This window comes from Phocoena phocoena, chromosome 2, assembly GCF_963924675.1.
Source record: "Phocoena phocoena chromosome 2, mPhoPho1.1, whole genome shotgun sequence".
In the NCBI taxonomy this organism is placed as follows: domain Eukaryota; kingdom Metazoa; phylum Chordata; class Mammalia; order Artiodactyla; family Phocoenidae; genus Phocoena; species Phocoena phocoena.
This window is the reverse complement of record NC_089220.1, coordinates 170554230-170697995: the sequence shown is the minus strand read 5'-3', so window position 1 is coordinate 170697995 and position 143766 is coordinate 170554230. Positions and strand designations below refer to the sequence as shown.

The following is a 143766-nucleotide window of genomic DNA, read 5'->3' as shown; positions in this document are numbered from 1 at the left end:
ATAGTCTGTTCATTTTTATTTCTGTAATAGTGTGTCTGTGTGTGTGCGTAAATGATTGTTCCATTATGAAGAGTCATATAATATTGTTGGATCCTTTCTTAAAGCTGAGTTATTGCATTCTTTTCCTGCAGTCATTGCCTAAGTCAGATTCCAAATTCTCAAGATATATGCAGTTGACCCTTGAACAACACAGTGGTTAGGGGCACCGACCTTCTATGAGGTCAAAAATCCACATATAACTTTATAGTTGGCCCTCCCTATCCTGGTTCCGCATCTGTGGGTTCAACTAACTGCAAATTGTGTAGTACTATGGTACTTATTTAGTGAAGAAAAAAACCCGTGCGTAAGTGGACCCTCACAGTTGAACTCCATGTTGTTCAAGGGTCAACTGTATATAGAAAGGACCCTATTGACTTTTTGACTATTTGATCTTTGACTTAGCAGGCTTCTTTGCTAAGTGATATCAATAGTCTGTGTTTTTGATAATGGTAGCTAATATTTATTAAAAATATATATTCATGGGCTTCCCTGGTGGCGCAGTGGTTGAGAGTCCGCCTGCCGATGCAGGGGACGTGGGTTCGTGCCCCGGTCCGGGAAGATCCCACATGCCACGGAGCAGCTGGGCCCGTGAGCCATGGCCGCTGAGCCTGCGCATCCAGAGCCTGTGCTCCGCAACGGGAGAGGCCACAACAGTGAGAGGCCCGCGTATCGCAAAAAAAAAAAAAAGAAAGAAAAAAAATATATATTCATACTAGATGTTGAAGATACAGTAGTGAGGAAAATAGGCAAAAATCCCTCTCTTCCTGGAGCTGACATTCTCCTTAGAGCCTCTTGATAATCTTTTGAATAGATACTATTATTATTTCTATCTTACAGATGAGGAAACTGAGGAACCAGAAGGGTTAAATTAGTTGCCCAAGGTCACGCAGCCAGTAAGTGGCAGGACCAGGATTCCCACCAGGTCTGTCTGATTTTAGAGCCTATATATTAGTTATCTATTTGCTGCGTAACAAACTACCCCCAAACTCAGTGACTTAAAACAATGCTAATCATGTATTCTGTCTGTTTCTGTGGGTCAGGAGTTCTGACAGGGTACAGTGGGGATGGCTGGTTTCTGCCTGACTGGGTGTCGTATGGGGGCTGACATTACCTGAAGGCTCATTCATTCAATGTCTGACATCTGGGCTGGGGAGACTCAAACAGTTGGGGCACTTTGAGCATCTCTGTCTCTAAAAAGTAGCTCTTCAGCATAGTGGTTTCAGAATAGCAGGACTTCTTAAATGGAAACTAAAAAAAAAGTGTATGTCCCAAGAGAGGGCCAGTGGCAGCCATACTGCCTGGAGATCTAGCCTCGAAAGGCCTGCTGTATTATGTCCATCACATTCTGTTGGCTAAGGCAGTTACAAAGCTCTGTCCGGGTTCAAGGGGAGGTTAACACAGACGCCTCCTGTCAGTGGGAGAATTTCCACGACCACTTTGTAAGAAGATGGTGTGTGGTTAGGGTGTATACGTCAGTGTGGGCATCTCTGGAAAGTATGATCTGCTGTAGACTGCATTCCTAACCTCTGAACTGGAGTGTTGAATTTTTAAAGTTTGTCATGAAGTTGGTTTCTGCCCACTAAACATAAACAGAATGGATTTATATGAAGTAAAAGGCAGACGTCTCCTGTCCCACTTCCCTTTCTGCAGAGGTAGTTTACCATTGGGTGGTATCTCTCCAGGCATACCTGATTGTCTAAAACCCGTGTCTTTAAGATGAGGATGGTGAGGACCAGCCTTTGAGGAGGTCGGAGGACACAGTATTTTCCCTCCTCTGCTTCTTGCCCATCCCTTTATAGTCTCGATGGGACTGAGGTGGGCACTGGAGTATTGGCCTGCCAGCTCAGTTTCTGAATTATTCGAGGCAACTGACATACTTTGAAACATATTTCCTAGTCACCCAGATGTCTCATTCTCGATTTTTTTGGTCTCTTGTTTTCAGCTTGAAGGTGTACTTATACTGTTCGCCTGTTACTAAAGAGCTGTTGTTAACGAGCCCGAGGTACAGATTTTGGGAGAAACGAATTGTAAGTTTTAGTTTTTGAATGACACTAATTCTTTTCAAGTGGGAAATATGTTTTGAGGTGTATTGAGCAAAGCATCGGCATTATTCAAAGCCCGCTTCCTCCACACTGTATGTACCCACAGTAATCACAGTGTTGCCGGTTAGCCTTTGTAATTCATTAGTTTGGAAGAGGTTGACATTTTATCGCTGCTGATTTTCCTTTCTTGTCCCTCAACATGTTGACCTAGATTCTTAGTTTTGTCTAATCTCACAGACTCTCTTGCTGAGTTACGTTTTATTACTTTAAAGTATAAAACATTCATTAACGTAATTGATAAATCCTTTTATTTAGATCATGGGATAGATTAGGAAAAACAAACAAAATTTATGGGTTATAATAAGAAAGAGATAACAATCAGAATGAAAATAGAATGGGTAATTTTGAATCTGGCAGAAGAAAACGGAGCTATCCAACAGGAGGTGAAGGGGAGGAAAAAGCATGGCACGTTGAAAACGCGCAGGTGGTGGCACAAGTTCTATTAGAACAGTTATTGCTACGAATATGAATGAATTTTCTTCAACCCTGGATCAAAAGACAAATTCTTGGTTTAGGCTAAAAAAAAAAAAAAATGATCCACCAGTCTTGGTCTACAAGAGACATAAATTACTCTAAAGGAAAAATGCAGGTTAAAGGGGAAAAAACAAAAAGGAAAAAATATAATGAACAATTAGAAGCTAAACATGCCAGAGTGGCAACTTTTATATCATACAGAGATTGAAGGCAAAAAAAAATATCATAAGCCTCAAAGAAGATGTTATTTACTATTAAAAGGAACAACCTTTTAATAGTATCAAGAAGATATGAACATAAATGCAATTGACAAAGTAGCCTCAACCTGGATACAGTAATACCTGACCACCCAGAGCTTGATCAGAGGAAGAACCACGAGGAGTAGATAGCATTAGAGTTTGTGATATGGATTAAACCGTCAGTAATTGGGGGTGCTGGCAGAGAAGTCTGAACAAGCATCACCAAGAATGTTTGATGTCTGATTGCTGGCAGCTTTCAGCTCCCACCTCCACTTGCCCCACATCTGGGCAAACTGATTTAAAAAAAAAAAGCCTGCCCCTTCCTTGGCGCCTACATGGATTTCAAACATGCAAGCCCAGGCCCACCCTGTAACCACAATAAAAACCAGGCCACCTGCTCCCATTTTCTCAGGTCACACAAACCACTTCCTCCCAGCCTGGTTTCTACCCTGCTCCCCCCAGATAGTCCCACAGCGAACATACTGCAGTGTTTTCACACTCTCTTGGTTCATGTGTGGCATCTTCAGTCTTAGCCTCTGATCTGTCAGTTGGGTGGGATCCGTCCCCCCTCTGCAGAGGGATACAACAGCAAGGCTGTAACCTTGGCCTTGGTATTAGGCCTGAAGTTACTGTGGGTCAGTCTGGCCAGCAGTCAGGAAGGAAAGCTGAAAAAGAAGGAGAGAAGAGCAGAGATAGGCTGGAGTCCACAGGGACAAATGGGGACCCATGTCTGCCTCCCACTCCTTGGTCACTGAGTTCCACACACGTGGCCCAGGGCTCCAAGAAGCTCGGGAGGATACCCAGCGGAAGACGGAGCTGCCGCCGTGCTGCCCATGTCAGTGAGGTAAGCCAACAGATCAACAGCGTACCTGAGCTGTTATAATTTCTGGTGCCTTTCAGAGCATTGAAAAATGGCTGCTGGTTCACTTCTGCCTTCCAAATCTCACACAGGTGTTTCTTGTGGCCACTGCTAACCTGGAAGTGTACGCGGAAGGGGCTTGTAGGATCATTCCAGGTCAGCTGAGTGGATGTAGTTCAAGGCCACCTCATAATCTAAGGGAGAAAGGGGCAACTCAACAGTGGTAGCTGGAGAGCTTACCAGACCACTCTCAGAAGCTGAGAGATGAAGGAGACAGGAAGTAACTGAATATACAGAAGATTTAAATGGCGTAATTAACACATGCGAACCAATCGAAACACAGAGCTTTAAACCGAACAGAGAAGAGATCTTTGGGTAAACTTGGAATGTTTATCAAAACTGAGCATGTACTACGTCACTAAAGAAGTTTCAAGAAATCCTAGTGATCTGTTCTTTTACCATAATACAATGATGTTGGAAATCAGACATACAAGGAGAGTTAAAATCATCCCATACATATGGGAGCTAAATGCATACCACAGCAACTCTAGGTTAAAGAGAAAATTGTAAAGAAAAACATACAATACTTAGGACTGATGGACAATGAAAGTGTGACATGTCAAAGTGTGTGGAGCACAGCTAAGTTAGTACTTGAAGGGAAATTGAGAGCATTAAATGCATTTCTTAGAAAACAGACTGGAACTAAATGGAATAAGTCTTTGACTCAAGAAGAACGAAAAGGAGCAACAAAGCAAACCTAAGGATATGTGAAAGAAGAAAATAATAGAGAGAAAAGGACGGGTTAGTGATATAGAGACTAACGACCACAGAAGATAAAAGGGAAGATTAACAAAAGTAAAAGCTGCTTTCTAGAGAAATAGAGGTAAATTTAGGGACTTCCTGGTGGTCCAGCGGTTAAGACTCTGTGCTTCCAATGCAGGGGATGCGGGTTTGATTTCTGGTTGGGGAACTAAGATCCCACATGCCGCACAGTGTGGCCAAAGCAAAGAAACAAAACAAACAAAAGAAAACAAAACGAAATAGAGATAAATCTTGCCAAGATCGATTAAAAGAACAAAGATGCATATAAAAATACAGAATGATAAAAAGGAAAATACCTATTAATAATAGCAGTGCCTTGTCTTGAAAATTAATACGATAGTATATTCAGTAATTTAGACACAGTGGATAAATACTGGAAAAGTAGGAAAACACCAAATTGAGGGAAGAAAAGTAGACCACTTGAATAAAGAAGTAGGCGTCAAAGACATTAAAACAGTTTTCAAAGATCTCTTCTTCAAAAAAGCCCCACACCCAGATGGTTTTATAGGTGCGTTTTGCCAAATGTTCAAAGAACAAATGATCCCTATCGTAGGAGAGACTAAAAAGATAAGCTGCTCAACGTCACTGGCAGAATGGATAGTGATAGTAAATGGGGGAAAAAAGGCCATTTCACGTGTGAATATCCTAATTAAGGTCATAGCTGACTGAATCTCACAGTATTAAAAAATAGTGTATCATGAATGCAGTGTGTTTATTCCAGAAATGCAAGGATATTTTCACACCTGAATTTCAGTCACTGTAAATCTTATGACATCAGTGGGCTAAAAAGGTGGGAAATTCTGTTTATTCATCAGCTACTTACTGGATGCCTCTCTATGCTCCTCACTCTTCTAGTAAAATGTGCACGTACACTCCGACCTTTTCATAGCAGCTCAAATCTGTGAATTAGGCCAACACACCATGGACTGATGGCAGACTGTGTTCTGCAGCAGAAAACCTAAACACATAGAATACATGGGGAGGTGAAGGGAGGAAAATTGAATTCATAGATGTAGAACTGCTGTGTCTGAGGATGTGGAAGTTTATAAGGCGTTCAATCCATATTGCCACATCAACTTCAGGAAAGGTACTGTATTAGCTTTATCGTGTTTTGGGGCTGTTAAACCATTATTATAGTGAAATCAGAAATTGTTCCACAGAGAGTCTGTAACGTCTCTTAGTTCCCTTTCTGTGTTTGAGATGGCAAAGGCATATAAAGCCACGAAAACCCATGAAAATGTATAATGCAATGTATACGTGACCTCTTATTTTATTTTAATAGATATCCATTGAAATTGAAACTCCTACCCAGATATCTTTAGTCGATGAAGCGTCAGGCGAGGTAACTAAATATTAAATACTGTGTTTTTAAAAATTATTATTATCTCAGCATTAAATGATTGTTTATCTTTCTCCTTGATTTGATTGCTCATGTAACCAGGAACAAAATTTATAGTAAATGAGTGAGTTTGTAGGGAAAAAACGTTTGTGATGTATTTATTTTCTGCATCTGAAGGACTGGACCATGTGGGAACTGCTTCTGTTTAGTATCACATGCTAACTGTAGGAGCTCCATAGAAATGATGTTACCATACAGTGTGATTGTCACATTTATTAAGTTTATTATAATGTTCAGGATATAAAACCGTGCTTGATGTTTTTGCAGCAAATTTATGTATATTGTGATTTTCTTTTCTGAATCATTTTCGTATTCAAGAAAAAGACATCGTCCAAGTGGATCCAATTTATTTTTTTGTCCTTAAATTTAGAGGCAGGTACTTTTGTGTTGTGCATTTATCTTTTTTAATAGTAAGTGGGAGTACCAGCCCACCTTTTCTGTATTTATTTATTTTTATCTCATAATTATACCTAGGGCTAGGCGGTGTTTTCCTATCTTATGGCAAATCTAGTTAATATTTGTTCCGTAGCCCCATTAGAACCTGCTCTGTGGACACGTTTAACTCTGAAGGGTGTCCTTGGTGGTGTGACTGTGATGGGACAGGGGCTGACATTTCACATGTCCTCCCTGGAGGAGATCAGGCATTGGAGTACTTCTAGACTTACTGTCCTGAGGGAGGGGAAGGGGATGGCCTGAACCTTCCTAAATACCATCCTGAGCTCGGTTAGCTGACACTTTTGGGGATATGCTGTCAGTGCCCGGTGGCCTGTAATGTGTGTTGGTGAAAGCCTTTCTCAGAATCGGGCACTGGGCGGCAGGTAGCTCTTGGTGAGCTGAGTCCAGCCACCCCGCTCTTGTCCTTTCCATTTCTGCTCTCCCACTGAGACTTGTGTGTCTCCAGCTCCAACCAGCGAGAAAGCCCCTTCTAAAGGGCCTTTGGAACGAACGATGTCAGACATCCAGGGGGAGTTACCATGGTCGAGTGGGGAGCTGACGCATCCAGAGCTCTGCCCCACCACGTACTGAGCCCCGAGAGGCTGTAGTGCCCATGAGGCTCCGCCTAACAGGACAGTACAGCGTGCTGCATGGTGACTTGGGACCAGGCTGCATCAGACTTTTTTTTTTTTAACTGTCCATGCGGCTTGCAGGAACCTAGTACCCTGACCAGGGATTGAACCCGTGCTCCCTGCAGTGGAAGCGTGGAGTTCTAACCACTTGACTGCCAGGGAATTCCTTTTTATTTTTATTTTTTTAAATAACAGCTTTATTGAGACATAATTCACATACCGTACCATTCACCCCAGTTAAAGTACACTATTCAATGGCTTTTAGTGTATTCACAGAGTTGTGTATCCATCACCACAATCAATTTCAGAATATTTTCATTGCCCAGAAAGAAATACGGGACCCTGTTTCTCCCTCCCCCCAGCTCCTGGCCACTGCTAGTCTAGTGTAAGTCTCTATGGATTTGCCCATTCTGGACATCGTATTTAAATGGACTCATGCAGTATGCGGTCTTTCGTGACTTCTTTCACTTTGCATAATGCTTTCAGTGTTTATCCATGCTGTAGGATGTATCAGTTCTTCATTTCTTTTTTTGGCCAAAGAATATTCCATCGTATGGCTAGACCACATTTTGCCGGTTCAATCGTCAGCCAATAGACACTTTGGCTGCTTCTACTCTGGCTAGTGTGAATAATGCTGCGGTGAACATTCGCATTTTGTGTGGACCTAAGTTTTCGCGTCTCTCGCGTGTATACCCAAGAGTGGAATTGCTGTGTCACACTGTGACTCTACGTTTAACCATTTGTTTGTGGGTGAGGATTCCACTTGTTTCCGGGGTTTGGAGAGTGGGGAAATGAGGAGAAAGGCACACCACGTTCTTGGGAAGTAGTTGTGTGTGTTGTATTCAGGAGGGCTTTGTTTAGCTGGGTCCTAATGATAACTTGTATGATTATTATTTTCTTCTTTTATTTTCTTTTTAGAAGGAAGAGATTGTTGTGACTCTCTTACCAGCTGGTCATTGCCCAGGATCAGTTATGTAAGCGGGCTCATCTATTTTGCCCATTTATTTTGTGTAGATATGTATTATATTTGTAGAAATAAACTTGTAGGGTCTAGAAAATAACCTGTACAGGGAGGTTCGCGTCTTATGATGGCAATTCCTGTAATCTTTGCTTCCAAATTGAACTTGGGGGACTGAGGTGCAGGTCACGTTCGAAACGTGGCTTTCTTACAGTGGAAGTCTTCAGTAGCAGTCTTTCCACTGGCTTTGCATTTTCCCATCACATGGATTTTGCCAAGTGCTTCCTGCAGCTCATTTTTCTCATGAGCAGGGATGATCTCAGTACACAGTGGAAGGTGCTGATGTATTTCAGAGGACATTTCTTGCAAACTCAGCGATATCTCCATCATGTTATTATTTTCCCCCTTTGGGAAGAGGTGCAGCCACGTGCCTGCTGTGGGTTTAGTGCTGTGGAAGTCCACTGTCATAGCGGCTGTGCTTGGCAGGCAACATGGGCTGTGGGTTTAGTGCTGTGGAAGTCCACTATCATAGCGGCTGTGCTTGGCAGGCAACATGGGCTGTGGGTTTAGTGCTGTGGACGGTCCACTACCATAGCGGCTGTGCTTGGCAGGCAACATGGGCTGTGGGTTTAGTGCTGTGGAAGTCCACTATCATAGCGGCTGTGCTTGGCAGGCAACATGGGCTGTGGGTTTAGTGCTGTGCAAGTCCACTACCATAGCGGCTGTGCTTGGCAGGCAGCATGGGCTGTGGGTTTAGTGCTGTGGAAGTCCACTATCATAGCGGCTGTGCTTGGCAGGCAACATGGGCTGTGGGTTTAGTGCTGTGGAAGTCCACTACCATAGCGGCTGTGCTTGGCAGGCAACATGGGCTGTGGGTTTAGTGCTGTGGACGGTCCACTATCATAGCGGCTGTGCTTGGCAGACAACATGGGCTGTGGGTTTAGTGCTGTGGAAGGTCCACTATCATAGCGGCTGTGCTTGGCAGGCAACATGGGCTGTGGGTTTAGTGCTGTGGAAGGTCCACTATCATAGCGGCTCTGCTTGGCAGACAACATGGGCTGTGGGTTTAGTGCTGTGGAAGGTCCACTATCATAGCGGCTGTGCTTGGCAGGCAACATGGGCTGTGGGTTTAGTGCTGTGGAAGTCCACTATCATAGCGGCTGTGCTTGGCAGGCAACATGGGCTGTGGGTTTAGTGCTGTGGAAGTCCACTACCATAGCGGCTGTGCTTGGCAGGCAACATGGGCTGTGGGTTTAGTGCTGTGGAAGTCCACTGTCATAGCGGCTGTGCTTGGCAGGCAACATGGGCTGTGGGTTTAGTGCTGTGGAAGTCCACTGTCATAGGGGCTGTGCTTGGCAGGCAACATGGGCTGTGGGTTTAGTGCTGTGGAAGTCCACTACCATAGCGGCTGTGCTTGGCAGGCAGCATGGGCTGTGGGTTTAGTGCTGTGGAAGTCCACTACCATAGCGGCTGTGCTTGGCAGGCAGCATGGGCTGTGGGTTTAGTGCTGTGGACGGTCCACTACCATAGCGGCTGTGCTTGGCAGGCAACATGGGCTGTGGGTTTAGTGCTGTGGACGGTCCACTACCATAGCGGCTGTGCTTGGCAGGCAACATGGGCTGTGGGTTTAGTGCTGTGGAAGTCCACTATCATAGCGGCTGTGCTTGGCAGGCAACATGGGCTGTGGGTTTAGTGCTGTGGACGGTCCACTACCATAGCGGCTGTGCTTGGCAGGCAACATGGGCTGTGGGTTTAGTGCTGTGCAAGTCCACTACCATAGCGGCTGTGCTTGGCAGGCAACATGGGCTGTGGGTTTAGTGCTGTGGACGGTCCACTACCATAGCGGCTGTGCTTGGCAGGCAACATGGGCTGTGGGTTTAGTGCTGTGGAAGTCCACTATCATAGCGGCTGTGCTTGGCAGGCAACATGGGCTGTGGGTTTAGTGCTGTGGACGGTCCACTATCATAGCGGCTGTGCTTGGCAGGCAACATGGGCTGTGGGTTTAGTGCTGTGCAAGTCCACTACCATAGCGGCTGTGCTTGGCAGGCAACATGGGCTGTGGGTTTAGTGCTGTGGAAGTCCACTATCATAGCGGCTGTGCTTGGCAGGCAACATGGGCTGTGGGTTTAGTGCTGTGCAAGTCCACTACCATAGCGGCTGTGCTTGGCAGGCAGCATGGGCTGTGGGTTTAGTGCTGTGGAAGTCCACTACCATAGCGGCTGTGCTTGGCAGGCAACATGGGCTGTGGGTTTAGTGCTGTGGACGGTCCACTACCATAGCGGCTGTGCTTGGCAGGCAGCATGGGCTGTGGGTTTAGTGCTGTGGAAGTCCACTGTCATAGCGGCTGTGCTTGGCAGGCAACATGGGCTGTGGGTTTAGTGCTGTGGAAGTCCACTATCATAGCGGCTGTGCTTGGCAGGCAACATGGGCTGCGGGTTTAGTGCTGTGGACGGTCCACTACCAAAGCGGCTGTGCTTGGCAGGCAACATGGGCTGTGGGTTTAGTGCTGTGCAAGTCCACTACCATAGCGGCTGTGCTTGGCAGGCAGCATGGGCTGTGGGTTTAGTGCTGTGGACGGTCCACTACCATAGCGGCTGTGCTTGGCAGGCAACATGGGCTGTGGGTTTAGTGCTGTGGAAGTCCACTATCATAGCGGCTGTGCTTGGCAGGCAACATGGGCTGTGGGTTTAGTGCTGTGGAAGTCCACTACCATAGCGGCTGTGCTTGGCAGGCAGCATGGGCTGTGGGTTTAGTGCTGTGGAAGTCCACTATCATAGCAGCTGTGCTTGGCAGGCAACATGGGCTGTGGGTTTAGTGCTGTGGAAGTCCACTATCATAGCGGCTGTGCTTGGCAGGCAGCATGGGCTGTGGGTTTAGTGCTGTGCAAGTCCACTACCATAGCGGCTGTGCTTGGCAGGCAGCATGGGCTGTGGGTTTAGTGCTGTGGACGGTCCACTACCATAGCGGCTGTGCTTGGCAGGCAGCATGGGCTGTGGGTTTAGTGCTGTGGAAGTCCACTACCATAGCGGCTGTGCTTGGCAGGCAACATGGGCTGTGGGTTTAGTGCTGTGGACGGTCCACTACCATAGCGGCTGTGCTTGGCAGGCAACATGGGCTGTGGGTTTAGTGCTGTGGAAGTCCACTACCATAGCGGCTGTGCTTGGCAGGCAGCATGGGCTGTGGGTTTAGTGCTGTGGACGGTCCACTATCATAGCGGCTGTGCTTGGCAGGCAACATGGGCTGTGGGTTTAGTGCTGTGGACGGTCCACTACCATAGCGGCTGTGCTTGGCAGGCAGCATGGGCTGTGGGTTTAGTGCTGTGGAAGTCCACTACCATAGCGGCAGTGCTTGGCAGGCAGCATGGGCTGTGGGTTTAGTGCTGTGGAAGTCCACTGTCATAGCGGCTGTGCTTGGCAGGCAACATGGGCTGTGGGTTTAGTGCTGTGGAAGTCCACTACCATAGCGGCAGTGCTTGGCAGGCAGCATGGGCTGTGGGTTTAGTGCTGTGGAAGGTCCACTATCATAGCGGCTGTGCTTGGCAGGCAGCATGGGCTGTGGGTTTAGTGCTGTGGAAGTCCACTACCATAGCGGCTGTGCTTGGCAGGCAACAATGGCTGTGGGTTTAGTGCTGTGGAAGTCCACTACCATAGCGGCAGTGCTTGGCAGGCAGCATGGGCTGTGGGTTTAGTGCTGTGGAAGTCCACTGTCATAGCGGCTGTGCTTGGCAGGCAACATGGGCTGTGGGTTTAGTGCTGTGGAAGTCCACTATCATAGCGGCTGTGCTTGGCAGGCAACATGGGCTGTGGGTTTAGTGCTGTGGAAGTCCACTATCATAGCGGCTGTGCTTGGCAGGCAGCATGGGCTGTGGGTTTAGTGCTGTGGACGGTCCACTACCATAGCGGCTGTGCTTGGCAGGCAGCATGGGCTGTGGGTTTAGTGCTGTGGAAGTCCACTATCATAGCGGCTGTGCTTGGCAGGCAACATGGGCTGTGGGTTTAGTGCTGTGGAAGTCCACTATCATAGCGGCTGTGCTTGGCAGGCAACATGGGCTGCGGGTTTAGTGCTGTGGACGGTCCACTACCAAAGCGGCTGTGCTTGGCAGGCAGCATGGGCTGTGGGTTTAGTGCTGTGGAAGGTCCACTACCATAGCGGCTGTGCTTGGCAGGCAGCATGGGCTGTGGGTTTAGTGCTGTGGGCGGTCCACTACCATAGCGGCTGTGCTTGGCAGGCAACATGGGCTGTGGGTTTAGTGCTGTGGACGGTCCACTACCATAGCGGCTGTGCTTGGCAGGCAGCATGGGCTGTGGGTTTAGTGCTGTGGATGGTCCACTACCATAGCGGCTGTGCTTGGCAGGCAGCATGGGCTGTGGGTTTAGTGCTGTGGAAGTCCACTACCATAGCGGCTGTGCTTGGCAGGCAACATGGGCTGTGGGTTTAGTGCTGTGGACGGTCCACTACCATAGCGGCTGTGCTTGGCAGGCAACATGGGCTGTGGGTTTAGTGCTGTGGAAGTCCACTATCATAGCGGCTGTGCTTGGCAGGCAACATGGGCTGTGGGTTTAGTGCTGTGCAAGTCCACTACCATAGCGGCTGTGCTTGGCAGGCAGCATGGGCTGTGGGTTTAGTGCTGTGGAAGTCCACTGTCATAGCGGCTGTGCTTCGCAGGCAACATGGGCTGTGGGTTTAGTGCTGTGGAAGTCCACTATCATAGCGGCTGTGCTTGGCAGGCAACATGGGCTGTGGGTTTAGTGCTGTGGACGGTCCACTACCATAGCGGCTGTGCTTGGCAGACAACATGGGCTGTGGGTTTAGTGCTGTGGAAGGTCCACTATCATAGCGGCTGTGCTTGGCAGGCAACATGGGCTGTGGGTTTAGTGCTGTGGAAGTCCACTATCATAGCGGCTGTGCTTGGCAGGCAACATGGGCTGTGGGTTTAGTGCTGTGGAAGTCCACTACCATAGCGGCTGTGCTTGGCAGGCAGCATGGGCTGTGGGTTTAGTGCTGTGGAATTCCACTATCATAGCAGCTGTGCTTGGCAGGCAACATGGGCTGTGGGTTTAGTGCTGTGGAAGTCCACTATCATAGCGGCTGTGCTTGGCAGGCAACATGGGCTGTGGGTTTAGTGCTGTGGAAGTCCACTATCATAGCGGCTGTGCTTGGCAGGCAGCATGGGCTGTGGGTTTAGTGCTGTGGACGGTCCACTACCATAGCGGCTGTGCTTGGCAGGCAGCATGGGCTGTGGGTTTAGTGCTGTGGAAGTCCACTATCATAGCGGCTGTGCTTGGCAGGCAACATGGGCTGTGGGTTTAGTGCTGTGGAAGTCCACTATCATAGCGGCTGTGCTTGGCAGGCAACATGGGCTGCGGGTTTAGTGCTGTGGACGGTCCACTACCAAAGCGGCTGTGCTTGGCAGGCAACATGGGCTGTGGGTTTAGTGCTGTGCAAGTCCACTACCATAGCGGCTGTGCTTGGCAGGCAGCATGGGCTGTGGGTTTAGTGCTGTGGACGGTCCACTACCATAGCGGCTGTGCTTGGCAGGCAGCATGGGCTGTGGGTTTAGTGCTGTGGAAGTCCACTACCATAGCGGCTGTGCTTGGCAGGCAACATGGGCTGTGGGTTTAGTGCTGTGGACGGTCCACTACCATAGCGGCTGTGCTTGGCAGGCAACATGGGCTGTGGGTTTAGTGCTGTGGAAGTCCACTATCATAGCGGCTGTGCTTGGCAGGCAACATGGGCTGTGGGTTTAGTGCTGTGCAAGTCCACTACCATAGCGGCTGTGCTTGGCAGGCAGCATGGGCTGTGGGTTTAGTGCTGTGGAAGTCCACTGTCATAGCGGCTGTGCTTCGCAGGCAACATGGGCTGTGGGTTTAGTGCTGTGGAAGTCCACTATCATAGCGGCTGTGCTTGGCAGGCAACATGGGCTGTGGGTTTAGTGCTGTGGACGGTCCACTATCATAGCGGCTGTGCTTGGCAGACAACATGGGCTGTGGGTTTAGTGCTGTGGAAGGTCCACTATCATAGCGGCTGTGCTTGGCAGGCAACATGGGCTGTGGGTTTAGTGCTGTGGAAGTCCACTATCATAGCGGCTGTGCTTGGCAGGCAACATGGGCTGTGGGTTTAGTGCTGTGGAAGTCCACTACCATAGCGGCTGTGCTTGGCAGGCAGCATGGGCTGTGGGTTTAGTGCTGTGGAAGTCCACTATCATAGCGGCTGTGCTTGGCAGGCAGCATGGGCTGTGGGTTTAGTGCTGTGGACGGTCCACTACCATAGCGGCTGTGCTTGGCAGGCAGCATGGGCTGTGGGTTTAGTGCTGTGGAAGTCCACTACCATAGCGGCTGTGCTTGGCAGGCAACATGGGCTGTGGGTTTAGTGCTGTGGACGGTCCACTACCATAGCGGCTGTGCTTGGCAGGCAACATGGGCTGTGGGTTTAGTGCTGTGGACGGTCCACTACCATAGCGGCTGTGCTTGGCAGGCAGCATGGGCTGTGGGTTTAGTGCTGTGGAAGTCCACTATCATAGCGGCTGTGCTTGGCAGGCAACATGGGCTGTGGGTTTAGTGCTGTGGACGGTCCACTATCATAGCGGCTGTGCTTGGCAGGCAGCATGGGCTGTGGGTTTAGTGCTGTGGAAGTCCACTACCATAGCGGCAGTGCTTGGCAGGCAGCATGGGCTGTGGGTTTAGTGCTGTGGAAGTCCACTGTAATAGCGGCTGTGCTTGGCAGGCAACATGGGCTGTGGGTTTAGTGCTGTGGAAGTCCACTACCATAGCGGCAGTGCTTGGCAGGCAGCATGGGCTGTGGGTTTAGTGCTGTGGAAGTCCACTGTCATAGCGGCTGTGCTTGGCAGGCAGCATGGGCTGTGGGTTTAGTGCTGTGGAAGTCCACTACCATAGCGGCTGTGCTTGGCAGGCAACATGGGCTGTGGGTTTAGTGCTGTGGAAGTCCACTACCATAGCGGCAGTGCTTGGCAGGCAGCATGGGCTGTGGGTTTAGTGCTGTGGAAGTCCACTGTCATAGCGGCTGTGCTTGGCAGGCAACATGGGCTGTGGGTTTAGTGCTGTGGAAGTCCACTATCATAGCGGCTGTGCTTGGCAGGCAACATGGGCTGTGGGTTTAGTGCTGTGGAAGTCCACTATCATAGCGGCTGTGCTTGGCAGGCAACATGGGCTGTGGGTTTAGTGCTGTGGAAGTCCACTATCATAGCGGCTGTGCTTGGCAGGCAGCATGGGCTGTGGGTTTAGTGCTGTGGACGGTCCACTACCATAGCGGCTGTGCTTGGCAGGCAGCATGGGCTGTGGGTTTAGTGCTGTGGAAGTCCACTACCATAGCGGCTGTGCTTGGCAGGCAGCATGGGCTGTGGGTTTAGTGCTGTGGAAGTCCACTGTCATAGCGGCAGTGCTTGGCAGGCAACATGGGCTGTGGGTTTAGTGCTGTGGAAGTCCACTATCATAGCGGCTGTGCTTGGCAGGCAGCATGGGCTGTGGGTTTAGTGCTGTGGACGGTCCACTACCATAGCGGCTGTGCTTGGCAGGCAACATGGGCTGTGGGTTTAGTGCTGTGGAAGTCCACTACCATAGCGGCTGTGCTTGGCAGGCAGCATGGGCTGTGGGTTTAGTGCTGTGGAAGTCCACTGTCATAGCGGCAGTGCTTGGCAGGCAACATGGGCTGTGGGTTTAGTGCTGTGGAAGTCCACTACCATAGCGGCTGTGCTTGGCAGGCAGCATGGGCTGTGGGTTTAGTGCTGTGGAAGTCCACTACCATAGCGGCAGTGCTTGGCAGGCAACATGGGCTGTGGGTTTAGTGCTGTGGAAGTCCACTATCATAGCGGCTGTGCTTGGCAGGCAACATGGGCTGTGGGTTTAGTGCTGTGGAAGTCCACTACCATAGCGGCTGTGCTTGGCAGGCAACATGGGCTGTGGGTTTAGTGCTGTGGAAGTCCACTGTCATAGCGGCTGTGCTTGGCAGGCAACATGGGCTGTGGGTTTAGTGCTGTGGAAGTCCACTACCATAGCGGCTGTGCTTGGCAGGCAGCATGGGCTGTGGGTTTAGTGCTGTGGAAGGTCCACTATCATAGCGGCTGTGCTTGGCAGGCAACATGGGCTGCGGGTTTAGTGCTGTGGACGGTCCACTACCAAAGCGGCTGTGCTTGGCAGGCAACATGGGCTGTGGGTTTAGTGCTGTGCAAGTCCACTACCATAGCGGCTGTGCTTGGCAGGCAGCATGGGCTGTGGGTTTAGTGCTGTGGACGGTCCACTACCATAGCGGCTGTGCTTGGCAGGCAGCATGGGCTGTGGGTTTAGTGCTGTGGAAGTCCACTACCATAGCGGCTGTGCTTGGCAGGCAACATGGGCTGTGGGTTTAGTGCTGTGGACGGTCCACTACCATAGCGGCTGTGCTTGGCAGGCAACATGGGCTGTGGGTTTAGTGCTGTGGAAGTCCACTATCATAGCGGCTGTGCTTGGCAGGCAACATGGGCTGTGGGTTTAGTGCTGTGCAAGTCCACTACCATAGCGGCTGTGCTTGGCAGGCAGCATGGGCTGTGGGTTTAGTGCTGTGGAAGTCCACTGTCATAGCGGCTGTGCTTCGCAGGCAACATGGGCTGTGGGTTTAGTGCTGTGGAAGTCCACTATCATAGCGGCTGTGCTTGGCAGGCAACATGGGCTGTGGGTTTAGTGCTGTGGAAGTCCACTATCATAGCGGCTGTGCTTGGCAGGCAACATGGGCTGTGGGTTTAGTGCTGTGGAAGTCCACTACCATAGCGGCTGTGCTTGGCAGGCAGCATGGGCTGTGGGTTTAGTGCTGTGGAAGTCCACTATCATAGCGGCTGTGCTTGGCAGGCAGCATGGGCTGTGGGTTTAGTGCTGTGGACGGTCCACTACCATAGCGGCTGTGCTTGGCAGGCAGCATGGGCTGTGGGTTTAGTGCTGTGGACGGTCCACTACCATAGCGGCTGTGCTTGGCAGGCAACATGGGCTGTGGGTTTAGTGCTGTGGACGGTCCACTACCATAGCGGCTGTGCTTGGCAGGCAGCATGGGCTGTGGGTTTAGTGCTGTGGAAGTCCACTATCATAGCGGCTGTGCTTGGCAGGCAACATGGGCTGTGGGTTTAGTGCTGTGGACGGTCCACTACCATAGCGGCTGTGCTTGGCAGGCAGCATGGGCTGTGGGTTTAGTGCTGTGGAAGTCCACTACCATAGCGGCTGTGCTTGGCAGGCAGCATGGGCTGTGGGTTTAGTGCTGTGGAAGTCCACTATCATAGCGGCTGTGCTTGGCAGGCAACATGGGCTGTGGGTTTAGTGCTGTGGAAGTCCACTATCATAGCGGCTGTGCTTGGCAGGCAGCATGGGCTGTGGGTTTAGTGCTGTGGACGGTCCACTACCATAGCGGCTGTGCTTGGCAGGCAACATGGGCTGTGGGTTTAGTGCTGTGGAAGTCCACTACCATAGCGGCTGTGCTTGGCAGGCAGCATGGGCTGTGGGTTTAGTGCTGTGGAAGTCCACTGTCATAGCGGCAGTGCTTGGCAGGCAACATGGGCTGTGGGTTTAGTGCTGTGGAAGTCCACTACCATAGCGGCTGTGCTTGGCAGGCAGCATGGGCTGTGGGTTTAGTGCTGTGGAAGTCCACTACCATAGCGGCAGTGCTTGGCAGGCAACATGGGCTGTGGGTTTAGTGCTGTGGAAGTCCACTATCATAGCGGCTGTGCTTGGCAGGCAACATGGGCTGTGGGTTTAGTGCTGTGGAAGTCCACTACCATAGCGGCTGTGCTTGGCAGGCAACATGGGCTGTGGGTTTAGTGCTGTGGAAGTCCACTGTCATAGCGGCTGTGCTTGGCAGGCAACATGGGCTGTGGGTTTAGTGCTGTGGAAGTCCACTACCATAGCGGCTGTGCTTGGCAGGCAGCATGGGCTGTGGGTTTAGTGCTGTGGAAGGTCCACTATCATAGCGGCTGTGCTTGGCAGACAACATGGGCTGTGGGTTTAGTGCTGTGGAAGGTCCACTATCATAGCGGCTGTGCTTGGCAGGCAACATGGGCTGTTGGTTTAGTGCTGTGCAAGTCCACTACCATAGCGGCTGTGCTTGGCAGGCAGCATGGGCTGTGGGTTTAGTGCTGTGGACGGTCCACTACCATAGCGGCTGTGCTTGGCAGGCAGCATGGGCTGTGGGTTTAGTGCTGTGGACGGTCCACTACCATAGCGGCTGTGCTTGGCAGGCAACATGGGCTGCGGGTTTAGTGCTGTGGAAGTCCACTGTCATAGCGGCTGTGCTTGGCAGGCAACATGGGCTGTGGGTTTAGTGCTGTGGAAGTCCACTACCATAGCGGCTGTGCTTGGCAGGCAACATGGGCTGTGGGTTTAGTGCTGTGGAAGTCCACTATCATAGCGGCTGTGCTTGGCAGGCAACATGGGCTGTGGGTTTAGTGCTGTGGAAGTCCACTATCATAGCGGCTGTGCTTGGCAGGAAACGTGTGCTGTGGGTTTAGTGCTGTGGAAGTCCACTACCATAGCGGCTGTGCTTGGCAGGCAGCATGGGCTGTGGGTTTAGTGCTGTGGAAGTCCACTGTCATAGCGGCTGTGCTTGGCAGGCAACATGGGCTGTGGGTTTAGTGCTGTGGAAGGTCCACTATCATAGCGGCTGTGCTTGGCAGACAACATGGGCTGTGGGTTTAGTGCTGTGGAAGGTCCACTATCATAGCGGCTGTGCTTGGCAGACAACATGGGCTGTGGGTTTAGTGCTGTGGAAGGTCCACTATCATAGCGGCTGTGCTTGGCAGACAACATGGGCTGTGGGTTTAGTGCTGTGGAAGTCCACTGTCATAGCGGCTGTGCTTGGCAGGCAACATGGGCTGTGGGTTTAGTGCTGTGGAAGGTCCACTATCATAGCGGCTGTGCTTGGCAGACAACATGGGCTGTGGGTTTAGTGCTGTGGAAGGTCCACTATCATAGCGGCTGTGCTTGGCAGACAACATGGGCTGTGGGTTTAGTGCTGTGGAAGGTCCACTATCATAGCGGCTGTGCTTGGCAGACAACATGGGCTGTGGGTTTAGTGCTGTGGAAGGTCCACTATCATAGCGGCTGTGCTTGGCAGGCAACATGGGCTGTGGGTTTAGTGCTGTGGAAGGTCCACTGTCATAGCGGCTGTGCTTGGCAGGCAGCATGGGCTGTGGGTTTAGTGCTGTGGAAGGTCCACTATCATAGCGGCTGTGCTTGGCAGACAACATGGGCTGTGGGTTTAGTGCTGTGGAAGGTCCACTATCATAGCGGCTGTGCTTGGCAGGCAGCATGGGCTGTGGGTTTAGTGCTGTGGAAGTCCACTATCATAGCGGCTGTGCTTGGCAGACAACATGGGCTGTGGGTTTAGTGCTGTGGAAGGTCCACTGTCATAGCGGCTGTGCTTGGCAGGCAGCATGGGCTGTGGGTTTAGTGCTGTGGAAGGTCCACTATCATAGCGGCTGTGCTTGGCAGGCAACATGGGCTGTGGGTTTAGTGCTGTGGAAGTCCACTATCATAGCGGCTGTGCTTGGCAGACAACATGGGCTGTGGGTTTAGTGCTGTGGAAGGTCCACTATCATAGCGGCTGTGCTTGGCAGACAACATGGGCTGTGGGTTTAGTGCTGTGGAAGGTCCACTATCATAGCGGCTGTGCTTGGCAGGCAGCATGGGCTGTGGGTTTAGTGCTGTGGAAGGTCCACTATCATAGCGGCTGTGCTTGGCAGACAACATGGGCTGTGGGTTTAGTGCTGTGGAAGGTCCACTATCATAGCGGCTGTGCTTGGCAGACAACATGGGCTGTGGGTTTAGTGCTGTGGAAGGTCCACTATCATAGCGGCTGTGCTTGGCAGGCAACATGGGCTGTGGGTTTAGTGCTGTGGAAGGTCCACTATCATAGCGGCTGTGCTTGGCAGACAACATGGGCTGTGGGTTTAGTGCTGTGGAAGGTCCACTATCATAGCGGCTGTGCTTGGCAGGCAACATGGGCTGTGGGTTTAGTGCTGTGGAAGTCCACTATCATAGCGGCTGTGCTTGGCAGACAACATGGGCTGTGGTTTTAGTGCTGTGGAAGTCCACTACCATAGCGGCTGTGCTTGGCAGGCAACATGGGCTGTGGGTTTAGTGCTGTGGAAGGTCCACTATCATAGCGGCTGTGCTTGGCAGGCAACATGGGCTGTGGGTTTAGTGCTGTGGAAGTCCACTATCATAGCGGCTGTGCTTGGCAGGCAACATGGGCTGTGGGTTTAGTGCTGTGGAAGTCCACTGTCATAGCGGCTGTGCTTGGCAGGCAACATGGGCTGTGGGTTTAGTGCTGTGGACGGTCCACTATCATAGCCTCTGTGCTTGGCAGGCAGCATGGGCTGTGGGTTTAGTGCTCTGGAAGTCCACTACCATAGCGGCTGTGCTTGGCAGGCAACATGGGCTGTGGGTTTAGTGCTGTGGAAGTCCACTATCATAGCGGCTGTGCTTGGCAGGCAACATGGGCTGTGGGTTTAGTGCTGTGGACGGTCCACTACCATAGCGGCTGTGCTTGGCAGGCAACATGGGCTGTGGGTTTAGTGCTGTGGAAGTCCACTACCATAGATGCTGTGCTTGGCAGGCAGCATGGGCTGTGGGTTTAGTGCTGTGGAAGTCCACTATCATAGCGGCTGTGCTTGGCAGGCAACATGGGCTGTGGGTTTAGTGCTGTGGAAGTCCACTATCATAGCGGCTGTGCTTGGCAGGCAACATGGGCTGTGGGTTTAGTGCTGTGGAAGTCCACTACCATAGCGGCTGTGCTTGGCAGGCAACATGGGCTGTGGGTTTAGTGCTGTGGAAGTCCACTGTCATAGCGGCTGTGCTTGGCTGGCAACATGGGCTGTGGGTTTAGTGCTGTGGAAGGTCCACTATCATAGCGGCTGTGCTTGGCAGACAACATGGGCTGTGGGTTTAGTGCTGTGGAAGTCCACTACCATAGCGGCTGTGCTTGGCAGGCAGCATGGGCTGTGGGTTTAGTGCTGTGGAAGTCCACTACCATAGCGGCTGTGCTTGGCAGGCAACATGGGCTGTGGGTTTAGTGCTGTGGAAGGTCCACTATCATAGCGGCTGTGCTTGGCAGGCAGCATGGGCTGTGGGTTTAGTGCTGTGGAAGTCCACTATCATAGCGGCTGTGCTTGGCAGGCAACATGGGCTGTGGGTTTAGTGCTGTGGAAGTCCACTACCATAGCGGCTGTGCTTGGCAGGCAACATGGGCTGTGGGTTTAGTGCTGTGGAAGGTCCACTATCATAGCGGCTGTGCTTGGCAGACAACATGGGCTGTGGGTTTAGTGCTGTGGAAGGTCCACTATCATAGCGGCTGTGCTTGGCAGGCAACATGGGCTGTGGGTTTAGTGCTGTGGAAGTCCACTATCATAGCGGCTGTGCTTGGCAGGCAACATGGGCTGTGGGTTTAGTATATATTTGCTTTCTTAGGATTTTGTCTGAGACTTAGAAGTCACTGAGGTCTGTACCCTTTGCAGGTTTTTATTTCAGGGCAACAATGGGACCGTCTTGTACACGGGAGACTTCAGATTGGCAAAAGGAGAAGCTGCCCGAATGGAGCTTCTGCACTCCGGGGGCAGGTACTCTGGGCTTTACGTAATTTTTGAATGTTAAGGCTGCACTGTTTTAAAGGTTTTATTGTTCTCCCCCCTCCCCCCAAATATGAGCCTTTGTTTCTATTAGAAATCTAACTCGATTATAATAATATTTGTAACATTAAAGCAAACTTTTCCTCTTGAAACGAGGTAATGGTGACATTCCGTGTGCTGACTGCGGTAGTAGTTACGTGAATTGGTCACAATTCTGAACCACATATGCAAAACCTGTGTTATTTTGTTATATGGAAATCATTTCCTGACAAATTTGTTAATAAAAAAAAAATTCCAAATGGAACATCCATTTGGATGTCTTAGATTTTCTCTCTCTAACGAAGAGTTTAGATTTTATCCATATTTTATTTCCCATGAGGTGAGTCACACCCCTTGTTTCATTTTTGTTTTCAGAGTGAAAGACATCCAGAGTGTGTACTTAGACACGACTTTCTGCGATCCGAAATATTACCAAATTCCTAGTCGGGTACGTCTCCCTGGAGCACGGCCCGCATTTCTTAGAGGGAAGCTTGTGAGATTACAGATTGCATGGTGATTGTCTCCATTTGCGTGAATATCTGGGAATCCTGAGAATGGAAAAGCGTTAACTGCCTTTGAACCTTCCTGCCCAGGAGGAGTGTCTGCACGGGATCCTGGAGCTGGTTCGCAGCTGGATCACGCGGAGTCCATACCACGTAGTGTGGCTGAGCTGCAAGGCCGCCTACGGGTACGAGTATCTCTTCACCAACCTCAGCGAGGAGTTCGGAGTCCAGGTGCCTGACGGCTCTTTCTTTCCTCTTGGTCCTGTCCATCCTCCCAACTCTGCCTTTTCCCTCCTTCCCCCTTTCCCCCCAAAGCACCCCCTGCCAGACTGGAAACCGTGACAGCCTTTGTCGTCTTTGTTTATTCGCTTCCTCTTGGGAGGAATTGACAGTGGGAAGAGCCCTTTGGTGAAAAGTCCCCTAAAGGAAGTAGTTTTTCAAAACTGTGGGTCATGAAATAAATTCAGTGTTTGTGACCAGCAATGAGAATAAAATTGAACTAGGAAATATCTGAGTGTATTGCCTACAGTCAGAATAAACATTGTCTTGTGAAAATTTATGTGGGGAATCAGACACGTACATATCTAGATCTTCCTCAACTTAACCACAGGGCTACGGCCCAATAAATGCATCGTAAGTTGAAAATCTCATTGAGTCAAAATGTATTTAAATACCCCTGACCCACTGAACACCATAGCTTAGCCTCAGCTACCTTAAACCTGCTCAGACTTGAGGACACGGGGAGGGGGAAGGGGAAGCTGGGACGAAGTGAGAGAGTGGCATGGACATATATGCACTACCAAATGTAAAATAGACAACTAGTGGGAAGCAGCCACATAGCACAGGGAGATCAGCTCGGTGCTTTGTGACCACCTAGAGGGGTGGGATAGGGAGGGTGGGAGGGAGACGCAAGAGGGAAGGGGATATGGGGATATATGTATACATAGAGCTGATTCACTTTGTTGTACAGCAGAAACTAACGCGACATTGTAACGTAATTACACTCCAATAAAGATGTAAAAAAAAAAGTGCTCACAACACTTGGATTAGTCTACAGTTGGGCAAAATCACGTAACGCAAAGCCTATCTTACAGTAAAGTGGGGAGTGTCTCGTGTAATTTATTGAGTGCTGTAGTGAAAGTGAAAACCAGAATGGTTGCCTGGGTCCAGAACAGTGGTCGGTGTGTGGACGGTGGCCGTTCACCCGCGTGATCGCGTGGCTCACTGGGGCGGCAGCTTGCTGCGGTGCTGACCAGCATCACGAGAGAGGATCATACCGCCAGCTCAGGAAAAGATCGTAACTCAAAATCCGAAGTCCGTTTTCTACTGGATGCATATTGGTTTCTCACCATCGCAAAGCTGAATAATCCTGGGTCGAGCATCCCAAGTTGGGACCGTCTGTACATACATGCTGCGTATGCATCCTCGGTTGCCATGGAAACATATTTCTTACTGGGGGTCATGGCCAGAAGTGTGTGAAGAACACTGTCCTGAGGCACTGAGCCCCCTCCCCATGGACGATTCACATCAGGTCAGGCTGGGAGCCAGTGTTCACCCGTCCCTTCCAGGTGGCTCGATGCTGGGCTCTCAGGACCCCGGGCAGCCGGGTGAGCATGCCAAGTGCTTCCTGCAGCGCCCACTTCCCATGAGAGGAGATGGAGTTTTGGTGGCGACTCTGGACAAAACGAAACGCTGGAACGAGTCGGACATTTAAATTCTACTTCATTCGTCAACTTTTACTATCTATCCCCCAGCTAACAGACTTGTGCTAAGAACTTAACACTTACATACAACGTAATTTAGTAAAACTGAAAAGATTTAGTGCTTCTGCATTTGCAATTTTAAAAATTCCTCCCTCCCTCCCTAAGCCCTTACTTCCTAAGCCATTCTTTCCTTAATTTCTTCCTTCCTTAAGTTTTTGTGTCCAAATGTTTTTGGTGTAAAGCTGCCGATTCTCCATTTTGGGAAGGACTTGCTTTCATTCTGAGATTGTCGTTCTTATGTTTTTTGGTGTTCAAACGGTCCTTTAAATTAAAATCACAGTGGTGATAGGTTGTGTGTGTGCACACATTTTACTATTTGCTTTTTTTTTTTTCTCACGTCCTCTCTTGGCAAAATATAAAGGTAGCAACCACTTACGAGTCCCAAATTTGTTTTGTGAATTTTAGTGGTGTGTGAAATCGAAAAGACTGGAAGCTCCTCCAGCTCTGAGGCCTCATAGGGAGAAACCCTGGGCTGAGGAGGGGTCCAGGGATGGAGGTGGGGGAAGAGAAAGCAGGCCTTAGGAAGGTGACCCCGGAGGCACCCCAGAGTGAGCCCTCTTTCAAGTCTCTTAATCCCTCTGTAGGGGTTAGAAACAATTCTAGAGAAGGAATTTTAAAAGGGAGAACAGTGAGGTTTTTTAATTTAAAAATTTATTTATTTATGTCCATGCTGGGCAGCATGCGGGATCTTTGTTCCCCGACCAGGGATCGAACCTGCGCCCCCTTGCAGTGGAAGCGTGGAGTCTTAACCACTGGACCACCAGGGAAGGCCCTGGTGAGGTCTTTTGATAGAGGGACCTAAGAGATGATTTATGGCAACCTTTTCAAGCATCTTCATTTTTGTGAGGATGAAAGTTTCTCCCTGTTTCTCTGTACATCTCAGAATTTGCCGCTTTTATATCCTTCTTAGGCCAGAAAAGTCAATTCCTTGTTACTTCTTGTTACTCATTAGTAAACAGGTAGTGAGAGGAATAAGGATAAGTTACAGGATATCACAGGATAAGTAAGAAGTCATGCTCGGGTTCTTTTTTAATTTATTTATTTACTTTTGGATCTGTTGGGTCTTCGTTGCTGCACGCGGGCTTTCTCTAGTTGCGGCGAGCGGGAGCTGCTCTTTGTTGCCGTGCACAGGCTTCTCATTGCGGTGGTTTCTCTTGTTGCAGAGCACAGGCTCTAGGTGCGTGGGCTTCAGTAGTTGCAGTACGCAGGCTCAGTAGTTGTGGCTCACGGGCTCTAGGTGCGCGGGCTTCAGTAGTTGTGGCGCACGGGCTTAGTTGCTCTGCGGCATGTGGCATCTTCCAGGACCAGGGCTCGAACCTGTGTCCCCTGCATTGGCAGGCGGATTCTTAACCACTGCTCCACCAGGGAAGTCTCATGCTCGGGTTCTTGCTATAGCTGTCTTGGTATTAATTACCACAGCGATTTAACATTATTCTAAAGTGTTTTGTTATTCAGACTTCAAAATGAGCATACTTTTTTGAGGAGTGCTATTTCATTATCCTTGTATTAATTTAAGTACTTGCTGTTTACTCAAAACTACCCAGAAAACGATTCAAGTAAAACCGACATGTGGGTTTTAACAATTTAAAACGTATTCGCTTTAAAATTCTAAAGGTGGCTGAGGTTTGTTTTGTTTTGTTTTGCTTTTTTGCATCTGCCCTCCTCCTTTTCATCCAATAACAAGGTGTGTGGAAAGGGAGGACCTGGGTCTCCACTTCCTCGTCCCACTGGCCTCCCTCTCCCCCAGCTGCCCGTATGCAGCGTGTTGTGTGTGTCTTCATGAGCAAGTGATTCATTTGTTTAGTATTTTATTTTATTTATTTTTTGGCTGTGCCTCATGGCTTGCGGGATCTTAGTTCCCTGACCAGGGATCAAACCCGGGCCCCGGCAGTGAAAGTGCCAAGTCCTAACCACTGGACCGCCAGGGAATTCCATGAGCAAGTGATTCTTGATTGTTCTCTGCAGTACACCCCGTATTTAGAATAAAGCTTGACATAGAGCAGGTGCACAATAAATGTGAATCGAATGACTCTTGATGGATCGATCCAATGAAATCCACCAGCCGAGTCGCCAGACTTCATTACCACCCACAACGGGTGGTAACGCAGACTGCTGGAAATGGGATCTCAGCGTCCTGCGTTGAAATAGCTGAAAACTAGGCTTCGAAGAAGAAGAAAGACTTAGTTTTAACTGGATGATTTGCCCTTGCCTAATTACCCCTAACACTTTATTTACAGGAAATACAATTCCAATAATGTGCTTTATTTGTATTGTTTTCCTCAGGTTCACGTGAATAAACTAGACATGTTTCAAAACATGCCTGACATTCTTCATCATCTCACAACAGACCGTGACACTCAGATCCATGCGTGTCGGCATCCAAAGGTATGTGGTGAAGTGTTTCTCTTATTGTTTGTGTGATCCATGAAAAACAGAATTTTAGGTCCAGAAGGAATCTCAAATTCCATTTTGTTGGCTCTTCAATTTACAAACGTAAAAACTGAGGCTGAGATCTTGTTCATAGATCAATGTCATGCAACTACACATCACTGTATTCCATTACCGTAAACTTCCTAATTAGGAAACAGACACAGATGTTCAGTACTTTTAATTTTTTTTTACATCTTTATTGGAGTATAATTGCTTTACAATGGTATGTTAGTTTCTGCTTTATAACAAAGTGAATCAGTTATACATATACATATGTTCCCATATCTCTTCCCTCTTGCGTCTCCCTCCCTCCCACCCTCCCTATCCCACCCCTCTAGGTGGTCACAAAGCACCGAGCTGATCTCCCTGTGCTATGTACCTGCTTCCCACTAGCTATCTGTTTTACGCTTGGTAGTGTATATATGTCCATGCCACTCTCTTGCTTTGTCACAGCTTACCCTTCCCCCTCCCCATATCCTCAAGTCCATTCTCTAGTAGGTCTGTGTCTTTATTCCTGTTTTACCCCTAGGTTCTTCATGACATATTTTTCCCTTAAATTCCATATATATGTGTTAGCATACGGTATTTGTCTTTCTCTTTCTGACTTACTTCACTCTGTATGACAGACTCTAGGTCCATCCACCTCATTACAAATAGCTCAATTTCGTTTCTTTTTATGGCTGAGTAATATTCCATTGTATACATGTGCCACATCTTCTTTATCCATTCATCTGATAATGGACACTTAGGTTGTTTCCATCTCTGGGCTATTCTAAATAGAGCTGCAATGAACATTTTGGTACATGACTCTATTTGAATTATGGTTTTCTCAGGGTATATGCCCAGTAGTGGGATTGCTGGGTCATATGGTAGTTCTATTTGTAGTTGTTTAAGGAACCTCCATACTGTTCTCCATAGTGGCTGTACCAATTCACATTCCCACCAGCAGTGCAAGAGGGTTCCCTTTTCTCCACACCCTCTCCAGCATTTATTGTTTCTAGATTTTTTGATGATGGCCATTCTGACTGGTGTGAGATGATATCTCATTGTAGTTTTGATTTGCATTTCTCTAATGATTAATGATGTTGAGCATTCTTTCATGTGTTTGTTGGCATTCTGTATATCTTCTTTGGAGAAATGTCTATTTAGGTCTTCTGCCCATTTTTGGATGGGGTTGTTTGTTTTTTTGTTATTGAGCTGCATGAGCTGCCTGTAAATTTTGGAGATTAATCCTTTGTCAGTTGCTTCGTTTGCAAATATTTTCTCCCATTCTGAGGGTTGTCTTTTGGTCTTGTTTATGGTTTCCTTTGCTGTGCAAGAGCTTTGAAGTTTCATTAGGTCCCATTTGTTTATTTTTGTTTTTATTTCCATTTCTCTAGGAGGTGGGTCAAAAAGGATCTTGCTATGATATATGTCATACAGTGTTCTGCCTATGTTTTCCTCTAAGAGTTTGATAGTTTCTAGCCTTACATTTAATTCTTTAATCCATTTTGAGCTTATTTTTGTGTATGGTGTTAGGGAGTGATCTAATCTCATACTTTTACATGTACCTGTCCAGTTTTCCCAGCACCACTTATTCAAGAGGCTGTCCTTTCTCCACTGTACATTCCTGCCTCCTTTATCAAAGATAAGGTGACCATATGTGTGTGGGTTTATCTCTGGGCTTTCTATCCTGTTCCATTGATCTCTCTTTCTGTTTTTGTGCCAGTACCATACTGTCTTGATTACTATAGCTTTGTAGTATAGTCTGAAGTCAGGGAGCCTGATTCCTCCAGCTCCGTTTTTCTTTCTCAGGATTGCTTTGGCTATTCGGGATCTTTTGTGTTTCCATACAAATTGTGAAATTTTTTGTTCTAGTTCTGTGAAAAATGCCAGTGGTAGTTTGATAGGGATTGCATTGAATCTGTAGATTGCTTTGGGTAGTAGAGTCATTTTCACAATGTTGATTCTTCCAATCCAAGAACATGGTATATCTCTCCATCTATTTGTATCATCTTTAATTTCTTTCATCGGTGTCTTATAATTTTCTGCATACAGGTCTTTTGTCTCCTTAGGTAGGTTTATTCCTAGATATTTTATTCTTTTTGTTGCAGTGGTAAATGGGAGTGTTTTCTTGATTTCACTTTCAGATTTTTCATCATTAGTGTATAGGAATGCAAGAGATTTCTGTGCATTAATTTTGTATCCTGCTACTTTACCAAATTCATTGATTAGCTCTAGTAGTTTTCTGCTAGCATCTTTAGGATTCTCTATGTATAGTATCATGTCATCTGTAAACAGTGACAGCTTTACTTCTTCTTTTCCAATTTGGATTCCTTTTATTTACTTTTCTTCTCTGATTGCTGTGGCTAAATCTTCCAAAACTATGTTGAATAAGAGTGGTGAGAGTGGGCAACCTTGTCTTCTTCCTGATCTTAATGGAAATGCTTTCAGTTTTTCACCATTGAGGATGATGTTGGCTGTGGGTTTGTCATATATGGCCTTTATTATGTTGAGGAAAGTTCCCTCTATGCCTACTTTCTGGAGGGTTTTTATCATAAATGGGTGTTGAATTTTGTCAAAGCTTTCTCTGCATCTATTGAGATGATCATATGGTTTTTCTCCTTCAGTTTGTTAATATGGTGTATCACGTTGATTGATTTGCGTATATTGAAGAATCCTTGCATTCCTGGAATAAACCCCACTTGATCATGGTGTATGATCCATTTAATGTGCTGTTGGATTCTGTTTGCTAGTATTTTGTTGAGGATTTTTGCATCTATGTTCATCAGTGATATTGGCCTGTAGTTTTCTTTCTTTGTGACATCCTTGTCTGGTTTTGGTATCAGGGTGATGGTGGCCTCGTAGAATGAGTTTGGGAGTGTTCCTCCCTCTGCTATATTTTGGAAGAGTTTGAGAAGGATAGGTGCTACCTCTTCTCTAAAAGTTTGATAGAATTCTCCTGTGAAGCCATCTGGTCCTGGGCTTTTGTTTGTTGGCAGATTTTTAATCACAGTTTCAATTTCCGTGCTTGTGATTGGTCTGTTCATATTTTCTATTTTTCCTGATTCAGTCTTGGCAGATTGTGCATTTCTAAGAATTTGTCCATTTCTTCCAGGTTGTCCGTTTTATTGGCATAGAGTTGCTTGTAGTAATCTCTCATGATCTTTTGTATTTCTGCAATGTCAGTTGTTACTTCTCCTTTTTCATTTCTAAGTCTATTGATTTGAGTCTTCTCCCTTTTTTCTTGATGAGTCTGGCTAATGGTTTATCAATTTTCCTTATCTTCTCAAAGAACCCGCTTTTAGTTTTATTGCTCTTTGCTATCGTTTCCTTCATTTCTTTTTCATTTATTTCTGATCTGATTTTTATGATTTCTTTCCTTCTGCTAACTCTGGGGGTTTTTTGTTCTTCTTTCTCTAATTGCTTTAGGTGCAAGTTTAGGTTGTTTATTCGAGATGTTTCCTGTTTCTTAAGGTAGGATTGTAGTGCTATAAACTTCCCTCTTAGAACTGCTTTTGCTGCATCCCATAGGTTTTGGGTCATCGTGTCTCCATTGTCATTTGTTTCTAGGTATTTTTTAAATTTCCTGTTTGATTTCTTCAGTGATCACTTCGTTATTAAGGAGTGTATTGTTTAGCCTCCATGTGTTTGTATTTTTTACAGATCTTTTCCTGTAATTGATATCTAGTCTCATAGCGTTGTGGTCAGAAAAGATACTTGATACAATTTCAGTTTTCTTAAATTTACCAAGGCTTGATTTGTGACCCAAGATATGATCTATTCTGGAGAATTTTCCATGAGCACTTGAGGAAAATGTGTATTCTGTTGTTTTTGGATGGAATGTCCTGTAAATATCAATTAAGTCCATCTTGTTTAATGTATCATTTAAAGCTTGTGTTTCCTTATTTATTTTCATTTTGGAAGATCTGTCCATTGGTGAAGGTGGGGTGTTAAAGTCCCCTACTATGAATGTGTTACCGTCGATTTCCCCTTCTATGGCTGTTAGTATTTGCCTTATGTATCGAGGTGCTCCTATGTTGGGTGCATAAATATTTACAATTGTTATATCTTCTTGGATCGATCCCTTGATCATTATGTAATGTCCTTCTTTGTCTCTTCTAATAGTCTTTATTTTAAAGTCTATTTTGTCTGATATGAGAATTGCTACTCCAGCTTTCTTTTGGTTTCCATTTGCATGGAATATCTTTTTCCATCCCCTTACTTTCAGTCTGTATGTGTCTCTAGGTCTGAAGTGGGTCTTTTGTAGAGAGCAAATATATGGGTCTAGTTTTTGTATCCATTCAGCCAATCTGTGTCTTTTGGTGGGAGCATTTAGCCCATTTACATTTAAGGTAATTATCGATATGTATGTTCCTATTCCCATTTTCTTAATTGTTTTGGGATCGTTATTGTAGGTCTTTATCTTCTCTTGTGTTTCTTGCCTAGAGAAGTTCCTTTAGCATTTGTTGTAAAGCTGGTTTGGTGGTGCTGAACTCTCTCAGCTTTTGCTTGTCTGTAAAGGTTTTAATTTCTTCATCAGATCTGAATGAGATCCTTGCTGGGTAGAGTAATCTTGGTTGCAGGTTTTTCTCCTTCATCACTTTAAATATGTCTTGCCAGTCCCTTCTGGCTTGCAGAGTTTCTGCTGAAAGATCAGCTGTTAACCTTATGGGGATTCCCTTGTGTGTTATTTGTTGTTTTTTCCCTTGCTACTTTTTTTTTTTTTTTTTTTTTTTGTGGTACGTGGGCCTCTCACTGTTGTGGCCTCTCCCGTTGCGGAGCACAGGCTCCGGACACGCAGGCTCAGCAGCCACGGCTCACAGGCCCAGCCGCTCTGCGGCATGTGGGATCCTCCCGGACCGGGGCACGAACCCGTGTCCCCTGCATCGGCAGGCGGACTCTCAACCACTGCGCCACCAGGGAAGCCCTCCCTTGCTACTTTTAACATGTTTTCTTTGTATTTAATTTTTGACAGTTTGATTAATATGTGTCTTGGCGTATTTCTCCTTGGATTTATCCTGTATGGGACTCTCTGTGCTTCCTGGACTTGATTAAGTATTTCCTTTCCCATATTAGGGAAGTTTTCAACTCTAATCTCTTCAAATATTTTCTCAGTCCCTTTCTTTTTCTCTTCTTCTTCTGGAACCCCTATACTTCGAATGTTGGTGCATTTAATGTTGTTCCAGAGGCCTCTGAGACTGTCCTCAGTTCTTTTCATTCTTTTTCCTTTGTTCTGCTCTGCAGTAGTTATTTCCACTATTTTATCTTCCATGTCACTTATCCGTTCTTCTGCCTCAGTTATTCTACTATTGATCCCATCTAGAGTATTTTTAATTTCATTTATTGTGTTGTTCATCGTTGCTTGTTTCATCTTTAGTTCTTCTAGGTCCTTGTTAAATGTTTCTTGCATTTTCTCTATTCTATTTTCAAGATTTTGGATCATCTTTACTATCATTATTCTGAATTCTTTTTCAGGTAGACTGCCTATTTCCTCTTCGTTTGTTAGGTCTGGTGGGTTTTTATCTTGCTTCTTCATCTGCTGTGTGTTTTTCTGTCTTCTCATTTTGCTTATCTTACTGTGTTTGGGGTCTCCTTTTTTGCAGGCTGCAGCTTTGTAGTTCCTGTTGTTTTTGGTGTCTGCCCCCAGTAGCTAAAGTTGGTTCAGTGGGTTGTGTAGGCTTCCTGGTGGAGGGGAAGTAGTGTAGTGCCTGTGTTTTGGTGGATGAGGCTGGATCTTGTCTTTCTGGTGGGCAGGTGCACGTCTGGTGGTGTGTTTTGGTGTGTCTGTGGACTTATTATGATTTTAGGCAGCCTCTGCTAATGGGTGGGGTTGTGTTCCTGTCTTGCTAGTTGTTTGGCATAGGGTGTCCAGCACTGTAGCTTGCTGGTTGTTGAGTGAAGCTGGGTGCTGGTGTTGAGATGGAGATCTCTGGGAGATTTTTGCTGTTTGATGTTATGTGGTGCTGGGAGGTCTCTTGTGGACCAGTATTCTGAAGTTGGCTCTCCCAACTCAGAGGCACAGCACTGACTCCTGGCTGCAGCACCAAGAGCCTTTCATCCCCATGGCTCAGAATAAAAGGGGAAAGAAAGAAAGAAAGAGAGAGAGACAGAGAGAGAGAGAGAGGGAGGGAGGGAGGGAGGAAGGAAGGAAGGAAGGAGATAAAATAATATAATATAAAGATAGAATACAGTTATTAAAAGAAAAAATAATTATTAAGAAAAAAAAATTTTTAAAGAAAAAAATAAAAGACGGATGGATAGAACCCAAGGACAAATGTTGGAAGCAAAGCTATACAGACAAAATCTCACACAGAAACACACACACTCACAAAAAGAGGAAAAGGGGAAAAAATCATAAATCTTGCTCTCGAAGCCCACCTCCTCAATTTGGGATGAGTCGTTTTCTATTCAGGTATTCCACAGATGCAGGTACCTCAAATTGATTGTGGAGCTTTAATCCGCTGCCCCTGAGGCTGCTGGGAGAGATTTCCCTTTCTCTTCTTTGTTCGCACAGCTCCCGGGGTTCAGCTTTGGATTGGGCCCCGCCTCTGCGTGTAGGTCACCGGAGGGCATCAGTTCTTCGCTCAGACAGGACGGGGTTAAAGGAGCTGCTGATACAGGGGCTCTGGCTCACTCAGGCCGTGGGGGAGGGAGGGGCACGGAGTGCGGGGCGGGCCTGCGGCGGCGGCAGAGGCCGGTGTGACGTTGCACCAGCCTGAGGCGCACCGTGCGTTCTCCGGGGGAAGTTGTCCCTGGATCCCGGGACGCTGGTAGTGGTGGGCTGCACAGGCTCCCCGGAAGGGAGGTGTGGAGAGTGACCTGTGCTCGCACACTGGCTTCTTGGTGGCGGCAGCAGCAGCCTTAGTATTTCATGCCTGTCTCTTGGGACCGCCCTGTTAGCCGTGGCTTGCGCCTGTCTCTGGAGCTCCTTTAAGCAGTGCTCTTAATCCCCTCTCCTCACACAGCAGGAAACAAAGAGGGAAGAAAAAGTCTCTTGCCTCTTCGGCAGCTCCAGACTTTTCCCGGACTCCCTCCCGGCCAGCCGTGGTGCACTAACCCCCTGTAGGCTATGTTCACGCCGCCAACCCCAGTCCTCTCCCGGTGCTCCGACTGAAGCTCGAGCCTCAGCTCCCAGCCCCAACCACCCCAGCGGGTGAGCAGACAAGCCTCTCAGGCTGGTGAGTGCCGGTCGGCACCGATCGTCTGTGCGGAAATCTCTCTGCTTTGCCCCCGCACCCCCGTTGCTGCGCTCTCCTCCGCGGCTCCGAAGCTTCCCCCCTCCGCCACCCGCAGTCTCCGCCCGCAAAGGGGCTTCTAGTGTGTGGAAACCGTTCTTCCTTCACGGCTCCCTACCACTGGTGCAGGTCCCATCCCTATCCTTTTGTCTCTGTTTATTCTTTTGCCCTACCCAGGTACGTGGGGGGTTTCTTGCCTTTTGGGAGGTCTGAGGTCTCCTGCCAGCGTTCAGTAGGTGTTCTGTAGGAGTTGTCCCACGTGTAGATGTATTTCTGGTGTATCTCTATTACAAAGGGTAGGTTTTTGGGGGTTTTTTTCTGTTCCATTTCCTGAGACACAATGGGTCTTCAACTGTGGCATGAGGATCAGAGGGTTTGGTGTCCTTTCTTTCTTGGCTTAAGGCTTTTGTTCCTGCTAGTGTTGGAGGGTCTCCTGCAGAGGTGGGGGGGGGGTGGGGGCTGTGGCTCACCGTGGGGCAAGGACACTGGCAGCAGACGTTGTGGGAAGTACTCCTTGGCATGAGCCCTCCCAGAGTCTCAGTACTTTTAATTATTAATGAAATATATTTATACAATTGATACGTGTTTATTTGTAATGACTTATGTAATGAACAGTTTATTTGTAAGGAAATTAGTAACATGTTAGAGCTTATAATTTAAGAAAAGAATCACAACCCGTTGTGATTTACTTTTTTAAAAAATAAATTTATTTATTTATTTATTTTTGGGTGCCTTAGGTCTTCGTTGCTGCGCAGGCTTTCTCTAGTTGCGTCGAGTGGGGGGCTTCTCTTCCTTGCAAGGCGCAGGCTTCTCATTGCAGTGGCTTCTCTTGTTGTGGAGCACAGGCTCTAGGTGTGCGGGCTTCAGTAGTTGTGGCACGTGGGCTCAGTAGTTGTGGCTCACAGGCTCCAGAACACAAGCTCAGTATTTGTGGCTCACAGGCTTAGTTGTTCCACGGCATGTGGGATCTTCCCGGACCAGGGCTTGAACCTGTGTCCCCTGCATTGGCAGGCAGATTCTTAACCACTGTGCCACCAGGAAAGCCCGTGATTTACTTCTGAGACTCATGACACGTGCGCATTTATAAACTTTATTTTCCTTCTCCTCATTTGAGATAAATATCTAGATATAACTTTGCTTTGAATTTTGAAATAGTTACATGTATTGCTGGTCCAATTTCAAATGAATGTTTTTAGTGTCTTTGAAACTCACTGGTAATTGGTTTTCTGATGCCACCATAGAACTCTCTTCTCTTATTACCTGCCAGGTGTTAAATTTTAAATTGGCCTTTAACATTTCCATTTTAATTTATATTGTCATTCAATGTCACTGCTACTAATTAGTCATCTTCACATGTAGGGGTATGTGTGATCCTAATTGTTCTCTAAATCTTTAATCTTAGCATTCATATGCTGAGTAATTTTTATTTTAGTAAACAGTGCATTTATACATTTAGATAATCAGTGTAACAGTAATATTAGGGCTTCCCTGGTGGTGCAGTGGTTAGGAATCCGCCTGCTAATGCAGGGGACACGGGTTCGAGCCCTGGTCCAGGAAGATCTCACATGCCGTGGAGCACCTAAACCCGTGCGCCACAACTACTGAGCCCGTGCGCCCCAACTATTGAGGCTTGCATGCCTAGAGCCCATGCTCTGCAACAAGAGAGGCCGCCGCAATGAGAAGCCCGTGCACCGCAACGGAGAGTAGCCACCGCTTGACGCAACTGGAGAAAGCCTGCGCACAGCAACAAAGACCCAACACTGCCAAAAATAAAAATAAATAAAATAAATAAATTAAAAAGAAAACAGTGATACTAGCTCCATCAGCCAAAATCCTAAAGTAAACTTGCTCAGCACTAAAGGAAAGCAAAATTTAAAAACAACAACAAAAAACGATTCTTATCCATAGTGTGGAAGATTCTATTTCAGACCACTGCAGGAGAGCTACTAGGTAAGAAATTACTTTTGATGATTGGTCAGCTGCATACTATAACTTGCATCATGAAGTTATTTCATCATCCTGTTTGTATATGTACACACACACATACACATGCAGTGAATTAGTGGATGGATAAAAACAATGTAGATACAAAGTAGAAACTGTTTTGTCCTTTTTCTTTTGGACTTGTAGTCTTTGCCCCTACCATGCCCCGTAAATATTTTAATTGGCAGATTTCTTTTTGGTCTAAATTTTCTCACAAACCACAAAGTAGCTTAACTCACCCCCTGTCATTTCCCACATGGCTACTCGCCTCGAAACACGACTTCTAGCAGCTTAAGGTATGTGTCTCAGGTCACATAGCCTTAAAAATATTCCACAGAGCAGCCTGCACAGCCCTGGAGCACTCTCACCCACAGCCTCGTGAGAAACAGCACCAAAAGTGCTCCAGTGATATTTGATTTGGATAGAGTGTTCATGGTTTCGAAGGATTCCTATCTAAATGTAATGTCTTTGGGAAAATAGTCCCATTGGTTTTCAACCTTTTAAAAACACATGTTACTTTCCTCTCCAACTTTATTTTGATAAATTTTAAAGCAGGGCTTCCCTGGTGGCGCAGTGGTTGGGAGTCCGCCTGCCGATGCAGGGGACGCGGGTTCGTGCCCCGGTCTGGGAAGATCCTACATGCCGCGGAGCGGCTGGGCCCGTGAGTCATGGCCGCTGAGCCTGCGCGTCCGGAGTCTGTGCTCCTCAACGGGAGAGGCCACGACAGTGAGAGGCCCGCGTGCCGCAAAAAAAAAAAAAAAAAAATTTAAAGCAGTAAATTTGTTAGACTAGTACAAAGAACACCATGTACTCTTTTGTTTTAAATTGAAGTGTAGTTGATGTACAGTGTTATATGTTACAGTTGTAAATGTAGTGATTCAGTTTTTAAAGGCTGTATTCCATTTATAGCTACTATAAAATATTGGCTCTATTCCGTGTGTTGTACCATATATCCTTGTAGCTCATTTTAAACCTAAGAGTTTGTACCTCTTAGTCCCATGCCCTTATTTGCCCCTCCCCCTTCCCTCTCCCCACTGATAACCACTAGTTTATTCTCTATATCTGTGAGTTTTGTTATATTCACTAGTTTGTTGTATTTTTTAGATTCTACGTATATCATACAGTATTTGTCTTTCTCTGTCTGACTTATTTCACTTAGCATAATACCCTACAAGTCCATCCATGTTGTTGCAGATGGCAAAATTTTATTCTTTTTTATGGCTGAGTAGTAGTTCATTGTATATATTTTTATACACCACATCTTCTTTATTCATTCATTTGTTGATGGACACTTAAGTTGATTCCATATCTTGGCAGTTGTAAATAATGCTGCTATGAACATTGGGGTGCATGTATCTTTTCAAATTAGTGTTTCTGTTTTTTTTTTCTGGATATATACCCGGGTGTGGAATCACTGGGTCATACAAACACTGCGTCTTCTTCCTCTGGCTTCCCGTGTGTTAACACCATCCCGTCTGCTCCCTGACATACTCTGTGTCTGTCTCTGACTAGCACCCCCACCCCCCAATCCACTTGAGAGTCAGTTGCAGATGCCATGACACTTTGCCGTAAACAAGGACGTTCTCCTGCACGACCACAGTACAGGTCCCACACTCAGGAAGTTTAGCATTGATATGACCCTACTGGATGTGATGGAGTCCATATTCAAATTTCCCTAGTTGTCCCCATCATGTCCTTTATGGCTTGTGGAGGGAAGAGCAGGGCCTCCTGTTCTTAATACAGTCATCCAGGATTTTATTAAGAATCATCTTTTGCATTTGCTCAGGCCTCTTCAGTTTCTTTTCATGTAGATCAAGTCTCAAACCTTTTGCTTTTCTTTCATCACACTGACATATTTGAAGAGTTCAGGTCAGTTGTTTTGTGGAACATTCCTCAATTTGGGCTTACCTGTTTCCTCATGTCTATATATATATATATATATATATTTTCATGTCTGAAAACTCATCTACATTTGTTTTTGAGACCCTGCCTACAAACAGATTTGTTGAAAATATTAAACTGCTTTACTATATTTTTAAAATCTTTTTTAGGCAGAGGAATATTTTCAGTGGAATAAGTTACCCTGTGGCGTTACCTCCAAAAATAGAATTCCACTCCACACAATCAGCATTAAGCCATCCACTATGTGGTTTGGAGAAAGAGCCAGAAAAACCAATGTCATTGTGAGGTAAGCAAGCAGTGTCTTTCGAGAGAAGCCTTGCCTTGAGGTAAATCGATAGTTGAAATGCAATCTAGCCTAAGCCTAAGAAGAGGATATATTGTGGAAAATAACTTCTGAAATTTAAACTCTATTTAAACTAAAGAGATGCAGCTTTCAAAGCTGTCTATTGGCTAATACCATTAGCCAGTATTTCCTGGGGTCTACTTGAGTTAGACAGATGAGAGGGTTAGAGACAGGGCGTCTTGCTTGGCAGGGAGTTAGGAACTGACGTTGTATGAAGTAGAAGCCTTTGGTGGAGTAGAGGAGTCCCATACTGATCACCACGTTTTAGCAAATTTCCTTAACGTTGGCCATTCAGAATGTCTACAAAAATTTACATTTCTGGAAAGAGTTCCCCCTTGTCCCAGGAAGAAATTCTTTTTGGTAAGGTGATTTCATACTGCAGGAGCCTGAATAAGAAGACTTGAAATTTAGAACTTAGCTTAGTTTTGATAAGTGACCTTTAATTTTGTGTTTTCATCTCACTTTAGGACTGGAGAGAGTTCGTACAGAGCCTGCTTTTCTTTTCACTCCTCCTACAGTGAGGTAAGAGGACCTCATATACTCCCCTTCGTGGCTTCTGCGGGCATCTCTTTTTCTACCGCTTAAGACTGGTTGTGGCTTTTCCTAAAGAAATTTAGGGAAGACATCTCAGTGGATGAGCTGTGTTACTACGTCTAAAGGAAATTGCTGTCATCACTTGTTTTCAGCCTAAACATTGAAGAAAACATATGATTAAGGTTTTCTTTCCAACTTGCTTTCTAAATGTATTTTAAATTCCCCACTTCAGTTCTGTTCATGTGTCATAAAAAATCGTAAATCTGACTGTTTAGCACTTGGAACTGTATTCAGTGTCTTGTGATGACCTATAATGGAAAAGAATCTGAAGCTGTACACCTGAAACTAACACAATATTGTAAATCAACTATAGTTTAATAAATAAAATTAAAAAGCAAACAAGCAAAACATAAAAAGCTTCCCCAAGGAAGTAATAGTTAAGAAGATAAAAGAAGATACTCCAACATTATACAAGCCAGGGAATATAGCCAGTATTCTATAATAACTATATGGGGAGTATAACCTTTCAAAGTTGTAAATCACTGCATTGTATACCTGTAACCTACATATAATATTGTACATCAACTATACTTCAGTAAGAAAAAAAGAAGATTGAAAAAAAAAGAATGGTAAATCTTATTTGAAGGAGTACTACAGATAAAATCTCATTATTGGTAGCCTTAGGGTACTGTGGAGATTCTTGGCCTCTTCCAAAGTTTGATTGTACTGAAAAGCCGTTTAAAAAATTGTCCTGAATATTCAGCAATGAGGAAGAACAAAGGTGACTGAGGTGTAGACTCTGTCCTTAGGACATAGTATAGTAGAATTATTCAGTTGAAGAGGGCTTAAAATGGTATTGTTATGGTATTTTGTTTTTGGCTGTGCCACACGAAATGCGGGATCTTAGTTCCCCGACCAGGGACCGAACCCGTGACCCCTGCAGTGGAAGCTGAGAGTCCTAACCACTGGACCGCCAGGAAAGTCCCCGTTATGGTACTTTTTATATAGGAAATTGACATACTAGAATGGGAACCTGACATATGTAATTTATTTGCAGAATCCTCATGCATTTCCAAAGTAAATGCTAGCATCTTACAAGTGAAGGGATTCAGTAATTTCATGCATTGGAGAAAAAGCAGTATAAAAGCTGGCTTTTTATGACACTTTAAGTCATACATAATTTTAGTTTTGCCCTTTCTGCACCTAACGCACTTCCCTGATAGCGATTATTTTTGCATTGGGGGTGCATGGATATGGCTCTGCAGCCGTGAGCATAGGCATGGTGACGATTTGAACAGGTGGATTCTTGCAGAGCTCCAGGTAGCAGCATTTTAAAAAAATCTTTTTATTGAAGTATGGTTGGTTTACAATGTTGTTAGTTTCTAGTGTACAGTAAAGTGACTCATTTATATATATAAATATATATATTTATCTACATTCTTTTTCAGATTCTTTTCCCTTATAGGTTATTACAAAATATTGAATATAGTTCCCTGTGCCATACAGTAGGTCCTTGTTGTTTGTCTATTTTCTATATAGTAGTGTGTGTATCTGTTAATCCTGAACTCCTAACTTATCCCTCCCCTGCCCCCTTTCCCCGTTGGTAACCGTAAGTTTGTTTTCTATGTCTGTAAATAAGTTCATTTGTATCACTTTTTAGATTTCACATATAAGTGATATAATACTTGGCTTTTTCTGACTTTTCACTTAGTATGATAATCTCTAGGTCCGCCCATGTTGCTGCAAATGGCATTATTTCATTCTTTTTTATGGCTGAGTAATATCCCATTGTATATATGTACCACATCTTCTTTATCCATTCGTCTGTCGATGGACACTTAGGTTGCTTCCATGTCTTGGCGATTGTAAATTGTGCTGCAGTGAACATTGGGGTCAGGTAGCAGCATTCTTTTCAAGTCAGCCAGAAAACTGTAAATGATTATTTGGTATCAAAGTATCCCAGTGACATCTCTCTTCAATAGCTGGGCTTAGCTTCCAGGTGCAAATGGATTATTTGAGAGTAGCCTGGAAGTAATTCACCTGGATGGTATAATTTAGTTAACGTTTTCTTTATCAGTTTATCCTGACTTTTAGGTTGTTGTCAAAGCCCCTTCCTGGTGATTTGCCCTGGGCTAGGCATCTGGCCCAGCATCACTGTTGCTCAACCTTCCTCTTACCCCTCAGCATCCTTTTCTGTCTCAGCCACAGGGAGGGCTTCTAATTGGGGAAAACTTTTCAATCATAACTGCTCTTATTTCTCTTCTTCAGTATAGTTAGCAGCCAAGTTGGGAAGCACAGCCTTCCTGGGATTCTATAAAGTTAGCTCCCAATGGGGAGGCATCTCCCTGCTGCTTGGGTAGAGGGGTGGAGCGGCTGACCTGCCTCCTCTCTTCCCTCTCTCCTAGGGTGACAGCAGTTATCCTGCTTGTGGCGGGGTTACCCTGAGCTCTGGTTACTCATCTTCTCTCACTGTGTCCAGTGAGAAGAGAGAGGCTTTCCGGAAAACTGCTTTAATTAATACGCCTATATCCTGTGTATAGAACACGCTGAGCTATATTTAAAAATGTAAATAGTAGGGGGCATTTCCCAGCGGTCCAGTAGTTAGAACTCCGCGCATCCACTGCAGGGGGCAGGGGTTCCATCCCTGGTCAGGGAAGGAAGATCCCGCATGCCGCGTGGCGAGACCCAAAAAAAAAAAAAAGGAAAACAAATGTGAATAGATTTAAAGATCATTTCCTCTTTTTTTTTTCCCCCAAGTACGGTTGATCCTCATTATTTGCGGATTCCTCATTTACAAATCTGCCTGCTCACTGACATTTGTTTGAATCCCCACATCAGCGCGAGTGGCGCTCTGTGGTCATTTGCAGACGTGCACAGCAGGGCCGCAAAAGATTTGAGTCGCCCGACACGCACATGGTGGCCTCCTGCCTTCTTGTTTCAGCTCCCGGGCTGTAAACGAGTGTCCTCTTTGCCGTCTTTTTACTGCTGCGTTTTCCATATTTGTGTGCTTTTTGGGGTGATTTTGCCGTTTGAAACAGCCTCCAAGTGTAGCGCTGAAGTGCTCTCAAGTGTTCCTAAGCTCCAGGAAGGCCGAGATGTGCCCTGCTGAGGCGGTGCCTGTGTCGGATAAGTTCTCTTCAGGCGTGAGCTGCAGCGCCACTGGCTATGAGCTCAGTGTTCATGGATCAACGGTGTATTCTACGGACGATAGCTTTAAAGAGAAGCACACATAAAAGAACGTTGTGTACTTGATCGGTTGACAAAGCGCTGTGACTGGAGGTTCAGGGAAACACTGTTTATTTCCCACAGGAACAGTGGTCTACTGTCTGCGGTGGCTTATGGAGTGGAACTACTGCACAGAACCAGAACGGACTGTGTTAATGGGTAGTTTTAAGGCAGGCATCTGAAGAAAGGGCATCGGTGTGGACCAGTGGGAGAGGATGCCCTCTCCTGGGTATCTCTTGTCTCCTTGTGGCCACTTCATCTCTGAGGAGATAGGGGCCGTTTCTGGTGTGGGTCTGACCGGACTCTCTTCATTCTTATTCCCTTCAAAAGCCTCAGATTTCTACCAGCCTCGACTCTGGATTGATTATGCAAATCATATAGGTTGTGGGCAAGGTAAATAATGGCTTCTTTTTGCATGCCTACTCTGAAAGTACAAAGGAAATTGTTTATGAGAAGTATCCAAAGAATGTATCTGTTCCTGTCTTTCCCCTTTGTCTTAAGGTTCCCATTTTATTTGAATATAGAGTTATTAATAATTCCTGGGTTCCCTACCTCTTTTGACTTGGTGCTTTATTTGAAAAAGTTGGGTGCTACTAATTACTTTGTGTCTCTGTCTCCCCATTTGCAGAAGGGAATAAAAATCTTTGTGTTGTCATTACCAACTTTGTAATAGACAGTTTTATTGAATGTTCAACTACGTGCCAGGTACCAGGACTAAGCACTTTGCCCACATTATCTCATTTATACTTTTAGATGAAGACTCTAAGACTCAGAGACGTTAGGTAACTTAACCAAGACCACAAGCTCACCAAGATCTAATAAGTGGCAAAGCAGAAGCTCTTCTGGGTTGTTAGAGGTGTTTTGAGGAATAGTGACAGAAGCCCTCCTGTTTAGCATTCTGAGCTTTGCAGAAAATCAAGGTATTCACGACATTTTGGCATGTCCTTGTTTAGATTAGAATAAACCCTGAGAACAAATCAAGCAATCTCAAAGATGTAGTTCCCCTTGGTATTGCTAACGATTATGTCGGAGGAAAGAAATGCAATTCTAAGACCTTTTTTCCTTGTGCATATTAAATACTCAGATGAATTCTCACTTCCTCGAAGGGGATTGGTTAACTACGGGTGAGTGACCCTAGATAAGGGAACTAATGTCATATGAAGAAATGGAGCCTCTGCATCCCATTCATCAGTGATCCTCACTCCTTACTGGAGAACCAGAATCACCTGAAGAACGTCCAAACCTACTGACCTCCAGGCCCCATCATAGCTCAGTTAGGGGACTTTTGGGGTTGGGTCTGTCTTCTCCTAGGAGGTGCCCAGGGGTTCCCCACGTGCAGCTGGCATTGGGACCACAGTCTTGAGAGACTTCTACTTCTCTTTCCCCGCATCCCTTTATCTGCTGCTGTAACGCCGGGGCTCTTCACCGCAGAGATAACTGATGCATTTTATTTTCCTTCTTCCAGATTAAAGATTTCTTGAGCTACATCTATCCAGTGAATGTATATCCAAATGTCATTCCGTTAGGCACAACTATGGGTAAAGTTCAAGAAATGTGAGTAGTTACTACTTGTGGGACTTGTGTTTTTGGACGGGATGGATCCAGAGAATAGTTTTGGGCCGGAAACCAGGGGCAAGGATGTAAAATGGGTGTGGCTGTAAATATGGTACTGGTTGGGAGTATATGGGCTTTCCTCACGTGAGTGTGTTAACATAAAATCCTAAACGCTTCTGGGAATCTGGCATAAGGAAGCCGTTGCGACACTGAATTCCCTGAATGCCAGAACGTGTTCCTCTATTGCTTAATAGGTTATTAGAATAGGACCTGCTTTTCTGCAGCGTGAGAACAAAGATAAAAGTGTTGCTCTCCCCCCAATCCTACAATTAGATGAATATCTACCAGGTTGTTTTTTAAGTGCTTGTATTTACCACTTTATTATACTGAATTTTTTTAAAAAATAAATTTATTAATTTTGTGGTACGCGGGCCTCTCACTGTTGTGGCCTCTCCCGTTGCGGAGCACAGGCTCCGGACGCGCAGGCTCAGCGGCCATGGCTCACGGGCCCAGCCGCTCCGCGGCCTGTGGGATCTTCCCGGACCGGGGCACGAACCCGTGTCCCCTGCATCGGCAGGCGGACTCTCAACCACTGCGCCACCAGGGAAGCCCCTAATTTTATTTTTGGCTGCGTTGGGTGTTCGTTGCTGCACGTGCGCGGGTTTTCTCTAGTTGCGGCAAGAGGGAGCTACTCTGTCACTGGGTGTGGGCTTCTCATTGTGGTGGCTTCTTTTTTGCGGAGCACAGGCTGTAGGCGCTTCAGTTGTGGCACGCAGGCTCGGTAGCTGTGGCTCGTGGGCTCTAGAGCGCAGGCTCAGTAGTTGCGGCGCACAGGCTTAGTTGCTCCGCGGCATGTGGGATCTTCCCGGACCAGGGCTCGTACCGTGCCCCCTGCATTGGCAGGCGGATTCTTAACCACTGTGCCACCAGGGAAGTCCCTGAAGTAATTTTTAATTATTAAACAATGCTTTTCCGTTTTGAAAAGTAGTGGTATGGTTTCCCCCATAGTTAGGTTTTTATAATCTCTAAAAGTGATGCTTACATTCCAGCAACTTCCCAACAGGAAAAATAAAATATTCGTATTCATTTCAGCTTAAAGCCTTTATGCCGATCTTCCCAAAGTACTGAGCCAAAGTATAAACCACTTGGAAAATTGAAGAGAGCAAGAACACTCCAGCTAGACTCAGGTAAGAAGAAGGACCTGGAGTCACAGGTGTGGGTTTCCCTGCAAGACCGCTTTTCAGGGTGCTCTGGTCTGTGAAAGCTGTCTTTTTTACTTTCTTCATGTCTTTGGAAGTGTAAAATTTTAAATTTTTGATGAAGTCCGATTTAATTTTTTATAGCTTGTGCTTTTTTTGCTTTTGGTGTCATATCTAAGAAACTCTTGCTTAACCCAAGGTAATGAAGATTTACTCTCATATTTTATCATTTCTGGGTAGTTTTGACTTTTTTCCTTATTATATAGGGTATTTTCCCACCTTTCTACACGTCTGTGGTAATTTTTTGAATGCCGTGACTATATAATGGTATATTTAATCTGTCGTACATGTTAGGTTATTTTGAACTTTTCACTTTCATAAATATTGTGATGAGCGACATTATATATGTAAGTCTGTTTCACAGCTCTCATTATTGGGTTAAATTGTAGAAATTGTGGTGCCTGATACACACATATTGCCTAATTGTTTTCCGGTAGATTATACCAGTTTATACCGACATCAGCAGTACACGATGGTGGAAAGTACCTATGAATTATGACATTTGTCCTTTTTATTAGGTTTAGGTGTGTTATCAGTTTGTGTAAATGTTAAGGATTTCAACACTTTATTGTGATGTTCTCTGTTATATGCCTTCCCGTTTTCATAGAGAGAAATTTCAAAATTTTATATTGTCATAACAGAAAGAATACATAATGTCAGAATAAACTTCTAATAGTATAGAAACTTTACTTTTTTTTCAGATACATACAGGTGAGTTAATGTGAAAATGTTTTGACAGATTATTTTTACAGTTGAAACATACCACGATACTGGTATAGTCACTGATCCAGAAGAACATGAAACTGTCCAACTTAGAGGTGATACAAAAAAGTTCCACAGAAAGGTAACTGGCATGTAAGTGGAGGACCTATAACAAATTAATCCGTGGCTCAAAATGAAGCCATAATTTGGAGACCAGGGTGACTCCAAGTATAGACCCTAGACATCTTAGTCACCTTAAGTCCTTTAGAAAAGAGGATAAATAGCTGTTTGTTTAAACAACTTTAGTTGTTAATACAGAACGCTGGACTTCGGTCTCTTGACCGCGCACTGTCACACATCTTCTCCGGGCCTCCCTCCTCACTGGTAAAATGGGAGCTGGATGACGGTTTCTATTCCCCCTCCACCTCCCTTTAAAAGCAGCTTTTAAAAATGCAGTTTTAAGCTACATCCTTTATCATCAGTGGGAAAACAGTTAACTTATAATTACCTGCTTCTTAACACGAGGTCCTGCACTAGAACATAAGCTGCCCTCTACGGTAAGTACCCTCACGAGCATTTTATTTCCTCCTTCGAGGTGAGGTTAGGTGCCATTAGGGCACAGGAAAAGAGCTGTCTTCCCCCCAGTTCCGTGCCATGTCATTTTAATTTATGTAAATTTCATCCTCCACGTAAGGTTTCCTCATTTTCAGAATGTAAGTGGACAGGGCTCGCTCCAGGCTAGTGCAGCATGCTTAAGACAGTAAAATGACACTAGATGTGGCTTATTCAGTGTCTTGGTTAAAGCTGACTCAATCTGTGTCCCCCAGTGTCTCTCATGGCCTGTGCTCTTGGCATAGGGCTGCATAACAATCAATCACCAGAGACTGGGTGGCTACTTCTCACAGTTCTGGCGGCTGCCGGGATGTCCAAGCCCAAGGTGCTGGCAGATGTGGTTCCTGGTAGGGGCCCACTTCCTGGCTCTCAGGCACCTTCTCACTGTGCACTCACATGGCCTTTCCTCTGTGCATGGGCATGGAGAAGGTGAGAAATCTGCTTCCTCTTCTCTAAAGAGGAAGCTTTAGACACTTTAGTGTTGGGACACTAAAATCCCAACACACGGGTCCCCCCCTCATGAGCTAATTATCGTCTAAAGGCCCCACCTTCACATACCACCATCACACTGTAGTCAGAAATTCAAATTATGAATTTTGGGAGGACACAGACATTCAGCCTATAACATGCATAAAGCAGGTATCAGAAAATGTTCACAGAAGGAAAATGTTAGGAAAAAATTGTCTCTGTTAAGTCAATCAATCAGCCAACTCCTTGACCATCTACTATCTGCAGAGCACAGCCAGTTTGCAAACGTCTCGCTTAGTCTGGGTGGTTCAAAAACCTAGCTGATGTACAGAACCGGCTGTAGAACTTAACTTGAAAAGTAAATGATTCGGTCCTACTTTCAGGGACTCAGTGGGTGCGAAATGAAATGTAGAAAGCTGTTTGTTTTATTTAAGAAGCTCTCCAGAGGAGAACCACTGATTGATTAAGGCTCTGTGGCCTTATTTGGGGAGCACAGATCTTTAGTCTCAACGCACAGTCTGGCTTTATGAAAAGTTGAAGGCTGGTAGATAAATTGTTCAGAATAGCCCAAGAATACAGGGCCTTTTAACTTCTCTTGGAAGAAGAGTGAACACCCACTAATTGCAATTCCATGAATTAAAAAATGTAGCTAAGAGCTACAAATTGGATTTTTACTTAGAAGCACAAATTGGTTCCTTTTGCATTGTGTTACCTACACACCTGTTCTGTTTATCCCACAGAGGAGGACGATGACAGTGACCTCTTTGATGATCCTCTGCCAGTACCTTTAAGGCACAAGATTCCAAACCAGCAAACTCTTCACCCTGAGGTATTTCCCACAACTGCGATATCACAAAACCAGCCTGAAAAACAGACAGAAAGCACAGGATGCTTCAGAGCGGAGAGTACGCCGACTTCTCTCTGGGCAGACTTCATAGATTGTGCGGAATCCAACAGCGAAAGTGAAGAATCAGAAATCCCAGCTTCAGCTCAAGGAGACATGGGTCCTGTCCCACAGCTCCAGAAGGCTGACGGGGAAGTACCACAGTGGGAAGTGTTCTTTAAAAGAAGTGCTGACCTCACTGATGACTGTTTGGAAAACCTCCCGTCCTCCACAGAGGCAGGGGGCTCTCAGTCTCCGAAGCTTTTCAGTGACTCCTCTGATGGGGAATCAACTCACATCTCTTCCCAGACGTCTTCCCAGTCAACACACATATCAGAACAAGGAAGTCAAGGCTGGGACAGCCAGTCTGACACTGTTCTGTTATCTTCCCAAGAGAGAAATGGGGGTATGACCTCCTCGAGCAGACGCGTCTACAGGCCAGGGATCAACGACAATACTCTTGCCCCTCAGATGGAACAAAATGTACTTTGCCCAAAGGACACATACTCTGATTTGAAAAGCAGAGATCAAGATGTAAGTATAGGTTCTAGTGCTGGAGAAACAACTGCTCTAAGCAGTGGGAAGCACGTGCCTCAGGAGAAAAGGCCGCTAACTCTTAGCAGCAGCGCAGATTCACAAAGCTCCTCTGATTTTGAAATTCCCGCCACTCCAGAAGCCGAGCTACCTACACGAGAGCATTTACAATATTTCTATGAGAAGCTGGCAACAGGGGAGAGGATAGTAGTTGAAAAAAGAAAAAGCTCACTTCATTCTAGAGCACCCACTAAAAAACCTATACCAAGAGATAACAGTCAAAATCCTAATAGATAAATTAAAATGGAATACTTAAAAATGTTCCTGTAACCTAAAAGGTGGCAGTAAAGGGGAAACGGAGGACCAAAAAATAGAGGGAAAACACAGGAAACAAGATATGGGAGAACTAAATCCAAACCTATCAATAATTACATCAAAACAGGAAAAACCATAAACCAACTATATATACTGTCTATAGGAAGCTGACTTCAAAAGACTTGGGTAGGTTTGCCAGTGAAAGGATGGAAACCTTTACCATGTAAACATTACTTAAAAGAAAGATGGAGTGGCTATGTTACCAGTGATAAAGCATCCAGTTCACTGAGACAGAAGCCTAAAAGTACCGTACAACTTTGGAATATACAAAGCAAAAACAACTGAAAGGAGAAAGACACACGAATGCACAATTACAGCTGTAACAGTTAGTCTACAGAATATCAGCAAGGATACAGAAGAACTGAACAGCACCGTCAACCAACTGGATTTAACTGACACTAAGAACACTTCACTTCATCCAACAGCAGAAGACACGCTTCTCAAGTTTACAAAGGACAACGTTCACCAAGACAGACCATATCCTGGGTTGTAAAAATACTTCAGATTTAAAGAATAAACTTGGGTCTATTACCATAAACTGATGGCGATAGAAGAAAGTCAGCCCCTTACCTATCTCAGGTGTTCCATCACTTAAGAGTACTGATGTGAATACTGTGGTAAAATCAAAACCTAAAAGAAAATACTTACTTAAAAGGCATTCAGCTTCCTTAAAGTCCATCGATAGGTTGTTTTTGCATAGTTATTATGTATGCGGGTTTAATAAAGTTATTAGCAAATATTCATAAACCCTTTGGTTTGCTGATATTTCATAGATTAAGAAAGCAAAAGCAGAGATTTCACTTCAAACAAGTTTAAGCAGGGTCTCTAAAAAACAATTTTCGGATCAATTAAACAATGAAATGCAGTATCACCATGCTGCATTGTAATTAAACCAAAAATCAGTACTGGAGCCACAAAACTGATTAAGGTTGCAAGACTTAGAGTCAGCGGGAGAGGAAGATAAACTGGGTGTTCAGGGGAACCAATGTCAAGTGGACCCAGGAAGCCAGCCCTCTCACTTGTCCAGAAGGGAATTTTCCATTCCCAAATGTTGGCAGAAGGATAAATTAGCCCTTGTCCGTTGACATGGGAGAAAAACTGGACAGTGGCGACTACACTTCAAATTTCGGCTAAGAAACTGGCACCAGAGAGGGGTGAGGGGAAGGAACCGACACGATTATTAAGGGTCAGGGCTGAGAGTAAGGGTGCAACTCCTTTCTGACTGTTCTCTGAGGAATATGTTGAATCACAATTTATAGCAAGTGTCTCTGCCCTAAATTACTCAACAGTAAGTTTCATTAATATGTACACCAACACAGACTGGTCTGAGCATAGTAAGGTGGCTGAGGGCAGAGGTGTGTAAGCAAGAACGTGAAGTTTAAAGGGAACACTGACCCCTTTCTTTCCAGCTCAGATGCTACCCTGAGCTTCTGATGAAATACACTCTACAGACTCAGTATGATTGGGGCAGGATTATATATTATTCCATTTTGCCCAGCTCCCCTATGAGTACCATTACCTAAATTCAAGGTGATGAATATGTAAGTCACTGGAGAGAACCAGTAGGGACTGCAAAACGTTCAATACTCATAACTACAACAGGCCTATTACAGGAACCCAGAGACTTCATTTTTAATCTCAGGCTCTAAAAACTAGTTACACTTCATAGTTACACATCACATAATCAAATGTTACTACTACATACATTTGTATATATTCACTGACATTTAAGACTTCATTTTAATAGTATAGCTTATGATCCAAGGTGGGTGTTTACAACATGCCTGTAAACATTCTTCTGCATATATTCTTAGCATTTTGTAATCTCACCATGAATTTAATATTCCACACTGCCACATTTTCATTGTTGCTTCACAGGCAAGCCTGGCATAATCAACGCTGGCTGAACGAATTTAAGGGCTGAGCACTAGAACAGACTTCGATCAAAACACCTGTAGTGACCACCAAGTATTTTAAAGTACGCGTTTATAGTACAGAGTAATTACAGCTAATTCTCATATATGGTACTTACTCTGTGACAGTGCTCGGTTCTCTTACACACTCTCTCCTCCTCACAACCGTCCTTTGAGGTAGGTACACTTACTATCCCCACTCACAGATGAGGAGGTGAAGGCACAGGGAGGTCAGTCCGTGTAGTTCGTAAGGGGTGAAGCCACGACTCAAACAAGGCACTTCAGGCCCCCAAGTCCATGCTCTTAACCACTCTGCACTAATGCCTCTCAAAAAGAGCATAGAAGTGGGCAGGGTTAATTACAGTGGCTACTTGATTTTTACTTCAAGAACTGTGATGTACGAAGAAGTGAAAAACGAGTTTCAAAATACCAAGCTACGTCACAAAGGAAACCCAGTGGCTAGCTACATTTGCCTTAGAGAGGAATCCAGGACTTGGAAGTTTGTTTAAACTAACAAACAGTAGAAATGGATTTTTTAAAACAGTCTGCCTGAAGTCGGTCAAATATTTTAAAAGTAGTCAAGTTTAGTTTATGATCCTGGGGATGTCAATGTTCCCTAGCCGGTCTAAGCCTGCTTTTTCAGTATGCTGCTATAAGGAGGACGGCACCAACCTCACAGACTCATGAGAAGCACAGGAGTACGGATAAAGGGCTTAAGACTTGCTCAGAGATTATTAGCTCTAATTCTAAAATTCCTCTGTACTTCCAGGCAGTACTTAGCACAATATGTTTAAGTACCTGGTGACTAATAGTCATGCTCAAAACTTTTAAAAAGTATCCGTCTACCTTATGCTAAGCGTAAAATTCTACTTTGATATTCAAATGCATGAATCATGACAATAATAGACTTTCTTAAAAGTAACATTTAAAGGAATGGTATATAAACCTTTGGTTAATCTCAGTAACAGGTAGTCATGAATACATCAATATTTTTCTGCCCTTTTTGTAGCCTTACTGGAAATGACAGTAAAATATACAGAAATAAAGCTAAGCCATGATAAATAGGAAGTCAAATGCCAAACTAAATTTATTTTGCTAAAGAGAAACTGTTGAACTATAAGAAAAATAAGCGCAGTCTAGATTTTGTGCATATGTGGGGAAAAAACCCTGAGATTACCAATTGTGTATCACAGTCCTCTTCTGGAGATACCGAAAACAACGGTCCCGATACAGCTTGAACAGCGGATTAATTTACAGTTTAAACTTGATCTAAATATTGCCCTTGAATATTTGCTTTATATTGAGAGAACAAATTCTGACAACTTAGGGAACTAAAGAAGCTAAATGTTGACTTAAAACAGTTAAAGCTCCGAACAGCTTCGTTTAAATAGTTTCTATCATTTTACTGCTTAAGTTCAGCTTTTCAACAACTTAAGGGTAATGCAGGTTTTTAAAAATTTCAAAGGTTCATTACGTTTCTATTAATAAGGACAAGACAAAACGGGTTTACCGAAAACAGTCATCCTCCCTTTGTCCTCCAGCTTTACATTTCTTTAACAGAGAGTAGACAAGGTCAAATAACTAGACAGTAAAACACTGACCTTTTAAAAAGAATGGTACAATTACATCTTTGAACCTGTGAGAATTATAATTCAAAGCAAGTTTGGCCTGTAAACCTGTGACGCTTTTTTACCACTGACGCCATGTGACTATTTTTTCATAAAGAAAAAAATGGCACTAAAAATATATATTTTTCCTTGACACCTTCGGCAAATTTTGGTGAGCAGACAGAATATACTCTGAGACTCCAAACATGTAAACAATTTACCCTATATTATGAAAGAGCAAAATCCCGTGATAGCAATATAACAAAGTGTAGCTTCTCCCAAAAAAGAGGTTAAGGATGAAGATGTGAAGTGCTGCTTTCTTAAAGTCAGCTCAGTTTTACCCAAGCTTACTGTAGGTCATTAAAGCCTCGGGCAGGGACCTCTGGCAGAACTTAATTAAGAATACCAAGATTTAGACTTATCTGCTGCATTCGCCTTCATGTTGGACACCGTGATTAGAAGTCCCAGGATCAGAAAGAGATGAAAATATAGTTTTCTGGACTGAGGTTTCACTACATAGGAAAAAACAAAAACAACAAAAAAACCCCAAACAATGAATATATTCCATTTCAGTCTTCATAGTTCAAGTAATAAATGGTCATAATTCAGACACACACTTTGGCCAAGCCAAGTTTAGCTTTATCACATTAAAAAAATTCATGTATAAAATAAGTATCAGTTCAAAATATAGATCACTTCTTAAAAAGGGCCTGCAGGCCCTTTATTTATTATAAAAATAATTAAATTTGGTGGAAAGGAAATGTTAAAATTACCTGAAATTCAGAAAATGTAATGTTAATTATAGTGTGGAACATTATCGTTACATACAGCCGCTCTCAGGGGGCATCTCGTTTTACTGTGGAGGCCAGAGCTACTCAGTATGGACCGCCTACTTCATGTTATCAAGTGCTGCATCCCCCCCGCCTGGCACTCCAAACAACCCCCCTGGTCCCAAACGCCCCGTCCTTTCAAAGAAGCATAACAGCTAGCCATTCTAGAATTTTAGGGAGAACATTTTGGGTATTTTTCTTCTACAGGATTAAAAAATCTTTCAGAATTACTGGTTCAGACATCCACCACTCCTAGTGGTCTAGATTGCTTCAAAATATTAAATCAAGCTGTAATTAAACTTTTTTACATTTAATTTTAGACCTTAAATTTCTATATCATTAAGATCTCAATGTTTTAATGAAAGTAGAAAATAGAGTATAATTCAGTATCACCTATTTGTCTCAAATACAAGTACAATGAGTAGTAAGTAGGTAAACAGGAATGACAGTAACAAAAATAGAACTTGTGTTTTTGTCCAATAAGAATTAACTCTATTTCTCTAAATTCAAGGTGTATGGCAAGTCGAATATTTGATCTTAGGGACTGTTACATCATTAGTTTAACACTTAAACACTGAAGGAGGCAGTTCTCTATTCACACAGACTTCTTTCTACACAGATCTGTAAATAGTCTGAATATGTATATTTCAAATTAGTCTATGTGATCCTGTGTTCCTCTCTTCAGAAGCATCAGTAATGCATGTGGCCAACAGTTTGAAACACGAATTGTAAATGAACATAGTGTATAATCTTGATAATATGAAAAGAGTCCCAAATACTTATTTTTTAAAAATGGTAACATTAGGAAAAAAACTATAATCATCATCAGTTCTATTTCCTGAAAATTCAGTTGAGGTAACCTCTGCAAGTCACAGCTCCACATTTGCACACAGTTCTGGCCCTCTTTTTGGCTGGGCTGTGGTCAACAGAATCTGAAGATATATCTCCAGAACCTGAATACGTAGAAAAAGAAATACGGGAGAAAGAGTTAAGACAATTCATAATGAGTTTCAAATTTTCTTTCAGTTGTAAATTGACAGAATCTTTACAAACTGTCTTGAAAGGATGCTGTGGGCTAGTAAGAGGTAAAGTGTATGTTATTAGTCCATATTTATGAGAATGGATTTGTGAAATGAATGAAACTTACTAGTAAAATCCAATATACACGCATTCGTTTCATAAATTGCTTAAGAGCCATAAAGCAAGGTCAAGTAGTAACAATACGTAACGGGCATCATACTTAGAAAAACAAAGAAAAGAAAACACATGTTGTCACAGTAAAGCAAACAGAATTAAATGTTCTCTTTAAAAGCCAGATTCAGTTAGGAATGGAATAAGCTCATATGTGATTTAAATCATATTTTCAATCTTATCTTTTAGTAAATATTCAGAAATGTAGGCTTAAAATTTTTTAAATACAAGTAATATTGAGAAAAGATGTTATAATAAATAAGCTTCTATATGGAAGTTCTGAAAAGAGCAGGCAGCAACATGCTGTAGAAGAAAGAGCATTACTCAGCCCAAGATCAGGCAGACCTGGATTCTAGTATTAGCTCTGTCAGATTAGCTTTGTGCCCTCAGCAAAAAGACAAACTCTTATAGCCTTATTTTTTAAAACCTTAACATGAGTTTGGTTCAGATACTCTAAGGTCTTCTCCTATTCTGATTAGATTCTTCACACTGAAACTCCACCAAAGAAACTGTATTTGAAAATCATACCTTTCATTTGATAATCAAAAGTGAGCTCTTCTCCAGCATTTATAGTTCTCGTGGAAAATAATGCTATTCGGGGAAGACGGGTGTCGAGGTTATCAATGAAAACGTTGAACACCTGAAGATTCGGGTCACACTAAAAAGGAACATGAGAACCCACTGAAGTAAAATTGACATGAACGAGCTCTTCTACATGCTATATAAAATCTTTAATTTCCCAAAGTATTAGTTTTAAGTTCTACTAGAAATTAACTTGCTTATTGTTTAGAGGTCTTTGAGGCATGCACATTTAAAAATACTGTGTTCCCTTACAGAAAATTTCAGACATACATAAAACTAGAGAAAATAATATAGTAAGTCCACATATATCCACTATGCAACTTCAAAGCTTATTAACATTTTTGTCAATCTTTTTTCATCTAGTCCCAACTTCTTAATTGTTTTTGGGGAATTTTAATGCAAATGTTAGATAACATTATCATTTCACCTGTAAATATTTTAGTAAGGTATATATATATATATATTCTTTTTTTTTTGCTTGTTTCTGAAATTTTTAATTTAATATTTTTGGAGCATGTTTCACAGCCGGTAACTAAAACCACAGAAGGTGCAACTGCAGATAAGGAGGGACTACTGTATCAAAAGTTTATTGAAGAGCCTAGAAAGATTCAAAAAATGCCCAAGTAGAACATCTAGAAATAGAAATATTGAAATTAAAAGTAAAACATGCTCTAGTAAGGCATATTTAAAGAACTTGAGGAACTTTAAAAAAAAATCAAATCAGCACTGTAGAGCTCAAATTTCATGTTGCATGGGGTTTCATTTCTTAAACTTCTGTTTGGAATTGCTCAGCATTTCGAGAACTCGGCACTACATTCTAGCATATGCAAGAAAGATCCGGTGAATCATACTGAGAAATCAAAGTAACTATTTAATTGTCCTTGAATAGAATACATCTATTTGGAGAGTATCTCAATTTTATCGTTAAGAAAAAATTCAACATGTAAGTAAACCAGGAAACAAAGGAGTCAGAAGGTCCCTGACATTTCGTTACTAATCATAAACTAGTTTTTTGGTATAAAATCCATCAAAAGATTAACATGGTCTACCTCCTTATATGGTCAGCTATGGAACTTATGCTCCAAGACACATTTTCCTTGTAATCTATGAAATGGAGATAATGTCATCTAATCTATAGAATAATGTCAGTCTCACAAGCCTAATACTATGTTATCCATCTAGCACTTAGGAGGTGTCCAGTAACTCCTAACCTCCCTTACTTTTGGAAATCGTTTTTATAGAGTATAAGATTCTGGAGTTAAGGGTCCAAGTGTATTCTGAGTTCTTTTCAAACAAGAATTAAGAATACTACTTCATAATTTAGAAAAGTAGCCCTAAATACTTCAATACTCTAGAAATTCTTAAATTTTATAAAAATGTTAACGTTTACATTTTAAGAGAACACGGCAAATCTACCCTTCTTTAGTTGTGTATCCTAACTTTAGCTGTGTTTACTTCTGTAACCCATATAGTTACGTGTTAATTCTTAAACTTTTTACCTCTTAACTCCTCTGCTCATTAATTTCCTCCTCTATACGAGGACAATACCTATCTCATAAAGTCGTTGGAAAGTGTAAATGAAGTAACATATGTAAAGACTCCTGCAAAATGGATGTTATTTGGTAGGCACCTTGATGAATTTTCCTAAAACAGCAATAATACCAGGAATTAACAGAAGAGGCCCTTGTATTAAAATACTTTGGAGATAATAAAAGAGTATATAATTTAAAGACAATTATTCCTCAAGTATGGAAAATCTTTTAAAACAGTACTAATTAGTCCTGTCTATACTTTCTCTCTTACACTGTGATTCACAAAATGAGACACATTTCCATATCGAGCTGCATCCACTGTGAATTCATCAGATTCATAGTCCAGATCAAAGAGATATGTGATTCCTTTGTTGTCATATAACTGCCCCCGTCTTTCAGCTTCTTCACTTGTGATAACCTAAAAAGAAAACACTATAGTATATTATATAGCTATTGCTGAAGAAACACCCATCCATAAATCTATTAATTAACATATTAATGCCTTCAAGGTGCATAAAAAGAAGTAAAAGTGCCATCAAAATAAACATTCACATAAACTAGAAGAGCTAGATGAACAGAGGAGGGAAATCAAAGAGAGGAGAATGGATGGTGCAAACGAAGTATGACCGTTCAAATGAGAGTGAGGACAACCCAACAATTAGCAAGCGGAAACAGTACCCAACTTCGATTCTCATTTATTTGATATGTTCAGAAAAGCTACACGACTGCAGCTCTGTGTAAGACACAACAGAGTGTAAAGGACTAAATTTAGAAGTAGGTATGCTCTAAATAGGCTCTGAAGGCATATTTTTCCTATAACGAATCTGTGTACAGTTACAAATGGAAATTTGTTACAAATACAGGAGAGAAGGTACGTTAAATTTGCGGTCAACTGTTTGGAAAGTTTAGTTTTGTAGAATACGTGGTTTTCATGAAATTCTGTAGCTCACAACCATCATCCATACAGTTCTGCTCTGAAGAACACAGCCTGACCACACGCTCAGCTCAAGAAACCAAAAATGGCTCAAGTGATTCATGGTGTCAACCAAATTTAGCTGCCACATTCATTAAACCAAAAGAAGAGAACAATTTGATTATACAAGGTCTAGTATTCTGAATAGTGATTTATAATAACCTGCCATTATCTAAAAATTTCAGGATCAAAATAGGGATGCAGTTTACCCTCAGAATTCTGGATGAATACAGATAATTAAAGGGGATCTAATTCCAAACAACTTTTAAAATACCTGGTTTGACAACCCCAGACATGCAGTCCCACTCATTGTTCTAGCCACAGCTTAGCCCACCACTCAGTTTGAAAACGTGTGGTGTAGGGGTGAAGTGCAGCGATTCTGCAGCCTTGGTTTTGAACCTCGGCTCTTCTTTACTACTAACTAAGTGACCTTGGGCGAGCTGCTTAATTTCTCTGTGCCTCAGTTTCCTGCTGTACAATAATGGAGGAAATACTACCACCTCACAGAGTTGTTGAGAGAATTTAGTAAGAGTTGAAACGCAAGGTGCTTAGAATAGTATGCCTAAAATAGTATGTGGTAAATACTATTTTTTGTATATATGCATTATATGTATAAAAATAAATGTGCTCAGTAGTTGGTATTTTAGAGAATGGTCTTTGTAGCCGAGTTACAGATGCAAAGAGTTTGGATTTTTCTTATCGGTGGCTGCAATAAATGTTTTTATGTGTACTTTACAATACTTGCTCATAAAACATTCATGTACTCTACAGTATCATTCATGCTGATGCAAAATTGAGTTTTGCCAACTACACTTAATCATATTTGGTCAAATGGGTGAAGTAAATTACAATTTAAAAGTTTCTAAGTCAGGATGTATTTAGATCTGATATTCTTCTTAGGACTTTTGTGTAAAAATACTGGTCATATTTTCAAAGTTGCAAATGCCAGTTTCAATGACTATGAGTGAGTGTTTGTTGAAAGGCGACTCTACTTCATTTGTCACTGCGTATGATTTTTTTGTTCACATTCAAGTTTGTATTTCTCATGATGCCAGTGAACCCTTCCCTCAAACCTGAAGTCCGTACATATCTGCAAACGGTAACAGCAAAACGTACCAAGCGTGTTTGTTACTGAGGTAAAAGGCGGCGCCTCAAGAGCACGAGCCTCCCGCACACTGTGCGCTATGAGAGAAGCGAGCGTACCTCTCCGACATACTCCATGACAAAGCTCCTTCTCCTAATCTTCACGAGGGTCTTTACGCCCCAGCCACAGCCATTGCTGGTCCGAAAGATGCAAAGTGAATACTGCGTGCCTTTTTGGACAATCCTGTTGGGACAATCGGGTCCACACTGACACCTTGAGTTGCATTCGTAAATGGGGGTGCCAGGTGGGATTTTAATTTGCTGATTTTTATTATAAGCCAAAAGAACTCCAGCTTCAGCAGGACAACATTTCTCAAAGAAGCAATCTGTGCATGAACAACCAAAGGTGGCTTCATTCACTAAGCTGATTCCAGGAGCTGGTTTGTATTCATTAATGTAGTAGAAGTCTGAAGGGGGGCCCTCTAAGTCCACAGTATTTTCAACAAAAATCATTCCTTTGTGATTCTTCCTTCTGTTGAGTTCGTCCTGCCATCTCTGCAGAGCTATCCTTTGTTTAGCCTTCTTTACAATGTATTCAGCAAGGGCAGGCTTCAAAGCTCTGTGATTTTCTTTTAGAGTTATTGCTTTGCCTTTCTTTACCTGAGATAAATAATTATGCTTGTCATTAGAGAACTGCTGAAGCAGTAATGGGCACTTGAGATTTTGCAAAGGTTCCCAAGTATTTGTAGAATCTGGCCATCCTTTCCATTTTACAAGATAATATTCCATATCCTTAAAATATAAAAGAAAATGCAAATCAGATTATGACAGACCCAATTACTGAAAAGAATTTAATATCTTAAAGAGTAAGGTATTCATTATCATTTTTCTTAATAAAGTTCAGAATACACAGCCACAAGTTACTAGCAGATAAAATACAAATCATAAAAATAAAACTATTTTTCTTTATATTACATAAACTATGCATAGAATTTAGATGTGGCATGACGTTTGACCAGAGACAAAAGAGTCGCACCTGGAGAAAGATAAAAGCACTGAAAGTCATGAATATGTTACCAAACAGTGATCAAGTGACACAAAATATATTGATCTTGATCATGGAAATAAGTTGTCCCAAAATGAATAATTTATGACCCAGGTCAGTGGCTTGCTTGGCCAGCACAGATGTAGGCATCCTCTAAGGTCCGTAATTTCATATTTTACACTGGCTGTGAGGGAAGTTCTTTTTCTCAGTGTCCTGGGCACACACCCCCTAGATTTTCTAGAGTGAACTGTCCCATACAGTCATTCCTGGCTGCATGTGGCGACGGAGCACAGGAAATGTGGCTAGTCTGAATTGAGATGTGCTCTAAGTGTAATACACACTGCACTTCAACAACTCAGCACAAAAAAATAACGCACAATATTTGTTAATTTTTAAAAAATATTTCTTAATGTGTAAATATCGATTACACGTTGAAATAATATTTGGGGTTAAATTAAATGTATTACTCAAAGCAATTTCACCTGTTTCTTTCCATTTTGTTTAACATGGTTACAAGGAAATTTAAAATCATAGTCGTCCTTCGGTATTCACCAGAGGATTGGTTCCAGGACCCCTCTCGGAACCCCAAATCCACGGATGCTCAAGTCTCATATGTAAAATGGCACAGTATTTGCATATAACCTACTCATGTACTTTAAATCATCTCTAGATTACATACAATATCTAATATAATGTGAATGCTATATAAATCGTTGCCAACACATGGCAAATTCAAGTTCTGCTTTGGAACTTTCTGGAATGTTTTTCTTTTGCAAGTATTTTCGATCCGGGGTTAGTTGAATCCTGGGGTGCAGAACCCGAAGATACATAGGGCCGACTGTATACATATGTAGCTTGTACTATATTTCTATTGAACAGCACAATTCCAGAGAGTTCTTACCTTAGACTCGCCCGCGGCTGGATTAGGCGGCAGGCCCTCAAGGCACCAAAGATCAAATACTTTGACTTATCCCTCAGACTGCTGCTGGCCACCATGGTACCTGAAATCTTGCCTTCCCACCCCAGTGACTGGCTACGTTTTCTTCCCTTAAAGCCAGGCAATGTGCTATGTTAAGTTTCTCTTAAAAATGGTAGTGTATGTAAGAAAAAAAATTTTCAAGTAAAGCCTCTCAATTTTGTCTTTGTTCTCTGGAATAGTGAACATATATCCACGAGCGCTAGGGTAAAACGCCTTCTGAAATATGAAAGTGATTAAACTGCATTCTACGGTTTTTAGTTATTTTAATTCATAGATATTGATAAAAACTTAACTGGGATACATTTGCTTTCTCCTGAAATTTTTAATAAAGGTTTTATTATAAAGTAAGGATGTTTTACTAGTCATAGTTTATTAATGCCAAGTGACCTGGCAGGTCTAGGCAATGTGGTATAAGCCGCACTGTGGAGACACCACTGGGTGAGGGGCACTGAGGCAGCTTTGCAGGAGGTCACCTGACGAGTGAGAGGGCTTATCTTCATCTCGAGGTTTTATTATATTCTACCCAATAAGCAGTAATGCTTGTTAATTAAAAGACCTTTGCTTCTTTGTGAAAATGGTCAAAATATGTTTTGTTAAAAAAAGTGGCTCAATTATGGTGTGAGCATTGCACAAAAACTGTACTTCTATGGAAATATATACTATGATTCCAGGACACAAAAAGCCTAGGCATGTAACAGAAGCGTCAGTCATACCGGCTCACTAAAACGTAACATGGATTTCTCCCTCCTGAGGTGACTACTACAATTCGGGATTGCTGTTGGCAGATATATGCTCAATAATAATGAGATCCACTTGGCAGTATCTAACATTACCGATTCCCCTTAATTATGAAAGTTAAAAATGTTTCTGATTCCAAAATAAAGCAATGCAACCCTGGTCCTCTTTTTTTTTTTTTTTCTCCCTGCTGTAGCTTTTCCTACCGTAGCCCTGGGTTATACCAAAGTTACCAGCAAACAAGGAAAGAAACAGAAATGGTGGCTTCAAGTCAGGTGATTAAGCTAAATTATCATTCAGCAAAACTAAGAACACTGCCACTGTAGTCAACTTCCAAAATAACGTTCTATGATGAGTCGCTTGCAAGCTCTGTATGTTAATCACATTGTACCTACCTAATTTACGGATGGTAAAGATGCTTCGAAAGCCTGAGTGCTACAGAAATATTAGTAACGTTTTATTTCTACTTTGTAGACTCCTTTTATTTTATAAGCCTTGTTTTACTTTTAAAATCAAAAAAAGATCTTTCCATTTTGAAAAATAAGATAATTTTATACAGAAAAATCAGTTTGACTTAAATTCAATTACTTCAATACCCTAAAATTTCAAATAGAAGTCAAAAATTTCTTAAGTCTCATAGGATATCAGTATCTTATTCAGATATGCAATCAACTCTTGATTACCTATAGAAATGGAGTGGAGTCATAAAAATGGTCTGTTAATCATTCCTGTATAATTTGGAATGCATCTTATTAATTTTTTTCTTCAAGACATTTTCCCCACTATGTTTAGCTTAGGTTAAATTCATTCAAATATTTTAGTATCTATTATGAGCATATGAAAGTTTGGTCACTAGAGGGTGTGATGAGATGCAAGGTAATACTAGCCTTTAGGAGCAAAATCTCGCTGGGAAAGGAAGGCAATAGTATGTAAAATAAGTAGCAGTGCAAGGTGGTACAATTTTAAATGCCAAAACAAATAAGACAATAGATACCACTAAAATACACAGAGGGAAATCAATATAGGTCAATGAGAAAAAGGTACAGAGGAAGTAGAACAAACTACACTGTGAAAGATTGATAGCATTTGTTGGGTAGGGCACAGGGCAGGCAGGATGAAAAACACAAGCAGAAGCCTGGAGCTAAGATTTGCGTGAAGTATCCAGAAAACAGTGAAGAGATGGACTTAGCCAGCTTTACAGTTTAGAACACTGAAGCGAGAGAGAGAATGGTAACGGCAAGGCAAGAGCAAATTCCGGACAGCTCTGAACACCTGACTTTATCGTAGGCCAATGGTTTTTACAATTCTTAGAAACCAAGGTGTTTCTGTGGGGAGCTTCATTCCATGTAAATACATTTAATTCCATCTTGTCTACTAGGAACTGCACTTACACAATGCAGACACTCAGGGCTCTGTCTTTGGCCCCTTTTCACACTAAACAAGGGTTCATCTCTTTTGAGAATCTGAAGAAAGCTACAGACCTTCCCCTATCAAAAGTCACATGTATGATACAATGGGTAAATTCAGGCTATGTGGATTCTAGGCTAAGAATTCTTGCTCCAAATGTTCTCTCTGGGCAACCTCTTCACTCCAATGGTTTTAACTGTATGCTGATTCTCCCAAAATTTTAGCTGCAACCCCATATAGTCAATAGCCTACTGGATGTCTGTCCCACAGGTTCTTAATCAATCTATCTACATGGAACTCGCCACTGTTGTTCCTGAATGGTTTCTCTCTGTATTCGCCATCAATGGCAGCCTTACCCCCATCTGCCTAGTCACACAAGTCGCAAACCATGTCAATCTCACCTCTTCCTTCCTCTCAACCCAAGCCATCACCAAGTTTCTCCACATGCTTCTTCTGGCCCACCTCTTTCGCCAGAACACCCGTTCCTGCAAGCCTTCAGCTTTGCCTGGATTAGGACACTGATCTCCTACCGGTTTCCCTGCCACCAGACTGATAACACTCCACTCTGTCCTTCTCTACTAACGTGTAGTTTTCTTATAAAAACAAAAAATCCACAGTGCCAGCCATTCTGTTATTTTCTTGCTTAAAAATTTTAATGGCTCGCCCACTACCTAAAGAATTAAGCTCAAACTTCCTATTATAACAAAGATCATTCTTGACTGGGTCCCTGATGCCTCCCTGACTCAATGTTCCAGTGTGGCCCCATTCACACACCACCCTCCAGCCACACTGAACTACTGTTAGTAACTGAACATGCCAGGCCTTTTCATGCTTTTCTGTTCCTTTGTTCACACAGTTATTTCTAATTAGAATGTCTTCTTCCATTTGCCTACTGAACACTTATTTCAGTCTCATCTTTTATATGCAGAAAAACCTACTCATCTTTAAAACTCAGCTCAAATGTCATCTCTCCCGTGAAGTCTTCCCTGCCTCTGATTACTGCCAACTCGTGTTCCCATTTCTAATCGAAACTATAAGCCATTTGTGGGGAAGGAAAGAATCTTATTCTTTGCAGCCCCAGAACCAAGCACAATTCCCTACTATATCCTAGGCTTTGACTAAATGTTTCTGAATGTATAACGAAAAATACAACTACCAACACGTATGCAATATAAAAATCACAACAGTAACGATATGGATCCTTAAAAGAAATACAGGCTGCTCAACTTAACCTGGAGATAGCAATTCATGGTTTCTCAGTATTTGTTCTGTCATCTGCTGTCTGTAGCCAGTAAGTGGTAGCTAGCACAAACACTTTAAAATACATATATCTATGGGGGCACCAAAAAGAACAACAAAAAAAAATCTGCCTTCCCATTAGCTATTTTTCCCCTGCAAGTTTTGAAGTAATCACAGTATTCACTATTAGTGGTAGAAAAGCCTTAATCTGATTATGAAAATCCCAGTGTTCCATGAGAACACAGTTTGAGAACTATTACAGTCAATGGAAAGTCACTAGATTTCCATACCAGTAATCAGACAGAGGGTAGGAGTTTGGGGGCCTGGGTTAGAGGCCCAAGGCTGACACAAACGAACAACATGACCTTGGAGAAGTCCCTCTTGGAGCTCTGCTTGCCTGGTCTCTAAAATTCAGGTTTTAGTCTAATGATTTCTGTTATTCCAGTTCTTAACAAATCACTCTTAAGCGCCATCAGTCTTTTAGGAGTATGACTCTATTGTTAAATGTGGTTATTTTGTTAGTATGTGGTAGTATGTGTTAGTATGTGGTAGTCCTAGAGACATAGAATGATCTGGATACTTTAAGAAATCAAAGCTTTGGGTAGTATTTCTTTAATATTTGATTCCTAAGGGAGAAGCCCCACTGATGTGCATGGGTGTTCTTCACTGATGAGGTGAGGATGTTAATAAAGAGAACCCAGTTTTGTCAGAGATTTTTCTGTATGAAGGGGTGACGTGGCAAGAACATGGCACAGGAGGATCACACAGCAGTGAGACTACCACAGCTTACACCTTTGAGTTCCACTGGACCTGACATGAGCTCATCACGGTAACCACCTGCTTGTTCCCCCAGCTAGCATACTTTCCACTTCCCGAGCTGGCTATTTCAGACCTCCTCCTCTTCCCTCAGGAGTCCCTATCCCACAGCCTCCCCCGTTATTTTCAGTAGCACGTGACCCTAGCGTGGAGCTAGACAAGAAGGGGACCACAGACACAACAGGAGAGAGGCCCTTCCTCCGTCAATTACCCCCATCTCCTGTGCCTTCAGTCTCTTGCTCTCTCCTGATCCTCTCTAGCATCTGAATATCCCTTATTTTTTAAAGGCAAAATTAAACTAAACCTCCTTTGAGATATAAATGCTTGAATAAGTAAGGGATCTTGAAAAGATATGATAAATTACTAAAAGGTCAGAGATCGGAGACTAAGGTATAGTCTCAGTATAAGATGCTTCATAACATGCAATTTTTAAAATCATATTATCTACTTGGATTTTTTCTTAAATTAAAAATTATAAACACCCTTAGACCCTACACAGCCCTTCTTCAAAGCTAGAGTTCTGGAAAGAGTCGCCCATACCACTTGACCCTACTCTCTCACCTCCAACTAATTCTTTAATTCATTCTATTTCGGCTTCTTCTATCCATACCACAGAAATGCTCTAAGGGTGTCAATGACCCGTCCATTGCTCAATCCAGAGGGAGCTTTATACTTCTTTGACCCACTGGGTATGACTCTATTTTACTGACATTATCTCCTCCTCAGGCTGCCGTGTTTACTCTTCTGATTTTCTTCCTACCTTTCCTGCCAGTTTTTCTCCGTTGCTTTGACAGTTCTTCCTGGGAGTACCACTTACTGCTCCTCAGTCCTGGCTCTTCACCCGTTTTCTCTACTTGGATCACTGCAATGGCCTCTTATCCTTTCGATCCACTCACGGCACAACAGCCAGAGTAATATTTTCAACACCCCTCTCTCCCCAAGTCACTCCCCTGCTCAAAACTACAAAATATTTCCCTATTGCCCTTAAAGTCCAAAATTCCTTTCTTGGCCTACAAGGAGATGCACTTTCTGGGGCCTGCCCCATCCTTCCAGCCTCATTTCAATCCCTCTATGTTCCACTCACACTGCAAATTCCTTGAAGGAGTCAGGCTCTCTTCTGACTCAATACCCTCCCCCATTATCTTTTCACCCTTTAGTACTAAGTTTAAACATCAGACCTCACGGACACCTGCCTACTCTCTCCAGGATGAGCTAGAGCCTTCTGTTACATCAGCCTTACCTCAACTATAATTAAGTCCTTTGTACAATGATATTTAAGGTTTTTCTGCTCTCACTGAAAGACAGACCCCGTGATGTCAGGGGCCACGCCTCTGTGCCGTTCTCTGCTGAGACTGCTAGTGCCCAGTGTGTGACGTGGCAGACGGCAGAAGACTGGAGAAGTACCTGCAGAGTTAATGAAGGCTAACTGTACCCAGTCCTGGGGCTTCAATCCCCATCTTCTCGCCAATCGCTTCAAGAACAATGCTTCCACTTAGTTCTCACTCTTGATTTGGAGCCACATTTCCAACTATCTACTGGTCGTCTTACACGTAAATGTTCTCAGCCTTCTTCTCCAACTTCAATCTAGTCCTCCTATCCTAATCCTCCTTAAGCCTCATCTTCCTATATTCCTGGGTCTTGGTGAACAGTATTACTATCCACGCCATGGCAAGCTTTCCTAGATGTGGATCCCTCACTGCTGGATCCCCAGCCAACCCCCTGACCACTAAACCACAGACTTAAATTTTACATCCGCTATAATTCAAAAAAGCACCAACTGATCTTCATCGTTACTACTTTAGTTCAAGCACCACCTCTTCTTGCCCAGATTACTGCAACAGCCTTTCCGAATGTGTAAGTTACACATATGTCATTCCCCTTCCTGCCAATCCACGTTCCTCACTGCAGAGAGGAAACTCTCTGAATTGCATATCTGATAGTGTCACTCTTTTCAGAACCGTTCAGATGACTCCCCACTGCTGCAGGACGGCTGGAGTTCCTCTACTCGTCTCTCACTGTCTCTCACTTCCAGATCCTACCACCCCATTCTCTATGTTAAAGCCTTAAGGAAAGACTCTACTCATCTTATCAGGCCCCAGCTGGATATTATCTTTTCTGGGAAGCCTTCTCTGACCAGCGCAGGCATACCTCTCACAGGTCACATCATGATGTCTGCCCTAGCGCTTATTATACTGTTGCATTGGGTGATTTACTCGTCAATCTTTTTCACTGGGCTGTGAGTTCCTTAAGGTTAGGGACAGTTTCCCATGAACCTTTATTTTCCCACTGCCTAATGTAGTACCTGACACACAGAATAAACTCAAATGTTTATTGAGTGAGACAACAGAAAGGTGAAACCAGAGATATCAGTCAATAAACTGCTGCTATAATTTAAGCGTGACGCTATGGAGGTCTAGTCTAACAGTGACGGTGAGGACTGGAGAAATCACTGACGCAAAACCAATTCAATTCATCAACCATGAACTAAGTACCCATTACGTACTAGGGGCTATAGTAAGACACGGTCCTGGCCCTCAAATTGTTGCCAGTTCAGCAGGTATGAAACAAAGCTACAAAATGTGAACAGCTCTAGAATAATGACAAGAACAGTGCTTTATAAGTCCTGAATATAAAGCAATTAATTTTGCTAGAGGTGGGGAAGGGAAGAAGGCTCTATGGTTGGTGGTAACCTTTCAGTTGAACTTTGCAGGCCATGCAGATTTTGCAAGGAGAGAAGGGAAATAACATTTCAAAGAGGGAACTGGATGAGAAAAGCAAAAGGGCACAAAGGTGCGTGATGTGTTCAGATATTGGAATATAAGCTATGTTTGTTTTTTAGCTAGATTCTCAATGCTTGAAGAGTGCTCAGCTCTTAGTAGACACTCAGTAAACCTTAGCTACATGGAAGAATTTACAAGTATATCAGTGCGGTAAGGAAGTAGGAAATGTTACAAGAGAACATACAAGTAGGATATGTTACAAGTAGGGTATGTTACAAGCTGGAAAGGGGGCTGGTGGCCAGATGATAACAGCCTTAGTCCAAAGGGTCTCAGCTTAGACTGGCAGACACCAGGGAGCCATTCAAAGGGCTAAAGGAAGGTCCTAATGCAATCAGAGCTGTGTTTCAGAAACAACTGCAATGGCTTTGAAGAATATGGTACTGAAACAGTGTCTTTCATGAGCTAAATGGAGGGGAACACATAAGAAAAGGATAGGGTGTTAAGATCTTTCACCTGCCCTGAACATGAGAGACAGACAGACAGACAGAAAAGGTAGAAAGGCAGAGGTACATTCAAGTAACACTGGCTTACAGATTCAGTTATCTGTGCTAGGCAGGATAAGAAGTGAGGAATAGGGCTTCCCTGGTGGCGCAGTGGTTGAGAGTCCGCCTGCCGATGCAGGGGACATGGGTTTGTGCCCCGGTCCGGGAGGATCCCACATGCCGCGGAGCGGCTGGGCCCGTGAGCCATGGCCGCTGAGCCTGCGCGTCCGGAGCCTGTGCTCCGCAGCGGGAGAGGCCACAACAGTGAGAGGCCCACGTACCGCCAAAAAAAAAAAAAAAAAAAAAAAAAAAAAGTGAGGAATGTAAGTGGGTTGTAGGAGGACATAAGAGTGCAAAGTGTGCTTATTCCAAAGCAAGGAACCAAAAGGAGAAGGATGAAGGAGAAACTAGTAGCAAAAGTTACCCAAACTGAACTATAATACTCAGAATTCTGTAGCATAAGAAAGAAAACTGGCAGCTCTTTCAATGTAAGCACAGACTCCTTGGTAACTTACTCTGTCTGTCAAAGTATAACAGGAATGAACAGGAAAAGACAGAGAGGTAGAGACCACATAATCTGATGACCTATTAGATTTAGAGGGTAGGGAGGAAGGAAGAATTAAAAAAGTATGAAATTATAAGGTTAGGTAACTGGGAGTATTATGATTCTGTCAAACCAGGTAGGGAACACTAGATCAGGACACAGATTTGAGGGAGGAAAACGGGTACGGTTTTGAATACGTTGAATGTGGTACCTGTAGGGTGTCCAGCTTAAAATGAAGCTCAGAAAGAAGTCAATGCCTCACAAAGATCTGAGGGTCATGAGCCAAACAGATAGAAGTAGAAACCACTGGGAAAGAGGTCATCTACAGAGCGGCTTCGAAGTGAGAAGGGGGCCAAGGACAGAGCCTTGGAGATTATGTATTAACACTTGAGAAGGACAGGTAAGAGACTGTAAAGGAGATTCAGAAAGAACAGTAAGAAAAACTGGTGGCGAAAAGAAGTGGAGATAGAGGTGAGTAACAATGATGAGAGAGTACACCCCTCTACGGCGTGACCGCCACAGGTCAGTCTCTGCTCACAGTAACCCCACGAGCTGGTGCTGTAAAGATCCTCATCCCGTACGGGAAGCAGCGAAGGAAAGAGAACCTATGCAATGTGCTGAAGGTCACGCAACTAGTACATGGTAGAAGCAGAATGTGAACCAGAACCTAGGCAGTCTCTCCAAGACACGAGTTTCAGGGAAGAAAAGAGTAGCCAACAGTGTTAGGTGTTGCAAACTGGCACAGTAAGATCTGAGGTCCTCGAGTTTGGCCTTGAGGAGGCCACTGACAGCCGTCAATCAGAACAGAGAGGGTTAAAAAGTCAGTAACAAGTGGAAAGGCAAGCTACAGCAGAAATTTTTTGCAAACTGTGTATCTGATAAGGGACTATCTAGAATACACAAAGAACTGTTACAACTCAATATAAAAAGACAAACAGCCCAATTTAAGAAAACAGGTAAAGGATCTGAATAGACACTTCTCCAGAGAAGATACACAAATGGCTATAAGCAGTGGTCCCCAACCTTTTTGGCACCAGGGACCGGTTTCGTGGAAGACAATGTTTCCATGGATTGGGGTGGGGGAGGCGGGGGGAGGATGGTTCAGGCGGTGACGTGAGCGACGGGGAGCGGCAGGTGAAGCCTCGCTCACTCCCCGGCCGCTCACCTCCTGCTGTGCGGCCTGGTTCCTAACAGGCTGCGGACCGAGAGCTATAAGCACTTGAGAAGATGCTCAGCATCATTAGCCATCAGAGAAATGCAGATCAAAACCATGAGACACTCCATACCCACAAGGACAACTATAATCAAAAAGTCAGATAATAGCAAGTATTGGTGCACATGTAGAAATTGAAACCCTCATACGCCGCTGGTGGGAATGTAAAATGGTGCGGTCACTTTGCAAAACAGTTTGACAGCTGCTCAAATGGTTAAACACAGAGGTACCATATAACCCAGCAATTCAACTCCTAGGTATATATCCAAGAGAAATGAAAACATGCCCACACGAAGACTTGTACATGAATGTTCATAACAGCATTACTTATAATAGCCCCCAAACAGGAACCCAAATGTCCATCAAGCGATGAATGGATAAATTAAATGTGATATATCCATACAATGGAATATTTGGCAATAAAAAAAATGAAGTATTGATACGTGCTACAGCATGAATGAACCTTGAAAACATGTTAAATGCAGGAAGCCAATCATAAAGGATCCCATAAATATTGTACGATTCCATTCATATGAGATGTCCCAATAGGTAAATCTATTGAGACAGAAAGTAGATTAGTGGTCGCCTAGGGTTAGCGGGGAAAAGAGATGGGGAGGTTTGGGGGGTGATGGCTAAGCAGTATGGGGTTCTTTTTAGGGTAATGAAAATGTGCTACCATCTCCACAAAAAGTTTTAGAATAGTTCTGAGAGGGTACAAAAACCTTTGAATTGTACAGTTTAAATTGGTGAATTGTAGGGTATGTGAATTATATGTCAATAAAGCCGTCTTTAAAAAGTTAGTGGGAAATGAAGTAGAAGGAAAAGACAGGAAATCCTTGAGTGGGGATGGAAGACGTAAGAAAGATTTCGGAAGGTTAAGGAAGATCTGAATAGGTTTATTGATTAAGATAAAGCAGTGGAAAAACAGTGCTTGATACAAAAACAACATCAGAGAGCTTCCCTGGTGGCGCAGTGGTTGAGAGTCCGCCTGCCGATGCAGGGGACACGGGTTCGTGCCCCGGTCCGGGAAGATCCCACGTGCCGCAGAGCAGCTGGGTCCGTGAGCCATGGCCGCTGAGCCTGCGCGTCCGGAGCCTGTGTTCCGCAACGGGAGAGGCCACAACAGTGAGAGGCCCGCGTACCGCAAAAAAAAAAAAAAGGACGTCAGAGATTAAGCAAAGTCCTAAAGGGGATGGGTAGGAAGAAAAAAGAAAAATGGTGACACCTCTGAAAGAATGAACAAAGATACAGATAACTGGTGTGGTGTGAAGATAAGTTGAAAGTTCATCCTTGAAGGATCCAGTGAGGCAGAAGTCTGCAGCTGAATATGAGAGGGTGAGGGAAGGGATACAGTCAGAAGTCCAGAAAAGTAATAAAATTTGGGGAAACTGATGACGAAAATGGAAGGAGCAAGCAAAAGATAAAAAGCTTGTCAAGTAGAACTGAGCATTGCAAGAATAGAAATAATATGTCACGGAACCAAGAAGTGTGATTATATGACACCTGTGGCTAGGCTGGTCAGGCCAGGGTTTATAAACTGAATTGGCAGATGACAGGGTTGTTTTGGGGTTGAAGGCTGCTGAGAGTGTAGGTGAAATGCTTCATCATAAAATCCCACTGAGTGGGGAAGTCAGTGATACCAAAAAGAAGATGGATGTTTCAAAGGAAGAATGGGATTTAATGACTGAATCCATATGGAGGATGAAAAAGAAGGAAAGCAAAGAATTAAGCAAGATTCCTGATTCATTCATCTGCAAGAATGGACAGATTAATTAATTGAAACAGAGTTCTTGTAGAGGAAGTAGGCTACAGAAAACTGAATTACTCAAAAATACATTGCAAGGTTTAGATTGAAAGAGCTTCTTGAAGAACAACCCTGGAGAGGAACAGAAACAAAGTGAGGCCCAGAGAAGTTAAATGACTTCACTGAAGTCATGAGGTTCTAGACGAAGCCTAGAAATGACTGTGAACTCCAAGCCGTTTTACTGTGCAACAGAACCTCACTGCTAGCAGGAGTTTGACGGGATGGCAGGAGATACAAACGGTGATGCTTCTTGAGGAGATTCAGTACCACTAAAATTGGCTTGAACTTCTAGGTTCATCTCAGGTGATAGTGGGGAAATATGATTCAGGAACAAAATGAGTGACAGGAGAAGCCAATCTCAGATAAAACATTTGCTCTGGTAATCCACCTGGAGATAATCAAGAGTTGGATGTAGAATGATATTGATATAAGCACCTTGAAATATTCTAATATAAGAACATTTTATGCTTCAAAATCCTCTCAATGTTATTTGGCAAAACAGATGATAGGACACAACTTTATTATGGCCAAGAATTTTAACCATTAAGAAGAGTTCTGCTTACTTTTAAGGTTCTTTTTATGTCACAGAAATATGAAATACTGAATTGAAGTCTGATTAGGTCTCTTTTAAGGGTCTAGATATTTGCCTTACCTTTTCTACCTTGTAGTCACACAAGTATTCCACCTCATAATTGTTTAGATTCCTTTTGGTGATTCCAATCGATTTACATGTGAGCTTTTCTTTTCTACATAATTCCTGAAGAGTATCAAGTGAAACTAGGCAAGGCACACACCAAGCTACAATAAGAAAATAGAATTCTTTACTAGTGAAATAGCTACTCAATTAAAATAAAACAAAACAAAAAACCAAAAGAAAAAAAAGGGGAAAACTCAAGACCGCTATATCCCCACCCTTCAAGTGGCAATTTTATAAGACTAAAAATTCATATGACAAGAAACCATGTACACGTCTTTAAGAAAAAGTTAACCATTAAAGAACTCTCTTGGTAAATTGGTCTTCCTGGATTTTCTCATGGGTCTCTATCCTACATGTTTAACTGATGTCAATTTCTACTAGGCCCCCTGAACAAAATGTTTCATGTCTATAAGCTTGCATTAGATTACATATAGATGCAAAAGTCGAGATAATATTTTTGACTTTTTCATTGTATTCTACACAGAATTGCTCATTTAATAAAATGTAGATCTCAAGGACACGTTCATTATTGTTAGAAATACATCTTAAATATATTTTAAAATAATCTTACATTGTTAAAAAGTAACAATGTAAGATTCTTAGTTGAACAATAAGAACTGAAATCTAATTGAAACCTAATTCTATAGTTACATACTCATACATCACATGGCCTACTTTTCCCATTTTGGAAGGTTGCATAAAATTTTAACTCCGATTTTGCCCATGCTGCAATGTATTATTATCAAGGTCAATAAACCCAGGAGTTAAAATAAAACAACGGAGAGTATATTGAGTTTTGTTACTACTCATTTCCTGTATTGCTTTCAAAGCCAAGAATGACAATACAGAGAGTATTCAATTTACATAATCCACACACCAAGCTTGAAGAAAGTCAGCCGTCCTCATGATCAACCTTGTAGAAGCCAATAACTAACTCTGCTGCGGAAGATTTTACCCTCAAATTCCCGTAAACAGTATGCTACCATACTGCATTTAAAGTATGTTAACACAAACTGGTATTTAGAAACAGGTAATGAACCTGGCTTTATGGCTAGCGCTAGTAGAAGCACCAGGGAGGATCAAGAGGTCCTCTGCCCCAGCCTCCGCCAGGCCACCGAGCTGCATAATTTTAGGGAGGTTTCCATCTTTCTGGGTTTCAGCTTCGCTGAAAAAAATGGCAGGGTTGGAGTAAACTGGGATTACCAAACAAAATTTATCAGTAAACGCTGGCTTTACTTGGTAGCTCTCCAAGGTAGTGGTGGTAACCTTTTGGGTTGGAGGTAATTTCCAGAGAGGAGAGAACAGCTGGTCTTCCTATAATCTCCCCTCGCCCTCCCCATCTCACACCGGGATTTCACGGTCAGAAACCCTCAAGTACGATTTCCACACGTGCCCCCAACCCCTTCCAAAAAAGGATGCATGATTCTAGACCAAGAAAGTGAAAAGGATTTTCCCCCAAAATATCTGGGGGGAGAGTCGGCTGGTTTTGGAGTGGTGGTTTGGGGGGAGGGGAGTGGCAGAATAGAAACGACCCCTTAAGTCCCTTGTATTGAAATGACCTCCCGATGTTTTGTGTAAAAGGTAACCTCATTATGCTGATCACGTGCAGAGGAGGTTCCTCTGAGCTATCTACCCAGCATGGATTTGTCTACCGTTCCTACCATTTTCACCCAGTCCGAGTTACACGAGGATTCAAGACGCGACCCTCCACGGAAATGCTGTTTTGGGGAATAAGAAAACTTGGAACCTAAAAACTGCAAACCCCCTGCCCCCGCGGCAGAAAAATAATTCATTGGTAAGATTAAACATTTCATGACCACCACGAAAACTTGACACTAGTTCCACACTAACCCCTAGCGGAGGAAAAGTTGGGGGGTAATGAATCCATAATCCACGCAGAGAGGCGCAGCGCTGGAAAATACCTTTCAATTCTATAAGGCAGTGAAAGTTCCCGTCCTTCAGCGCGCGCACAAACACACGTTAGGCACCGAATTCTTCGGCGTCCACATAAATACCTCGCAAGTTACCGGGGTGGGGGGGAACCGATTCCCGTAAGCCAGGGGCTGCCGCCGCCAGTACCCACTTACTGGGGTTCTCTGCAACGGGGAACCGCCCCTCCCGGTGCGTCCGCATCGGGGTGCATCCTCACTCATTTCCTCGCTTAGCCTTCACACCTCTGCCCCGACCTCTCTCCGCTCCTCTGACACTGAGGTCACACTCACCCCACGGGGTCCTCCCGCTCCCCAGTTCCGAAGCCAGCCCGACCGCAAACGTCCCGCTCAAACCACCACAAAGGAGTCGCGCCCCCAGCGTGCCCACGGACCTCGAGCCGCGCCGGGCTCCGCCGGGGCCGCCCGGACGCCACCGCACGGCTGCCCCGCGGGGAGGGGACTCGGGCGCGGCGGGTGGCGGGGGCCGGGCCGCCGGGTCGGCGGGCCGGCAGCGGTAGGCGCGGGCCGGGCCTCGCGGGGGTCGGGCGCGGGAGGGGACTGAGGGCAGCGGGCGGGCCGAGCCGCGAGGAGGGTCAGGGGCCGGGGGCAGGGAGGAGCCCGAGGCGCGCGTCTGGGGGCCGCGGTGTCAGTGGCGCGGGAGGCGGCGTCTCGCCGCGTCGCGCTCCGGCCGGCCCGCGCGTCCCGGCCCCGCTTCCCGGGCCTCGGGAGTTTGCCCGGCGGACGGGGGACAGTGCGGGGCGCCGCTCTCCAGCCCTCACCTCCTCGCGCCTCGGCCCCGGCCGCCGCCATCTTGAGGAGCTTTCATTCAAACTGGCGCGGTCTGACCGGATAGCTCAGCTGGCCTGACGCCCCGCCCCAGCCCGGCCCGCGCGGAACTCGGGGGCCGGGGCGGGGGACTAACCCGCGAGGCGTCCTGACGTCAGCGGAGGCCGACACAGCCGCGGCAGCGAGTGCGCCTGCGCCCCAAGTCTCCTCCGGGCGCTCGGAGGGGCGGGGCGCGGGGGTGGGGAGCGCTACCGTAGGTGAAGGGCCACCTGCCCTGGCCTGGCTGGCTTAGCGCCTGATTCAGGGTACCGACATTAGGCCTTCCCACTCTTGTTAGTTCTTCTACACGGGCGCTACGTGTACGTTGTGCAAAATTGCAAACGCAGAGCGGAGCTATGCGGTGCAGAGTACGTTTCGCTCTCATACCTGCTCCTCAGCCACCTGAGCCCAACTGGCCATTGTTAACGTTTCCGTCCACCCTACGCCCCTAGATCACAGGTTCTCAAAATTGGCTGCACGTTGGGATCACTTACAGGTTTTGTATTTTGGTTTCACTGTCGGAGATTTGATAGGAATGGGGTGCAACCGGGACGTTGGAATTTTTTAAAGCTCCCCAGGTGATTCTAAGTGTGCAATTTGAAACCACCGTTCTAGATCAGTGCTTCTCACACTTGAATGGGCAGAGGAGTCTGGGCATCTGGTTAACATGCAGGTTCGAATTAGGTAGGTCTGGACTGGGACCTGAGGTTCTGCGTTTCTGACGAGCTCCCAGGCTACGTCCCACACCGGTAGCCGGGCTGCGGGATGCCCAGGTCCTCTCACCGGGCCCACACCGGTCTCCACCCCCCAGCCCGCCCCCATCCAGCCTTCGCACCGCATCCATGGTGATTGTTCTAAACAATCTGAGGCGGAAGTCTGCCAAGAGTAAATTGCGAAAGTTCGGTAGAAAGCTGTTTGACGTCTACCAAGGATTTTTAAAAGAAATTTGTGCAAAATACAAAAATATTTTAAAGCATCCTGGGTAAGTTTGACATGTTGGAAATAAACACAGAACATTAAAGAAATTAATTTGTTTTGATTACGTTATGAAATAGTGTCTAGTCATTTAAAAAGATGTTTATGAAGCCTTTGGTGTCATGGAGAAGTGTTTAACAAAACTTCTTAAGGAAAACATAAAAACAAAAAGCTGTAAACATACAGAGTTTCAACTATGTAAGGAAATGTATAGGAAGATAGATAATAAGATCTCTGGGAAGTAGTTTCCTTTTTGACTTCTTGTTTTTACATATTTTCTATAATGAGCATCTTATATAATAAGGAATAAAAAGTCCTCCAACCCTATTACATGGAAGGCCCTTTGTGATATGGTGATTCCTGCCCACTTCTCAAGCCTCATTGCTCATCATCTCCTCCTGTTCTAATTCGTAACTTCCTCGAATATTCATTTCCCTGCTCCTTGTCTGCAGGACTGTTCTCTCTGCCTAGAAAATGCCTACTTTCCCCGTCTGTGCTAGGATTACTCCTACAGACCCTTTAAGACTTGGACAGAGGCTCACCTCCAGCCAAGCCTCTTTCTGGGGCTTCTTCCCCGCCCCCGAATGTACTCTCTGCTGTTCGTATGTGTTCTTACACCTAGGAAGGAAGAGAGCATTCATCCTCACCAACTGCCCTCCTGGTTTTCCCCCCACCTCACTGGCCACTCTTCACTCCCCCTTCTGGCTCCCTTTCCTCTATCCAACCTAAGTGCTGGGGTTCCTCAAGGCTTGGCCTTGAGACATTTCTCTTATGCTTTTTCCCTAAGTGACTGCCTCAATTCCCATGAACTTAAATATCTTTATGGTTAAGATTCCCAACTTTTTGTCTCCAGCCCTGACCTCTACTCCGAATTCCAGACTTGAATATCCACGGTGTCTAGCTGACACATCCACTTAGGTGTTAAACAAACATCTCAAATTGAACATACTCCTTATTTACCTGGGATAAGTTCCAAGACCCCAGTGGATGCCTGAAACCACAGATAGTACTGAACCCTATATATACCATGGCTTTTCCTATACATACATGCCTATGATAAAGTATTTTACCAGTTAGGCACAGTAAGGGATTAACAACAATAATAGAACAGTTATACTGTGATGAAAGGCGAATGTGGTCTCTCTCAAAATATCTTGTATGACTACTCACTGTGTTCGTAACTTTTGCAGTTTGAGGTGCGACAGCAAAACTAGCACAAATTTCTTTTTCCTATTTGTTTTTACTGAAGATGGTGGCAACCTCAGCATATGACTTTTTCCCTTTCCTTACTCAGTCGAGAACTTTCACCCTTTCACTTAAAGGAAGTACTTTATGGATTCTCTTTGGCATATATGAATTGCCAGCATCACTCCTCGTGTGCTCTGGGGTCACTGTTAAGTAAGATAAGGGTGACCCGAACACAAGCACTGTGATACTGTGACAGTCAATCTGATAACCCTGACGGCTACTAAATGACTAAGGGGCGAGATACGTTGGACAAAGGGATGATTCACGTCCCAGGTCGGCCAAGATGTCATCACGCTGCTCAGAAGTGTGCAATTGAAAACTTATTGATCATCTCTGGAATTTTCCATCTCGTATTTACAGACCAAGGTTGACCGTGGGTGACTGACACCTCGGAAAGTGAAGCCTTGGGTGAGGGGACTAACTGTCCTCATAAGAGTACCCTTGATCTTTGCCTCCTGACCTGGCCCTCCCCACGCTAGGCCCGTGAACCGTCTCATCTCCATACACTGGCACCACCTGCTCAGGTGTTCAAGAAGTAAATCTAGTCGTCACTTCCTAGCCTCATTCTCCAAATTAATTCCATTAGCGAGTCGTGTCAGTGCCAGGTCCAAAATACACCTCGATTCTGCCGCTTTTCTCTATCACTACTGCTCTTAGTACAGGCTGTCATTTCTCAACTGGAGTCCTGCAAAAGCCTACGTGGTGTCACTCCACTATTGCTCCCCTCCAGCCCATCTTCCATACAGCTGAAAAAGTAGCCTTAAACCGAAGTGGGACATGTCCTCCTTCTGCTCTAAATTCCCAGTGTGCCTGGAATACAACCCTAACCTCTGATGGCCTACACAGCCTCGTGGGACTGCTCCCTGAGCCTTACTTTGTGCCCCTCTCCTTCTGCTTGCTGCTCTCAAGGACTTGTTTCACTGATTCAGAAATCTGCACTGTGCATCTATGTGCCAGGTACTGTACGAGGTGCTGGGAATATAACAACGGACAACCAAGAAACAGACCCTCTCCTCAGAGAGGTTATATCCTTGTGGGAGGAGCAGATAATAAACAAGGAAATAAATAACTTAAGGCAGCTCTAAATTACTTCCTAGTTCAGAGGACTCTCTCTCCACGTGGCTGGGTCTCAGCTTAAGTGTCACTTCTTCAGAGGCCTCTCCTGGTCACCCTGTCTAAAGGAGATATCTTTGGTCTTCTATTCTTTCTCCTTTGCACTCTTAAGTGCACTTATCAAAACTTGCAGTTATCTTGTCTGTTTTTTGGGTCTTGATCAGTTTCACTACAAATTTATAGAATGAATGTATTAGACTCTTTTGTAAATCAATTGTTTCCTTTGTTTTTCTGGTTTTGGATCCCATTAGTTCCAGAGGACAGATTAGGCCTTGGGTCTTCAACACGCATCACTGTGCCTACTGTCTAGAGCAGCAACTCTCAATGTATGGTACAGGGACCCTAAGACCCTTCCGGGGGCTCTTAAGTTCAAAACTATTTCACAATAATACCAAAATGATGTTATCTGCCTTCTTCACTCTCCTCTCACGAGTATATGAAGTGTTCCAGAGGTTACACAACTTAGATATTGAAACAGATTGAATGAAGAAGCAGATAGCAGAATAGAGCAATCTTCTTAAGCCAGACATTAGAGAGATTTGAAAAATGTAAAACAATACCACTCTTGCCACTAAATTTTTTTGAAAAGTTATTTTTCATAAAAATGTTACTTATATTAACATTAACTTTTTTATTTAAAAAATGGTTTTAAAAGTATCTTGGTTTTAATTTCTACATGGTAAATAACAATGTATATAACAAATATACACAAAAGTTAGGTTCTCAATAATTTCTAAGAGTGTAAAGGAGTCATGAGACTAAAAAGTCTGGTAAATCCTGGCTATAAATGAAGAGGGAAATAAAAAGGCACTAAGAAGCAAACACCAGTGTCCTCAAGAAAAAAATTAAAATACAGGATTATGCCTCCATATCCCAGTTTTTTTTCATAAAGACCACTGAAAATATATTTCTGGAGGGATATGGAATGTCCCCTTTTCCATTTAAATAGAGTTTCTTCTTCGAGAGGCAGAGAAGAATAGTAGAACGGACACCAGAAAATGTGAATTTAAATTAAAAAAAGGGGGGGGCACATAATGTGCTTAGGAGAGTAAGCAATCAGAAAAAATTAAGTTTACCAAAAAAGCACCTGAATATTACTTCAAAATCCACCATTTATTTGCTGTGAGACCTTGGGAAGTTATTTAACTTCTCTGAATCTATTTCCATATCTAGAACACAGAAATAGGGAACTCCCGGGCAGTCCAGTGGTTAGTACTCTGGGCTTTCACTGCCAAGGGCCTGGGGGTTCAGTCCCTGGTCAGGAACTAAGATCCTGCAAGCCACGCAGCGCAGCCAAAAACAAACAAACAAAAAAAGTAGAACACGGAAATCATGCATGCCACAGTACGCTCTCTATTGCAACTACTCGTGGTAAAACCACAATTTCAAAAGGAAAAATGAATTAAAGCAAATTAACAGCAGTGGTATTATAAATGTTACATGGGCACTCGCAGTTATTTTAGCGATCCTGGCATTTTCCCATAGGACTTGTTTTTGTGCTCTGATACTTTTTTCAATCTTTCTTTTTTTAATTTTAAAAAATTAATTAATTAATTTTTGGGGTTGCATTGGGTCTTTGCTACTGCACGCAGGCTTTCTCTAGGTGCGGAGAGTGGAGGCTACTCTTTGTTGTGGTGCGCGGGCTTCTCATTGCGGTGGCTTCTCTTGTTGCGGAGCACGGGCTCTAGGTGCACGGGCTTCAGTAGTTGTGGCACGTGGGCTCAGCAGTTGTGGCTCATGGGCTCTAGAGCGCAGCCTCAGTAGTTGTGGTGCACGGGCTTCGTTGCTCCGCGGCATGTGGGATCTTCCTGGACCAGGGCTCAAACCCGTGTCCCCTGCATTGGCAGGCGGATTCTTAACCACTGCGCCACCAGGAAAGTCCCTCAATCTTTAAAAACTCTTTGCGATGAAATATTTTTTGGCCTCCCAAGACTTTCATAGCATTACATATACTGTGAATATATTATGTATTATTATATATCATATTGTATACAGGCATTTCTTTCTGTATTTATATTTGGCTCCATCCTTTAGACAATGTCAGATATGTAAATAGGCAAAATTATAATTTGACATAACATTCTGCTGGCAAAAGCACTCAGGTGTTTAAACATATATGAGATACTGCAAAGATAATTAGAAAGTGATTGAAAAGATTATCAAGATGCTCACCAAAAATATCTTAGCAGTTGTTACTCTGGGTGGTAGAATATAGGATGTTTTATATTATCTTCTTTTTAAATTTTAATTTTATAATGAACATGTATAATCAGAAAAATGTTAAAGGTATTCTCACCTTAAAAAAAAAAACTAGAAAATTTAATTGGCAAATCTTCTGTAAATTTAGAAGAAAAAAAAGAAAACTTGTTATTTGTGGATACAAGAAAATTTGGGAGTACAGTTGACTCTTGAGCAACACAGGTTGGAACTGTGCAGGTCCACTAACAGGTGGATTTTTTAAAATAAATAGGTACTACAAGAGCTCTGCGGTTGGTTAAACCTATGGACGTGGAACCACAGATATGGAGGGCTGACTGTAAAGCTATGTGTGGACTTTCAACTGCGTGGTGGGTCGGCACCCCAACCCCCAAGTTGTTCAAGGATCAACTTTATATTTCACTAAGCAACAGAGCACTTTTGATGACAATTTCAAATCTGGTATGTTTGGGGGGAAAAAAAATGTGCAAAGATGACCAATAAAGAAGCAGTGGTATTCCTTTCTTTTTCTACTGTATTTCTAAACAAACCATAAAATATGCAAAAGTTGTATTTACTGGCCATTGTCCTGTAGGATACAAAGATGACATTGTTATTTTTTCTTCCATGTAATTCACTTATTCAATAGACATTTACTGAACACCGACGTTCAGGGATTATTCTAGGGGCTAGGACATCATGGTGCCTAAAACTTAAGAGTCTCTTGCTTTCACAATGCTTAATAATCCAGTGGAGAAATAAGTAAATAAGCAGTCAAATAAGTAAATTATTACATGGATATGGAAGGAAAGAGAAATCTTGAATAAATCCTTATGATATTTTATTCTATAAGTTTCGATAATCTATTTCAGGGGTTGACAAACTTTTTCTGTAAAGGGCCAGACAGTAAATATTTAAACCTCTGGGGGTCACACAGTCTGTTGCAACCATTCAACGTTGCCATTAGAGTGGCAAACAACCACATACAACACATACACGATTGAGTGTGGCTATGTTCTGGTAAAATTTTATTTACAAAGATAGGCGTGGGGTAGGACAGACACATCGCCAATAGTTTGCCAACCCCTGGTCTAAAGAGCTAACAGTAACTACAAAATAAATCCTACAGCACTTTTCCAAAGCATAACTGAAAGCATTTAGATGTAGCAGTTCAACTAGTTCGGCTGGTATCTTCCTATTTTCTGAAAATACTTAATGGCTTATATATAATTATTTTATTTCAAAGTTTTTGTAACTTGGGAAAAGATCATAAAAGATAACTAAGTACTCAGCCTTAGTCAAAAGGATATATATACCTTTGAGGCTGCCTCTTTGTGGACTTAGACTCATACCTGAATTTTCCTTGTGTTTCTGTCAATAATCTGATGCAGAAAAATAATAAAAACTTTAAGTTTGGTTTCTACATCTTTAGAAATAGAAGATTACTGCCATCTAACTCCATAAAAAGCAGCTGTAATAATAAAGCACATCCCAAAGCTTGAACAGGTGGAAAATAGCACAGTTTTAAAATTTTACTGAGTAAAGATATTTCTTCTCAGTCTGCTGGGAACCAAGGAGAGAAACGAATAGAAATCCTCTCTTGGTAATAAAATCTAGAGTCTGATGTACACAGCTCACCTTCAAGCTCTCCCCTCAATACAGGCAGATTGCTTGTCTTGTCTTACTAAGAGAATAATCTTTTTCCTTAGTAACCCACTGAGTATTCTCAATGCACTAGTCAACATTTTCTGGTGAACAGAATGTGGCTAGCCCTCCCTTCAAAATAAAAAAATCTTTCAATTTCAAATGAGAAACATATCTGTTAGAGGGAAAAGTCAAACTTCACATAATTGTAAAAAGAAAAAGTGCCTCTCCCCTATTTCCCTCCACAAAAGAAGCCACTGTTAAAAGAGTCTGGTGTTTAGTCTTCTATACTTTTCTCTACATATGTCACATGCATATTTATAAACAATTATTGAGTTTATGAGTTTAGTTTTTTCTTTTAAGCAAAAATGGTACCTTACTTTGCATATGGCTCTGCAATTTTGTTTCATTTAATATCAAAGACTTTTAAATTGTTCTTAGTTATCTAATAAGAATTAACAAATGACTTCTTAAAATCAGAAGTTCTAAAGACAGAAACAATTTTAAAATGCAATGTTAAATTTCTGGTAAAGTTTCCTTTAATCCACTCAAACAATTTAATTCTAAATAGCTCCATGGTAGAAAAAGTTCCTTGTATTTCTCACTAATAAAGGAAATCTTTAATGGAAAACAACAACAAAAAAAGGTTGCAACACTTAGCAATATACTGTAGTTAAAATAGAAACATAAATCATACAGTTCATTCAAAAAGTATTTTAATATAAACATCATTTATAAACAAAAACAAATAATGTTGATATTTTAGTTCTAAAAAATTCGTGGTTTCTCTCAAACACTAAGATGCCACCTCAATAGTGATTGCCTCACATTTTCCGGTCTCTTGATCTGTGCATGTCACGTGTAAAGATCCATCCCTAAGCAAACAAAAAATAACAATTCATAAGCTCAATATATAAAAACAGATAGTCCTTAAGAAATTACTTGAGGACTTTGAGTAAACAATAGATCATTTTACTTTTTGAAAGAAGAGCATTAAGAGGTAAAGAAGAGACACAACTTTATGTCTTTACATTTAGAACCGTATGCCATAATTAGGTAGTTGTTCTTAAAAATTTCCTCCTAGATCACTGTGATGAAAAGTTGTATTCCTTGAGAACCCATGATGATAAATACCTTAAGTTGAAAACTTTATGCAAGTTCAAGAAGTATCAAGCTGTTTTCAAGCCCAGGCCATGGCAGACCAACCCTAATGAATTCTACATTTTGGCTAATTATGGTTTATGGAATGAATTGTCCTTAATGTTAATTTGGAACTGATTTACTTGTAACACATAGTATTATGGATGGACTGTTGTTAAGGAAATGATAATAGCTGGATTTAATTAGTAATTTATTTTCTACAGATTTCCTGTTGCAATATTGAAATAAACCTACCCTTTCATAGGACAAAAAATCAATTATGTAAATCTCAGAAAATTATATTTAATGTTGATGAAAATTATATCTCAAACTTGCATGGACCAGTTTTTTAGGTTGACTACACCCATAATAATAAAAGAGTTCATAAAAAATTCAGAGTGCAAATGACCTGAGATATACTTTTCTTTGTAAATACAGTAATTTTACAGGGCAAAAATTTCAGTTACTGATAAGATCTTTATAAGTTTTTAATTAATGATTTTCCCAGAATGACAACAGGTTAAGAATCAATAAACTAATAAAAAAGGTCAAGTCTCAAAGCGAATTTTCTTAACATCAGAAGTCGTTTAATTTTTTACCTTTTCATAGTAAGAACAGCTAATATGTCACGTAATCCATTTTCTTTTTTATCTAAATCCTGGAGTACAACCTGTTTAAGGCAAAAATAATACAAAGATGATTTAGTACTTTGACATATTAATAAACTGATGCATCAATTTTCCAATGGACTAAATCTTACTCATTACTGAAATGAACCTTTTAAAACAGGGCAGTTTTCAATTCTCCTACCATTTATCATAATTTGGAAAATAGAATTAAGCTTTCTTAACTGACATGTCTCTTCTAAAAAGATAACTAATATATTTAATATATTTGTCCCTCTTAAATGTCATGTCCTAGATTAAGATGATTATTTATATGAAGTACTGTTTGTCTCAGAAAATAAAGACTAAAAAAAAAAAAACAAAAACAAAACAAAGACTGCTTTTCTTTCTGGTAACTGCACCGTTACAGTAACACGTAAATTACATTTTGGTAAGCCTTTTATATATACCTTAAAAAATTCAAATATTTTAAATGCACTTGGAAAACCTATTTAAAAGAAATACATGTCAATGTTTTTGGTACAGCTAAGATTACACTTGTAACGAATTTACTATAAAACTCCTTGGTTTCCTAGAGGAAGGTATACCAATAGACCAAGTTTGAAAGTGGCTTTTCAGATTTTGCCAAAATCAAGTTTTATGACCTTAGGTAAGTACTAAGTCTACTCCTTTGTAGAATGAGGAGGTGAGAAGAGATGGAATCTCTAGAAGATTCTCTTCCAAATAAAGTATTATGTGACGAATTTTTCTCTTTCCAGCATCTGTAAGTTAGGATGTAGTGACGGTAGCTGTAGTGTCTCAAGAGTAGTATGTGGAGAGAAAAGGTAAGAAATGTACCAGAGAGGAATACTAAGACTTCCACCTGAGTTTAGAAATCTGGTGCACAGGAAAATGCTTCTATAGTGATATACCACAGAAACATCTGGCGGAGCTTTGAAACCTTTACTAGTTGAAAGAGCCCTTCTCCAGCAGATCCTAAGATGTTAATTCTGAGGTGGAGCCCAGACATATTATGTGTGTGTGTTTTCATTATCCTTTTGTTGAAATTAGAAAACAGATATAAAGCTAAAGATACTATACATTCTCTTTTGTTACCTACATTTGTTTTATTTTTACTGTAAAAGTGATTAATCTTCATGTTCTGTTCTGTCTGTAAAAAATTCAGCATGAAGTGTTAAAAAGTAAAAAAAAACCTTCTTGGTACCTTCAAATCTACCCACTGTTAAGTTTCCTCAGTACAGTTCAAATACCTACAGTTGCTTCCTGTATCCACGCGTGGGTATCTAAATACACACACCTATCCAAACGCCACTCCTTCACACACACCCACTTTCAATCGTACTTGAACACAATGGTACCATGCTGTAAATACAGTTCTGCAGTCCTTGTGTGTGTGCTCTAATGAAACTATATTTCTTGGGCATGTTTCTAAGCAAATAACATGGCTCCACCTCATTCCTTTTAAAGGATGTGGAGGACCATATCCTATGATATATGCATGTGGTATTTGAAAAAACAAACTTATCCTATGTCAGAGGCAGCATGGTATAATGGCAAGAGCATGGGCCCAGGAGTAAAACCAACCTGAGGCTAAATCTCAGCTCAGTCAAGAAAATAACAAGGTATTTACTACCATGAGCCTGTTTCTTAATCATCAATAAAATGCACATAATAATGTCTATCTCACAGCATTTTGAGATTATGTTTGTAAACTGCCTAGTACAGCACACCTGGCATTTAGCAAACAAAGAAATGTCATTTCCACTGCCACTGACCTTATTACCAAGGAGGGTTAAGAGCACAAAGGCAAGCAGTAGAAATACAACTGTACTTTATTTTCCTCTAACTCTTTCAAATGCAATTGCCTATTTCTCCTCTCTTTCAAAAATAAATAAGTACAAGTAATCCATTCATAAAAATGTGTTAAATGTCCTATATGCATATTATATTGATATTAAACTGAGTCTAATCCAGAAGGAAAAACTAAACAGTTTCACGTGATTAATTCATAGTCCAATCTGAGGTAGTCACCTGTGCAAACTTGTTTTCCTCTTTTGCAGAGTTTTTCCCCTCAGACTCATAGAGTTCAAGACATACTGAGGATATACTTCCAGGAGCCTGTAATGTGTGTTGTCTTCGAGCTGGCAAAGGCGTCCCTGATGGAAACAGTACTTTGAAACTGTTGGCTCCTGATTCATCGACTCCCTAATAAGCAGGAAAATAATATGCACATCCTTTGATATCATTACAATGATAAAAAGTCACTCCTATTATAAATTAATATATATTCCTTGTTGATAATCTGGAAACTACACAGTGGCAAAGAGAAGACAATAGAAATGATCCTTCATTCCGACCCACTTTATTTAAAAATAAATTGAAACATACACCTCTCTACTTGTATTAGAATCTTAAGCTTAAAAACACAGTTAATAAAGAAATTAACATATTAGATTAATACTAACTAAAAGAATATCAGAAACTCATTAAAAGTAAATCTATAACTCGAAATTTAAAATTTTTACCAGTACACAAGGTTTTATTTTAAAAACAGTACGTATGTAAACCTGTGGCGATAAATTTATACTACTATGGAAAAGTGAAGAAAAGGTCAACATACCTTAACTAAAATATCTTTGGCTGAACACTCTATCTTAAGAGCGTCCTCCACTAAAAGGTTTTCTTTCCCAATAAGGATTCCTGCTTCCATAGCTGCACCAATAGGGATAACTTCATCAGGAGGGACAGAATTGAGAAGCTCAACAGCTGGGAAAAGATCTTTAATCATTTGTTGTAGCCTTGGGATTCGAGAAGACCCTCCACAAAGGACAACCTAGAAAATAAAAATAATTTTGTTTTTTACTTTTAGAACAATGATTGTTTCTCAAAATTAAGTGTAACAGGACAAGTCATCTTCATCACATGAAAAGGTAAAATATAAGAAGCCCTATTTTAACATATTATTTTATGTTATACTTACCATATATACATATAAATATGTATTTAATACATTATAAATATTTAACGTACTGTTTACCCACAGCAACAAAATTTAAAATGAGATCTCACCACATATTAGAAAATATGATATAATAAGATATATATGGCTCCTGATGAATACTGGGCATATGAGGCTTAACCATACATACACATTTGTATAGGAAATACTGTACTTAATATTTCGTACTGTTCAAGCGTTATCTAAAAGAAGTGTTTACATAAATCACAGCATTTCTGTGGCAAAATAAACAGTGGCAATCTTCTCTATGTGAAAACTATGCCATAGATTTTGTCTTCACTGTGGAATAATAATTTTCTTGAGGAAAAAGATGTTTTTATACAACTACGTTTTAAGCTCTAGGTACCACTTGATTAAATATGCACAAAAACTCCATATAAAATTGTCCCTTTATGAGCCTGCCCACACATCTAGTGCCCCAACTTTTATAGCTGCCACCCAAAGGATGGCCCCCCAGATCTCCAGCTCTGAGAGCCAACAGGGCTTGCATTCATGAGTCCCATAGGATGAGAGCAAACAAAGAAGCAGTTTTTTAATGGGCAAAGGAGCAACTCTTGCCCTGTGGCTATACACCAGGGTTCAGCACAGAGGGAGAAGGCAAGCATGCCCATCTCCCAGCTTCTCCCTGGAAGGGTGTGACTGCATGCTTTCCCAGCTGCTGCCGCCTGAGGGTCCAGTTTCTAATCAGCCTATATCTAGGTGCTGCCTTTGATCTTCCTCTTTTTTTGATCATCATCACTCATGATGGTCTTGGCACACCCTCAAATACTGAGAGCCACCAAGAACACAAATGGCAGCTTAGATGGGCACAAAGTTTTGAGAAGCTACCAGGAACTCAGGTAGGACTGACTAACAAGGTTCATCTCCTACACAGGACCAGTCTGTCAAAACTGGAAGAGGTGGTAGTTTTTTGTTTTTTGTTTTTTTTGAGGTAGCAGTTTTATGTAAAGCCCAGAAACCAACACAGAGAGTCTAGGAAAATGCAGATACAGAAAAATATGTTCCAAACAAAATAACAAGATAAATTTCCAGAAACTGATCTTAATGAAACAAAGATAAGTGATTTACTTGATAGAGTTAAAAACAACAGTAATAAAGATGTTCAGTGAAGTCAGGAGAGTAATGCATGAACAAAGTATGAATTTCAACAGAGATAGAAAATATGAAGTACCAAAGAGAAATCATAGAGCTGATGAATACAATAACTGAACTTAAAAACTCAATAGAGGGTTTCAACAGCACACTAAATAAAGTGAAAGAAAGGGTCAGTGAATTTGAAGACAGGGCAGAGGAAGTTATTCAGAGGAGCAAAAAGGAAGAAGAATGAAGATGCATTCAGGGACTTACAGAACACCAGTAAGTGGACCAATATATGCAAATATAAGGGTCTCAGAAGGATAAGTGGGGGGAGAGGGGGGCAGAAAACTTACTCGAAGAAATTACAGCTGAAAACTTCCCTAATCTGGGGAAAGAAACAGCCAGATCCAGTAAGCCCAAAAAGTACCAAATAAGATGAATCTAAAGTGACCCACACTGAGACACATCATAATCAAATTGCCAAAAGTTAAAGACAGAAAGACTTAAAAGCAGCAAGAGAAAAGCAACTTGGTTAGATACAAGGGAACACCCTTAAAACTATAAGTGGGTCTTGCAACAGAAATCTTGCAAGCCAGAAGGGAGATATTCAAAGTGCCATAAGAAAAAAACCGTCAGCCAAGAACACCCAATTCAGCAAAGGTGCTCTCCAAAACTGAAGGAGAGATGAGTGTTTTTACACAAACAAAAGCTGAAGGAGTTCACCACTACTAGACTGGCCTTACAAAAGATGTCAAATGGAGTTGTTCGAGTTTAAACAAAATGCTAATTAATAAACATGAAAACATATAAAAGTATAAAACTCACTGGTAAAGATAAATATAGTTAGATTCAGAATACTCCAATATTGTAATGGTAGTGGGCAAATCACCTATAACCTTAGTACAAAGGTTTAAAGACAAAGGCATTAAAAATAACTGTAATTACAATAACTTGTTAAGGGATACACAAAAGATGTAATTACAATAACTTGTTAAGGGATACACAAAAGATGTAAACTGTGGGGAGAAGGAGTGTAAAAATGTAGAGCTTTTGTATGCGTTTGAAGTTAAGTTGTTGTCAGCTTAAAACATGTTATTTTAACTGTGTAAGATGTTTTACATAAGCTTCATGGTAACCACAAAAGAAAAATCTGTAGTAGACACACAAAAGGTAAAGAGAAAAGAATTAAAGCAAACCACTACAGAAAGTCATCAAATCATGAAAGAAGAGGACAGGAAAGAAAGAAATGATCTACAAAACAGACAGAAAATGATTAACAAAATGGCAATAGTAAGGTCATACCTATCAAAAATTACTTTAAATTACTTTCTACACACTACAAATTATTGGATGAAGAAATTAAGAAGACAATCCCATTTACAGGACTATCAAAAAGAATAAAATACTTAAATAAATTTAACTAAGAAGGTGAAATATCTGTACTCTGAAAACTGCAAGACTTTGATGAAAGACACTGAAGACACAAATACATGGAAAGATATTCCGGGTTTATGGATTGGAAGAATTAATATTGTCAAAATGTCCTTACTACTCCAAATATTCAATGTAATCCCTATCAAAATTCCAATGGCATTTTTCATAGAAACAGAAAAAACAATCCTGAAATTTGTGTGGAACCACAAGAGACCCCAAATAGCCAAAACAATCTTGAGAAAGAAGAGCAAAGCTGGAGGCATCACACTTCCTGATTTCAAACTATATTACAAGCTGTAGTAATCAAAACAGTAAGGTATTCGCATAAAACAAGTCAAACAGATCAATGGAACAGAACAGAGAGCCCAGAAATAAACCCACATATATAGGGTCAATTAATTTTCAATAAAGGAGCCAAGAATATACAACAAAGAAAGAAGAGTCTCCTTAATAAATGGGGTGGGGAAAACTGGATATCTACATGCAAAAGAATGAAACTGGACCACTATCTTACACCACACATAAAAATCAACTCAAAATGGATTAAAGACTCGGAATAAAACCTAAAACGATAAAACTCCTAGAAGAAAACATAAGGGGTAAGCTCCTTGACAATGGTCTTGGCAATGCTTTTTGGATTTGACACCCAAAGCAAAGGAAAGCAAAAACAAACAAGTGGGACTTATCAAACTAAAAAGCATGCACAGCAAAGGAAACCATCAACAAAATGAAATGGCAACCTATTGAATGAGAGAAAATATTTGTAAATCATATATCTAAAAAGGGGTGAGTATCCAAAGTACACAAGAATCTCATTAACTCAATAGCAAAAAACCAAATAGCACAATTTAAAAATGAGCAAGGGATCTGAATAGACATTTTTCCAAAGAAGACTTACAAGTAGCCGAAGGTACCTAAAGGGTGCTCAACATCACTAATCATTAGGGAAATGGAAATAAAGATCACAATGAGACATCACTTCATACCTGTTAGGACGTCTATTACTAAAAAGACAAGAGATAACAAATATTGGTGAAGATGGACAGAAAGGAGAACACTTATACACTGTTGGGAATGTAAACTGGTATAGCCACTATGGAAAACAGTATGGAAACTCTTCATGAAATTAAAAGTAGAATTACCTTATGATCCAGCAATCCCACTTCTGAGTATATACACAAAGGAAACAATCACTATCTCATAGAGATATCTGTACTCTCATGTTCACTGCAGCGTTATTCACAATAGCCAAGGTATTTGGAAACATACTATGGAAAGATCATAAGTGTGTGTCAGTGGATGAATGGATAAAGAAGATGTGGGACAGATATACAATGCAATATTATTCAGTTTAAAGAAGGAAGTCCTGCCATTTGTAACAACTTGAAAGAACCTGGAGGGCAATACACTAAGTGAAATGAGCCAGACAGAGAGACAAAAACTGCACGGTATCACTTATATGTGGAGTCTAAATTAAAACAAAACAAACAAAACAACTCATAGAAACATAAAGCAGAAAAATGGTTGGGGTTGAGGGGGTAGGGAAAACAGGGAGGGGATGGTAAAAGGGTACATACAAACTTTTAGTTATAAGATGAATAAGGTCTGAGGATCTAATGTATAACATGGTGATTACAGCTGATAATATTGTGTAGTATATTTGAGATTTGCTAAGAGAGTAAAACTTAAGTGTTTTCACCTCCTGCAGAAAAGGTTAATATATAAGGTGATAGATGTGTTAATTAACTCGATGGTAATAATAATCCCTGCACAATACATATACTAAATCTCATGTTGTATACTTTAAATACCTTACAATTTTATTTGTTAATTATACCTCAATAAAGCTGAATAAAATAAAATTGCTCCTTTATAAATATTTTAATTTCCTCCTTAATTAATACGTTTAACACTTGTAAGTCCATGGGTATGCAGAATATTGAGTATGTTCTCTCAAGGAGGGAAATCATCAATAATCACTACTAATTTCAGTCTATATACGGATGTTCTCAAAGCTCCATGTGGTGGAGAAGATGAGCAACTGATGAAAATGAGGTCCCGCTCACATCAGCCGTGAAACGCGGAGGGAGACCACGTTCCTCCGCAGGTAAGGGCATGAGGAACATCAACTCAGGGTTACAAAGAAAAAAGAAAAGCAGGTTTGCCTCGGCAGAGTTCTCCCAAAAGTCTGCTTTGGAGGTAAGTTAAAAGGAAAGTCTTCTCTAAAATGTCTGACACCAGGTAAATACCATGAGAATAAAAATGGAGGTTATGCCTTTTCATGAACTTCTTATAGTCAACATCAAAATGCTTTATAAATAAGCAATAAGTGGTGCTGTGTTAAAACAAAAAACAAAAAAAACCCTGGAAAATCTTGTTTTTTGGTATTCTCATTTAAAGGGTAAAAAGTACTAATAGTGTGTCATTATTAATGCTGGCAGTAACCGGAAAATTTTAATTTAAATAAATTCTTTAAACATTTACTCTGTAGTCTCAGATTTCTTTGGCAAACTTAGAGGAAAACTGAAAATATTATAGATTATTCTGAAAATAAAGAAAATAATAAAATCTATCAGAGCCTGTGGAATAAAACCAAGCTGCTAATGAGTAAAATGGTAGTTAATTTTTTTTTTTTTTGTGGTACACGGGCCCCTCACTGTTGTGGCCTCTCGCGTTGCGGAGCACAGGCTCCGGACATGCAGGCTCAGCGGTCATGGCTCACGGGCCCAGCCATTCCACGGCATGTGGGATCTTCCCGGACCGGGGCACGAACCCGTGTCCCCTGCATCGGCAGGCGGACTCTCAACCACTGCGCCACCAGGAAAACCCGGCAGTTAATTTTTTAGTTAGGGAAAAAAATGAAATAAATTAATTAATGTTCAAAATAAACATTTATAAAAATAATAAAAGTATCCTGGAAAGACTGGAAGAAATAAAGTGCAAACCAGAAATAAAACAATTAGAAAAGAGAAATTTATCACCTGGAAAAACAAATCTAAGAAAGTTTTTTTTGGGTTGTAGTGCCAGGAGTTGGGAGTAAAAAAAAGAATAAAACAAATATCTACAAAACCTAGGGAAAGAAAAAAAATAGATAAACTCAAAAAGAAAAAGATAAATAAATAAAAAGAGAGAAAAATTGGCCAGTTTTAATTTAAATAACTTCCTTATACTTTAAAAATTTAATATCAAAAGCTACGTAAAATTAAAAATTACAAGAACATTATGCAAAGTTGTATGTTAAAAGTTTAAATCACTATGAAATAGGTCTATAAAATACTTAATTCAAAATTGAAGCAGGGGCTTCCCTGGTGGCGCGGTGGTTGAGAGTCCGCCTGCCGATGCAGGGGACACGGGTTTGTGCCCCGGTCTGGGAAGATCCCACGTGCCGCGGAGCAGCTGGGCCCGTGAGCCATGACGGCTGAGCCTGCACGTCCGGAGCCCGTGCTCCGCAATGGGAGAGGCCGAAACAGTGAGAGGCCCACGTACCACAAAAAAAAAAAAAAAAAACAAAACAAAAAACAAAAAAACAAAATTGAAGCAATAAAAAGAAATTATGAAAGTTATAAATATACTTCAAAAATTAGTTTCAGACAAAATGTGTTTATAGGCAAATTCTTTAGAATTCTTGAGGAACAGAGAATTTATGTATTATGCACTAACCTGGAATACTTAAAAAGATGAAAACGTATTAAATTCCATTTTATAAGCACCTGATAGCCTAGGAACAAAACAGTAAAAACAAACAGCAATAAAACAACACGTTCTGAAGTAGAGGTTGCCAAGTAGCAACTTGCAAATTCTATCAGGCAAGCTATATTTTCTCTCTTCACATAGTGTTTTCAAAGGTTCTGCATTAGCTACTAACATTGAAACATTAAAAAGTCTGATGGTAAGCCCTAGTTTTGAGAGTCTGTTAAAACGTCCCAGGCTTCAACAGCACTGGCCTGCATCGCTGGATGGCAGTGACTGGTGGGGAGCAGCAGCTGCCCCTTCGGGGCTAGAACAGCTCCTGGTGTGTGTGGCCAGCCCACCACTACCGCCCGTGGCCCTCCCACCAGCTACTGGTCCTTGCCAATTACAATCCTATTTGTGCTCTTACTTTTCTTACAGCAAAGAGTTCGACGTGAAACTCTTTACTCTCTAAACCCAGTTCTCAAACTAGTAGGAGAATGAAAGGAAGATCGCCAGACTGTGTGTCTCAGGAACAATGGTTGGGGGACATACTTCTCTTTGGAAGAATGGTATGGTACAGTGAGTCTACCGTACTACATGGCATCTGGGCAGCTTAACTGTGGTGTAGGGCCTAAGATACACATACTGTATTCTTATGTGCGGAAAGAAACTGACCTTCTTTCATATCATCTTTGGGAAAAATCCCGGCATCAGTGCGCTGGATAAGATTGGGGCCAACGATGTGCTTATGACTGACACTGAATTCCATATAAACACTACCGATACTTTGGTATCGGGTTTGATTTGCTTATTCCTAGAGAAATGAGTATTTTGGAAAACTCACGAGGCAAGGAATTTGGCACACTTTCTTATGTTGAACTTAAATTACAGCTATGAAAGTGATAACTTAAAATCATATTCCCACATTGTGGAACTGAAGGCTGACTTGAGAATTGTACATCTATCTTTGGAGTAGTCATGCGGACCTATTTTGTGAGGTGATATTTTTCATGACGAAATGAAATGAGCTTGGACCCTCTCTCACACCCTGCCTTGGGTTATGAAGAAAAGGAAGGTACTATCAGCCTACTTCCTGAAGAACATCGTGCATGATTATGTTACCTTGGAATAAAGGGCAATTAAAGCACCGGATGTCTTGGTTTAGAAGGTACTGTTCTGAGTAAACGAATTAGATATATTGTGATATTTTGTCATTCTAGGTAAGTTCAAGCACTTTAAAATCCCCTATTTCTTGAGTATGTCTCGGGAGCTTTTAAAAGAGAAAAGCAGTCTCTGCTTACAAAGTTATACAACCTTAAAGAGCAGGTCATGCTGTGTGGATAGAAAAAAAAAAGGGAGGTGGGGAGAGGAAGGGTTAGCAAAGGTCTGAGCATTGGCTCCAGCTTCTCACTTGCTCATTGCTTGAGACTCAACCATGTGCCTCTGACTCTCCCTAAACGGGAGCCTTGGGGACATACCGATAAGCCATGGTCCATCTCATCATCCAGGAAGAAGAGAATGAGCTGGAGGCAAGAAGCTAAGGCACTTCTTTAGACCAATGCAACCCAAAGCACAGGACCATTCCCCTTTTCAGTGTCTGATGTTAAAAGGGGTTACGTTATTCAGACAATATGCATAAGGCAGGAAAGTTCGAAATAGCCCATCTCATTTCTGCTAACTTAGCATGAAGAGCATGAAAATGATACATGAATTATCACAGAAAATTAAGTAATATATCAAAAGAATATTCCTCATAACCAAATAAGATCTATCCCAGGAATACAATGATAGTTCCATATTAGGAGATTATCAATAATTCATCAAATAATTTGAAGACAAATATAAAGAAAACCATAAGGCTGTCTTGCAGGTGTCCGAAAGCAACTGTAATGACTCAACACCTATTTCATATTAAAACACCTTTAAAAAGAAAAAAAGAGAAATGCTCAATATTATAAACAGTATCTATTTCAAACCAGTTACCAGTAATTAAATCTGTTGGTAAACAACTAACACTATTCCCCTAATAAAGAGAACAAAAGAAAGAGGTCCAGTGTCAACTAAAATATTCAAGGCCTGACCAAGGCAATCAAATATAAACAAGAAGCGAGAACAGGGAACTCTACTCAATACTCTGTAATGGCCTGTGTGGGAAAAGAATCTAAAGAAGAGTGGATATATGTATATGTATAGCTGAGTCACTTTGCTGTATACCGGAAACTAACACAACATTGTATATCAACTAAACCCCAATAAAAATTAAAAAAAGGGCTTCCCTGGTGGCGCAGTGGTTGAGAGTCCGCCTGCCGATGCAGGGGACACGGGTTCATGCCCCTGTCCGGGAAGATCCCACATGCCGCAGAGCGGCTGGGCCTGTGAGCCATGGCCGCTGAGCCTGCGCGTCCGGAGCCTGTGCTCCGCAACGGGAGAGGCCACAACAGTGAGAGGCTCGCGTAGCGCAAAAAAAAAAAAAAAGCAGCAGCGAGGGGTACAGAGATGCAAGATAAAAGTATCACCAAACACGGATAAAACCCTTTCCCAACGCCCACAGCCCACTCCAGCTACCACCCCATTTCCCTTCTGCCCTTTTAGCAGAACTTCTCAAGAGTTATTTATATTTATCATGTCCATGGACTCACCTTCTTTTCTATTTAAACTCACTCCAGTAAGGTGTCTCCCTCCGTAACTCCACTGCAACTGCTTTTCCCAGTGATCTGGTCCCTTGCTCCCTCCTCCCACCCCCTCTGGCTCACTCAGTCCCATCCCCACTGCTGCCCCTTAAACATACCAAGCTTGCTCCCCTCTGGCTGTTCCCTCTGCCTGGAAAAGCGGCAGAAATTCACCCAGTCTGTTCCTTCATTTCAGTCCCTGCAGGGCTCTGATCAAAAGCCATCTCCTTAGATGGGATTCTTATCTGCAAAATCACCCTCTGTCACTAGCTATGCCCTTATCCTGCTTTATTTTTCTTCATAAGAGTTATCACAACTGGGCATTATTTTAACTGTTTCTTGACGGCAAAGACTTTATGTTTACTGCTGTGTCCCAAGTGCCTAGAACCTGCTTGGAACGGAGCAGGTGTGCTCAATAATTAGTTGTGTGTTAACTAGTAAATGGATTTGAATGCATGCCTAGGAAATTCAGAAGACTCCTTGAAAAATTATTAATACCAAGAATTCGTAAAGTGGCAGAGTATCAGATAAAGAGGCAAAACCAGTAAGTATTCTATCAGCAAAACCAAATTAGTATTGATAAATAGAAGCATAAAAATATCTCATTCACAACAGCCAGAGATCCCACAATTAAGAAAACACATAACTCAATAAAGTATTAAAGAAGATTTGAACACAGAGAGATACCAACTTTGTGGTTAGGAAAACTAAATACTGTATAGATAATATATCACTCCCCCAAATTTTATTGGCTTAATACAACTGCATCAAAATCACAATGGGATTTTTATCTAAGAAGTTGAAAAAATAATTCTAAAGTGCCCTGAAAAAAACCAATATGAATAAAAAGAATTTTTAAAAATTGCAACGTTAATAATGAGGGTTTACACCTACTCAGAAAGTAAATTGCTTTTGGTGAGCAATCTGATAAATACTAAAAGTCTTAAAATTTGGGATTCTACTCACAAATCTTATTCCAAGGAAATTAAGGATATTAACAAAGCCACAAAGACTGCTATTTATAAAACCAAAATAACGTACACACTCAACACAAATAATTGGCTGTGTAAATTATGATACATCAGTGCAACAAAATGCTATGCAGGTATTAAAATTGCAGCTGAAGAGTCTGGATGCTTGGTAAAAACGGCGAGAATTAACTGCATCGGTATATCTACGTACCCTTCTACAAGCCCACTTGTAGACAATAAGGGAATTTAAGAAGATATAAATGGCAGAATAAATGCAGGAGAGAACTTGAGCTTGAGATTTCAGCAAATTTTGGAAGCTGAAAGGGAGAGAAGTAGCTGTCTTAAAGCTGACGTGGCCTGAGATAACCAAAGGGGAAGCGAGATGGTTTGCATCACAGAACCCAGAGCGGCTTGGGACTGCGAAGCACCAAAGGCCACATGAAGCGAGGGCCAAGCCGAGGGGTGAAAGCGGGACACCGGGTGGAGAGCAGCCCCGCCAGCACGCGCACGGGGCCAGCAGACCCCCAGACCTTGGCCCTGACCCATCAGCGCCTCCTGCCCCCTCAGACACGGGGCTTCGGCCCAGCTTGGGGACAGCAGGGGAGAGAGGGGAGCACGGCGCTGAGCACACGGAGATAAAGGAAGTCTACCGTAATGAAGAGTAGGAGCCCTGACGCTCCCTGTCCTCAGAGATCAGCCGTGTCCTTCTCAAGCACTCGATGAGAGGATTCCTTCGGGAAAAACCAAATACTCCTAAGACTAGACTGCCCGATACTAGAGTGGGAAAGGCGATGGGCGTAAGAGTAAAGAGCGAGCACGAACTGCGGGGGCAGACTGTGAGCTCCAATCCCAGCGCCGGCAAGCGCGTGCCAGCGTTACTTTAAGCAAAGCACTTAACCTCTTTGGAACCTTTTTAGTTTCCTCCTCTGGCAATGGAGATAGCGGTGCGTATCTCCTGATGCCTTTGTGAGGATTAAATGTGTGAATGACTGTAAAGCCCTCCCTCCGTCCCCATAAGAGGATTATACTTACCCGCCCATTGCCACTGCCCGGAATTGGCAACCCCTCCGTGCAGGTGGAGATTTCCCTGCCCACACTCAGGCCTGGCCATGTCTAGCTTTGGCCAAATGAATGTGACTACACTGAAGTACAGCGTATCTAAGCAGAAGCTTTAAAAGCCCTGCATGTTCCGCCAGCTCTCTTCCTCTTTCCCCTCCACAGTGAGAACCGCACGTCCCAGAGAGCTGCTCCTTTAGCCTGGGTCGTAGAAGGAGAAGCACGGAAAAGAGCCATAGCAGTAGACCTACGGCCACCTTCAGCTGCCCACGTGAAACACTAGCAAGAAAAAATTGTCTACAGTAGAAAACCAGTGAGACTTGGGGGTTGTTTGTTACCGCTGCAAGGTCAACAAACTACAGAGTCAACTCTATATTTTTAAGTTCTCAAAAGCTTGTATTTTAGAAGTATCTGGAGAGTGAATCTTTAACAATATTCTTAATCCTAAGGATGTACTTGACCTCTAGTCAAGCAATTGAGGATCGTACCATTTGTGGTATCTAATGTGAGGGCTGTATGACCAGTTAACGAAGGAAGAGAACTCACATTAACTGATCATCTACAATACACCACACCCTGTGCCATACATGATATTTCATTTAATCCTCATAACAACCTTATAGAGTAAGTTATACTTATATACTGATAAGTTAAGTATTATCACCCTCCTTAATAAGAAGAGACAAGTAAGGCTCAGGAAATTAAGTGATTTGTCTGTTCTGGAACAATCAGCAGTGTGAGCCTTCCAGTTCAGGTGGGTCTGTCTCCAAGCTCATTCCCTTCCACCCCTGCCTTGTACCACTCTTCCATGTGCCTTAATCTTTGTAAGCCACCTTCACCCCCCTGCACACACACCCCCAATCACCTAGCACAACGCATGGCATGTTATAAGTGTTCAAAAAAAATACTTACTGAACTAGACTGAAGGGAAAACCTCCACCAAAAGACAAAAAAATGCAATTTCCATCTTACAGCATACAGCAAAATAGTGAAAATATAAAAACTTTCAAACTATAGCAAAAAGAAAATAGTATTAAATACACCTGAACGAAGATGGAATTTATAAACTTAGAAGCAGCTGAAGAAATCAGAGTAACAGACCAACAGATTTAAATAGATAAATAAGTGAAACCTCAGTGTATCAAATACCCTCCTCCATAACAGGACCAAAGTTAAACAGTAAACTGCATGCCTCAAAAGAAGACTACAGTAAACAGCAGTTAATCTTCTGATTATATAAAGCATTTACACAAATACATTTTAAAAAATACTAAGATTTAATTGATCAAACAGGCAAAGAATATGAAATATTTACACATAAGGAAACACAAGATTAAACATTATTTAATAATATTAATAATAAATATTTTTAAAGAATCCTATAGTACCCAATAAAATATAAAGTAAAAAATATCTTTTTCTCAACTACCTAATGGAAAATTTATCTTTAAATGATAAAACTCAGTGTCAGCAAGGTTACAGTAAAATGTCTGTTCTCATATATTGCTGATGAAAGTATAAGTTAATTCAACTCTCTTGGAAGGTAACTGAAGGTAAAAATAGGTTTAATCTATTTAGACTCTTTGACCCAATGATTTTACTATGGGAATCTATCCCAAGGAGTAACCTTAAATATGGGAAAAGATGGGTATCACTGTTCTGGGGAGGGGAAGACCCGATCTAGGAGTCCAAACAGAACAATGAAGTAATCTATGGTGCTCTTCCTTTTCTAGGATATTGAGCCTATTTAAAATTGTGTTGATGAAGACTACACAGTAATATGGGCAAAGAAATTGATTATATTATTATTTAAGGAACATAGAATTCAAAATTGTGCATACAAATTAGACTAGTTTATTATAAAATAAAACACTACCTATTTTCTGAGTTTTCTTATATGAAAATTCCTTTATTAACAAAAATGAAAAAAATGTATATGTATTTTAAATGAGTAGAAATAATCTTGGGAGAAAAGAGAACAGTAAACAGCTGGAATATTTTTGAAAGTCTCAAAATCTTTTCTTATGCAAGCAAATATGCAATATTTCTCAGCAAGCAGAGAGAAGCAGTTTGGTGTACTGATTAAGAGCAGACTTGGGAACCACACTGAGTTAAATCCTAGCTCTACCACTAAACACACAATTACCATGAAGTTACTTATACCTTTGAACCTCTGTGCCTCCAATTCTAAAATGGGGATAAATAATAACACCTACTTCATGGAGCTGTTGGTGAGCAATCAGCAAGTTAATACATGTAAAACGCTTAGAAACAGTGCTTGACACATGGCAAATGTTCTAATATCTGTCAGTTTTTGCTTACATATAAAAAAATATACTGAAAAGGAATTAGTCTTTTTTGCTAAGAAAATGAACATACAGAACTATGAGTTCATTAGAGCCATTAATCAAAATTTAATCAATGTCCTTCCTAATATAAGCTAAGACGATATTTAAATGTATAAAAATATTCTTTCAGTACCAAGGGGCTGCTTCCTAAATTCCAAATTGAAAATTACTCCCAACATAAATAAGAAAATACAAAAGTATTACCTTGTTGATATCATCTGCTGTAAATCCACTTTGTTCTAAGAGTTCTCTGATTGCTTCTATACATTTATTAAAAAGTGGAGAACAGAGAAGTTCAAATCTTGCTCTGTACACACACACATACACAAATACACATACACACAGAGAAGACACAGAAAAAAGTCAAACAAGACATCTTTTTCTTGTGAAGGTTAATGACAAAACCTACTGTGATGAATCTCTTTAGAATAGGTTTATGATCAGAACAGGATGTTAAACACCCAGCAGTGCAGTATCATGGGGTGAACAGGTCTAGGTTATCCATCTGCAAATGTATGAAGATGTTTAGTATTAAATTCAGATGGAAGATTATCTTACCCATAGCCTGCTTGTAAGCTTTCAAAACACCTAAAAATAAATACTCAGTGTGTGGCATTTCTGACAATAAATCTATTGATCCAAATCAAACCATCATTTGGAAATTTTTGCTATTTTTATGTGTTAAAATTTTAAAAATTGTTTCTCACTACTTTTCTTTATAGTCTGAGCCTATGTTGCACATAGGTTTAGTTCTTTTGCACCAACTGAGAAGCTTACACGCTAGCAAATAAAATTACGAATTCTATTTCCTTCTTAATAAATTCTATTTCCTTCTATCTCCTTATTAAGGAGAAAACATATACTGAGTACTTGGACAAACTTAGTACTAAGTTAATATAAAGACTCTGTTGCCACAAAAGAGATTTAAATTCAATTTAACAACTTTCTTTTAGATGGTAGCTTGAAATCTCTCTTAAAAGATCTAGAGAACTTTCTGGAGCCACTGGCTACATGAGACTACTGAGCACTTGAACTGTGGCTAATGCTACTGAGGAACCGAATTTTTAATGTTATTTACCTGTAATTAATTAAAAAGTTTAAACAGCCACAGGTGGCAGTGCTGACCTGGAGTCTTCGAGAAAGCCCAGGGAGATGAGGAAGCTAAACTACAAGGGCCAGATGAAGAGAGAATTTAACCACACAGACTCAGTAAAAGCCTAAAAATAATATAATACTGTAATTCTGGACAACTTTACTATGCTTCCAAGTCATCCATTATCTTGTTGGGAGGTTTAAATTGTGCTAACGGTAGCTATTATTATTGTGAGTAATATGGAATGCAAAATGATAGGATGATAGGACAACGGCCTCCCTTGGACTTCCTGGGTGAAGGTGCAATCATATGTAAGCAATGTTTTGGATTATGTAAAAGATATGAGCATTAAAAACAATTTTATGCACATTAAACCTGTGTTTACTAAATGTCATAAAAGCTATTAAAATTTACAATGCTGCCAATGGATGACAGATCAAATAAAACCAAGAAAGGGATCAATCCTCAAAGTACTGTGATAGGTAACGGAACTCTGGAGTCAAAACTAGCTGGGTTTGAGTCCAAGGTCTGTCACTTACTAGCTGGATAACCTCGGACAAGAAATGAAACCTGTGTTTCAGCTTCCTCCTGTGTAAAGTAAGGAAAATAACAGTACTTACCTCATTCGGTTGTTAGGAGAATTTGAGAGTTAATACATAGAAAGTACTTAGAATACAGCCTGCCACACAGGGGTAACGATCAAGTATAGTAACAACCACTGATACATGTGCAAGCCCCAGAGAGAACTAGGGACTATACAGGTGGGACTGCTATTCAGTAAGAGAAGCTCGCAAATCTCAAACTTCAAGTCTTCTCTCATCTTTCTTTCAAAGATCTAGGAAGCCCTTTTCACACACTGCTCTTTGTAGCTGTAAAATAACAGGGCAATCACAGCTGACAAGATTACTCTGAGAACAGTTATTTAGTCTGACAAGAGTTGGACCCCAGAAGTAAAGACAGGAAAACTCCCCTTTTATGGAGGGCTAATAAACCTCAAATGAGCAAACGAAAAACCCAAAGTGAGAAAATTACACCTAAATGTGAATACACTTGAAAGTCTTTTGTTTAAGTTTTTTGAACTGCAGTTTTACCTGGACACATTGCAGTCAAAATCTTGACCTTTATACAACGAGTCAAGGAAACAATTGGCACTTCCCAAGGTTGACAAAGAATGTTTTGCAGTGTCAGCACTGTTCATCAGTTTCACCATGGCACGGGCATTTCCTCTCACGTCGTGTTTGAAGGATCTAAATTAAAAATACAATCTTTGAAGTTTAAAAATTACTAGGTCATTTAGAATTTATTGTAACTAAAATCTGGATAATCCTTATTAGGATAACTATAAGCTCATAAATCAATATTAATACCAGATTTTAGTAGCTCCAAAATATCCGAAGAAAATTCTCTGCATTTAAAGAAGTGTCTCAAGAAAAATGAATAATCAATATACTTAACACTCTGAATTGCTGGTTTCTGTAATCACAATAATGGACTGTGCTTTGCAGAAGTACAGGAGCCATCATCTTTTTGCAGATGAGACAAAAGGAGGTTGAAGGACATTCATGCAACTGGGTCAAGTCTCACCCCTCACCCCCTACCACCACAGCATGATTACTGTTTGATGGCACAAAATTAGCTGTCCAGCAAAAAAAAAAAAAACTAAAAGTGCTTCTTCAAAGAAATTTGAAACATAACGAAATACATAAAATTTCAGTTCCTCTACCTCCAAGGGGAGTTAATTGTTAAAACTGCTTGCTAAGTGGTGATGTTGATGGCCCTGTTTTTCAACATGTTGAAAAACTGAAATCCATAGTAAAATTAACACAGCCCTTCCTTGAGTTGGAACTCCTTTACAACAAAAAGCAGTACAGGTCTTTATTAAAGAAATGAGAAATTATCACTTTTTCAAGACTTCTTTTTACCCAGTTTAGTCAAACTGATGAAAATGTTATCTCAGCTTCTTTTTACAGCAGGAACGTCCCAAATATAACCTCTATATATTTGACTCATGATGTGCCAAACAGGATTAGAATTTTGAATGGAATAATTATATCCAGCAACAAAACTAAAATATTCCTTGTGGTAGTAGATTAGTAATAAAATAAACACTCTGCAAGACATTCACTTACTGGAACGTAACTAAAACATAATCTTCTACACCTGTAAAAACTGTTCAGAAGGTAGTGAGGCCTCAGTGCTTTTACCCTCCTTCATCCAGACATAAAAGCAACCACTGAAGAACTGAGGGAAAAATCCAAGTACACTGCACTGGGCAGCTTGGCCTCTGCTTCCCCCGGTTTACCAGAACAGACCTTAGAACTTTAGACACAAAAATATCCGGCGCACTGGAAAAAACATGTCCTCCTTTGAAGGGCAATTTCAAATAAATTAGGAAAAAATTAAACCTGAAGTGAAACTTCAATCGAAATATATCATCAAGTCCCTTTATACTCACCTCTGAAACTCAGAAGCTAGGTACTGTGCTAAGGTTTCTGTGAAATGTGTACCTCCAATGTTATTATCAGTGTTTGTTGAAAGAACACGATATATTCCACTGTTAACTTCCATGACACTGATAGATAAGGATGTTCCTCCAAGTTTGAATACCAAAATGTTGCTTAAAAAAAAAAGATAACATGAGTAAGTTATGAGAGAATCACAGCATTGTGAAGCCAGGTTCGACTTCTTAAACTAACAAGTCACTATAAATCACATATGAGGAAACTGAAAATCTCACATGAGTAACTAAGTTGTCCATGGTCATCACTCAGTGATGACTTAAGCCTAGAAACCAGATCTTCTGATTTTAAGTCAAAGCTCTTTTTCATTTAGTTGTACTGGTAAAACTGTATTCTTCTGACTAACTGGAGTTCAAAACACTAACTTTTCAAAGTAAATAAAGAAGAGATTTGTAATTAAAGTGAATTTTAAGAGAATTAAACATAAAAATTTTATGTTAATATTGTGCTTGTTACTACTGTAATAACATGTTCTACAAAAGTAAAACATATGCAAAACTAGGAGCTAATTTCCTATGTATCAAAATCCAAAATTTCTGATATTGTAATTTATATTCTATATTTTAGTTTACCTAAAAAAAAATCTGCTAGTACTTTATACATATTAGTTTAATTGTGAGAGATGAATGAAATGACAGTTAGGGGAAATTAACACATCTGAATTGATTTCCCTAAAATTACACGATGTGTCAGATCTATTAAGACAAGTTTTATAATTAAATTAGGAGTATGTCTTACTATTTCACTATCAAATGAAGTCTTAAATCCCCATACTGGCTTTTCCCCCATCTCCTGCCAAGACAAATGTACATAAAAGACCTCACTGTTTCTAAGCATGTTTAATAATTAGAATTGGTAGTAAAATTAACGGTGCCCTAGAGCTTCAGTTGGAACTTGGCTGGGCTTATAAATTTCAAATCTTCCTCCACTAAGGGGACAAAGTGTAGGTGATAAGAGAAGGGTGGAAAAGCTCAACCTTCCCTCCTGCCTGTTATACCCTTTCACTGCTTTCCTAGGACATCTTTCTCATCTATTTGAAAAACTCTAGGTGAGAGTTTCGATGTCTTTCCATCCATAAAGGCTTGGAACCACTGTGCTATGTAACAATCTCTACTGAAATAATTGCTATAATCTAAAATGTTTTCTGTAGTGAAAAACTTAAAGCTGCAAATATGGTTTTTACCTTTTTCCAGTGGGGGAGTCTTGTCCAATTCCATAAGCCAAAAGAGCTGCAGAAGGTTCGTGGATTAACCGCAAAACATTGAACCCAGCAGCTCTGGCTGCTTCCCTGTGGGCAATTTACTTTTAACACATTTAGTATCACAACATGTTGAAGTCTACATTTTTAGAAATGCTCTGCTGAAGATTTTATGCAATAGCATATAAGACTTTGTAAGTAGAACATGAAGGGTAATGATCTTTAGAAGATAACAGAACATAAGAAACAGACCTAAGTCTTCAGGCGTAGATCACTTCCTGTTTAAAATAATAATGTTCAGAGTCTATTTCCCTGACAAAGAAAATAATGTGCTTATACTGAGTAAGGATGAGAAAGCTCTCCAAGTGCTCAAGCTTACAAACTTTAGAAAGAGATTAGGACATACTTATAATACATTTTAGCATTTTCCAACTTCTTTAATTTAGGGTCATTTAACACCCCACAAGTGCAAGTAAATAAAGCAATTCTCTGCCCCAGAAGCAACTCAGGTGTTCAGCCAAGCCCCATAGGGAACTCTATCCACAGAGCAAAAGACTGGGTGCTTGCCAATTACATTTGCATAACAACCTATAAAAACTAAATATAACTTTTTGTTTAGATGTTAACCTAAGGTGAAAAAATAATCACAAATATTTTCTAAAATTGCTTATTTTTATATAATTCCCATGTAAGCCTTAATTACATGACACTAAGGCAAAGTGATTCATAAACATCAACTTAACCTGGTAATCAAAAACATTTCCAATCAAAATAGCTAAGAAAGTACATTTAATTTTATGTTCTTTTGACATTTCATAAAATAAAGGAACTATTAATGATTACTACCATAACTTTTTACCACACGATTTACATATGTAAATATACATGTATTTACAAATACAACTTTATTGTGTAAATTATTTTCGAATGCAATTTTATCTTTCACTATATAGTGATACTGTGAAATCTGTTATTTCCTTTAACTAAGCAAGTAAAAGAAACCCCATATTATACTTACCCAAGAGCATTTTTTTGTTTTTCTCCAAAATCAAATGGAACAGTAATAACTACATCATTTGCATCTGAGCCCAAGACAGAATGTGCTGTTTCTGTACGTGAAAAAAATATTTTAAAAGTTCACGAAACGTACTGTGGTAATCATGTCATGATATACATAAGTCAACTCATTACGCCGTACACCTTATACAGTGCTGTATGTCAATGATATCTCAATAAAATGGGAAGAAAAAATATATATAAAAATAAATTCTGATGATACACAAAAATGTCAAGCGATACTCTGAGGTTTGTTAATTTGAGCCAAAGACATTCTCACTATAAGGATTTGCCAGTTCACTTGACTGCTCCACCCCAGTGATCTTCTCTTGCTCTCTTAAATTGTGCACTACTTTTTTGTGGTTTTGGTATAGTTTGTGGACATGGAACTAAGTACTTTCCAAAGTGCCTTGCTCTTAGGCTTCCAAGTTTCAACCATCTCCCAAATTAGACGGGTTCTTAGACAATGAGCTTCCAATGCACTAATGTGCAGACCAACGACCATGGTGAAAGGCTGCCTTCCATCCCACAAATCCATTACACATTCCAGAGCTGAAGTAAGCCTTGCCAGTAATCTACTCCAGAACCCCTCAAGTTGCACCACAGATGGCTGCTCAGCTAGCTCCAAGTCTTCACCTGAAGTGGAGATAAAACCAGACCTACTTAATCCGCCTAAATTACCGTGGAGAGTGCACTGTCAATCTTGAAAGAGATACGACATTCACTATTCGCCAAGCTTATTAGCCACTTCATCTTTTTTTAAAAAAAAATTTATTTATTTGGCTGCACTGGGTCTTAGTTGCCGCATGTGGGATCTTTAGTTGCAGCATGCGAACTCTTAGTTGCAGCATGCGTGTGGGATCTAGTTCCCTGAGCAGGGATTGTACTCGGTCCCCTGCGTTGGGAGCGCAGAGTCTTAGCCACTGGACCACCTGGTCACTTCATCTTAAGAAGTTTTGAAAATGCTAATTTGGCCCCATCCATTTACATTACTTCTAGGGAAACCAAGGTCAGGGAAAATAAGTCATTTAACCACGGTCACATAGCCAGTTAGTGGCCCGGGCAGGTCTAGCATAATTTAGGTCTCCTCACTGCTCATTCACTCAATAATCTGCTTATTAGCCCCAGATCAAAAACCATCTCTAGATTTTTTTAAAGGTCAGTTTTTAAAAAGATCTTTTCTTTTGCTCAATACCTTTCATTTTACTAAATATCAGTCTGGCAACATCCTCTGGGCTGACAAATTTCTTTTCTTCTCCAGTATCTATTTCATAGCGTAATTTCCCATTTTTTTCAATGACCTATGAAGGAAATTATGAGTGTGTTAAATAAGGAATGATTTTAATAAAAATACAGTTTCAAATCAATATAATTGGCAATTACTTTGTGTAATAGGGAAATAATAATAGAAGCATACTCACTAAACATTTACTATCCCTGATGTATTTCTGAGCCTGTGGATCATCAGAGCTGTCCATAGAGATAAACATAGTTAAATATTTATATCACTATTGTTGACATATAAGTTTTAAAGAAGACTATATTCTTCAATACCACTTGACAAATATAAAAATATAAACAAAATTAAGTTGCTTAATATTAAAAGAAATCTTGCAATATTAGGGTAGGTTTAGACGGTAGGAATGAATGGCTGCAGAATTTACAAGGTTGAGTAATTCTATTAAAGTGCTAACTTCACATTTGAAAGTGAATAGCTCTTCCTTGTTCGGATCTTACTATCAACAGGTGTTAAACATTTGGGGATGATTTTCATAATATCAATGATTTTATGTCATATATACTCGTATCTTTGATCCTGAAGACCCAACCACTGAGATAAAAAGGACAAAAGGACCACAAACTAATGGCAAACCAGAATACCTAACACCATCTTTGCTGCTTGGTTTCTGAATATGAATCAATGCCTGAAACCTGAAAGGACTAAGCAAAAGTATGAATATTATATATGTAAAAGTGCAGACTACTGCAGGTAGATAGATATATAACATCCTATACAAAGTAGGCACTAAACAATTGTGTATGGCAATGGAAAAATTAAAACAATGGGTGTTATGTTGCTCAAAATAGTAATGCGAATTAATGCAGACTGCAAAATGTTTTCACATGTATTACCTTACCTGATCTTCCCAACACTATAAGGGGCAGAGTCAGTACTTGATCCCAGGCCTTCTCTACCAGGCTAGGGTTTAGACTGCCTCGCGGTGAGATGCTAAATGACTAAGGTACTTTTGCCGTGAGCAGGGACAGGAGTCTGATCTTTGGCTTAATTTCATCTAGAAACGAAGATGAGGTAGACCCTTTCCCTAAATCCTTCTTGCAAGGGGCAGTGGCTATTCTGTCCAGAGACCAGTCTTAACTGTTTAGTAAGAGCAGGTGAAAATTAACACTGGCTAATTGCTGAAGAGTAATTGAACATCTGAGGACCCTAATCTTGTAAAGGGGAAAATGCCCAAAGTCACATGACTAATTAATAGAACAACTGGCTGGATTCCAGATCTTTAACGCAAGGTTTAATATTCTTTCCACTAGCCTTCCCCCACCCCTGCCCCTTTTCTAAACCCAATATTTATACTAGCTCCTGGACAAATATTTTAAGGGTAAGAAAAAAAAGATTAAGTGTGCCCACAGTAATTTTTTTTTCCTACCAATACTGTAATTTTGGCATGACACTTAGTGGTTCTGTTTCCTTTAGGACAGAATTTAAGTCAACCAGGATAATTTCACCAAATAGCTATCTATCACTCAGACAAGATAACTTGCCAGAAAAGGGTATTTTAATGGAATTTATAGAACTCTGAGAAACAGAAAATTCTTTCTCAATTGCCATGCAGAGAGGGCCTCGCTCAGGTGAGGCCAGAAGCACACGTAGCTCTGAGGGCCACAGAGAGGCCAGACCCTGGAGGTTAGCCAGCGGAGGAGCAGAAAGCAGAGAATGGAGGTGACGACAAACGATCACGGTAGCGCCAGAAAGTAGTGGACTGACCACAGCCAGGTACAGATGACAACTTTATTTGTCCACACCAGGATTGAGTTACTGAACAGAGACAGAGGGTGGTGGCAGGCTGGCATACACAGCACCATTTACGTGGAGGGCTTCAGGAGGCAGGCAGAGCATCACTCCTAGCAGGGTACCAGGGCCTTCATCCTGCCCTTCCCCCTCCCTCCTGAAGGGCCCTGCCCTGCACTCACCAACGCTCACGTACTGCCGGGCTTCTTCCCCCCCCACTCTCCCAGTACAGAGCCCACCCGGTCTGGAAACGTCTGTCTTTACATTCATCTGCCCACTGGGCCCTCACACAGCTCCTGCGAGGTAGCAGAGATAGCCTCCCACTGGATAGGGGAGGGGCCTGAGGTACAGAATGGTCAAGTGACCTGCCTGCAGACTGACAAGGAGTCACGGCTGGGCCTACAGCTCAGACAGGATTTCTGGGCCTGTTTCTCTACAGCCTCTCCTTATTACGACTTCTCTCCTCTTCACAAGATTTGGCCTGTTTTTTCTGTCTTTAAAGATTTTTCCCTTGTTTTATTCCTAACCTTAAAGCTACTCTGCCCATTAGACCTGCACACTACTACCTCCCAAGTTCACCTTGACTTCTGCTCTTCAGCACTTCTCTCATCTCAAATAAATCCCTATGTACTTTGCTACCATTAATAGATTAATATAGTACAGGTCTAACTCTTTCAAGTACTTCCCTGTTTTTCCAGAAAGTCTACCTATCTACAGTAGTGTTATCCAGTTGTAACTGACATGGACCCCTCCACGTAAGGGCCTAAAACTGAGAAGAGAAATTATATATCTCCATTTCCGTGCCTTAAACATATGTTCTTTTAAAGCACGGAATCTGTGTCTGGGTGTGGTGCTTACAGAAGTTCACAAGTACATTCATAAATATTAATGCCATAGAATGCTTCCTTACAACACAATTGTTACCAGGATTTCACATACGTTAATACACTGCTGTGTCTGAAAATATCGCAATCAGAATTTCACTTTGCCTTTTGTCATGCTATTCATCTAATTTTTTAGAATTGGAAGGTACAAGAAATGTCACCTAGTACAAACCTCTCATTTTAGAGACAAACCGAGGCACAAAAAGGGCAAGTGATCTGCTCAGTGTAACAAAGTGTGGCAGCATTAGAATTTGGGGGTTCTGGCTAGATTCCAGTGTGTTCTACCTCGCGCTGCTTCCTACAGAATGGCCCATTCCCCAGAGAAACCTGCCATCTATTCCTGCTCCCCGTATGTTCCCGCTGTGGTCTGGACCATTTCTCTACCTATTGCTATTTCCAGCATTTAGGTAAGCAACCAATCTGGCAAAATAGAAAATAAAACCTCTCCCAACATGCCTGCACTTTTTTTCCAGCCTCTTGATTACAGGAAAGCTCTTTACGTTCTAAGTCTCCTTTTTGTACTTTCTGAAAGTACTAAATAACCGCTAAGAGCTTTAAGTTAGGTTAACGATGGTCAGTAATGGCTTCCTTTCTAGAGTAAATTGGAAGCATGGCTCAACACCATCATATCTCCTCTAGGATGTGTATGTGTTTTGGAGGGAAAAGGGGATGGATTTGTGGAGGGTTGGTGCTTAAAGAGAGCTAGCTATTGCAGGCCGTCCTTATCCACACCACCCAACTGTTCCCAAAGCTGTTCTATTCCATCATATGCCATTAATGAGGTGAACTTTTGTCTATAACGTGTGAGAAAAAGTGACTTTGGAAAGTTTCCTAAAAGAAAAGTTTTCCAGGGCTTGCCTTCTGTAACATACTAGACAGAAAAAAGGCTAACAGAGAAGAACAAAATTAGCTAAAAGCATTTGGGAAACTGATATCATCTGAATTGTTTCCACGAGGTCCAAATGGCAAACCAATGCTAAAGATATATAATTATGCATAATCATGGAACCTAAAAAATATGGAATGCAAAGAATTTACTTACATGTAATATTTTATAAGACAGCCAATTTCTCATTATATCAAAGATTATCAATATGAACCAAAACGCACGATTGTGGCTCCCTGTCAGTTGTGAATTATATCCATAGTGTTAAGAGACTGAGGACTAGTAAAATGGAGGGAAAGATGGTTTGACTATTGAGTGTGTGCTAGTCGGTATGTCACAGACACAGCAGTGAAAATATGAGATAAAGGTACCAATACGTGTTGTGTCTATATTAGCCTCACGAGCTATAGAGAGATTTAAAGAAGTGAAGCTTGTAAACTCCAGGAAGCAGTCAAGTTAAACTAGTAGATTCAAGCAATGAGGTCTTGGTATACAGCCCTAATTCTACATCTTGTCGGCTACTGTGCTTCATCCTAGCCTGACCTCAGCCAAGGTCATATGCTTTAATAACTTACATGTGTATAGTGCTTTTAAACTTTTAAACCCTTTCACATCTATTTAAGCCATCTGATCCTCACAACAACCCTGTGAGGTAGGCAGGCTGCCCCCTTTTAACAGCCGAGGAAACTGGTGTTGAGAGGTAAACTAAGTTGTCCCGCATCAGTGGTGAAGCCAGGGCTAACTAGCTCTCTGGACTTGCCTGCTTCCGTTGTCTACTAGGCCACCTCTCACGTTTCTGAAACGTCTTTCAACTAGTGGAGACGCTTGGGAGAAGCAAGTATTCTACCCTTGAATATTCTAGTATTACTACCCTTCTGCACATTAATGGTCCATCCACTCTTTTTTTTTCCTGAGGACATGGAAAAGGAGGCAGGCTACCAGAAGGCAGCCGTTGGACCCGGGCCTCTGCCAGAGTAGGAAATACACCCTTGTGTGATCAGCTCCTAACTTTTGGTGTTTGAAATTAACCTCTGAAGCAACTTTTCAAGCCCTAGCTGGAAAGCACCGGTTGCCTCTTCCACCGCTGTGGCCAAGCGTCTGACGGCGACCACCGCATCCCTGCGCAGCTCATTGGCTGTGTCCTGCTGAGCACTGGCCTCCTCGCCAATGGCAATCAGCCGGTCCAACTTTTCCTCCTCCCGCTTTGAAAGTTCTCGCGCCAATCTCCTGTTTTCTGCCAACTCGGCTGCGATAGTCCTGGCCACGGACCGCCTTCTTCGCCTTGCCCACCTGGGAGGGGGCTCACTGGTCAAAGGCCCATCCCCACCAGAAACAAAAGGAACTCTGGAGGAGGAGCCCGGAGGCCGCTGTGCCGAGGCCACCCCGGGAGTGTTTCGGCCGGAGCTGGTGCAGGGGCTGGGCTCACCGGACACCCCCAGTCTGGTCACGGGGCTGCTCTGACAGGGAGCAGCTGCACCTCTGAAAAGGTGGTGGGAGCTGCTGTAGCTGGGGGTCCCTTGAGAGCACCCTGAAAAACAAAGCAACAATGTTGCAGAGATTACATTCCTGCTACGGGAATGCTTGGAGCCAGCAGCAGAGCTGAGGGACAGCGACAAAGCTATGGTATTCCCAGCAAGGCCTCTTTCCACAAGGGATGGGGAAGAATTCACTTCCTTATCTGGACATTTTGTTCTGTTGCAATCACACATCCAAAACCTCTCCCCTCGCCTTCCTGAGCCCCCTCCCACATAGCTATCCAACTACTCTACAGTCACAAATTCCTAAGTCTCCATTATTAACAATGCCCAAACTAGTCTGGTTCTAAGGAGTGCTTCCAGGTTTAAAGGAGCTCTAATATCTTACATACCTAGGGTCAGGCCTCTTAAAAACCTGAAGCCCTTTATCTTACCATTAGATTTAAAAAATAGGGCAGGGGGCAGAAGTAGGGACTACGCTGACAAGGTCACCATCCAAACATGTAACAATTAGAAACAAGTGACTCTGGGACCTTGATCCTTCACACGCTGGGGAGTTACCTGCACCCGAAGATTCATCCCAGGAGTCCTCAAGGTCACTGGTTTCCCGCATCTGGTCACTGATCCTCAGTTGACAATCCTCATCTGATTCCTTAACTGTTTTCAAGACAGGCTGATGATCTGCTGCCTGAGTCCTCTTTGCTCCCAGAATGCTGGCTCCTTCTTCTCCTGGGGTGTCAGGGGCCGCTAAGTTCTGATCACAGTGCTTGGCCCAAACAGCATCCTCCATTAAGTTGTCTGCGTCAGTCACTATCTGATTTCGGAGAAGCTGATCCAACGTATCATAAAAGGGACAGTGTGGTGGATCACCCGTACTTGTGGCGTGGGCCACATAGGCCTTTAAATATAATGCCTTCAGGACTTTGAACTTGGAGCGGCACTGACGCTCGGTGCGGCGGAAGCCTTCCTGCTGCATCCGTTTAGACACAGCCTGGTAGACGTCTGCATTGTGATGCACGGTCTGGAGGCGCTGAATATACTCTGCCTCACCTAGTATGGAGAGAAGCGTGCGTGTCTCCTGTCTGGACCACCGGATGCCTGCGCTGCTATTGGAAGTGGCCATAGCGGACTGGGAAGGAAGGCTAGCTGGAGGAGGCTCCTGGGCAGCAAGGTGCCGATCTGAAGGTGTGGGGAGGCTCTGTGTGCTCAGGTCTATCTCCAGGAGCCAGCCGATTCTTCCCTCTCAGGGCTAATTGCTGAGAAGCCAGGTCCAAGGACCGCATTTCTGGCTGGAAGGCCACAGGGGAATGAAAGTTACAGGGATGGGTAAGGATAATTGTGGCAGCAAGTTAAGCGGTGCTACCTGTAAGTAGGCTGCAAAGAGGCAGGATGCCAGCACTGAGAAAGCCCAACTTTGGGAGTTCGCTCAGGATGGGTACTGGATCAAGGGCTAAAAAGGGCCTTACTGGCTTGGTAACAAGGGGACTGGCTCCTCCACAAAGGGCAGAATGCTTCCAAGGCTGAGACCTGGTACAACTGTGTATCTATAAAAATCACCACTAACTTCTAAGCAGACAGACCGAGGCGGAGAAATGCCTGGACCATGAGGCAGCTCATTCTGGAGAAGTCTTAGCAGGACCTTGGCATAGCAATACATGTCTAAAGGGGCTCATTCCTTACTAACCTTGGTCTAAGTAGCATGCTGTGGCTATGTATTACCCAGCTGACTGTCACCATTGCACTCTTTTGTTAAAAGGTAACTTCCAGGGCCAGAAAAGTGAGCTGAAGTTGTTCTTGCTAATACAAAGCTTTTTGCATAATATGGCAGAAGACCTCCACGTCTTTACTTCCACCACCTGCCCCAAAATAGCAGCAAAAAAACAAACAGGGCTACCAAGGGGATGGATCTGTGGAACTGTTCGGTATCTTGATTATATCAATGCCAGTACCTTGGTTGTGATACTGTAGTATAGTTTTGCAAGATGTTACCGCTGGGAGAAAATGGTAAATCCAATAATACATTCCATCTCTCTGTATCATTCCTTGTAACAGTATGTAAATCTACCATTATCTCAGAAAAAAAAAAAGTTTACTTAAAAAAGACATTGTTGGCTGCTTACAATGAGTGAATCTAGCTTCTACAACTCCCTGATTTTTTTTTCAGTCTACAATTTGAAAATTTTTGACACCAACTCAAATTATTTCCAATATGCTCAGTACTAAATTTTGTCAACAGATAAATGGATACGGGAATATATGTATCATCAGAGAATATTTGAATTCTCCCTGAAATACTACAAGTTTTGATGTAATGCATAAAGATCCTAAGGGAAAAAAATGAGTATCAAATTCAGTTTAACTAAACACAGGTAAGGGATAGTAAAAAATATCTGTATGTATAAAAGAAATAAATTTTAAATTTAATCCATGATCCCCCAATCCTAAAGTGAACACAAGGAAATTTCTACCTAAATTCTTAACTGACGAAGTAGAAAGGAAAGAACCTGGGGCTAACGGTTAGGCGCCCTGGACTGCAGTCCTTTCTAGTTTACCCCCTAACTAATTTAGGGATATCTAACTTCTGTGTGCCTTGATTTTCTCATCTAGAAATGGGAAGGGATAAAACCTGCCTGACAGGGATTTGAGAGGATTAAATAAAATAATAGATGTGAAAGCACTTTGAAAATTTAAAAACACTATAGCAAGTATTACAACTCCAGTGAAAATGAAAACCCCTAATTATCATGGTAATCTATAATTTGAGGAGACAGAAGTCTGGGGAAGTGAGCCTCTTTAATCTTTTAATTAAAGTTACAACAGCTGATTAACCTGATTCTTAAGACATTAATTAAGCTGTTTCCCTAATGCTTAAATTTGAAAGCCAACTGTTAAACTTAGTTCCCAAAAAGTGTCACAAAAAGATCTAAGGAAGAAAATCAATAGCTTCTACGTAAATATTTCACCAATTATAATAGATTCCACGAAATTCAACTACAGTGCAAAGAAATCTTCAAATTCGCACACAATCTTTCAAGTTCCCTCAGTTAAAAAAGTACTGTACAAATGTGGTAAGTCCAAATTCCCACCTCTGGATGACACAAATTATCAAAACTAAATGTATGTTGGCATCTATCAATACTAACAGATCTGAAAGCAAGGAACAATTGTCTGAGTGAATCCCATCCTTGAGAAGACTCAGCAGAAGATAATATCAGAAGATAACAGCCTCCTAGAGTATTCTGTGAAATGACCCAGTCATAAAACACAATGAAAAAACACACTGGCGTTTCTAGTTTCATTTCACATTACACTTAGAATGTATAAACACGTTTTTATTACCATGGGTAAAAGTATTATTTTATTCCATACCTTCTGCCAAGGATCTGCTTTACTTTCATTACTGTATTTGAAATATTCCTCATTCTACTTTGTTTTGCTGCCAATCCAACAACCTGAAAAAGAGCAATATATTACAACGCACGTAATTTTTTCCTTATCTCAGAGTTCAAAAATGAGGGGAACAGTACCTCTTCATTTTCTGAGTAAGCAACAACAGCTGGAGTAACTCTGTCACCTGCATCATTGGCGACCACATCAGCCCGCCCATCCTGGAGAAAAATACGCAACTGTATTAGTTCTTTTGTGATGAAATATACAGTCTCTTTAGATATATTCAGACATGGGTGGGCCAGTGTTACTCTGACATGTATGTGGAGAGAAAAACTGCTTTATCATTCTTTTAAACAAGTAGATTTAATTGTCCTTATCAATTTCCTAGATTTTAATTAAGACCAGAATTCCATGAAGAACTACCTCATTTTTTTCAGTCTGCTCTGCATAGTGGATAACAGAACAGACATAATAACAACCTATCTACGTACAATAACAAGCCTTATTGCGTTAAACTTCCTATTTCTCTTCCTTTCCCTATAAATGCATCTTTTTTCACTCTCTACATATGATGAAGTAGCATTAAACGCTTTGGCTTTTCCTTACAAATCACTGACATTTAAACGTGAGACTAGGATCAGGGCTGTCCCTCATTATTGCTCCTTCCACCTACCCACTGATGCCAGGAATCCCCTAACTCCTAGTCAGGCTCTCTCATTTCCAGAAAGGACAACTGAATAGAGCACACACCATCATCTGGCTTCACACGCTTCGCGGGATCAACACCTCCAGTTCCAGAATGCGGCCACCCCGCGTTCTGGCCAACGTCCAGAAACCTTTCTTGGCCAACGTCCAGAAACCTCCGGGTACCACACTTTCAGGTCCCCCTCGGGGCCTCCTGCGCCCGCGATGTCCCGGGTCCGCCCTCCCCTCGGGGCTTCCTGCGCCCGCGATGTCCCGGGTCCGCCCCCCCTCGGGGCCTCCTGCGCCCGCGAGGTCCCGCGTCCGCCCCCGCTCTGGGCCTCCTGCGCCCGCGAGGTCCCGGGTCCGCCCCCCCTCGGGACCTCCTGCGCCCGCGAGGTCCCGGGCCCGCAGCGGCCTTCCTTGAGGAGCCGTGGGGGACGAGGCCGGGTCCGCCCAGCTCTCAGCCCGAAACTTCCCCACAGAATCACCTCTCCGCGCGACGTCCCCAGGACGGCGACACGCCGTTCACAGCCCCGCAGGAGACCAAAGGACTTGGCCTCGCACCCAGAGAACTGGGTACGCGCAGCCCAAGTCCCCGAGTCCCTCACCTTATAGACGGCCACACAGGCTGAGGTGCAGCCTAGGTGAACCCCGATGGCCGCCATGAGGCGGCAGAGACGGCGGTAGCAGTAACGAGCGGTCCCCCCGGCCGCAAGAGCGCCAGGCCGCGGAACAGCCCCATCAGGCACCGCGGAGACTTCACGTTCCCGCCCGCCCACTGCGTCCGGTCCCTTCGCCGCGGCCTCCTGCGTCCCCGCCAATCAGCGTGAAGGTCCCGCCTTTCCCCTCGAGCAGTCAGCGAATAGCTTTACTGCGTCTCTCCCCGCCCCGCTGGGGAGGCACCGCGTGAGCGAGAGTGCGCACGCGCAGGTCGGGGAGGGAAAGGAAGCGGCTGCTCCGCTCCGCCCGCTTCCATGCCCTTTTTTTGAGAGCCAATGGAAACTCACGGTTGAGTTGCATCATGTGTCCCAGCAACTCCAGGCCGATTATTTTCCAATCATCCCGGGTCTGCGCTCCTGCGTGCTGGAGCAGCCCCGGGTGATAGCAGCGCGGCGGTTCATTTCACAGGTGGCGGCGAGGCGTTTGGAGCTGGCTCAGCATGTGGTGCGGGAGCCCAGCCGCAGTGGTGGCCTTTTGCGCCGGGCTTTGGGTCTCTAACCCGGGGCGGGCGCAGGGCCAGGAGGCCGGGGGGCGGCTGGGCGCCGACTGTGAAGGTGAGCGGTGTGAGACCTGCTTGCATGGCGGTGACACCGCGTCGCAGTGCAGCTGTTGTCGGCTTTGGCTTCTCTCGGGCCTGTCTATAAATAGCATTTCACTTAGGAAATACGGGCCCTGGCCGTGGCTTCCGATCGCCTTCGCCCAAGCCTAAGCAAAAGTTCGAGCCGGGCCCAGTGACACCTTCAGGCCGCGTTCTTGGTCTTGCTCGATTAAACTGCCTCAGAGCTGGTGGGTTTGGATTTGGATTCGATTTTGTGCAAACGCACGTAGAGGCAGACGACCCTGGCTCCAAAATGATTCTGCTGCCCTAACTGGCGAGACTTGCCTTTCCTTGCACAGAAGCCTTTCAAGTTCAAATTAGTTTATAACTCCCCAAAGGAGAAAACATGACAAATTGTAATTGAGTTGAAATGGCTTAAATCAGAGCACATAACTAACATTTGTTAGGACTTTACAGGGAAAAGTTTCTTAACAAAGGACTACCTTAACTCCGTATAAAGAGGAGGAATACAAAAAAAGATTCCTTTTCTGTTCACAGAATCTCAGCTGTGGACTTGCACTCAGAACAGGTGGGTCTACGTCCCACCCAGCCTTCTGGCTCTGAGGCCACTGTACCCGGTTCTGGCAAAATCAACGTGATAATACCTACAGCAGAGGGCTGGTAACGAGGTCAAAGGAGATAATTAGCTGTGCTACCTCCTTCCTCCTGGACTACGGTAGCACTTACCTCCGTGTTTCATTCATTGAAATAATTAGCTTAGATGTATATCCGCTTCACCCTTCTCTGAGCTTTCGGATCTATTCTTACATAACAGGAAATGGTAGGTTCACAATATACGTTTAATGAATAGGTGAGTATAGACTGTAATATAACTGAATAAAGTCTTAACAATTGGAGTCCAGTTTTCTATCAGCCCTGCAATAATTAAACTTTTCTCCAGAAATTTAAAATACCTACGTGATGTTATTGTCAAACTTTAGATATAGATATTTGTTCAGCCAAGTTATAATTTTCAGTTAAAGATCCCTTATAACTGGGTACTATACGTTTAAAGCAGAATTTGTGAGGCATAAACAGTTGACTGGCTTAATCATCAGTAATTTAATTGCTGGAGCTTCTACTTAAAAACATTTCAGGGCTTCCCTGGTGGCGCAGTGGTTGAGAGTCCGCCTGCCGATGCAGGGGACACAGGTTTGTGCCCCGGTCCGGGAGGATCCCACATGCTGCGGAGCAGCTGGGCCCATGAGCCATGGCCGCTGAGCTTGCGCGTCGGAAGCCTGTGCTCCGCAACGGGAGAGGCCACAACAGTGAGAGGCCCAAGTACCGCAAAAAAAAAAAAAAAAAAAAAACATTTCAGAAGAGCCAGAGCATCTGGATTAATTGTGAAGCTTCTAACGTCTTTCTTGAATTTATTACAGCACATTGTGATTATTAACTTGCATGTCTGAGTAACCTGGGTGTATATTTCCTTTTGTTAACACTGTAGAATCACAACGAAGGAAATACTGGTTTTAGAACAAAAAGAAATAGAGTCTAGATCTGGCTCTGTTTCAGCTTATGAGTCTTTATCATTAGCCAATTAATTTTCCCTCAGTGTATAAGATTAAAATTCTATACATACTGTAGGGCAAATTTCCATTCTTATCTTGACTACTCTGTGGCATGGGACACCAATGACTTCTTTTATCAGTAAAAAACTGATAGTTGGGCTTCCCTGGTGGCGCAGTGGTTGAGAGCCCGCCTGCCGATGCAGGGGACACGGGTTCGTGCCCCGGTCCGGGAAGATCCCACATGCCGCAGAGCGGCTGGGCCCGTGAGCCGTGGCCGCTGAGCCTGCGCGTCCAGAGCCTGTGCTCCGCAACGGGTGAGGCCACAACAGTGAGAGGCCCGCGTACCGCAAAAAACAAACAAACAAAAAAAACCCCCTGATAGTCCATGAACCAGCTGGGACCTATTAATGTATTTTATTAAGTAAACAAAGTATTTTGAAAAAAACATCTAAATTAATTGGCTATATTTTAAACTTGGGAGATGTCATTTTAAAAAGTTCAGATTTCTGGCTTATCTTGAAAACCAGGTGACCAGTCAAGACTAGCCCATATGTCCATATAGTGGGAACTGATGGTGGCTGCTCTTTTTAGAAAGGACATGTGTTCTTTAGGTTTTTGTTTTTGTTTTTCCTAGACTTGGATTGCTTTACCCATTCATTTTACTTGCCTGGGCCCTGTGAATATTCAAGTTTATGACTGCTTTAGGTCATGTGAAGCTTACTAAAAAAAAAATGTAAACGTTTCTGAATTTATTTAAAAGGATTGTATTATGGGGCTCTTAATTTTTTTTTTACTTTGAAATAATTATACATTCACTTATGGGACTAATTTTAATAAACAAAACCCTATGACATAAATAAAAAGACTATGGTTATCTGGTTATAGCAATAAATGCATGCCAGGATCCTTAACTTACTAATTTGTTAGGTGATTTATAGTGAGATTAATCTCACAAGCTTCTTAGATAGCCTCATCCACCAGAGGGCAGACAGCAGAAGCAAGAACTACAATCCTACAGCCTGTGGAATGAAAACCACATTCACAGAAAGATAGACAAGATGAAAAGGCAGAGGGCTATGTACCAATGAAGGAACAAGATAAAACCCCAGAAAAACAACTAAATGAAGTGGAGATAGGCAACCTTCCAGAAAAAGAATTCAGAATAATGATAGTGAAGATGATCCAGGACCTCAGAAAACGAATGGAGGCAAAGATCGAGAAGATGCAAGAAATGTTTAACAAAGACCTAGAAGAATTAAAGAACAAACAAACAGAGATGAACAATACAATAACTGAAATGAAAAATACACGAGAAGCAATCAATAGCAGAATAACTGAAGCAGAAGAATGGATAAGTGACCTGGAACAGAATAAAGAAAAAACAATGAAAAGAAATGAAGACAGCCTAAGAGACCTCTGGGACAACATTAAACAACATTCACGTTATAGGAGTCCCAGAAGGAGAAGAGAGAGAGAGAAAGGACCTGAGAACATATTTGAAGAGATTATTGTGAGATTAATCTCTTCATGTAAGCCCACAACAGCATCCTTCCCATGACAGGGTGATCATGTTATTTCCTCACTAAATAACTTGCAGTGATCTCCCAATTTCCTCCAGGGAGGTGCTTCTCCTTTGTTCTCCCACACTATCTAGTACATGTCTCATAGTAGAGAAATCATTTTGGTCTCCATGTGTGCATTCCTTGACAGTCAAGACCGTTTCTCTCACCAGATCATCTCCAGTGGCTACCATGGTGCGGGGCATAAGGTAGGCACTCAATTCTGTTGAATACATGTACGCACATATGCTGCAATAAAATATTATATAGCTTTTAGTGAGTCAAAAGTGTATCTTTCATAGTACAAGTTAGAATTCCCAACACCCGCCCTCTAGGTAATACATTGACAACAGAGCAACAGTTAAGGTGTAGAAATCATCTGAAGGTATACTGTGGGAGTAGAGAAAGAGCTTTGAGGCATCAGGACACAGGGTTTCTTTTTCAGGAAGAGGAGAATTACAGGTCACCAGGAGGCTTTAACGATGGTTTATGCATGGATCATTACAGTAGGTGTCTCCCTTGCATACTTGGTCTTTTGCTAATTAAACTTAGCAAAATACGTGTTGGCAAATGTCTCGTTTTCCTCATTCTATCAGTAGCATTTCACACAGCTGATCAGTCAGTCCCTCCTTTTTAACACTTTCTTTGCTTGTCTTCTGGGACACACTCACTCTTTGTTTTCATCCTCCCTTACTGGCTGCTCCTTTCAGTCTTTTTCTGGTTCTTTCCATCTTTCCAATTTCTAAACAATGGAGTTTCACAAGACTGAAACCCAGGATCTCTCCCTTTTGTGTGGTCTCATCCCACAAAGATCATTTTAATGTTGATGACTTATAGATTTAGTATTTGTCCTAGAATTCACCCCTGAACTCCAGATGTATATCCCCAGCAGCTCTTTACTGTTTGTAGTGTCAGACATTATATTAGGTGTCTCCAGAGGAACAGACCAATAGGATAGATACATACATACATACATACATCCAGATAGATTTATTATAAAGAATTGGCTCTCCTGATTATGGAGGCTGAGATGTCTAAAATTTGCAGTGTGGGCCAACAGGCTGGGGGCCCAGGAGAGCCAATGGTGCAGAAAGCAGTCTGCTGGAGCATTCCCTCATGCTTTTTTGTTCTATTCATGCCAATCCTTTGTGTTCTATTCAGGCCTTCAACTGATTGGATGAGGCTTATCCACATTATGGAGGGCAATCTGTTTTAGCCAGAGTTCACTGATTTAAATGTTAATCTCATTCAAAAACACCCTCCAAGTGGACACATAAAATTAATCGTCACGTTTGTCTAGAAGTATCTCAAAGTTCACGTGTCAAGACTGAATTCCTGCTGGTCTCCACAAACTTGCTTCTCCTGCAGTCTTACCAGTTCAGCAAATGGCAACTCCCCTCTTGCAGTTTCTCAGGCCCAAATCCTTGGGGTCATTCTTGACTTCTGTCTCCGCCCACCGCCACCGCCCCCACCCCCACCCCATGCCACATCCAATCCATTAGTAAATTCTTTTGGCTCTGCCTTCAAAATACATCCAGAATCCAACCATTCTCATCACCTCCAATGCTCCCACCCTGGTCCAAGATATGCTGCTATTTTAAGAAACTCCAAATGGTTATGCCTGCTTTCATTCTGGCTACCCTGCAGTCTATTCTCCAAAGAACCTCCAGAGGCATAATTTAAAAGTAATGTCAGATCACTGCACCCTTTTGCTCAAAACCTTTAATGGCATGCCTTCTCAGAGTAGGACCCAGAGCCCTTACCATGACCTCAAAGCCCTAGATGACCTGGCATGCTGCCGTTCATTTGACCTCATTTTCTACCATCCTCCCTCTTGGTGGGAGGGAGGCTCCCATATGGTTCTTGGACCTGCCAAGGACATGTATACGTTGTTCTTCCCTCTGCCTGGAGGGTTCTTCCCAAGCACTCCACTTAAGGTGTTCTCCCACTTCCTTAAGCTTTATGCTCAAACACGACTTTATCTGAGAGACCTTCCCTGACCACCCCATTTAGAATAATACTATTACCTTATACTATTACTCTATCCTCCTTACCAAATTTATGTTTCTTCACAGCCACAAGATACTTTTATTTATTCACCAGAATGTAATCCCTGAGAGTAAGAGCTTTGTTTTTCCAACAACCTATAGAATACTGTCTGGCACTTACTGATTGTTCAATAAATATTTGTTAAAACCACGACATGGCTATATTATATTTAGTGTTCTGTTCCTATTAAATAGCATTAGGAATGAATATGACTTCATGTTCTAAAAATTGACATTTCTGGTCGTCTAGCTGAAAACAACTGAAAACACTGGATAAAATAAAAATGTGAAAATGTTAAGTGTAAGTTAGTAAGGCATACCCAGAGGCCAAAAACAATGTGAAAGTGGAAACCAAAAGAGGTAAAGGGACCCCTGAAGCTGGGATTTTTCTTGAGGGTATTTGCCACCCAGGCAATTTAAACTTAGATTTTCATGGATGTAAAATAAAGAGAATGAATAAAATAAAAAGAATAATGACATAGCCCAGACCTTCCCAAGTTAGGTGTGTAGTACTGGATCCTCCCCCAATTAGTTTGGAACCCCAGAGAGCTAGACTTTCATTATAAAAGGTGACCTGGAAATAACCACAATTCTACCACCATTCTTTAGAGACTAAAAGAAATTGCAGTACTTGAACTTTTTACTGAATAAAAGGTAAAACAAAAATGTCTCTTGATCACTCATACTCACAAGCTACCACACATATGCATTGAAGCCCAAATGGACACAGCCAACCTGGGTGATCCAAAACGTCTCAAACTGAGAATTTAGTTTACAGGGATTTTAAGTCGGCATCAGCAAACGATAATCTCACATAGGAATCCACCTTCAATCCAGTCCCACAAAATTCTAATAATTCCCACAAAGTTCTAAGAAAGAAAGCTCACATTCAGAAAAATCACAAACCCCTGGGAAGAAGAGCACCGTAAGTGACAGCCAGTTGAGACAAGAGACAGAAGAAGCATACCTGGACAGGCTTCAGGTTTTACAATTATCAGGCACTAAATATAAAATATTTTTACTATATTTAAAGAAATAAAGGAAGGGATTGAAAATATGAATAAAGGGCAGGAGGCTATTAAAAATGTCCACACATATTTGGAAAAGAACCAAATAAACATGTACAAATAGAAATTAGTGAGATTAACCGCAGACTAGACACAGCAGAGAAAAGAATTAGTGAGTTAGAAGACTGAAGAAATTGTCAAGAAGGAATCACTGAGCAATTAAGAGAATAAAAATATGAAACAGAGATAAAGGTACAATGCAGATCAAGAGAAAAATTCCCACATATGTTAACTGGACTTCCAGAAGGAGAAGAGAGAGTGTACGGGTGGAGCAAAAGAGATGATAGCTCATTTTCCCAAACGGATGAAAGTCATCAATCCACAGGTTTGGAAGTCCAGTATATTCCAAACAGTATAAATAAAAATAATTCCACATCTAACCATATCAGAAGGAAATTGCAAAACACAAAAGGAAAAAAGAGAAAATCTTAAACACAGAGAAAGAAGACTGATGAACTTAAAGGGAAGGGCAATTAGACTGTCAGGTGATTCAACGTTGAAAGGCCCAAAGCCACAGCTAGTAAATATTAACTAGTAAAGCCAGGATTTGGACCCAGAGAGTCTGGCTTCAGAGCCGAAGCACTGAATCCCTACCTATACTGCTTTCTGAGTGTGGAGTTGGGAACTAATTTATTTAAGGCAATATTAAAAATAAAATTAGAACAATGAAGTAATATACAAATTATTCAAGAGCTTCTGGTTATTCTTAAGTCTTAACTCATTACAACATGTATTTTATTCCTAGGTAGCAATTCTCCCCTAGTACCGGTACCAGCAAGACTAATCTGGTGTCTTTTTTTCCCCTCCAAAATCAAGTAGGAGCAGATAATGTAGGACTGACTTCAGTTCTAGAAGGTGTGGATGGAACTGCTGAAAATAATGTTCCTAGCCTGCTGATAATTTAATAATTCCACTAACTTGATTTTTAAATTTATTATTATCTTTTCTAAAACGTTGTAGCTCTTTTCCTGCAGGTGACGTTATTATATTTTTCAAGTACTAAGTTAAGTAGTAAATAGTCAAGTTAAAAGACAAAGATTGTAAGGCTACATAAAAACATCCAACCAAATGCTTTTTACAAGAGATGGGTCTGGGCAAAAGAGTTAAATCTTTCTCTTCCACGGGAAAAAACTATAATAAATATCTAAGACTAAAAATAAAATTAGGAATTAGCCACACAAACATGTTATTTAAAATTTGTAAATTCCAAAGGAATCAGCTACAAGAGTTGAAAACGAAAGCTTTGAGTTTGGGGGAAATGGGGAAGGGGAGACAAGGGACACTATTTTTCAAACTGAACATTTTATAACTCACTGGCTTTAAACTTGGTGTGTGTGGGGGGGGGAGGGACAGAGAGGGAGAGAGAAGAGACCTGGAAACTACAAGTATAAAAATTATTTTAGAGTGTTTTTCTTAAACAGGAGTGGAGAAATGGGATGTGATGTTGAGAGAGGTTTTGTTGCTTTTAAGATATAAGAATGAACAGCATGTTAATGGAAACAAGACAGGAGAGAGAGGGCAGAGGTGCAGGAGCAGGGAGTTGATAGGATCTACTTTAGCAGGTGGAAGGGTTGTCACAGTTCATTCATAGAATTAAGGTAGACTGTGCTGATACACGTGTTGTAGATGTGGTGGCAGAGCAAGAGAGAGTTCTTTCCTGTTGCTTTTTTTTTCCCTCAGAGAAATAGGAAGCACCACCATCGCTGAGGATGGGGTGGAGGTGTGACACAAGGTTTGAGAGAGCAGCTGCGCAACTGTCCTCTTGGGAGTGGGAGAGAGTGAGAATGAGGTCGATGTAGTAGGATTGTTGGGAGCACTGATGGCTCACTGAAATGAGCGGTCACGAATTTACAGTGAGGCCAGTGAGTACGGCTGTGCTATTTCCTCCAGCCACGTTCAGTGAGTATAGGTGCAAAGTTTTAACCAGGGTTAGGATTTTGCTGGGTGAGTCCAACAAGGGAGAGAGATGCAAGGGAGTTCAATTTGTGTGCAAAGGAGTTATTATAATGTTGAACCACGGAATCTAAGCTGGGTGGGGAAGCAGGGTGAAGTGGTGGCAGAATCAATGAATAGTATGACCTGGCGGGGTCAGGGGATTGTTTACCTTGGGGTGTTAGAGGATGTGAGCTGGAAAGATGGGAGATGATGATCAGACAATGGGATGTTTCCACTGAGATTATAGAGGTTATAGTCATTGGTAATGACTGGACCTGAGGGTATGACCATGGTGATTTTTCATGTATTTTGGATATTACTCCTTCATCAGTTTATAAGTTGTAAATATCTTCCTCCAGTTTGTGGCTTGTCTTATCATTTGCTTATGATTTCTTTTGCATTAAAAAACTGGTTAATTTTGATATAATCAAATGTATGATCCGTGTTTTGGTCTCTTCTTTAAGAAATCCTTCTCTATCCTGATGCCATAAAGATGTTTTCCTATATGGGAACATATGTATATGTATAACGGATTCACTTTGTTATAAAGCAGAAACTAACACACCATTGTAAAGCAATTATACCCCAATAAAGATGTTTAAAAAAAAAAAAAGAGAAGAAGCCGAATTAAAAGGATAGTTTATTGATAATTGGGACAAAAAACAAAAAGATGTTTTCCTAAGGTTTCTTCTAAAACTTTTGTAGTGTTGCTCTTCCCATATGTCTTTATTCACCTGGGATTCACGTCTACGTGTAGTTTGGGATAGGTGTCTAAGTTTAACTTTTTCCATGGCAGGTGGTCCTAGTACCATTTATTGACTAGCCCATTTTTCCCCCACTGGTTTTCAGTATCACTTCTGTACTCTACCAAGCTCCTCTAGATTTGTGGATTTGTTTCTAGACTCACTAGTTTGTTCCACTGGTCTATTTCTGTGCCAGTCCCACAGTGTTTCAAACGCTATAGCTTTAGAATTAGGTCTTGATACCTGATAAGGTCAACTCCCCAACCTCCTTCTTCTTCAAGTACTTCTTGGCTTTCATTTGCTCTTGTTTTTTCATCTGTATTTTTGGATCAGTTTATCAAATCTATAAAAAAAAGCGCCTATTGAGATTTTAATTAGAAGAGCATTGAGTTTATTGATCTACTTAAAAATAATTATCATCCATAATATTGAATCTTCCCATCCATGAACATGGCTTATCTTCCCATTTCTTAGGTCTACTTTTAGGTCTTTTGATAAAGTTTTGTAATTTCTTTCCTTCAGAGTCTCGCTATACTATTAAATTTATTCCAGGTTACCCTAGAAATCGCCACTCTTCCTCATGCTATTTCCCTAAAATTCTTTCTGATATGAGGGCTGCTGTTTTCCGGCATATGCTCTGGCCTCCATGTCCTTCTCTGATTGCTTGGACACTTCGCCTTTGGGACAACAGCATGGGAAAGCAGCCTCCTTCTAATTCATAGTACCCTAGTGGATAAGCATGTGGGCCCAGAGGAAGACCATCTGGGGTCAAACTCCCTCTACCACTTACTGGGCAAGCTCACTGGCCTCTCTCTGACTCAGGTTCTTCATGTGTAAAATGAGGCTAGTGATGTATCTACATCCGAGTTTTGTTCTGAGACTTGAATAAGTTGATCCACGTAAAGTACTCAGAACAGTGCTAACAAATGGTAACTATGGTTGTTCTTATTGCCTGTGCCTCTTCTGAGGGTCATCTCTTCACTGACTCTGGACCGTGGGATTGAATATGATTGTTCCAACTGGGGTTCAAACTGGGACATACAGGCAGATGCAGACTACCAAGGGACTTCATTCCAGACACATGTTCTGTTTTTTCTCTATGCTTTAAACAAAGCTGTCCCAAGCATCATATCCCAGAGGAGGCAATATTTTCTTTTAGGGTGAGTGACATCTTGTGGGAAAGTTCTCCTACTAAGTGGAACTTGGTTCCACAGATTGACGGATTGATTCAATAAGCTCATGTTATTCAAGGCCCAACACTAAGCTAAAAGCTACAGGCCTGAAACCATTCTCACTTAAGATATGAATTTAATTTGTCACAATGCGTTGAATCATACTTACTCTTTTATTTGGTGGGAGAAACATATACATAGGTGTGGTAGCGGTGATATTGTACACAAATACATAATTCATTTGTTCCTTCTAGTGTGTCAAGAATTCTTGAACCGATTCTACAACTCCCTGATAGCCAGAGGAGTCAACTTTTCTCTGGACACCATAGAAAAAGAATTGATCAGCTTTTGCTTGGATGTCAAAGGAAAAGAAAACCGCCTGGTATGGTAAATTTTCACCTTTCATTTTCTCCCTGTGCTTGGAGAAAACTGCTAATCGTTTCATTTCTCATCTTGAATTTAATGTTCTCCTTCTTCGATGCTTGCCTCAAGCCTGCTCACTGCAGAAAGCAAGCAGAAATTGATCTTTCAGGGAAATGGAGTCAATGTATTTTCATCTAGAATACGTCACATTTCATTTGGCTTTTTGAAAAAACCATAGGCAACCAATCCCATGATTTCTTAAAGGAAATTATACAACTGAATTCCTAATGAGAATTTACTGTCCTGAGTTAAGAGTGGATAGACTTTCCACTTCTTATCAAGACAATTAGTGAAACCTATCAAAATATTTTTACATCATTATTTATGCATAATTAATGAAGTACTTTTATTAGCTTATAATGGTGTTTCCCAGGTATACACAAATGACCTGTTTCAATCTACTGTTTTTACAGCACTAAAGACAAGCTTGGGCCAATTCATTTTGCCTAAAATCGTCATGTTGAATCTGTCAGTTAAATTTTCCTCGTTGACTGCTCACCACTGACACACTATAAAAGTCTCAGCATTTGTCTGCACCATTAAGCTCTATATTTTTAAATGTCAAACGCTTGTCAGGGAGCTTGAAAGGCAGTAGGACATGATGGAACAGGGCATGGACTCCAGAGCCAAAAGGCTAGATTTTTAAATTAATTCGGTCTTTTTTTCTCGCTAGTTGGGTGACCTCCAGTTGGCTTGGGTGTAAAATACTAGTACCTACATCACAGGATTGTTATGAGAATTAAATACATCAATACCATTAAAGCCCTGACAGCAGTGTGTCGGCGCAGATAAAACATTTAGCAAGTGTTAGCTCTTATCAGTAGTCTTTAGGCATCATGTGAATTGCAGGGCGCTTCTAATTAGGCTGATCCTGGGAACGGAGCCATTGGTTTTCTGGTGTCTTAGCAGGGGTTAAATGTAAAAGCTGGGCCACAAAAACTAGGTTAACCTCTTTCTCACTTCTTGAAACTATACTACTTGCTTTTTTTTCAGTGTCTGGGCCCCTAAAGTCTCTTCATTCCCCTTCAGTGCTACTATCTAGGAGCGACGAAAGATGCGGCCACAAAGATCCTGAGCGAGGTCACTCGCCCAGTGAGCGTGCACATGCCTGCAGTGAAGATTTGCGAGAAGCTGAAGAAGATGGACAGTCAGATCTGTGAGCTGAAATACGGTATAACGGAGTCAAATGTTTTTTCCCCAAATGTCCAGCATATTGCCAATTCTGTAAACATAGGGCCAGTTTCTAAAAAGTCGGTGTTAGAAAGAAAGAAGCTCTACACTTGCTAATAGAGTGCTGGACTGCTGTGTGGTGCCTAGTGCCATCTGAACTTCTTGGGGGAAGAGAAATGAAATCTGGCACAGACAGCGTTAGGTAAAACTGCCCACCCAAATGGCAAAGTTTAACCTCTTAAATCACCAAGGCGTTGTCAACTACACATGTCAAGGAAGAGTTCAGAATTTCAAGGGAGCAGCTACTCGTGGTGAATTAGCTCTTGGTAACCTGTTAAGACAAAAGCTGCATCTATTCAAAGGTGATGTAAGGACTCTGAAGTTTTTAATGGGACTCTAACGTTCTTCCTAGAGCTATCATTCTGCCAGCTTCAACTTTTAGGAAATAGGTTATTCACATCAAAGCAGGTTTTACCTGATGAAATAGCCTTATCAAGGGTGCCTAAAATAAACAGCCAGAAAAGGAAGATGTCCTATTTAAAACATTATCCTTGGCCTTATAAATTTTACATACATAGATCTATTCTTATACAGAGGATTTGTATCTGGGCCAGTCTTTCGGGTAGATTGATTAGGTATCATAAAAGGCTGGAGGGGGACTTCCCTGGTGGAGGGGGACTTCCCTGGTGGCCCAGTGGTTAAGACTCTGTGCTCCCAATGCAGGGGGCCAGGGTTCAATCCCTGGTCAGGGAACTGGATCCCGCATGCCACAACCAAAGATCCCGCATGCCGCAAGGAAGATCCTGAGTGCGCAACTAAGACCCGGTGCAGCCAAAGAAATAAATAAAAATAAAAGGCTGGGGGATTCCCCCCACTTAGCCTATCCCAACACCTGTAATTCCACCAGTCGAAATCCATTTCCTTTGCTTATGTCATTGTTTGATGTTACATACCTGGCATAGTTTTGTAAACTACCTAAGTAATTAGCACCCAACTCTGAATTACTTTAGTCTTATTTTCCAGCATAGCTGTGTAATATAAGCCTATGCACCATAGCTACACAGATGTCTTTAAATAGGTTTAAGGTCAGAAGATACCAAAGACAAACTGTTTCTCAAATGGCCAAGGGCAGGCCCTAACTTCCAGGGTGGTGATGAGGCAGATTTTTTTTTTTTTATTGGCTTTCAAGTAATGAAATAGAGGCAGGAAGCACTGAGTCCATATAAACGATAGCCCCCAATACTGTCCTGATTCTTCCATTCAACAAATTTCTTTTGAATAGCTTTTACTATGAGCAAGGGATCTTACTGGGATCCTTGAATAATAGAAAAATTAATCAGATATTATTGAGAAGAAGAGAGTACTTATTAATGTTTTGGCAAAATGCTGGCCACTAGAGGCCCTTGGGGAGCCATGGACTAGATTTACTGTTGGTATTGACCTTTTCCCTGTAGTGTTAGGGAGTTATAGAGGATTTCCCCCTTTTAAAGTTAATGCCAAATGCCAAATCCTCTAGAATAACCTGAAGAAACTACCAACACTTGCAAGAAAGTATTTTCTTCCTTCAACCATTTATCTTGAATAGACCACTAGTTCTAAATTCTTCCCAGCTTATATTTGGCAGGAAAGTTGAGACTGAACAGGGGCTTTTGAGCTGTGTAGTATTAATAATTTGGGCTATAAAAGTTTCTACTCCTAAAGGTATTTTGTCATGTCAGGCAGAAAATTAAAAGACAAGCTAAGTGTAGACTTGGATTATGTTTTCAATTAGGAAGGTGTTATTTGGTTTTTGACCTGAAAGTATGTTTTCCCTTGCTCTGTTTTTTATTTTTATAAATTTATTTTATTTATTTATTTTTGGCTGTGTTGGGTCTTCGTTGTTGCACGTGGGCTTTCTCTAGTTGCGGCGAGCAGGGGCTACTCTTCGCTGCAGTGCACGGGCTTCTCATTGTGGTGGCTTCTCTTGTTGTGGAGCACGGGCTCTACGTGCGTGGGCTTCAGTAGTTGTGGCACACAGGCTCAGTAGTTGTGGCTTGCGGGTTCCAGAACACAGGCTAAGTAATTGTGGTGCGTGGGCTTAGTTGCTCTGCGGGATCTTCCTGGACCAGGGCTCAAACCTGTGTCCCCTGCATTGGCAGGTGGATTCTTAACCACTGCACCACCAGGGAAGCCCTTTGTTCTGTTTTTTAAAAGAATGGAAATCACTATTAAAAAATGTAAGGATTCTCTGGAGCAGAGTGTAGCTGACCCTCCAAATAAAAAAGCCTTTAAAATCCAACTTTTATTTATTTATTTCCAGCTTTACTGAGATGCAATTGACATATAACAGTGTGTGAGTTTAAGGTGTACAATGCATTGATTTGATATACCTCTATCTTGCAATATGATTACCATGTTAGCTAACAGCTCTATCATATCACATAATTACCGTTTCCTTTTTTGTGATGAGAATATTTAAGATCTACTCCTTAGCAACTTTCAAATATATAATACAGTATTCTTAACTATAATCACGATTTTGCTGTTCTTTTTCAGGATTGCTTTGGCAATTCAGGGTCCTTTGTCATTCCATACAAATTTTAGGATTTGTTTCTTTCTATCTCTGTAAGAAGTGCCACTGGCATTCTGGTAGGGATTGCACTGGTTCTGTAGATTGCTTTGGATGGTATGGACATTTTAACAATACGAATTCTTCCAAACCATAAACACAGGATCTCTTTCCATTTGTTTGTGTCTTCTTCAATTTCTTTCATCAAAGTCTTGTAGTGTTCTGTGTATAGATCTTTTACCTCCTGATTAAATTTATTCCTAAGTCTGAAATCCAACTTTTAACTTAGGGTACCCTGACTGGAAGTTCTGATAAATCACTTGACAACTATGTTAGGTTATTAAAAGGCTTTTAAGTGCCATGTTCTACTATGTAGGGAAAAAAAGGAGTGCTTCAAGAGGTCAAGCTGAAAAAGTCCTAGGCTGCCACTAACTGTAAAATAAGTCAACTTAAACACTGTATCTATGTTCAAGCACACCCCTGGTGGTGAGGAAGGGGGAAGGAGACTTTCCTTCGAAAGAGAAAAATTGCCCCTTTCTCACGGGGAAATCAGAATCACAAGTATATTATAGATGAGCCTAATTATTTTTCTGTTTTGGGGCTTGGCGATAGAGAAGTAGCTGAGTTCTTGACAGCCTTTGCAGATAATCTGTAAACAGGGAAATAATAGTCTCGCTAGAGGAGTTAGATGTTGGTGACAGGTATTATTGGCAAGAATGTTACGAGCCAGATTGGCTGGTACCGAGGCGCCGGCATTAGAGAGGTGGCTGTACCCCCAAAGGTCTGTAAATAAACCCTGTGATGATTTTGGGAATCCCAGTGGAGGGGTCAGGTGAGTTTAAGCAGAGATCCAAAACAATTAAGGATCAGTGATAATGCTAATTGTCTTCATGTGTTTGGGTTTCTTTAAATTTGTATTTAAAAACTAGTTTAAATTCTTTAGATTGTATTTAAACTCTTTAAATTTGTATTTAAAAACTAATTCGTATTAGTGCTTTGTAATATGTGTGCTCATCTGTGTCACCACAGACGTATCTCATATAAAAGTGAATCGTAACTTTCTAGCTAGTTACAATCTATGGCTTTCAGTTGGCCGCACACACAGGGCCATCCCAAGGTACCGCCTTTTATCGATTCTGTTCTTCTTACCTTAGGAGCGGCAATTAGGATGCGGTGCTATTTGTTTTATGAACGTTGATCTTGAGAAGCCATGGAGTGGTAGCAAAGACTGCAAAGCTACACAGGCCCTGTTTTGAAGCGAGTATAATTCCATGGAAAGAAAGTCCAACGGATCATGAGTTATCCCAATAGCTTTGCATATGATACATTTTTCTTAGGTATGTCCTGTTTTCCATAGACACGGGAGCTGTTCCCCACTTTGAATCACAGGGTAGTCAGCACCAAGATAAGTAACACTATTTGCTTTTCTAAGTGTTTCATAGTTGGTTTTGTTTTTAAAAAATTGTGCTTTTCCTTTCTGTCATGAAGAAAAAAAATTGGATTTGGCATCAGTGGACCTGTCCAAGATGAGAGTAGCAGAGCTGAAACAGATACTGTACAGCTGGGGAGAAGAGTGCAGGGCCTGTGCGGAAAAAACCGACTATGTGAATCTCATCAAAGAACTGGCACCCAAGTACACAGCGACATACCCCAAAACAGAACTCTGACCCCCGGAAGCTGGTGCACCGCTGATTGTGATTAGAGACAAAATGCCTCTCTAGGATACGGACGCGTTTGTTGAGAGGAACCAGGAATTGCAGTGTGTGTGGTCTCAGACTTCTTGTTTTGATATTACACCTCAGAATTGGTTACCTGGGTTTATAAGTAGAACTGCTAGTATTAGTGGTTTCTTAAATCTGCAGTGTACGAAAACCTACAAGTGCCTTTCTCATGATTTTCTTGTATGTGAGTTACCATTGCCTATCTCCTAAAATGGGAAAAAGTGAACCACTGAAAAATCGGTGTAGTAAATTGATTCTAAGCAGGAAGACAGTGCTCAGAGGCTCCTACCTGTGCACTAATTTTTTTTTTTTTTTTTTTTGCGGTACGCGGGCCTCTCACTGTTGTGGCCTTTCCCGTTGCGGAGCACAGGCTCCGGACGCGCAGGCTCAGCGGCCATGGCTCACGGGCCCAGCTGCTCTGTGGCATGTGGGATCTTCCCGGACCGGGGCACGAACCCGTGTCCCCTGCATTGGCAGGCGGACTCTCAACCACTGCACCACCAGGGAAGCCCCTGTGCACTAATTTTTAAATATGTTGGATTAGAGAAAGACAAATATCGTATCACTTATATGTGGAATCTAAAAAAAGGGTACAAATGAACTTATCCACAAAACAGAAATAGTCAAAGACATAGAAAACAAACTTATGGTTACCGGGGGTAAGTGGGGGGAGGGATAAATTGGGAGATTGGGATTGACAAGAACACACTACTATATATAAAATAGATAACTAATAAGGACCTACTGTGTAGCACAGGGAACTCTTCTCAGCCATAAAAAGGAACGAAATTACATTACAGTACTCTGTAATGACCTATATGGGAAAAGAATCTAAAAAAAGAATGGATATATGTATATGTATAACAGATTCACTTTGCTGTACACCTGAAAGTAACACAACATTGTAAATCAACTGTACTCCAATAAAAAAAAAGTTGGATTATGACAAAAGAAATGATGTTTAGCTTATCTAACTCCCAACTTCAACCCAAATGATAACCTGGCATAATCAAAAGTCTTTTAAAAGTAAACTTTGTGTTTTTAACTGTAAACCACTCTACCTTCTAGCTCTCTTTGGTATCAGAAATAGGAGGGCAGGAAGCACTACTTGAAATTAGTGTTTCCCAGGTGAAGAAAACCATTTTAAAACCTATTTAAACCTACTTAGATTAGATCAAGAATCCACACGAGTACAGCCAACATTTTAGGGAATTGTATCCACACTTACACTGTTAACTGAACCAAGCTCAAAGTCATTTGCCCTTCTTCCTATCACACATTAGACAAGCTTTTGATAGAGGGTTAAAGAATATTAAGAGCACCTGTGGACAACATGGAGCTTTATGGTATTTAATGCTATTTTATCAGCTTTAAATTGTAAAATCATTTTTGGTTCCATTTTCTGGCCACACAAGAATAAGAACTCCACCGTAGACATGACTGCCTCTCTGTGGCAGGTGGAGGTGGGGAATGACCGCAGGGCAGCTGGAGGGAACGTTCTGGGGTGATGGGAATGTCCTGAATCTTGATTGGGGTGATGGTTACATGGGTGAATATGACTGTCCAGTTCATCCAGAAGTGCAATTAAGATATGGGCATTTTATTGTATGTAAATTATACCTAAAATACTGCTGTAGAAAAATTATTTGAAAATTAAGTAAAATCAATTGATTCAAAACATCTTGTTTCTTTAAGAATTGCTTTTGCTTACAGTTGCCATATGATCCAGCAATCCCACTCCTGGGTATATCTCCCTCCTGGGCATATACCCAGACAAAACTATAATTTGAAAAGATACATGCATCCCTATGTTCATAGCAGCACTATTTATAATAGCCAAGATGTGGAAACAACCTAAATGTCCATTGACAGATGAATAAACAAAGAAGATGTGGTATATATATATATATATATACACATATACATACACATACATACATATACACACACACACAGGAATACTATTCAGCCATAAAAAAGGACATTTTTGCCATTAGCAACCACATGGATGGACCTAGAGGGTGTTATGCTCAGTGAAATAAGTCAGACAGAGAAAGACAAATACTGTATGCTGTCACTTATATGTGGAATCTAAGAAATAAAACAAACTAGTGAATATAACAAAAGAGAAACAGACTCACAGATACAGAGAACAAACTAGTGGTTATCATTATCAGCCGTAAAAAGCATGAAATAATGCTATTTGCAGCAACATGGATGGACCTAGAAATGATCATACTAAGCAGAATAAGTCAAAAAGAGAAAGACAAATACCAGATGATATCACTTATATGTGGAATCTAAAATATGGCACAAATGAACCTACCTATGAAACAGAAACAGAATCACGGACATAGAGAACACACTTGTGGTCGCTAAGGGGAAGCGGGGTGGGGAAGGGATGGCGTGGGAGTTTGGGATTAGCAGATGCCAACGAGTATCTATAGGATGGATAAACAACAAGGTCCTACTGTATAGCACAGGGAACTATATTCAATATCCTGTGATAAACCATAAGGGAAAAGAATATTTTTTAAAAAAGAATGTATATATGTGTATAATTGAATCACTTCGCTGTACAGGAGTAATTAACACAACATTGTAAATCAACAATATTTCAATAAAATAAAAAATAGTTCATTTACTTACTAGGAGTTCTTTTGGGGAGTGGAGGAGAAAATTTCCAGACTGAAAGTATACAATGAAAGTATAATTTTCACTTTTAAATGCCGCATAGGTAAAAGCATTTCCAGCTGGGCAGTTGGGATACAACTGAACTTGTCAGAGAATTAGTGGTTAGTAACTTAAAAATGAGAATAAAAAAGCTTTGGTATAATAAATAGCCAAAAGGGTTATTGTTTCTGGATTTTGGCAGCTTGGTCATTTTGTGTAAAGCACCTACTTTATTATGAATTATATTTTTTAAAAGTCCAAATGTAGGCTATTTTTCTTCAGTGCATTTTGAACCTATCGAGAAACTTGTTATTTGAAAATAATATGTTTGATGTCTGCTCTCAAAATCAGGTCATATTTCTGTGTCATTTTTTCAGGATATAAATCTAGGTAATGAGAACACTGCCAAGCAAGTCATTCAAATCCATGACGTTTAGTCTGGTTTTGATCTTGTTACAATGTGGCTTCTGACTCAGTAGGGCTGGGTGGGACCTGAGACTCCGCATTTTTGGGGTGTGTTTTTAACCCCAAATCTACAGGCACACAAGTTAGAAATCAGACATTCTGACTTCAAAGAGTGACAAAACTCTGGGCTAAAAATTCTCATCTAAACAGTGGTGGTCTGGGGCAGACATTATTCCTAATCTACTCTAGATTTCGAAAACTCCAAGCAGATGACCCTTTAATTTGGTTCCTAAATACACATGAGAGGCTAGATAGAGCACGACTTAAAAGTTGTAGTTATTCATTTGAGTATAGATATTTGTAATCTACATTCCACTAAAGAGTGTTAGCTTTAGAACGAGTTACCTTGCCATATAGGACAAGAAAATATTTGGTTATCAGATCCCTAAAAAAAGCAGAGCATTTTGTGATCCAGAGGCCCCATCTGTGGGTTTGAGCAGCTCTTCTTAAGAGTCTTTTCTAAGCAGATATCTGAGTTTTTATCCTGAGTGTCATCCAGAAGAAATTATTGTCAGGTGCCCATTCGTTCACAGTGTGTTTGAAAGAAAAACAATTCCACCAAAAGAGAAGTAGGAAAGGGAATGAGTAGTATGTATCATTAAGTTTGTTTGTTTGTGTTTGGTATGCTTTTCACTGGCAAAAAGTTTTGAGAATTTGGGATTGTGTGGGCATATCCGGTGCTGAATTTCTAAAGCTCACCAGGATTTAAATTAAATTTTTAATGCGTGGGACCAACGAATTAAAAATTTAAATGTGGTTGTTGAGAGAGGAAAGGTCGGTGGCTGTCCGTGAAGTGGATCAACTTTAAGGCAGTAATTTTTAAGCTTCTTGGGTGATTTCCCCGTGAGGCTGTCCTAGGTTCTCTGCGCATAATTCTGACATCTGCCAGCCCATGGTGATAGTTCCTTGCCGTGGGAAGCTCAGCCTGTGCATTCAGCTCTTCCAGAGTTTGCTGGCAGACTCTGCGAGCCAACATACATAGTACGGCACGTGCATTTTCTGTGAATGTATCCCTACTTCTGAAGACACCTAGTCGATTATACTGTGTAAGAGATGGATCAACCCACATTTAGAACAAGAGAAGAAAGCAAAAAGGACTCATAAAAATATATAATACAGGCCCATGGCCCAACACCAAAAATACTTGGAGCTAGGTATTCTTGGAATTCATAATTTTTCAGATGCTGGAAAGATAATATGATGCATATACTAAATATTTCATAATCTCCTCTGGGCTTGTGGCTGTGCCCTTCCATAAACCCAGGTCAGGTTTTGTCATTAGGAGAAATCAGGCCAGGTTTTGCTTGTCAAAGGAGTTGCAAAAAAGAACTTGGTATTTTCAGAGCTTTTCGGATTTCTGAGTCTTAGATGAGAGAGCGTGGCACTGTAGTTCTGTGGTGACTCCAATCTAGGGTTTATCAATCATGAATTAAGACTTCAGCGCTTCTTTGATAAAACCTCTACCGCCCATAGACTAGTCTCCCACAGACAGAACTTCTTTCTTCTAGAAAGGAGTTGAAAAGCACCTGGGGGCCTCAGAAAATTAGGACTCCTAGTGCCTCCTTTCTTTCTTTTTTGGTCACACGCCTTCCAGGAGCATGGTGTGTGGTAAGCATGAAACACCCACCTAGGAACCGGTGCTCACCGGGCTGTCTTCCTTCCAAACGAGGTGGGTCAGCAGTGGTTTCTCCTCTTCAGGTCATGGTAGCCAAGAAGCCGAAAGGAGCAGCTGGGCTCCTTTCTGCAGCCCCCGCACTGCCTTAAGAGCCCTTCTCTTTCCTCAGACTGAAAGTCTGCTCAAACTTTGCAACCCACTGTCCTGTCTTACAATCAGCTGAAGAAGACATTGTTTACAGGCTCTTGCCTTTTTCCTTTTGAATTTTTTAAAACCTATTTTGGAAAGAACAGATCAGATGTTGGCGCCTTCGTGACAGAGCAGCTATAAATACATTCTGAGGGATCTTGGACCGTGCAATTTCTAGCAGGTGGTAAACTTGCTCACCTGCTTGATATTATCTAAGAATGTGTGTGTCTGGCCCAGGAATTCATTTCTCCCTATTTCTGAGTCTTCCACTGACAGCCAGATATTCACTTCTCATATACCTCTGTTCTTCCTGAATCCTAAATGAATAAGTTCTTTGTTTCTTTCAAAAAAGAAATCCAGAAAGAAATTATGTTTGGGCCTCCCTGGAAAGTTCAGTGTCATAGCACCTAGACCTTGGGCTGTAAGTGCTCAAAAGCTTAGTTCAGACCCAGACTTTGCAAATGATCTTTGCAGTTTCTTTTACTTTCTCTAATATAGTTTATTGGTGGTTCCCCCAAATTTCATTCTATTGGAAAATCTTATTACTGTAATTAACAGCATCTTGACTCTACAAAGATAGAAATAGTAAGATGGAAAGAGTATTGAATCGGAATTTGAATTCTAGGTTTACCTATAGCTGGTTGTGCTACCTGAGAAGAGTCGTTTAACTTTTCTGGCCCTCTGTTTTTCATCTTAGGATTCAGTTATCTACTTAATTGCATTATTGTGAGGATTAAATGGAAAAAAATATAGGTAAAAGATGTAACAGAGTGCCTAGCTCAGGGTGGACACCTCAGTAGATATTAGTTGAATCTGAATTGCACCTTTAAAGGTTTCATTTATTGTCACAGCATTGTACGTAAAGACATTTTAGAGATGAGGAAGTGAGAAGACATTTAGCAACTTGTTTACTGAGGCCAGGTAATGAATTCAGGTCACCCGGCTTCTGGACTGGACGTAACTTTTAGGCTGAGAAACTCAGGGGTGAGAGAGTTTGATGATTTGGAAACTTGGACTTTAATCGTTTGGAAGAAGGAATATTCACACCTCATGCCTTAGAGTTCTTAAAGGGATGGCAAATAAAGTGGTTGGAATTCGCTAAATGATGAATATAATGTAGTCTAGGATGTCACCTGTGATCAGTAGCGGGCTATCTCTTTTATTTGGGGTAACTCGATATTTCTGGAGCATCCTTTAATTCTACACCCCTCCATGACGCTGTTGCATTTTGTAGGATGCAGGAAAATATAGGTCAACTGTCTTGTCCAAAAAAAATAGAAGTCTGAGTATGTTCATGGGTATTTTTATTACAGCCACATCTACCAGTTCTCTGGAAACACCTGGAAAATTTACTCATCAGCATGTCTCTAGAAAGCCTATACAAACTTTCGAAACTCAGCAATCTCAAATGAAGCACTTTGTGAGTTGTGCTTGATTTGAGCGAGTTTGACTCTTAGTAAATTTCCCATCTGCCTTCCTTTTTCTATTAGACAAAAAAGATAATATACCAGAATGTGATAGCCTATTGTTCTGTTTTGAAGAGTTGCTTTTCACTTGTTTAAATTGTTAGAAATGTAAGGGTTGATATCCTTTTCCTATTTTCACAGTAATATCAACTATTTTCATCTGACCTACACCTATTGGAACACACTCTAAATTATATATCTCTCTGCTGGAGAGAGGAGAAAATGTGTAATATAGTGCTCAAGAAAATAAATGATTATTTATGAATATGCTTTGGTTAAAAGCCTACTTACACCTTAATTTTAAACTTAGGCCTTCTATGAGTAAATTCTTATAATTTAAATAATTATATATTTAATTTAAATAATTATATATATAATTATATATATATAAATTGAAATACATAATTTTATATATATATAAAAGGCCACGTAATGCTTCCACTAATCGTTGCAATTTACTCAGATGGAATTTTTCCCCAGCTGTAAGAATGATGATGAATTGATGATTTAATATTTTTAGAGTGACTTAGTATCATATACTTTTCGGGGTAGGTTTTACTTTGAAATAATTTTAAACACAGAAAAATTTCAGTTTCAAGAATAGTACACATAAGTCCTATATACCCTTCCCCAGATTCACCATTTGTTAATATTCCACCATATTTTCCGTCTCTCTCTCTCTCTACATATACACATATTATTTCTTCTCAACCCTTTGAAATTAAGTTGCAAAAGGTGTGATGCTCTGTAACACCTTGTTACACTTCAATGTGTAACAAGAACATTCCCTACATAGCCGCAGGACACCCATCCAAATCAGGAAATTAACATTGATATTGTACAATCTTCAATGGGGATCCCAGGTCCCCGTTCAAATTTCACTGATTGTCCCCATGATGTCCTTTATATGTCCAGAATCATGCATTGTATGAAGTCGGCATGTCTGTTTAGTCGTCTTCAGTCTGGGACCAGTTATTTAGTCTTCTCTTATCTTCCATGATCTTGACATTTTTGAAGTGTTCAAGCTAATTACTTTGAAGAATGTCCCTCAAAATGTTTTCTCATGATTCCATTCAGGTGTATCACAGGAATGTCTCAGAAACGACTCTGTGTTCTCAGTACGTATTATCAGCAGGTACGCGATGTTGATTTAACCTATTATTGGTGATGTTAATTTTTCTCACTTGGTTAAGATGGTGTCTGTCGGGTTTCTCCACAGTAAAGTTAATAAGAATTCTGTGGTGGGATATTAATAAGTACTGATAGGTATTCATTATAATGTTAGTAAGTATTTTGTGGCGAGATAGTTTAAGACTGTGTAAATATCGAATCCCTCATTAAAACTTTATCCATTAATTCTGGCGTGAAGGGATGCTTTTCACCTGGCCCGATCATTATTAAGATGGTTGGTAATTAATTATATATGCTAGCATTCCTTCTATACATATTCGCTGGCATCCTACTACAAGGTAGAGCTTTCTCTTCTTACTTGTCTATGTCAGTGTGGATTCACGGACTCCTGTTTTGTTGAATGACTTATCATCCATTACTGCTGCTGCTGCTATTACTAACTTACTGTGATGCTTCAGCTGGCTCAGATTTGGCCAGGGAGATCCTTTTCAAGCCCCTGTGACTTTGGACAGTCTCCATCATTCTTGGAGAACTTCCTTATTCCTCACACAAGAAATCCAAGCATGTCTGATACTTTTGCTGCCCCAGCCTTGGAGTCATCCATTTCTGCAAGAAGCCCTAGTTATTTTTAGCTGAGAATGGTACTTAGAAATCAAGATTTAGGCATTGAAAGTGCTCGATGCTACCAGGGTGTCATCATTTCCATGTCCTCTCTATGGGTAGAGCTATACATACACATACATACATTATCTATACCTATGTATCCTGGAAACCCTGTGTTCATGCCAATGCCTCCAATTACAATCCAACACTACACGAGTTAGTTATTCTAGTCTTTCCTTTCCCAGATTTGTACCTCCCTCTCCAACAGTGAGAAGCTGGCTCCCATTTTCCTCAACATATCTGATTAATTCTTTCAGATGTAACTCCCACTCATCTCCAGTGATTCTTTTTTTTTTTTTTTTTGGTTCCCCAACCAGGGATTGAACCCTGGCCTTCGGCAGTGAAAGTGCCAAGTCCTAACCACTGGACCGCCAGGGAATTCCCTCATCTCCAGTGCTTCTGACTCACATTGGCCAGTGCAGGGCGAGAGCCAAGAGGTCCCCGCAGCCCTGGTGGTATGCCAGCTGAGAGTCCCTCACCCATATGGTTTTGAATGAATCTTGACTCTTTTACTGAGGGGCTGTAATCTAGTGGTTACGTGTGAGATCTCTACAGTCAGAATGTCAGGTTTACATAACAGCTGGGCCACTTGAGAGCTGTATGATCCTGGGCAAAGTAGTTAACCTCTTCTCGGCTCTAAGATCCCCCTCTTCAAAGACAGGCCATAGCAGGAGAGCGCAGGCCACCCTGCTGCTTCTTGCTGACTTGGGCACAGATCCGGAGTCTCAGAATAAAGGCTTCTGCCTTCGCTGGTCCAGTAGCCATTGACTGAACGCTGAGCAGCGTTCAGCAGGCCCCGGGGCTGGAGCATGTGAGAGGGCTTCAGGGGAGCGGGTGGCTGTACCAGCCAGGTGGACCAAGTGTCATCAAGAGGGCTTGCCTACGGCATCAATCCACTTGGGATAACTATAACCCAGTGCAGAATCACGTCCAGTCGTGGCCTCAGTTTCTTCACCTGCAAACTGAGGATGGTGCTGTGGGCTTCCCGATCTTAGGAAATTGTTGTGTGAGGATCAGCTGAGCTAGTGTTCTCCAGTGCATGAAGTGGGAGATGTTTAAAGAACATTTCTCACCCTTTACCCCCTTTTAAATCCAAAACATTTTCACTGTAGAAAGTTTAGAAAACCAATGTAAGCAAAAATAAGGTATTAGCTGTCACTGTTAATATCACTGGTAACCCCATCAGGCAAAGATAACCATTTATACTTGGGAATATGTCCCTCCAGTCTTATTTCTGGGCACATCGTCGTAAGGTACTAAGATTATGGAGTTCCCGCTCCCTTCTCTTCTCCCTGTACGAGGTGAGGACCAGATTCCTTCTGGGGACCATTCCCGGATACCCCTGAGCCTCTCGCTGGCTGGACCCAGCAGTACAACACCCCCACAAAGCAGGCAGCAGGCAGGCCAGGTCTACGTGTGCAGCGAGGGCACCTCGCACCACGCACGCCTCCTGGGGCGGGTCTGGGGCGGGGCGGGGCGGGACAGGAGGTGGGTGGTGGCGAGCTTCTTCCTTCCCAGGTGCAGGAGGCCCGGAAACAGGTTTTCTCACTCTTTGATCATAATGAGTTATCTAATGCGGAAGCTGCCTGCAGCCCAGATTCCAGGGGAAATAGCAGCGCAAGCCTTTTCTATTCGAGGGCTACCCCGTGACAGCTTCTCTGGGTTGAGGTGTTTGGGAAAGCGGATAGATTCAGAGGATGTGGAGGGTCGTCGTTCTGAGAGATGTGCACACATTGACTCACGGGCTTCCTATCCCTTCTGCCCTTCCTTTGATGTTGGTGTCAGCTTGTCTGGCTGGTCCACTGACCATACGCTTGGTCATTTTGTCAATATTTTCTCAAAGATTGCCTAACACTATATTGGTGCCTGGGGAGAAAAAGGGGGAGAATCTATAAAAGCGAGCTTTATTCTCTCAGAATTTTTACCATATAACTAATGAATAGATACTAGTCCAAGTTCAAGATGGCTTTGAAGAACATTCAAGCAGCTCCTCTAAGGATCCACTGATCTTCCCAGCACTTACGTCCATCACAACTCACCAGTCTGGGCCCTGTTCTGCCACTGACATCTTCATATTTTGATTCATTTAATAAACATATTAATCTGTGCTAGGTATTCTGACCCAGATTTGTTCCTCACTATCTATTAGTGTTTTCAATTTTCACCCTTAGAGATCTGAGACCTTTGTGTCTAGATTTTATTGGCCAAACAGCAAGTGTCTGATTAAACCATAAATAGCCCTTGAGCTTTTTCATCGAATGCATTGCTGTGTGTTAGTTGATACGAGCTCTGTGTAGGGCCTACAGGGAGGGAAGGAGGGGAAGAACACACCAAGGGAGGCGGTGAGGGGGACCCAGGAGGAACTAAAGCCAAGCATTGTGTGGTTTCATCATTTAGCAAGCATTTGGATGTAGCTCATTACTTTATTCAAATCCATCACCTCTGCCCCGTGTCTTTACTTCCCTTCTCCCCAAGCTTAGCAATGTTATAATCGATGCTTTGCCCAGTGCTCTTCTGGAAGACCCTGATGAAATCTCTCTCTGGCGGGCTCTCCCCCTGCACCTGAGCAACTGAACGTGGCTGCAGAGATGTCCCCAACCGTGAAGACTATTTCACATCAACAGCCTGACTGTTAAACCTTAGGGAGCCCTCGACACACCTGGCAGCCCTACCTCATTCCCCTAGTCAACGAGAAGGAGAAGACCACTTCACATCTTCTGTCCTTTCCTGAAATTCTAGCACCTCCTCACTGGTCCACCCTCTCAGCTGATGACCTTGACTCCAGTTGATAAAATAGACGTGATCCCAAGAGAACAGCCTGGATTTTCCCCACCAAATCTACCCACCTCCTTGCCTTT

General features: G+C 42.1%; 5 protein-coding genes across 9 annotated transcripts in view; 2 read left to right on the top strand and 3 right to left on the bottom strand.

Moving 5' to 3' along the window:
* The window catches only part of DCLRE1C (DNA cross-link repair 1C), a 62395-nt gene extending 14523 nt beyond the window's left edge, over positions 1-47872 (top strand). The window contains exons 3-14 of the mRNA XM_065900173.1: positions 1982-2066; positions 5818-5877; positions 7920-7975; positions 21446-21547; positions 21971-22043; positions 22189-22329; positions 26145-26246; positions 37543-37679; positions 38204-38258; positions 42961-43049; positions 44142-44236; positions 46831-47872. Of these exons, the coding sequence (XP_065756245.1) occupies positions 1982-2066; positions 5818-5877; positions 7920-7975; positions 21446-21547; positions 21971-22043; positions 22189-22329; positions 26145-26246; positions 37543-37679; positions 38204-38258; positions 42961-43049; positions 44142-44236; positions 46831-47804 (1969 nt within the window). The 3' untranslated portion in view covers positions 47805-47872. The remainder of the gene's footprint in view (positions 1-1981; positions 2067-5817; positions 5878-7919; positions 7976-21445; positions 21548-21970; positions 22044-22188; positions 22330-26144; positions 26247-37542; positions 37680-38203; positions 38259-42960; positions 43050-44141; positions 44237-46830) is intronic.
* A 4656-nt stretch (positions 47873-52528) lies between these two features.
* On the bottom strand, positions 52529-74075 carry SUV39H2 (SUV39H2 histone lysine methyltransferase). Of its 4 annotated transcripts, none has more exons than XM_065871538.1 (6): positions 73658-73835; positions 71290-71435; positions 57714-58385; positions 55809-55955; positions 53952-54081; positions 52529-53185 (listed from the first exon to the last, which is right to left on the bottom strand). In XM_065871538.1, exons 3-6 carry the CDS (start codon positions 58380-58382, stop codon positions 53079-53081), a joined length of 1053 nt encoding a protein of 350 aa, XP_065727610.1. In that variant the 5' UTR covers positions 58383-58385; positions 71290-71435; positions 73658-73835; the 3' UTR covers positions 52529-53078. The 4 variants fall into 4 exon arrangements, with proteins under 4 accessions (XP_065727610.1, XP_065727609.1, XP_065727608.1 ...); XM_065871536.1 differs by lacking the exon at positions 73658-73835 and adding an exon at positions 74045-74075 and having other exon boundaries at positions 53079-53185; XM_065871539.1 differs by lacking the exon at positions 73658-73835 and adding an exon at positions 74045-74075 and having other exon boundaries at positions 53079-53185; positions 58254-58385.
* A 7890-nt stretch (positions 74076-81965) lies between these two features.
* Positions 81966-116247, bottom strand: HSPA14 (heat shock protein family A (Hsp70) member 14). Its single transcript, XM_065871148.1, has 14 exons — positions 116100-116247; positions 114945-115025; positions 114787-114869; positions 106566-106614; positions 106340-106445; positions 105107-105197; positions 104074-104178; positions 102827-102988; positions 101463-101618; positions 99483-99585; positions 85653-85865; positions 85064-85237; positions 83006-83076; positions 81966-82141 (listed from the first exon to the last, which is right to left on the bottom strand). The coding sequence occupies exons 1-14, from the start codon at positions 116154-116156 to the stop codon at positions 82063-82065; spliced, it is 1530 nt and encodes a 509-aa protein (XP_065727220.1). The 5' UTR covers positions 116157-116247; the 3' UTR covers positions 81966-82062.
* On the bottom strand, positions 110947-112700 carry MSANTD7 (Myb/SANT DNA binding domain containing 7). 2 transcript variants are annotated; one of them, XM_065871150.1, is made up of 3 exons: positions 112668-112700; positions 111979-112246; positions 110947-111470 (listed from the first exon to the last, which is right to left on the bottom strand). In XM_065871150.1, exons 1-3 carry the CDS (start codon positions 112698-112700, stop codon positions 110947-110949), a joined length of 825 nt encoding a protein of 274 aa, XP_065727222.1. The 2 variants fall into 2 exon arrangements, with proteins under 2 accessions (XP_065727222.1, XP_065727221.1); XM_065871149.1 differs by lacking the exon at positions 112668-112700 and having other exon boundaries at positions 111979-112540.
* Positions 116248-116609: 362 nt separating the features above from the next.
* CDNF (cerebral dopamine neurotrophic factor) lies at positions 116610-132679 on the top strand. Its single transcript, XM_065872558.1, has 4 exons — positions 116610-116765; positions 127099-127226; positions 128297-128438; positions 132474-132679. Exons 1-4 carry the CDS (start codon positions 116651-116653, stop codon positions 132650-132652), a joined length of 564 nt encoding a protein of 187 aa, XP_065728630.1. The 5' UTR covers positions 116610-116650; the 3' UTR covers positions 132653-132679.
* The last annotated feature ends 11087 nt before the right edge of the window (positions 132680-143766 follow it).

Excerpts from the sequence above, each read along its gene's own strand:
- SUV39H2 (XM_065871536.1), bottom strand. The coding sequence starts at position 74,075 with ATGGCGGCGGCCGGGGCCGAGGCGCGAGGAG. Across the intron at positions 58,386-71,289 it reads GTGACTACAAGGTAGAAAAG|GATATGGAATATTATCTTGT; the intron begins GTAAGGCAAATA and ends TTATATTTTAAG. Across the intron at positions 55,956-57,713 it reads TCATGGAGTATGTCGGAGAG|GTTATCACAAGTGAAGAAGC; the intron begins GTACGCTCGCTT and ends TTTTCTTTTTAG.
- MSANTD7 (XM_065871149.1), bottom strand. The coding sequence starts at position 112,540 with ATGGCCACTTCCAATAGCAGCGCAGGCATCCGGTGGTCCAGACAGGAG. Across the intron at positions 111,471-111,978 it reads GGATGAATCTTCGGGTGCAG|GGTGCTCTCAAGGGACCCCC; the intron begins GTAACTCCCCAG and ends TTTGTTTTTCAG.
- HSPA14 (XM_065871148.1), bottom strand. The coding sequence starts at position 116,156 with ATGGCGGCCATCGGGGTTCACCTAGGCTGCACCTCAGCCTGTGTGGCC. Across the intron at positions 99,586-101,462 it reads TTTGACTGCAATGTGTCCAG|AGCAAGATTTGAACTTCTCT; the intron begins GTAAAACTGCAG and ends GTGTGTGTACAG. Across the intron at positions 85,866-99,482 it reads CAGCAGATGATATCAACAAG|GTTGTCCTTTGTGGAGGGTC; the intron begins GTAATACTTTTG and ends TTTATTTTCTAG.
- CDNF (XM_065872558.1), top strand. The coding sequence starts at position 116,651 with ATGTGGTGCGGGAGCCCAGCCGCAGTGGTGGCCTTTTGCGCCGGGCTT. Across the intron at positions 116,766-127,098 it reads GCTGGGCGCCGACTGTGAAG|TGTGTCAAGAATTCTTGAAC; the intron begins GTGAGCGGTGTG and ends TGTTCCTTCTAG. Across the intron at positions 127,227-128,296 it reads AAGGAAAAGAAAACCGCCTG|TGCTACTATCTAGGAGCGAC; the intron begins GTATGGTAAATT and ends ATTCCCCTTCAG.